The sequence below is a fragment of the Eurosta solidaginis genome, chromosome 1 (assembly GCF_040869045.1).
Source record: "Eurosta solidaginis isolate ZX-2024a chromosome 1, ASM4086904v1, whole genome shotgun sequence".
Taxonomy (NCBI): domain Eukaryota; kingdom Metazoa; phylum Arthropoda; class Insecta; order Diptera; family Tephritidae; genus Eurosta; species Eurosta solidaginis.
This window is the reverse complement of record NC_090319.1, coordinates 5157566-5272583: the sequence shown is the minus strand read 5'-3', so window position 1 is coordinate 5272583 and position 115018 is coordinate 5157566. Positions and strand designations below refer to the sequence as shown.

At 37.2% G+C, this 115018-nt stretch overlaps 3 protein-coding genes and 1 long non-coding RNA gene across 5 annotated transcripts; 1 reads left to right on the top strand and 3 right to left on the bottom strand.

Moving 5' to 3' along the window:
- The first annotated feature begins 703 nt into the window (after positions 1-703).
- Positions 704-98351, top strand: LOC137246986 (uncharacterized). The gene is made up of 4 exons (XR_010951753.1): positions 704-736; positions 54942-55018; positions 97614-97721; positions 97952-98351. It is a non-coding gene; the product is annotated as an uncharacterized lncRNA (long non-coding RNA).
- Tango9 (transport and golgi organization 9) lies at positions 3543-33710 on the bottom strand. Its single transcript, XM_067777821.1, has 4 exons — positions 33491-33710; positions 33237-33384; positions 32946-33099; positions 3543-7624 (listed from the first exon to the last, which is right to left on the bottom strand). Exons 1-4 carry the CDS (start codon positions 33544-33546, stop codon positions 6831-6833), a joined length of 1152 nt encoding a protein of 383 aa, XP_067633922.1. The 5' UTR covers positions 33547-33710; the 3' UTR covers positions 3543-6830.
- LOC137246849 (uncharacterized) lies at positions 51110-64386 on the bottom strand. Its single transcript, XM_067777866.1, has 4 exons — positions 64047-64386; positions 58982-59375; positions 54689-55048; positions 51110-51319 (listed from the first exon to the last, which is right to left on the bottom strand). The coding sequence occupies exons 1-3, from the start codon at positions 64141-64143 to the stop codon at positions 54820-54822; spliced, it is 720 nt and encodes a 239-aa protein (XP_067633967.1). The 5' UTR covers positions 64144-64386; the 3' UTR covers positions 51110-51319; positions 54689-54819.
- On the bottom strand, positions 92854-111957 carry LOC137246819 (uncharacterized). Of its 2 annotated transcripts, XM_067777830.1 has the most exons (6): positions 104072-104245; positions 103207-103232; positions 102820-103099; positions 102593-102757; positions 98887-99260; positions 92854-93293 (listed from the first exon to the last, which is right to left on the bottom strand). In XM_067777830.1, exons 1-6 carry the CDS (start codon positions 104198-104200, stop codon positions 93218-93220), a joined length of 1050 nt encoding a protein of 349 aa, XP_067633931.1. In that variant the 5' UTR covers positions 104201-104245; the 3' UTR covers positions 92854-93217. The 2 variants fall into 2 exon arrangements, with proteins under 2 accessions (XP_067633931.1, XP_067633937.1); XM_067777836.1 differs by lacking the exons at positions 103207-103232; positions 104072-104245 and adding an exon at positions 111642-111957.
- Positions 111958-115018: the final 3061 nt, after the last annotated feature.

Sequence of the window (115018 nt, the reverse complement as noted above, 5' to 3'; positions counted from 1 at the left end):
GTTCTTCGAAAGATTTATGGACCTCTACGCGTTGGCGATGGCGAGTACCGAAGAAGATTTAATGATGAGCTGTACGAGCTATACGCAGACATCAACATAGTGCAGCGAATTAAAACGCAGCGGCTGCGCCGGCTAGGCCCTGTTATGCGACTGAAAGATGATGATCCGGCCAAGAAAGTGCTTCTATCGGAACCCGCCTATTTAAGCAGAAGTAGAGGGCGGCCCCCACCACCAGGTGGAAAACGATTTAAACTACCTTGGTGTGACCAATTGGTGCCGGTTGGCGGAGAGAAGGAGCGACTGGCGCGCCTGGTTGGACGGCCATAACCGTTTAGACGGTTAAGCGCCAATTAAGTAAGTAAGTAAGTGATTCTGGACAGTAAACACATACTTGTCTTTTACCACCATATGCAGAAATCGTCTCGCACTCCACCATTATCAAAAAGCCGGGTTAAGTTAAATGCGGAGCTTTTACCGCATCGTCGACGATCTCAATTTATGCTCAAGTTATGGTGTAAATGGACTAAACTTTGTTGATCTTAAACATGTAGACCATCGGCACTTGGTAAAGTATCGGGGAAAAGTATCGATACTTTACTCAGTACATGGAAAAAAGCATCGAGTACGAGCACTCGAGTATTTTTTGGAAAAGTATCGATACTACTCACTAAATACTCGTATTGTTCTATCACTAATCATGGGGGAGGGTGATTTACTCTGTTCATTGATCGAACAGGTAAGTAAAATAAAACAATAGGAATGTATCTATCTATCTATCTTTTATATTTTATTTCAATAGTTTCATTCTTACATATAAATACAGTGGCTCATGTGGTATCATGTGTGCACAAATTTCGAATATCTTACAAGCTAGGTAGGCATATGTATTTCATTTTTCAGATGCGTATTGTTATCACTTTACATATACCAAGCAGCTCGTCTAAACAGAAAATGGCATTTTTGTTCCGTTACGATACTACAACAAAAAACAGCTAGGCAACAAGATCCTTGTCCGAAACTACGATTTTATTGTTTTTGTATGTTTTGTTATATTAGTGGCTGCAAATGCCTATCTTTATCAGTATTTTTATTATTATTTAAAAAATAGATGCATTTAATTTTGTAGTTCTCTACTGAGAACATCAAAAGTTCCAAAGGGTAAAGGCTTGGTTTCCTCGAAAGCGGTGCCGCTATATAGCGGTAGAGTACGTTGTCAAAAACATTGCAATGTAAAGGGTCAGTTATACTTACATAGCATAGCAGGGCGCAGCAACGTTACTCTCACAAACAATATCTGTTCAATGAGATTTGCGTGTACTTGATTAGACTATGCAGTGCATTGCATTGCATTGCATGGAATTCTATTGAATTTTGATTTTCATGTATGTGCTATGCGCCCGACTCTCACTCCCCGTGCTGTTAACATTGTTATTGCAAAGAGTGGAAAAATGAGCATCACTCTCAGAGCAGCACATATTGCTTGCTTGTGGTTGTGTATATTTTACATACCAACTTTATTTGTGTGTGTGCTTGCCCTTGTCAGCGATAGTCTATGTACGCTACGTAAAGTATAATCACGTTTATGTTTCACATGCTATGTACTGTTTTGTCATGCAATGCACTGTAAGAATAACTGACCCTTAAAAGTGTGTGGAAACTAAGAAGACGGTGAAGTTCACCGCAACGTAATATAGCGGCAGTGCAGTAAATATTACGGCCGTCATGACGGTAGAAACTCGTTCATCAACGTATTTTCTCACCGCTATACTGAAAGCGGTGAACATTTTGTCAAATATCTGAAAAGTAAACAAAAGTTCAGACTTGAAATTTATTTTTGAAAATCTATTAAAAAATAAAAACATAAACACAAGGAAAAAGAAGGAAAAAAGTATCATCAATGAAGTCGGCTATCAGCTTTACAAAAAAGTGGTGCCGCTAATGACGGTGAGTATAGCCACCGTTCCTTAGCGGTCGTAATAAAGCGGCACGGGTTTTCGAGGAAACAAAGCCTTAAGGAACTAACTGCGGATGAAAATAAAAAATAAATTTATATCAGCATAATGACGGAAAACGTTGAGTATATCAGTGAAGTAATGAGTCGGTGTCTCCAAACGATTGAAAGATTAATAAAGCGGAGTAAAGAGCGGTGTAATTTAGAAAATATGACAAGGAGCAGTTGGCCAAAATCGTTGATGGGGAGAGAAGAACGCCAAATTTTAAGGGAAAACCGCGAAAACCCGCATCCATCGGTCCCGAAACTCAGCGCTAAACTTCAAACTACAAACCTAAGAATGGGACGAAACAATGATATTCGAGCGTTTAATTTAAAAGTTAGTAAAGAACAAGTATAAAAGTAATGGTTTTTACTCCTGGAAAACGGTAAATGTGATGGCAGCAAATATAACTTATTTGGATCAGATGGTCGCCGCATGATATGGCGGAAGGGAAATGAAAAGCTGCAACTCAAAAATATTAAGGCAACTGTGAAGCATGGTGGAGGTTATGTCATGCGGTGGGGCTCATTTCCGAAAATTTACACTCAAGTCCCGAAAAAATCGATATGTCAAATATTTCAACAACATAACGACCACAAGCACATAACCCATGATGTAAAAATGTGGATGCTTTTCGACTTCTCGCGAGATTCTCGTGTCTCGAAGTACTCGTAAATGTCGCGAGCTTCTCGATATTCTTACTTAATCGCTGTCCGGACAGTATTTATACACTTGGTTTTTTTTACTTGTGACTTTTTTGTTGATTATATTGCTTCCTATGACATTTAACTCAAAACATTTATTATACATATAATGTTCTCAATATTTTATTTTTCAACGAGACATTAAGAACACGGCTTCTCGCGAGATTCTCGAATCTCGAATTACTCGTAATGCTAGCGATCTTCTGGACTTTCAATTCAGTCGCTGCATTGGCAATATTCTATATATTTCGGGGTTTTTTAATTGTGGTTTTGCGGACATTTTGGCTTGTGCTGCAGAAGAAATCGTAAGCTCTATATGAAACAGCCAATGAATCGATTAATTTGAATGTCGAGAAGCTCGCGAGCCTACGAGTAATTCGCGATTCGAGAATCTCGTGAGCCTTACGAGTAATTCGAGATTCGAGCATCTCGCGAGCCTTACGAGTACTTCGAGATTCCAGAATCTTGCGAGCTTTACGAGTAATTCGAGATTCGAGAATCTCGCGAGAAGGCGAGACTCGCGAGAAATCTCTTCTCGAAAATGTTCGAGAAATCGTAGGCTCTAGTTCTAACTGGAAGATCAATTGTGCAAACCCAAAATTTTGTCGAAAAGTTACCTGAAAGTCGTTTTTCTCGAAGAGTGAAAAAAAAATCCGACATAATTTTTAAGAAAGCTGGTGGTATATATAATGAAGTATTTGGATCCTGTTTCCAAAAATCTTGGCTATTAAGCAGCACTTAGATTTTTTTTACGAGTACTAGTGAAAAGCAAAATGCTTTTGTTACCGAAGAAATGTGGATTTTTTTATGTTTTGTTCAGTTTACGGAAAATAGAAAGAATATATTGAAATTGTATCATTACTTTTATTTAGTAGCTTTAATACCACTGAAACTTTTTTACTTAATAATAAAATATAAAAAATAATCAAAGGTTTCTATAATCAGCTTCGAGTGCAAAACACTTGTGAGCCACTGTTCATGTATTTAGTAAATTACTAATAAGTCTTAAGTAAAATATCGTTAACTTTATCCAATATAAATCACCTGCGATATCAGTTCCTTCTTCATTCATAATATTGTATATAACAGAGAGCCCAAAAAATTGTGGAAAAAGCAAAAATTCTTAGTATTTCTCGGACCTACATACATCATTAGAAGACCTATTTATCTAGGTAGTTGTATTTAAACAAACAGTAGACCTTTCTTTCTATCGCTTCTAAATTTTTTTCTGCTAGCTTAGAAAAAATGTCAATTGAAAAGCAGCAATATATTAAGCAACAAGGCTCTGCGCGCTTACTATGTTTTTGTTTTCCAATTGAAATATGTTCCCAAGCAAGCAGTAAAATTTTAGAAGCCAAATATTTAAGGCAAATCATAATATCAACTCAACTTAATCAAGTTAACTTGGAATCGTATTTAGACAATCCTTTTGTCAAATAACAGTTGGGAGGAGTAATGTTTCACAATAACTTCTTCATCTCTTTTGCCAATTAAAATTCGACGAAACGATTGTTTATAGCCAACTTAACAATTTGACCGACTCTCGAAAATTTTTATAGATCTGATTATAACTTTTTCTTATACATATATAGTTAACATACCATACTTTTAAATTTGAAATAAAGCGCGATATTAATTTGAAAAATATACATTATTAAATGGACCCAGTGAATAAAAAAATAAACATTTGCTTTTTATAGCTTTGAGTTAATTTTTGAAGACTTTTGCATACAAATTTATGTCAAATTACTGAAATCTTGAAGAAAAAGCTTTTACTTATTTCTTATTCACTCGACTCAATATGTTAGTTAGTAATACCAATTCCACACAAAGGTTATTGAAATAATTAGTTAACTTTTCTTCTTCCGTAGTGAACAGTTTTTCAGTCTACTTTAACTGAAGTTTAAGCTGAGGTTAACCGGGAAATCTGCCAGGGTAAAACTAGTTACAGATATTTAGGTTCTTTTGCAATGACGTCGAATATACCCAACAAGTATTTGGGCTTAAGTTCCCTTAGAGTCATGTTGATACCTAACAATCTTCTAAAATATGAACAGTTGTTTCGAAACAATGACTCAAACTGAGAATCATAGCGTTCTCACCAAAAAAGAGGATTTTTTATACAGCAAAAAATATTTTTGCTTAAGTTAAAAAAAGATAGTTTCCAACTTGTACTCAAGTTCTCCAATACTACATTATTTTCACGAAAAAAAAAAATAATAAAAAATGTATAGTTTATTTTTAATTTATAACACTTCATTTCTGTTACCAATCAGGTGTTTATTTCTCACAATAAACAGCTATTGGCTTTGATGGTACCACCTTGGAGAAGATTTTATTTTCACTCCACCTCAACTCGATATATAATGTAGAATATCGACTGAAGATATTTATTGGATATTCATTTGAGAACTGTACATTTTTCAAAATCTCTCAAAGGGTGAAGAATGACCTTGGAGATCAACTCGAGAACTATAAATTTACGGTCCCCCCATAAATTTACACAAACACATTTTTATTTAGAAAACATTAGTCAGAACACTTTTTTCAGAAAGCCAAAAAAAGTTAAAACTCAGAAACAAAAATTCAGAAGTCAAAATGCAGACAGCAAAAAAACATTAAATTTTGCGCAAAAACAGGCAGTAACAGACACAAAACTGCAGCAATTTTCAGCTGGAGGCTAGCCATATTGAAAACGCAAGAAAATTTCGTTTAAGTTAGGTTTTGAATTATTATAAGAAGCCTTTGAATTACGTTCATATTAAGTGTAAAAGCTTATAACCCATTAAAAATATTTGAAATACTAAAACAATGAAAATTGAATTGTCACGAGGGGTACAAAACTATGTTACAATGAAGTGTCAAAGCACAATTTTTGCTCTCGTAAAAATTGCATTGAAATATGCTTTATAGTAGTTTTAGTTATTAGAAATTGATCTGGTCTCTTTATTTTAAAATTGCAAAGCATCAAAAAATGCAAAATTTTATTTTTGCAGCAAAAGAAAATATCGCACACCTAGTTGAACAGCGATCAACTCAAAAAATCGCAAGGTTCAGAAAACGCGAAAAACTGACTGCCTCTCTCATATGCGCCAATGCATTATTTGTTTTTTACAAAGCCTTTTCTCGCTGATTAGTGCAGGCATTAGCACATTGCGTAGGTATTAAATTCTAAAGCCCGGAGGTACTCATAACTTCGAAATTTCATATTTTTGGGTAAGCTCATTATTGATCTGTATTAACAACAACAACTCACTATTGATCTAGGTGTCCGATATGGCTTTTTTAAAAATCGGTACATTTGGTTAGGTATAACATCTATGTATGAGTAATTGCGCATGCATTATATGTATTTGCTCTGCAAAAAATCGTGCGATTAATCCCTAAAGAGATTGGTCTCTGATTGATCTCTTTTGTCTACATTTGGGCATAATTGATCCTCTATCGTCCCTTTCGGGTACAGTCAGTTTGATATCTATATAGAAATATTAGAAAAAACAGCAACAAAGTAAAATGAAAAAGATTACAGGTGATTGAATCGAATTATTTAAGAAAAATGCGAAGCTCTATACCGAACCTAAATTACTAGGACTTAACGACTACGCCGGAGTTAGGGTTTACATTTTCGGAGAATATTTCTTATTCCATTTCGAAAAGCTGTTCCACCCGCTCAAAGAGATTTTGTGGCTTGGCAAACCCTTCGATTGTGTTTCTGTCAAGAAAAATACCCTTTCGGGTATAAATGGGTACAATTAGTCTCTTCATAGGACATGCTCAAACAAAAGGGAACAGTTCAACTCATACAAAACGATCAAAACTGGCATTGGTCGCATACTCCTTTGCGACTCAACCCGGATTCATCCTAGACTAATCGCATTTTTTGCAGGGTGCATTGTCTTTAAGTTAAGGAGGAAACGACTGCCATATTTTGTAAAAAACGTAATATTTATTTCGGGTCTTCTGACGGATGTTCGTTAATGAAGCAAGTGGCCCTGGGTCAAATAGAAAAAATGTGATTCCATTAAGTTTCTGTGTGAAATTGGTATAACGCCTTTCATTCAAGAAATTATTTCTAAACTCCAACGTATCACAAAATACGTAAATTGTTTTGGGTTTTTATCGTTGCACCAACTTAAATAGCGTCTGCTGGACGATTTGTAGATATGCCAGGCTCACTACTCTCATTGCCGGTTTCGACGTTTAAATCGGCATAACGTCGCCGCATCCAACTTGCAATTACAGAACGATACCATTCGAGAAAGATTGCATTGCGATAAGCAATTGTGCCCATTTGTAATATTATAAAACCAATGACAGTTATAAGATTAAATGTTTCCCATTCCAATAAGAATGCCATCCACCAAATGAGCAAAATACGTAAACCATCGGCAAGCACTCGATTAGCGGATGATGAATATTTCACGATTGTTAGCGAGGCAAAATTATAAAATGCGCTCGAAATGATGAATAAAATTAAAGGTGCCCATAATGTTGGATTACTCCGCATTTGTGGCATAATATCGCCAAGATCGTCAAAAACACCGCGTGAATTGTTATTAAATGGCACCGGTGTAGGTAAAAAGTGTAGGCATACACCCAACAAAGCGGTTACTAATAGGCCAAAAATACCCTGCCAGCCGGTAGCTAGCATCGTTGATATATCAGTACCCTTAAGGTATTTTTCTTCATAAATAAATTTGGCGGCATGAAAAATTTGTGCAAAAACTATGAGCAAGTTACCAGTTAGCACTGCATTACTCTCCCCATTGGGGAGCAAAAACCAATCATAACTTGCTCGTTGTATATCAATGGACATGATAACCGTGATTCCGCACGTAATAGTGAACATAGCCATCCAATGACGCATGGTGAGAGCTTGGTTCAGATGAATTGCACCAAAAATGCCAACGAATATTAGAGCTGAAACTGAAATAAATCAAAATAAACACAATCAATAAAGTATATATACAAATTATTCAAATAATAGTGGATGAAAGGAAAATGCATATTTGAAAGCCTATCCTTGGCAAAACGTAGAAACCACAGCAAGAGAATAAGGGCCCGGGCAAAATTAGATCCTTGCAGAGTTGACATAGTCATAATGCCCTAGTTATAACCATATCTATTGACACCAGTTATAAAATTTTATAATGATTTCATAAAAAAAGGAAAGAATCCGAAAAGTTAATAAATTAAATTTAAAGTTAAATTAAAAATTAAATTAAAAATAAAATATAAAAAAAGTTAATAAATCCACCAATTTCCTTAAGGGCCAATTAAACTTCCTTATCCCAAACGCCATAGTCGTAACCATACCCATATCCATAACCATCTCCAATGTGATCGATTAATGGTGCCTTAACCTAAAAATCGTAAAAATGAAGAAAACGCAGAAAATTACAAACATATTCCACAAAAAATATGTCTCTTAGTCATAACGTATCCAAAACAATGAATAAAGTCTAAAAAAGTTATTAAATTCACCAACTCAAATATTTTTATGTTATGGATATGGCGAGAAACCAAAAACCAATTAGTTGGGTATGGTATGGTTATGGCTTTAGCGTTATGGTATGGCACCATTAATCGATTACATTGATTTCCAGGTAGGTTCGATCAGCTGTTTTATCTGGTTATGGTTTTATGGTTATAAGTCATCATTAATTGACCCTTTATTCCCATGTCTGCCATAACCATATCCATATAAAACAGCTGATCGAACCAACCTTATGGATATCAAGGTTTTGACTAAGTGACTTATTTATTGTGCAATATGAATCTTTGTATTTGCCTCTTTTTTATGAAATTATGAAATTTTATAATCGTAGCTATTAGATACGATTAAGTAAAAATATGGCTATGACTGTGGCAACTTTCATAGGGACTTTTAAACTGCAGCTCCTGCACACCGGTAACGATGTTTGATGATGGAATGAGCCGTCTATAAAAAATATATCCACAAAATTAGTTATACCAATTTCATACAGAAACTTTATCGCAAGTTCGTTAATGAAATAACTATTTTTTCATTTTCACACAGATCCACTTGCTTCATTAGCGAACATCTGTTAGCAGCCCCAATAAAATATTATGCTTTTTACAAAAAATAGTAGGGGGACTCATATAACCTTATAAATGCCTTATAAAGTGTGTAAACGTATAAATTTATCTAGTGCGTAAACGAGCTGTCAAATTTTGTATGAAAAATCATTTACACAATTTGTATAAATTTACGCGCACATTTCATTGTGTAAACGCGGTAAACTCAAGGAATGCAACCTTGCAGACATTACAGCAGGCATTTTCATCAGAAATCTCCAACATCACCAAGTCATTTACAAGAATATCTTAGTAAAGACGTTTTAGATTTGATTTTTCACTTAATCTTGGAATTTTTTAATTTGTATAACATTCAAAAAAAATTTTTTTTGGCAATAATACAGATGATAAACAATTAAGTTTATCAAGAATATTACCAGGTGCGTTCATATAATAGCGTGTGTAAATGGATATAATTTTACACCTTATAAGTTTATATGCTTTCATGAGTCCCCCTAGTTAAAATGGATAGAAGCCGTTTCCTCTTTAGATTCAAAGGTATCAAAGTAAAATGTATGGGCAACTATTCATGGAGTTGACATAGAGTTGACCAAACATGCGCCAATTTTTTCAAAAGCCATATTTTCTTTTGCAGCAAAATGGAAAATATGGATTTTTTGGTATTTTTCGTAAATAATTGAAAATAGTTAATTTTTTATTCTTTTTTTTATTTTATTTGTCGGTCGCCCTTATTGTGAATTCATACAAGTGAAAAATCCTGAAAAACCTGTAAAAAATAATACACCTCCGCGCTGGTAGCATTTGGTAAGAATAAAGAGACGACTCAAGCAACTTTTAAGGCGATCAGCTGGCAAGCTTCGTGTGTGTTAACACTGACTCCTGCAACATAGTCATTGAGACTTATACGGGTGCTTTTACGTATGTCCTCGAAATTTAGTATTAGGACTTCGTAAAACGGGTGTCTCACTGAAAGAAATCTGGGTAAATATTCTGAACAGCGATGTGATATGAAATATGATTCCAAAGCTATCAAATTATGTACTTTTTTTTCAAATGCCAAAGGACTTCAAGGAACTGTACTCATAAATATCAACATTGCATAAAGTTTCTTCTAACGACTTCTGAAAATTTTATAAATATATTTCTCCTTAACGTCTTCATTTTAAAATCCGATCTATGCAACAAAAAACTAATGGTACTAAATACTTCTAGTTAAACCATTTTGTACGAAACCCCCAATATATATACCCTAAAATGACCCCCACCTACATATAATCGGTTGGGCAATTCCATGCTAAGTTTTGACATACAGAGAACCTTCAATAATCTATTTTTTAATCAAAAAATAACAAAGGAATTACCATCACCATTACTATTATATTGTCAATGAAATCCGAAACACCAAGCAAAACCGACTAGATTTTTCACTCCATTGGACATTCAAGAAAGCAATAATGAGATAATTAAATACATATTTGTATTTGGTATCGAAGATTTCTATAAGAGCTTTAATGTAGAAAACTTGACTAATTATTTCATTAAGCCTCTGTGTGAAATTGGCATTAGACCTAGTTTACATATAACGAGATTATCTGAATATATGAATTTTTTCCCTTTCATAATCGGTAATTATGAAAAAATCTTAAGAGGCGCCAATTTATTTTTCTAGATTTAGAATCATCTCTAGGGTGCCCTCTCTATGGAAGCACGAAATAAACGAGAAAGGTGAGAATTTGACAACTATTAATTTAGTTCGTAGGGATAAAACCAGGGATGCACGCCGGTTCGAACCGAACCACCCTCTCTTTTGGGGTCTTGAACCGACCGTTTTTTTTTCTTAACTCCAAAAACCGAACCGAAATCCACCCAAAAAAATGGTTCGGTTCGGTTCAAAATAAAGTTTCAACAAAAATCACTTAACTTATTTAATTCACCACTTTGCTTGAAAATACAGCTCTACAGCTAAATTGCATACATTTTTTCTCGATGACAACGCCGTGAGTTCTCACTTTTGATAGTAATAGCGTCTACTGTTTGCGCCTGTGGTCAAAAGCTTGTGAAAAAATAAACAAATTTACATAATGAGTTCAAACCCCGTGCATAACAACTTTGTATATGAAAGTGCTTTTTCATTTTTCATTTATTACATTTTTTCATGTATAACATCATGGCGGAACGATACAAGGTGGCAGCATGGTGACATACCTACATACATAAATAAAAATTCCATGTACTTTGTTTTTGTAAATTCGATGGCCAAATGTCAAAATCGTACTACGCCGGAAGTTGATGTATCAAATCAAATAAAAAAAGTTTATAATCAGCTGTCCCATGCTGCCATCTTGTATCGTTCCGCCATGGTATAACATAGTCTGACCTATAACACAAACCAAATACATATGTATAATTATAAAAATTTTAAAGTTAAGTTAATAAAATTTTTATCAATTTTCGAAACTTTTTATTAACAGTTTTTAGAAAATTTCTGAATGTGCAGTCTTGAAGCTCATTCAATTGTAGTGTAATTGTGTGCAAGTTTCAAGTAGATGAGAATTACCGTTAATTTTTTTAAAAAAATTTCCCCGAGGGTGTTGCCCATATCTTCATATAAAAACAAATTTTGTTCATGCGGTGTATGGAAAAAAATGCGAACTTGCATATTATTACACTACAGTTAGATGAGCTACAAAACTGCACACTCAGAAATTTTTGAAAGTTTTTAATAAGTCTGGAAAACTGATGAAAATTTGATTAATTGTTGGGAGCTGTGTGTAAGCTTTGAAATGTATATACATATATATTTTGTGTTATAGTTAGAACGATATTTTAAATTGGAATTATTAAAAACTAATAAATAAACATAATTTCGGAACAATACCGTTTTAAAGGGAGACCATATTATTTTTCACATAACCGTATATCAACATTTATAAGCTTAATGCCTAAGAAAAGCAAAGAAGACATTTACATTTTCATCAATATCTTTTAGTTTGTGTAGTAATCTCGCATTTAAAATTTAGTAGTTATGTTTTATATGGCGGCCACCGTGGTGTGACGGTAGCGTGCTCCGCCTACCACACCGTATGCCCTGGGTTCGCACCCCGGGCAAAGCAACATTAAAATTTTAGAAATAAGGTTTCTCAATTAGAAGAAAATTTTTCTAAGCGGGGTCGCCCCTCGGCAGTGTTTCGCAAGCGCTCCTAGTGTATTTCTGTCATGAAAAGCTCTAAGTGAAAACTCATATGCCTTGCAAATGCCGTTCGGAGTCGGCATACAACATGTAGCATCCGTCCGGCCAATTTGTAGGGAAAACCAAGAGGAGTAAGACGCAAATTGGAAGAGAAGCTCGACCTTAGATCTCTTCGGAGGTTATCGCGCCTTACATTTATTTATTTATTTTATGTTTTATATGTATATTGAAAGCAGCTAATTGACTAGTTTTTCTTCTCTTAAAAATACGACCAGTTTCTTATGTGCAGAGTATATGCGTTGTTAATACTCCCTATAGGCTATAGGTATAGTCATGCATTCAACCATTTTCATTCCTTACATTTGGTAATAATCAACAAACCGTTTTATAAGTTTTATAAATAAATACATACATGGATTTGATCTCAATAACTGTATTTTATTTGTATGGTTAGTAGGTACATATCGATGGTTGGTTGCACACAGATTCCAAGTGACGAATTTCAAATTTTGTATACTACTATCGAAACTTAGTATTAAACGTTTGAACCACTTGAACCAAACCGGTTCGGCGGTTCAGAGGTAGCCGCGAACAGGTTCAAACTTTGCCTGAGTGGTTTGAACCACTGAACCGAACCGATTTTCGAAGCGGTTTGCAGCCCTGGATAAAACATAAGTGAACGCGTAGGTTAACCATTGTGGATTTCTTGTAGATTGGTGCATTTGTAAGTTTTGATAAACATGTGGAATTTTTGAATATAAGGCATCATGATTCGATTATTATAACTATTTTTGATTTTTTTCATTAACAGTAAAAATCATGGTATACAAGTAAAGTTCTGTGACTCCCGGCATAACCGAAAAAGCCATTCACAGTTGTTTTCGAGAAAGCCAGCCTTAAAGTTTTTGAAAAGCGAGTACTATTCTTAGTCGATTACCTCGTACAAGGACCTATTAGTTATCGAGTGCGTGAGCACTGTATCAAAAAACGCCTCCTGTATTTTTATAAATTTTGCTCGTCAATTCTCTCCAAATCGTATCTTGAGATTCTTCAAAATTTGGCGCATCGTAAAGATCTGGTCGATTTAGTCGAGTAGATTAACCTGTTTCATAGAATGGGCAGGGACAAATTTGTCACGAAAGAATTTTGCCGCTTTGTTTTAAACATGATACAAATATTATAAGGTAAAACCGATGAGAGCCGAAATTACGTTTAAAAAAATTTTAAAATTCTCACTGCTCTCACATTTTTATTTTTTTTATTCTGGTGTTGTTTTCATAACAAAAATATAACAAACTGTAATATATTTGGTAATACTATACGACAGCATGACACTTAATACACGTCCAAAAATATCAAGAGGGGTATCAAAAGACGTGTTTTGGATCCAGGATCGCGAATCCGAAAGCGGAGGTAAAAAATGTTGGGTCTGTCAAGAGATATTTGCAAAAGAACTTTTGAAAATTTTCATGTGGTTGTTTTCCGCGGATATAGTTTTGGTCTCCAAACCAAAGGTAATTTTTTATAATCGCGGCCAAAGGATACTATGGATCCAACTCTTGGTCTCGGAGCACTCCGGCGTCAGTTTTCGGTTTTCCGTTAATATCGTTTGAACCATCTAAGATTTTTATTTTCCGCCTTCAGATTATTGTTGTAGAGGTCAATACGAGTGTTTTGACACCTCTCTCGGTATGCTGTCGTATAAAATATATATTTTTGCGTTCTAACATTAATATTATGATATTTTATCCAAAACCGAATTTTTTATTGGTGGAAATAACCAGAAAATAAGAAATCTCAACGGTCAACCGCATTCTAGAATTTTCAATTCAAGAATTGTATTGTGGTTTCCCGCAAAAGGAAGCATCAGGCCACTATCCTCTTCGAAGCAATTTTCTTCAACAAATTGTTTAGAAATGTATTACCGTCTGCGCGACGAGAAGAAAAACCCGACTTACCGCCAAGGTGTACGGAAGAGATACATATCTACTAATAATGACAATTTGGTGTGATATATATCTGAGGAGATTAAGGTCTAGGTTGCCATCCAATTCGAAGGCTACTTTAAATACATGTTTTGTGCCGACCCAAAAATTTATCTGCTAATTCGGACGAACTTTTGGTGCCAAGGTAATGCCGAGGGACAATCAATACCAGGGGGAAGACTCTGATCTCTCTTGGTGCCCCCTGTTGGCGTCAGTTATCAAGAAACAGGGTTAGCTGGTGTGACTTGTTACGCAACGACCAGCATCTCCTAAACGGTTAAGCGCCAATTAAAAAATGTATCTTCCAACCGCGAGGAAAAGGACCAAAATAAACGAAAGAATATCTCCAAGATCTTTTTTTCCGCAGTAGCGAGGACACTTGAGACTGGTGATCTCTTATAAAGTGAAGTTTCAGCATATTTAAGGGTTAAAGACGTATCAACCAAGTGAAGAAGGATGAATGAAAAATTAATAGGGGTGGTCCCCAACATTCGCTCCTTAATTAGAAGAGGTTAAGAAGTAAGGCCTTTTCTTTTGTCTCTATTCAAAAATAGCACGTGTTGAGGCATCCATTATATTGGTATCTCATTTTTTTGCCATATACATAAAAACCGATTTCAAAACTTCGAAATATTTTTTCACTTATTTCATAAGCATTTTATTTTTTTGGCATTAAAAAATGATAATGTCAAACAAACATTTTTTTTGTTTACTTTGGTTTGGCATTTCCACAAAGTTTAAGAGAGTGATTTTAAAATTTTTTTAAAAGCAAAAAACCATTATGGCCGCCAAGAAGAGTAAATGGTTTTACCTGGTAATATTTATACCATGGTTTAAAAGATTTTTGATGTTGAATGTTACATGATCAGGCAATGCTGTCGATACTGGATCGTGATCCGTTTACGGTGGGCACTAGAGATATACCCCGCCGATAAACGCCGGTGGGCAGTAGAGATATACGCGGCGCCAATTTTCGTCGTTTTTCGCACGCATCCGGCGAATGTCAAAAATATCAGCGCGGCGGCGGCGGCGTACGGCGCGTTACTATATTTTCTACTCTTTTAAGACTGTCTAGTTAATTTCGAAAATTGGTCCGATATGGTCGAAAGGGGTATCAACGGATGAGCATCACTTCCAGTTAAATTTAAATGTTCACTTTGCATAATTTTTTCAAAAAATTAATAAAGGACAACGAATTTAAATAAAATGACCCAAGTCAAACATGTTTTCAAATTCAATTGTCCTAAAATTGTTAAAAAAAAAAACAAGTTGCCCGAAAAAGGTGCCGATTTTTTCAAAATTTCTATATTTCGATTGGCTGAAATAGCGAAATAGCGAAATCATTGATGCAAAATCCTTTAGTAGGCTCCAGAGGCCTAAATACTATTCGGTAGACAAAAATGATTCTGAGCTCATACTTAAGTTGAAGATATATGCACGTATAAGAAGGATTTGAAGAATCACTTTATTTGATTAATTATAAAATAGCTAAACTGTTAATTTTGATTTTCACACTACATCATTCAACACAAAAGTTTACCGGTTTGACATTTCCTAAAGTTGGCGGCGCTATCACCAACTAGTCCATTGGAGTGAGTCACATCGGATATATCCTATCAACAGTGTGTAAATATCAACTACACGTTACGGCTCCGGTTACAAATGTGAATACGTAGGCACCTATTGTAACCAGGTTAGGCTTTGTCCTTCGCAAGAACATTCGAAGTGGTGAAACAAAAGCTTTCTCAAGTCAGTCGAACAAATGGCGGTGTTCTACCCTAACGTAGGGGATAGTCGAACTCGTCTGGAAACTGAAGGCGGTCATCCATAATGAACTCTTTTATCATAAGGCCAGAAACGAAGATTATTGAAGTGAATGTTTCGACCATAAACGTCTGCAAATTTTGGTCTACATTTTAAAAATTTTATCCACTGTCCTTGTAAAGTTTAAATTATGTAGATGTCCAAGCATTATACGATTTTCACCCGTGAGTAACGCAATGATATCCATCACTTAGACTGCTTATGATTTCTTGGCCGAATAGTTACTTCCTAACGTTTCAAGGTGTTTCTTTGGTGTAGCTCGGCAGCATAGCGCGAAAAGTCTTCGGAGCTACGCCTAGAGCTTCTAGGAAAATGACGTCGACGAAAAATTAGTTCGAATACGCGCAGTCCTATAGCTTCTGTGCTGTCATATGGTATGAGGGCCGGGAGGCGTGGTAGCTCTTAGAAAAACTGAATGCGCCCTTAGGGGCGATCAACAATAAGCAAGCATTAATCCTAATCGTTTAAACTGTGCCACAAGAGTCCTGACTAATAGTAGATAATTGATAGCAACCGTAAGACGCCTTTGGCGTCGTGCCAGGGTATTCGAGTTAGCACAAAACATCTCCTTCGGTGAAACTACAGTACAAAAGTGTGACCATTTTGAGTATTTCTCCCTCCCTCCGCAAGGAGCTTCTCCTGAAAACCCCGAATCTTTCCAAAATAGCCGAAACGTCGATTTCCTTAAAAAACCAAAACCTTTCTAAATATTTTTTTTTTTAATTTTCGTATTACAAGCCTCCCAGATAATCATCCGCTACTTTATGATATTGTTGTTTATGATATGGTCAAACATACCATTGACGTCAGCAGTATGTTTCCATATTCATTAGTTGTGGACAATGTGATACTCTGAAGTCCAGCCATTCAGTTTAGAGGTTTACGCCGATTACTTTATCGGCCGATGAAGTGATCGGCGCAAACCTCTAGTGGGTAGGAAGCAACGCAAGTTTGCATTAAAATGTCCACGAAAACAGCAAGCTGAAATGTATTTGGTGATGATTATATATGAAAATCTCGTTAGATTTCAAATCCCAGCTGCTCCTATTTCAAAGATTTTCATGTTTTACATATTTCTGATAGCATAGGCTTTTGCTATACAGAAAAGGTGTGACTTTTTAATATTTGTAACATATATACAAGGCGAATCCATACCAGGTGGTGGCAAAGCGAATTCAACCGATTCGCCGTGTAGAAGAATGTCAAGCCAAAAGAAAATGTCCATTGATTTCGATTAACTGACAAGTTGTAGTACAAGGCCTTGTATGGAAAATAATCAAGAAGAAGAAATCAGCTGTTGGGATAACAACATCCGGTACTGAATTCGCCTTGACTTTTTTATAAATTTTTTCGGTTTTTTATGATTAAAAAAAATTTTTTTGTTATACACCTTTTACCGCCATAATTAACATTTACGCCCCGATTCTGAGCGTTACCGGTAAAGTAGTACCCAGAACATTATGTAACCGAATATCGTTACCAGTTCTTTTATCTGCTATTCTGGCCCAAGTGGTAACGCTGTCATCACCGAAAAACTCACCAGTGTCTGTGGAGAAATTTGAAAGGTAGTTTTCTTCGCTTTCACGGTTGGCCATTTGGTTCCTTCCAACCCCATTTGATCCGCTGGTCCCTTTTCTTCAATTTTGGCCCTTTGTAAAATATATGAAAATAAAAATTGCTTCTCGCCTAGCACAGCTTATAGCGAGCACTCTGCCGTGAGCCTAACACTTCCAAAACTTATACAAAGAAATTCTATGCATTACTTCACGTTCTTTCTCACCCAGCTCAATGAGTTCAAGGAATTCCAGGACTATTGTGGTGTTAAGCCACGCAAGGTAATTGAAAACTAAGTATCTTGGCACAAGAAATATTTTAACTCGAAGACAGAAGGAAGCAAATTCAAAAGAGATGTGATTTCGGAAGAAATGTTTTGTATAAAATTATTCCCGTATGTGCTAGCAGAACCCCTGAGGCCTGGGATCAAAACTCACACTTACTGAATCTAGGCTCTGATATGAAGTTAAGGGAAAAAGTAAGCATCTATAAAATAGCACTAACAAAATTGCCTAGTTTCATTTATGATTTACTGAGTTTTCCACATACATAGTTCGGCAACACCAGAATGCAAATTTTGAACCGTTTCTTACTAAAACTTCAGAGATGTCGGCTTGGATGAGGTGTTGTGAAGCAGATGAGGGCACAATAGACCAATGGTCGCAGTGCGATCCTCAATTAATTATCTATCTATCTATCTACTAAAACTTAACTGCACTATTCATTTTATTTCATTGCAATCAACAATATAATGCTCGAACCAAGAGCTTTGTGACCAAAACTAGGTTCACAACGGTTGGTTGGTGAAAGACACAGACTTTCCTATGTCAAAATATAGTACCATTTTTGGTTGCATGCACATATATTTGTTTGTTAAGCTTGAATTAAAGGAAAGTCTTCACTATGTTTAGTAAAATTTTACATGGAAACATCCTAAAATTTTGTATTTTATACTAATAAAATAAAACAAAAATTTGGTTATTTTTTTCGATGAATTTTGGTCCCAAATGAAAACATGGTGTGGCAACCGTGTTCGCTTTACCGAAAATGTCTCACTAGTAGATACGAGGTTAACGAATAAACGGGACGATGTGTATATGCATATTATGCATGATAAGTTTCTACCTAGGTATATTGTAATTTATTCTGTGAAAGTAGTACATAATGTTAACAAATATGTATAGCAAGAGGCAACACTTTTTTACTATTATCTTTACTTATTTGCGCTTACAATTCTTTATTTTTCAGTTTTGCATTTTTCTACACAACAGCTGTTGTGTGGTTATTTCGATGTAACCACCTACTTTTGTGCGTAGAAAATTATCCGGTTACTTTCGCGGGTAGAATACCAAAAGGGTGTAAAAGTTCCCACATGATTTCGTTGCCGTGGTGAAGATTGTTGTTACCACACTTGAATCGGGGCGTTAATGTGAACATGATATTAGTAGAATTCATTTGTAATATTAAACCTTGTACTTATTTAATGCAGGCTTGTAAACCCTAAAAACCTATCTTCTCTCAGGGAACTCTGAACGAATGTCATATTCGGGAAAGAGTTGGTAATTGTCATCGTCACTTGATAAAAGGAGAGAACAGAGGGAAGATAGATTAAAATTTTTGAAGCCTGTCGCGCTATTAATTATATTGTAAATTAATAAATAATAACGTGAAATTTAGCTTGCTTGAAAACAATATTCTTTCTCTTACTCCGTAAACAATTCTTTAAAAAATTTTGTTGCGTACAACAAGCAAAATAAATGTTTGTTGGGTTATTAAATAATGATGTATATGACCTTAGATGCAGGAACTTCTTATTGTACGCAACTTTATGCATTTGTAACGATAGCGGTTTTATGAAGTAAAACACACTAGTTTTGTATAAACTTTTATCTTTTTAATTACTTCAGCGGGTTGCACTATGTAAAATTACATTCAAAAAAAAGCAAAAGCAAGAAGAAGATCTAAACAATGACATTTCATATTCTTTCATTACATTCCTTCGCATTGGAATAACAGGGTTGCCAGATGGGCACGAACATGCCGGCCACCTTGAACGACCGATAAGAGTTCGAAATTAAATTCACGTTTACAAATTGAATTCACATTTCAATTACTAAAAATATCTTAGATAGTTAAATATTTACATTTCAAATACGTATGTATTAAGAGATCAACATTACAGTACAGACTCATCTTGTGTTGGCAGCAACGTTAGTTTCGCTATAGGCCGAACCAATTCACCATCGGCAGTCTTCAGTCTTACTATACGTACTAATCCGTCTGTGCCAGGATGACACTGAATGACACGCCCAAGTCGCCATTTAGTAGGTGGGCTAATTGGATAGTGAATGATAACGACGTCATCTTCCTTTAGATTTGCGGAGGAACGAAACCATTTAGCCCTTTGTTGTAGGTTGACGAGATATTCGTTTCGCCAACGGGACCAAAAATGTTGTCGCATTGCGCTAATAGCTTGCCATCTTTGACGCAACCTTCCTGAGAAATTTTCGGTATCAGGTTCGGGCAGCGCCTTGATTGGCTCACCAATCAGGAAATGACCAGGGGTGAGAACTTCCAGGTCATCAGCATTAGCAGAGTGCCAATAGAGCGGTCGAGAGTTGACGCAAGCTTCAATTTCCGTCAACAGCGTAGAAAATTCTTCGTATGTTAATAATGAATTACCCAGAGCTCGTTTCAGGTGATATTTAACTCGCCTCACCCCTGTCTCCCAATAGCCATCCATATGTGGCGCGCTCGGCGGGTTAAAGTGCCATGTCAATTGCATATTTGCCAGATACAAGGTAACTTTTTCATCTCTCAAGCAGCGGTGGTAGGCGGCGTATAACTCTTTCTCAGCACCTACCAAATTGGTGCCGTTGTCCGAATAGACATGCTGGCAATAACCCCTTCTATTTATAAATCTCGAAAGAGCGGCAATAAACGCTGGTGAGGAGAGATCTCCGACGAGATGCATTGCCCCAGTACTCATGCATATGAAACTGCATATATATGCCTTGCATGGTTTAGCTCCTCTGCCTTGAGAGAACTTGATAAAATAGGGTCCTGCAAAGTCGACAGAGCTGTGCAAAAAACATCGATAACTTGTTAGGCGGCTGCTTGGCAGATCCGACATCGCTTGACCTAGCGGTTGACGGTTTATACGTTTACATTTTACGCAGTTGTGGTAGACTGCGCGAACGAGATTCCGAGAACTCATAACCCAAAAACGACGTTGAAGAACGGTTTGCATAATTTGCGGACCGGCGTGAAGCGTGCTGCGATGAATGTCGAGAACTATTAGCTTAGCAAGGACTGAGTTTTTCGGTAGGATTATAGGGTGTTTGACGTCTGCAGAGACCGAAGCACGTTTTATCCTCCCGCCAACACGGAGAATGCCCTCAGGATCCAAAAACGGTTGAAGCCGGATTAGAGTACTTCGCAATGGTATAGGTTTGTTTGACCTGCAAGAAACAATCTCATTCGGAAAAGCGTTAGTTTGGATATACTGTACCAGAGTATTTTTAGCGTGACGAATTTCACCGCAGGTGAGAGTGCCAGTTGTGCGTTGACTGCTGATTGTTTGTAGATTTTTGACGAAGCGTATAGCGTAGGCCATAACCCTCTTTAGTTTAGTGTGCGAATTATATCTTGCTAATAGGTCCCACTCTTCCGTTGCTTGAGTGAGATGCGATGCGGACTTGGTATTTCGCAATTCGGAACTAGCAGTTGGATCGAGTTTCAACATTTGTTCCAAATCTCCGTTCGTCTGATGTTGCCACTGATTTTCACCTTCGGATAACCAACTTGGGCCTTGCCACCAAAGACAATGCGAGAGTAGATACGAAGGAGTTAATCCTCTAGATGCGCAGTCCGCTGGATTATCCTCTGAACGGACGTGTCGCCAACATTGAGGAGCCAAAACTTCCTGCACAGCGGCTACGCGGTTCGCTACGAAGACTGACCATCGACTTGGATGACTTTTTAACCAAGCTAGCGTTATAGTCGAGTCAGTCCACGCATATAACTTTTTCATATTACCACCGAAGCTTAGCTGGATCTGCTTGACAAGTTTAGCTCCTAGATGCGCTGCGCACAATTCTAAGCGTGGAAGGGTCGTACTTTTTAAAGGCGCGACTTTTGCGCGTGCAGCGACTAAAACTACTTTAAATTTTCCATCGAGTATTTGCGTGCGACAGTAAATTGCGGCAGCGTAGGCGCGTTGCGATGCGTCCGTGAAGACATGGTACTCAGCGTGATCGTAAATTTCGCCGGTGCCAATCCAACGATTTAATTTGAGTGCAGTGAGTTCAGGCAACTGCTGACGATAAGCCAGCCATTCCTTCGCGACATCGACAGGCACTGGTTCGTCCCAATCATCATCCGCTTGCCAAATTCGCTGCAGCCAAATTTTCGATAAAATTGTACAAGGTGCGATTAATCCGAGTGGATCGAAGATTTTACTTGAATCCGAAAAAAAAGCTCTTTTCGTAAGAACTGCAGGCAGTGGTGTTAAGTTCACTGCTATCGATAAGTAATCGTCGCTCGTGTTCCAAACAGTACCCAATGTACGTACTTCATCGCCGTCAGCCAACAAGTGCGAAATTTGCTTCGATGCGTGCGGTATATTTTTCTTAAGCTCATTGCAAATTGTAGCCCATTTACGTAACTCGAACCCAGCGTTAGATAGAACTACGGTTATATTACTTTGCAGCTTCATAAGTTCGTCGATAGAAAACGATCCCGTGAGGAGATCGTCCATATAAAAATCGCGCATGATGACTCTAGCGGCTTCTTTGTGCTCTTCATCGGCATCTAAAGCTGCTTGGTGCAGAGAACGTACGGCCAAGTGTGAAGCCGAAGCGACGCCGTAAGTTACACGGAGCATTCGATAGTCTCGAATAGGTTCGGTTGATGCATCACGCCAAACTATGCGTTGGTAGTCAGCATCTTCTTCATATACATGAACTTGCCGATACATTTTTTCAACGTCGGCCATCATATACCGATGAGTCCGAAAACGTACCATTATAAAGAACAGATCCTCCTGTAGCTGTGGGCCTATCATCAAAGCGTCGTTTAACGAGAAACCGGTCGATGTTTTCATCGAAGCGTTAAAAACAACTCTAAGTTTAGTGGTGGAACTAGTGTCTTTCACCACAGCATGGAGTGGCATGTAGTAGCTTTTATGCGGTGGCGCGTCACCCACGAGCTCCATGTGACCCATACATAAGAGCTCCCGCATAAACTCGGAGTATTGTCGACGTAGCTCGTCATCCATAGCGAAACGTTTTTCCATTCGTAGCAAACTTCGTATAGATATGTTTCTCGACTCACCTAAAGGTACAGACTCCTTAAAAGGCAGGCGAACTATATAGCGCCCGTCTTTGGCGCGGCGGCAATGCTGGCCAAAGTGCTTTTCGCAAGCCTCTTCTTCAACAGTTAAAAATTGCTTAGGCGGAAACTCCTCGAGTTCCCAGAACTTACTCACCATTCTAATGAGTGGCACATCACAATGAAGTGAGAGAAGACCAGTATTGGGACTGAATGAACGCATGGCTTTTCCGAAAAGTACCCAACCGAAAACTCTGTTTTGTGCCATAGGTGTATTAGGCGGCCCCTTACAGAGCCCAGATAGCAAAAATTTATCCATTTCGTCCATCCCTATTAAAACATCGACAGGGCCAGGTTTGGCGTAGTGCCGATCAGCGAGATCCAGATTTTGTATGTGCGGCCAAGATGGCATCTGTACACAAACGCTAGGTAGATCGTTTGTGATCTTCGATAATATAAGCGAATTGATTGTAAAATTCGTAGCAAGAGATCGAGGTGAGAGTGAGAGCACGGTCTCTCCTTTAACTTGACCACCATCTGACGAACCAATCCCAGTGACATGAGCTGCCGAAAGTTTTCTAGGTAAACGAAGGCGTTGGATGCAGGCCTCTGTCACGAAGGATGCATGTGAGCCGTTGTCAAACAATACTCGTGCGGGTTGCCATCGACCTGCATGGTCTTGCAGATAGACTTCCGCAGTTGCCAACAAGATGGCCTTGTCAGCTTCAGCGTGGTGAGATGCTACACAACCAAGATGCGGTGCCTCAGGGTTGGCATTTATAGACAACGTTGCGGTTGAATCATTCATTGTTGAAGACGTAGAATTTTGTATAAAAAGATTGCGTTGCGGCTTTACGAACGGAGAAGCATGCACATTTAGATCAGCACCGGAGGTGTTACTTTCATTGCCACCATGAAGTAGGGTGTGATGTCGACGTCGGCAGATGTTGCATACTGATGAACTACGACACTTTGCTATAAAATGACCTTTGCTCAAACAATTGAGGCAAGCACTGTGTTTCTTAATAACTGCAAACCTAGAAGCGACATCTAATTTGAGAAAACTTGGGCAAGCGTAGATGTTGTGTTTGGCATTGCAATGCATACAGGGTGCTACGTTCGCTACGGCACTAGAGTTGGAAGACGGTGTGTGCTGCTCACCAACCGCATGCAGGACGTTTGTTGTAGTCTTCGCTGCTGCGTTGAGCTGACGCGCTCCTTGGGATGTCGTCGACAGTGTAGTAGTCGTCGGCAACATTTCGAGCAAGCGAGCGCGTATTTCTAAAAATTCGACCAACTCTTCGAAGGTAGGCAAAGCATCCTTGACTAACGAAAGCTCCCATTGTTTTCTGGTCTCGTAAGCCAGTTTTGAAACCGTAATGTGAATGAGCCAGTCGTCCCAAAATTCGACAGGCCTACCTAACGCACGAAGTGAACCAACGTGCTGCATAGTGACGTTTAGAATTTGCTTAATAGCCTTACCAGTATCTCGCGGTGCTTTTTCGATCGCGAAAATAGCTTTAAAATGAGCGTCGACCATGACACGCAAAACTTTGTACCGTGCGGTGAGTAACTCCCACGCCGCACTGTAGTTGGAATCGCATATTTGTAGACTAATTACAAGTTGAAGTGCCTCACCTTGAAGACAGTTACGCAGATAATGCAATTTCTGACTATCAGACAAGCTCGCATTTTTATGTACGAGTGACTGAAAGGCGTCGTGAAAAGCCAGCCAATTTGTAGGATCACCGCTAAAAGTGGGTAACTGTAATTTGGGTAGTTGAACTGGAGACGATGAAAAACTTGTTGCCGTAGGTAGACGCGGGGTTTCAGGGGTTCCCATGAGACGTTTGAAATTCGCCTTTGCTGTAATGTACCATTCATCTGCCTGTGCACGCGATTGCTCTTCAACCGCTGCTTTTTCTTCAACGCACAACTCTACTTCTTGTTGAGCGTCAGCGAATCGGTGCCACTGCTCCTCGAGAAGTTGTAAATATGTTTCTACCGATTCCTTATCTAAGGCTAAATGTGTATTTAAACCCGCACTTGTACCAGCAAAAACCTTTGATTAGCTTTAGAAAAGTTTTACGTAGGTTTATAACCTTTTTTCAGCATAAAAGATTCAATTCCGATGAAATTTAGTTGCAGATTGTGACTCGCAACTATGTATGTATGTACGTGTGCCGGCACTATCCGGCTCGAAGGACCAGCTTGTTGCGTACAACAAGCTGAAATAAATGTCTGTTGGGTTATTAAATTATGATGTATACGACCTTAGATGCAGGAACTTCTTATTGTACGCAACTTTATGCATTTGTAACGATAGCGGTTGAATGAAGTAAAACACACTAGTTTTGTATAAACTTTTAACTTTTTAATTACTTCAGCGGGTTGCACTATGTAAAATTAAATTAAAAAAAAAAAGCAAAAGCAAGAAGATCCAAACAATGACATTTCATATTCTTTCATTACATTCCTTCGCATTGGAATAACAGGGTTGCCAGATGGGCACGAACAATTTTAATCTATCTTCCCTCTCTTCTCTCTTTTTATCAAGTGACGATGACAATTACGAACTCTTGCCCGAATATGACATTCGTTCAGAGTTGCCTGGGAGAAGATATATTTTTACGGTTTACAAGCCTGCATTAAATAAGTACAAGGTTTAATATTACAAATGAATTCAACTAAAATCATGGTCACATTAACTGTTAATTATGGCGGTAACACACCTTTACCAGTTTATGTTCAGAAATTTACAATTCAAGTTCAGAAAATTGCAATTCAGTTCAGAAAATTACAATTTAAGTTCAGAATTTCCAATTCAAGTTCAGAAAATTACAATTTAAGTTCAGAAAATTACAATTCATGATCAGAATTTCCAATGCAATTTCAGAAAATTCCAATTTAAATTCAGAAAAATATAATTCAAGTTCAGAAAATTACAATTCAAGTTCAGAAAATGAGAGATGTTATACACTTTTTCCAGTTTATGTTCAGAAATTTACAATTCAAGTTCAGAACATATATACAAGGCGAATCCATACCAGATGGTGGCAAAGCGAATTCAACCGATTCGCCGTGTAGAAGAATGTCAAGCCAAAAGAAAATGTCCATTGATTTCGATTAACTGACAAGTTGTAGTACAAGCCCTTGTATGGAAAATAATCAAGACGAAGCAATCAGCTGTTGTGATAACAACACCCGGTACTGAATTCGCCTTGAGTTTTTTATACATTTTTTCGGTTTTTTATGATTAAAAAAAAATTTTTGTTATACACCTTGTTACCGCCATAATTAACATTTACGCCCCGATTCCTTTTCCAGTTTATGTTCAGAAATTTACAATTCAAGTTCAGAAAATTGCAATTCAAGTTTAGAAAATTACAATTTAAGTTCAGAAAATTGCAATTAATGATCAGAATTTCCAATGCAAAATCAGAAAATTCCAATTTAAATTCAGAAAAGTACAATTGAAGTTCAAAAAATTACAATTCAAGTTCAGAATTTTCATTTCAAGTTCAGAAAATTATAATTCAAGTTCAGAAAATTGTATTTCAAGTTCAGAAAATTATAATTCAAGTTCAGAAAATTGTATTTCAAGTTCAGAAAATTACAATTCAAATTCAGAAAATTATAAGTATGGGGTATTTGTCAAAAGTTATTCCAATTCATTTTTTTTTGTTTGTGTTTCGTGGAAGGAGGAGATGCTTTATGCACTGACCGGGATATTTAAGCCTCAGTGCGAGACTCTTCAAGTGTAGGACTCCCTTCTTCCATGAAGGCCTACCCACTAAAACCTAATCTCCCACGGCCCGCGCAAATCCCCGTACCTGTGACCGCGTTTAGCATTACTTCTGGTACGGGTGCGCGCTACGTGAGCTCTATGGCTACTCTCACGCTAATGGGCTAGGCATCCGTCTTCTCGTTTACGATAAGTATATGCCTCACATATGTGCTGACCGTATCCCATCTGTCTCTTCGGCAGGTCATGTTATTTATGACACTGCCTGGGGATAGGTCGCCAAGTACCTCTTCTACCCTCCTTCGCTGATCGGAGAAGTGCCTGCATTCGAAGAAGGTGTGGCGTACACCTTTTTTTTCCCACAGTACAGGCAGCTCGGGTTATCAACCTTACCCATTCTGTGTAGGTATTTGCGGAAGTAACCGTGTCCCGTTAGTAACTGGGTAAGGTAAAAGTCTACCTCTCCGTGTGGTCGCTTTAACCATGGATTCAGTTCAGGGATTAGTTCCCTAGTCCACTTTCCTACGATGCTGTTGCTCCACTGATCTTGCCAGCGTCGGATCGATTCTTCTCGCACTTGCATGGCAACAGCAGCTCTACTTGCTTGCGATCCGTTGTCGTATATTGCTTTTCTTTCCTCAGCGAGAAGATATATCGGTATGGTTCCCGCAACGACCAGGACAGCTTCAGCTGATACCGTGCGATAGGCCGAATATATTCGCAGCGTCCCTCTGCGTTGGACCGAGGTGAGGGTGACTCGGTTCTTCCGGTATTTCATTGCGTTAGCTCAGATTTCTGAACCATATAAGAGTATAGAATCCGAGGCTGATGCAAGAAACTTCCTTGTGCATGGCTTTTGGCCACCTGTGTTTGCCATTAATCTACTCAACTACTTGCTGTCTAACCCCACTCCCAGATATTTCGTTGAAGCGAGTGTTTCCATTGGCTGGTCCCCAACCGTCATGTCCCTGGTAGTGGGAATACGTCTCTTTGTGAGGATGACGATCTCCGTTTTTGCTGTTGCTAACTGGAAACCGTGCTCAGTCATCCACCTATTTACATTACGCATGACCTGGTTTAATTTTAGCTGTGCCAGCTCGCAGCTTGGTGCTGTTATCACAGCTGCTATGTCGTCTGCAAAGGCAACGAGGAAGGTGCTTTCTGGCATGTCTAATCGAAGAAGGCTGTCGTAAGTTATATTCCAGACATCGGGACCTAGTACCGAATCCTGGGCTGCCCCACCTGTTATTTTTACCTTTTTTTGACCGTGAGTGGTTTCATATATTAAATAGCCCTCTCTTAAGTAGTCCCTTAAAATTTCTAACAAATATTGCGGTACTTTGAAAGTGTTTTCTAGTGCCTCAAGCATATCCTCCCACCTAGCTGAGTTAAAAGCGTTTTTGACGTCCAGCGTGACCAGCAACAATATAGGTCTTGCTCTGTGGCACGCTGTCTTGGCTTTCTTGACTGCGTCTATAACTTCTGCTATGGCATCGATTGTGGAGTGCCCCCTCCGAAAATCATGCTGTCTGGGAGACAGTCCTCCGCCGTCCTGTAACGCTCTGGTGACGCGTTGCTTCAGGAGACTCTCCATAAATTTCCCTGCTGTGTCCAACATACATAGGGGACGGTGGGATGATGGAGAGTTGGGATCTCCTTTCCCTTTTGGAATGAGAACCAGTCGTGCTGTCTTCCATATGGTGGGGAAAGTTCTTTCTTCGAGACATTTGTTGTACATGTGCAACATAAGTTCTGCAGCTAAGTTTGCAGCTAGCCTAATTGCCTCCGCGGGTATTCCGTCGGGCCCAGGTGCTTTCCTAGGTTTCATAGTTTGCACGGCAGTAATATGTACTTGCATGTTATTTGCGTAAGTGTTGATGCTTCGTTGACAATGGTGGCTTGGATGTACTGTACCCCAAGTTTTCTCCAAGACGTGTACATCCCGAGGTAAGAAATTAAACGAAGGATAACTTTTGCACCAAGTGCATGAGCACGCTCCGGCCATGAAACAACTTGGAAAGTAAGTGGAAGGCGGAGATCTCCACAGAGTTGCGAGAGGCAGGTGGAGGAAGACTTGATCTGTGCACGCAGTACTTATACGTTACTTGCGGGATTGTGGACGCTCCGTTGATTTCGTCATGACTACTGTCATACTTAATGCAGATAAATGCTTGTGACCTTTAGAATATAGATGGATGTCCTTGTAACTGACCTCTTATGAGAGAGAGAAGAGAGGAAAGGGGTTTTCTTAGCTATCTCCTTCATGTGAGCAATATTGATTTAAGTAAGTTAAGAAGCCCAATGCTTCCTTAGCAGATAGTAGGCCTTGTATCAAATTATTAGCGCTAACATTTACCATCTCACATACTTCAATTTCCATTGCATGAAAGAAAAAATTCCTGACAAACTTTCTGAACTTGAATTGTAATTTACTAAACTTGAATCGTAATTTTCTGAACTTGAATTGTAATTTTCTGAACTTGAAATGTGGTTTTCTGAACTTAAATTGTAATTTTCTGAACTTAAATTGGAATTTCTTAACTTGAGTTGTAACTTTCTGAATTTGAATTGTAAATTTCTGAATTTAAATTGGAAATTCTGAACTTCAATTGTAATTTTCTGAACTTGCATTGGAAACTCTGAAGTTGAATTGTAAATTTCTGAATTTAAATTGGAAATTCTGAACTTGAATTGTAATTTTCTGAACTTAAACTGGAAAAGGTGTATGTAGTTTTTAAAAAATGTTAAGATTAAATTGAATAATTTTAAAATTTATAAATGGAATACGGGATGTTGAAACGAAACGAGCTACATACGCGAACCCAAAGCCAAAATTTGCCGAAACGGTATCCCATGCACTGACTCAGGAAACTGCCTCACTTTTAAGTAAGCCAGCGTACAAAGCCCATCGTGTGGAAGTAGAAAGGCCAGATTGGGTGGACACAATTTTGGAAGCACTGAAGGGATCACAACAGAAAAACTCTGGAGTTATGAAATGTTTCAAGTGCGACAACCCAGGCCACATTGCACGTCATTGCAGCACCAGTCCTAATAGTTCCAACAATGTGGGTGGCCGTAAACGCAGAGCTGATGGAGATGAGCAAATCTCCAAGCCCACTCAATCTTTAAACTAAAGAGAGTCAGCCGCGAGGGGCGACAGCTGGCTCCCTCAATTGAATGCCCCATAATCTCTATCTCGCAAATTGGAAGAAGCTCAAACAATCTTACTATCGGAGGACATGTGGATGGAAAGGAACGTTTACTGACTGTAGATACGGGTGCATCTCATTCCATCACTCGAGCGGATTTAGTCAACAAGAAGATAAGACCATTGCATGGAGCAAGATTGCGTACAGACAGCACTTGACAGCAGTGCTGTTATACAACCCACAATGAAAAAAAGGTTTGTCCCCGAAATTGCAGTGTAATTGGGAAGGCCCATACAAAGTTGTAAAACGGATCAACGATGTAGTGTACCGCATACAAACCATTGGCAAACCACGAACCAAAATGAAAGTGGTTCATTTGGAAAGGCTGGCAGCGTTTAGATCGAGACGATCAGACTTAGGTGGAGGGCAGTGTGACGACTATTAGTGATACTAAGTGATATTCACATCACTAGTATGATGCTAAGTAAATGAAGCCACAACAACAATAAAGCAGACAGTCATTATGTCTACACATATGTACGTACACGCAGCGGAGAAGCAACGCACAACCAAATGCAAATATCTGAGATACTCCCGAAACTATGCAAGTATCACTCACATATACACGCGTATGGGCTATGAGAGAAGCTATGAAATCATCTGCCTCTGTAGTTATATCTGATAAATAAGTAATAGATTCTAGAAATAGAAACGCCTAGAAGTATGCGAGCGACACAGCACAGACTATAAAAGCAGCAAAAGTAGAGACACGAAAATCAGTTTTGATTAAGCACGCTATCTGTCGAGCAGTAGAAGTGTTATTTTGAAAGTACTTGAATAAAGACCATTTTGCATAATCGAATATGTATTGGAGTTATTTATTCAACAGTTTAGTGGTTCGAACGTTAGCAGAAGGTTGCAAATAAGCGGAATTGCAGTAAACTCGTTACAATATGTATACTTTTCGGGAATTTTCTATAAGATACATCAAACTGATAATGTGCTCTTTTTTCAATTATTAATAAACAATTTGGGAAGGTTTATTTTTAAAAACTATTTTTGTCCCGCATTGAGCGCATACTTTTGTCCGATTTTCTTCATGATCGCATTTATTTTTGGGATGAATCATTGACATTGTTTATAAGTACAAAAATTCTTTCAATTTAATTTTTCACAATGCAACAAAAGAAAGTCAGCTTGTCACTTCGCTCAGTGTCAAACGACAGTGTGTTAGAAAGAGAAGGACTTGCTTTTTTCTCACACGTTTTGAATTGTAATTTTCTGCATCTGAAATGTAACTTTCTTAACTTGAATTGTAATTGTCTGAACTTGAAATGAAAATTCTGAACTTGAATTGTAATTTTCTGAACTTGAATTGTATTTTTCTGAATTTAAATTGGAATTTTCTGAACTTAAATTTTAATTTTCTGAACTTAAACTGGAAAAGGTGTATAAAAAAATTTGTTTAAAATCATAAAAAAATGAAAATATTTATAAAAAAGTCAAGGCGAATTCAGTACCACGTGTTGTTATCCCAACAGCTGATTGCTTTTTCTTGATTATTTTCCATACAACGCCTTGTACTACAACATGTCAGTTAATCGGAATCAATGAAAATTTTATTTTGACTTTGCCACCACCTGGTATGGATTCGCCTTGAAAAAAGTTAAAAAAAAAAAAAAAAATTTTAAAAAAAAACCAAGTGCAAAGTCAGTTGTTCACGAGGGCTGCAACCAGCCCCTTGTACATATATATTTATTTATTTATGTATGAATACCGTGGTGTGATGGTAGCGTGCTCCGCCTATCACACCGTATGCCCTGGGTTCGCACCCCGGGCAAAGCAAAATCAAAATTTTAGAAATAAGGTTTTTCAATTAGAAGAAAATTTTTCTAAGCGGGGTCGCCCCTCGGCAGTGTTTGGCAAGCGCTCCGGGTGTATTTCTGCCATGAAAAGGTCTCAGTGAAAACTCATCTGCCTTGCAGATGCCGTTCGGAGTCGGCATAAAACATGTAGGTCCCGTCCGGCCAATTTGTAGGGAAAATCAAGAGGAGCACGACGCAAATTGGAAGAGAAGCTCGGCCTTAGATCTCTTCGGAGGTTATCGCGCCTTACATTTATTTTTTTTTTATGAAGAATAAAATTAAAGCACATATACATATGTACAAGGCGAATTCAGTACCAAGTGCTGTTATCCCAACAGCTGGGGATTCAAGGGGTTGTGTAGCGCAATATATAGCTTCTCCAACCCAATTGTCAACCTCACCTTCGAGCGGCGAATCCCGTTTCACTAACAGACGAGGCTCTGGCGACCCCAAGCTCCTCATGGAACTTGGGGGTGGGGAGGGAGGGATGGCCTGAAGGTTTAATGTGGCCATATAAATCGTTCCCGAGATGGTCGGGCCAGCACCTTAATGGTGCTGTGTTACCGGAGCGTATCGGATCTGTATCCGACAAAGGACCATCACATCGATAACACTCCCCAAAGCCTTCGGGGAGTAACCTAATCGCTACAACAACAACAACAACATCGCAACAGCTGATTGCTTCTTCTAGATTATTTTCCATACAACGCCTTATACTAAAATATGTCAGCTACTCGAAATCAATGAAAATTTTCTTATGAATTGACATTCTTGAGAATTCGCCTTGCCAGTACCCGGATGGATTCGTCTTAATATCCTACTTGTAAACCTTTACAATGATATGTTTCCTTTTATTTTTTGCAAAATATACGAACTTATAGCCCCGTCACATTAGCAGTTTTTTATATAGATGCGTTTAACGCAATCTTATCATGGAGAGACACATTTTTATAGCGAACGGCAGATCGTGCGACGCTGGCGCCATCTGACATGAAAAAGTGGCTAACTTTCAACTTTTGTTGAAAGCAAAGCATAACAAGAAGAGTTCGACATTTGCTTTGGCTAAGGGTGCTTCACACTTTGGAAGTGAAATTATTTTTCCCACTCGTTGGTACATTTCTACCATTTTTCACAAATGATTTAAATAATCTAACAGCGATTTGACAGATGATCCAGGCTGTTTACTATTGAGAAAATTTTTTTCAAACATTCGCCACTTGTATGAATTTACAATGGTCGTATCCATGATGAAATGATGATCATGGGTCGTATCTATGAAACGAAATATAATAATAATAATAATTTTCTTTCATATATTTTTTTTGGAAAAACAATTGGCACTTTTGTGCAACTCGTTGATTTAGGCTGCAGTCTTTCTCGTAAAGAAACCCTACTACTTTTTAAAGACGGGTGTTCAGGATCAATAATCCGGAGGCTAGCATTATTTGACCGTTCCAAAGATATGAGTAAATTAACCAAAAATTGTGCTTAGACTTAAGTAAAAATTTATTTTACGTTCAGCATAAACCACTAGCATTTCTCACCTCTTAACATTTGAAAGCTGGACACATATGTCAAATATAACCCAGTAAGTAGCATTACAGAAGCAATCAAATCTAATGTTGCCGGTAGTAACAGATTTATCGGAGAAAACTCGCGTTCACCTCTAGTTATTATATGTTCGCCTTCTGCACCCGTCTGGAATATGTACATATTCATTACAGTTCTTACATTATTGCAATGCACAAATGCATTAGTTGCGAAGCGGCAGCTTATCAGCACCGTGTACACAATCTCATTTTTGTATATATACTTTCTTTTATTAGTCTACTCACCCCTCGCCGTTGAAGAAAGAAATATGCAATTTTATAAATGACGAAGCAAAGGAATTCTCCTGTGAACATAAAAGCAGTTTGTACCAGCGGATGCTGGAATCGACGGATTTTCCCGTCACTGCATTCGCCTTCCAAAGTATCACTCCATCTGAATAAATGTAAAACGATATTTGTAAATATTAAGATAAGAAAAATATTGCTTGTTTACTGATAATTGCGCAGTTGAAAGTTGCATGAACATTTTAGGTACTTACTTTAGTAGCAACACATTCAGTGCACCTGTGCAAACATAGATTAGAGGTATATACATAATCGCTACGTCCCAAAAACAAAACACACAACAGCTGGTTGCGATTTCTTGATTAGCGTTTGGAAATATTTCACACTAATTTAATTATAATTAATAGTCTTAGTAAATTTGCTTGACTTAAAAAATCGAAAAGGCAAAATAATAGAAATTGGATATGACAAATTCCTATTATCGATCAAAAAATATCGATAGATCGGTTATCCTTTAAAGCGGCAATTACCCACCGACGTGTGCCGTACGTACGGACGTTTGCCGTACGAAACACGTTTGACCGAACCCTCAAGCCCGTAGGAATCAATGTGTGCGTCTGTGTACATGTTCATAATATATTTGTGTGTGTATTGTTTACAGATAAGCACTGTTGCCATTGGCCATTTTGCATGCATGCTTATAGAAACATCAACTTTTTCCAATTTAATTTTTGATGTTGTAAAAGGCTGGAATTAATATTAAATAAATATAAATAGATTACATATTTATAATCCGCACTTTTAAATAATTATTTCGAATTATTTTCACAATTAATCAAACTTTAATTACGTGTTTTTGCATAAAATTGCAAACGGTCAAAAATTAGCTCACAAAAGTTTACTAAGCAACTCTGTCTAGTGAGAGAGCGATCAGCTGTCACGTTCTTACGGAAAAAATCAAAATTGTTTTGATTTCTGCGTTCCGGGCTACGTACGTACGGGCGTTGCACGTCGGTGAGTTTTCGTTTACATTGCACACTCATAAGATAGGTCGTGTCAGCTGACACGTTTTTGCTACGTACGTTCGTGAGTAACTGCCGCATAAGCGGGAGTCATTGGTGCCGTATGTCGTATCGCTGTAGTCGTATCCCTAACGTAATCAGCTGTTGCTCGTTATGACGTTAAAGCGGGAGTCATTGGTGCCGTATGTCGTATCGCTGTAGTCGTATCCCTAACGTAATCAGCTGTTTATCGTTACGACGGTAAACCAAAAACCAATTGGTTGGCTACAATACGGTTACGACCTTAGCGGCACCAATAATCGATTGCATTGATTCCCATAAGGTTGGTCGAATCAGCTGTTATAAGGTTAACGATAAAGCACCAATGTCTACAGCTTAAAGCTGGAGTCATTGGTGCCGTTTGTCGTATCGCTGTAGTCGTATCCCTAACGTAATCAGCTGTTTATCGTTACGACGGTAAACCAAAACCCAATTGGTTGGCTACGATACGGTTACGACCTTAGCGGCACCAATAATCGATTGCATTGATTCCCATAAGTTTGGTCGAATCAGCTGTTATAAGGTTACCGATTTGTTGCGTTGCTTTTCCTTACAGTTGAATTCAATGTATTATCAAAGAGGATAAATATAATAAAAGATGTGTTGTTGTTGTTGTAGCGATAAGGTTGCTCCCCGAAGGTTTTGGGGAGTGTCATCGATGTGATGGTCCTTTGCCGGATACAAATCCGGTACGCCCGGTACCATAGCACCATTAAGGTGCTAGCCCGACCATCTCGGGAACGAAGAGACGTCACTCGTTACTTTGCGAAATGTTATTCGTTAGGGTACTCGAAGGATATTTTTTGGGCGAGATGTGCATAAATGTCTTTATACCTTTTCGTGGGGTATATGTGTTTATTTTTCCGACTGTATTTATTTAATTAATTAATTCTTTTTCCAAAAATCATATTTGCATAAGGTGCCTACACGGTATGGATAAATGCCAGACGATTGAAAATGTCCCTTATGAAAAACATTAGGCATCAATTTTTTTAATTTCCAGCGAGTTACTGGCCACTCGTAGCAGCTGGTAGCTCTTATTATATTTATCCTCTTTGCTCTTTGTTACTGCACCTATATAGGGGAATACTTTGAATAGTGGAACACGATTTTCAGATAGGACACTCATAGTTTATGAAAAATCAGCCTTAAAGACCACGTTTACACCTGTCTTAATCTATAATAAATCGTCGTAGATAATATACTCGTTTACATATGTTTCATCCCTAGTAACTAGATTATTTTCTGTAATTTTTCACGTTTCTCTTTTGTTTTGTGCTTCCAATTAGAGACAACACTCCAGAGGTGGAACTTTTTTTATTAAAAAAAACCCGCATCTCGAAAATTTATTCATAATTACCGATTATCAAGTGAAAATTTATATGTATTGAAAAATTCAGTTATATAATTAACGATTACGAGTTAAGTACGAAAATGAAGATAATCTCGTTACATGTAAACTAGGGCTCGAATCGTAACATACGATCACGGATCGGCAGCCATCCGAAAGAAAACTACGTGATTCGTCAAACTTGTAAACAGAATGGGATTGTAACATACGATAGCAAACGGAACGTAATTTATTTTCAATTCACAATAAATTTTACGATCCAAATTGGGTTGGATTGTATTTTTAGCTAACAATAGATTTTGAACTGGCAAATTGGTTGCCAAAAACATAAAAAATTAAGTAAATAACTGCGGTGGATCCAATTTTATTGTTTTGTTTGAGCTCCAGTAATAGCGGAGGCGATGAAAAGATAGTCCAAAGGCGGCTAAAAGATTGCAGTAACCCTTTGGACTTATGGAATAAAGCGGAAGCGTATCATTTACGTATTATTTCTTTGTAACAATAAATTATTGCAGCTTTTTGAAGAAATTTCGCTTAACTTGTTATGGAAACGCATTTTTTATGGGAGCAGCAAGGAAGGCAGTCGGCATGATCTAGGGGTGCACTGTGGCTAGTCATGTCGGCTGGGCGAGGTTCATGCCAACCCTGCTGTCCTGCGCCATAAACAGAAAAAAGGTTATATCATGCCTTTAAAAAAACTGACAAAAAGCGCAGAACTCATTCAAAACGCTTAAATTTAAAAGAAAACGACATCCGGTCGAACCGGATGCCACGGACAGACCGTTAAATTCAATTCAAATTGAAAATTCTAAAATGCAAAAAAAAAAAAATTTATAAATAAATCTAAACGCCAAAAAATTAACCGAAAAATAAGACTCAAATTTAAATTTGATTATAGCTGGAAACTAGTAGTATAACCAAAAAAAAATTTAGAACCGGATACGACCGGTTATAACGCTGAAAACCAAATAAAAAAAAGCTGAAAGTTAAAGGAAAAGATGAAAAGGGCCGTATATATATAGGGGCGCCGCGGGTGTTGTTGCGACGCCCGGCGCTTTATCCCACCCTCAAAACCATGGCCATCGACGCACCTATATTTCGGTGGCCCCTTACCTGAATGCCCTATGTGCCTTCTAAATGAGAAGAACCATCAGCATTCCCATTTTACAAAGAATTATTGACAATTCATTTAAAAAAAAGGATTCGTAAATTACAAAATACCTTGTACACTACATGTATCTCTATATAAACTACAAACGTATATGAAACAAATTTTACTCTTTTTTTTACCTTTGTTTGATATTAATTTTTGATATATAAAAAAATTATTAAATCCCCGATAAAAGGAGCCCATTATTACGACTGCGCGATGGAAAGTCGCCGTTATATCGCATGATTTAACTGTGACTGCCGGCTTGATGTTATGGTTGGCTCATCTCTACCGCACTGTATATACCTTGCTCAGATTGTCAAAGTCTTCGTGCTGGAGATAAGCGTAAAACTTTGCAACTCTTGTGTGTTGTGGAAAAATTATGGCCTAAATTAGATAAAGTTTACTACCACGGCAGTAAATAATTGCCAATGTGTTGGTTATATTCGCGTTTGCCATCTCCTTTCGACAATCTCTATCCCAGTACAATGAAGAGAACAAAATCAGCTGATGAGATGAGCCACCTATACAATTGAGCCAGGTGTTATTGAAAAATTGTCAATGTTATTGGAATTTTTGGCTATTCCACCCGCGCGAATTTAAAGAAAAATTGTTTTAACACCCCAGGCAGACGTGAGTGAGGTGAATGTTGACATTTTCACCTATCACTAGCCAACTAGTACGTTGAAAGGGTGAATCTCCCAAGTGAACCATAACAAACCTGCTTCGCTTTGAGAACCTGGCGATTAAGCGAACAGGAAACCGGTTCACCCGTAGAGCGCCACTTCCAGGAACCTCCGATGTCAGTTAACGTGGGGCACGACTCACCCCTAAGATAAGAGTCTCAAAGTTCTACCGCAAGCTAGCCGGGCAACAGAAGGTCCATCATAAAAAAAGTAAATCAAGTCAATTGGTAAATTAATTTTGTTTCCTAGTTGAAAGGCTTTGCGGCAGCTAGACATTTGTTATGGAGAACTCGTCAAAACTCCGTATGGTTCTAGTGGTTATCGCCCCCAAAGAAAGGCTAAAAAAAAATCATGTATGTAGACATTTTGATAAAGGAGAACTCGTCCAAACTCCGTAAGGCTAGTCCAACCCAAGTTTGGACTGCCAGGTTGTTCACGGTTCCCGGTGAGAACGCGTGTGAGCATCCTATGAAATCGTTGATCGGGGAGAATACTGGGCGAGATGTCCCCGACCGACAAAACGCCCAGACAGGTTAAAAAAAATTAAATTTTTAGCAATTTTTGTTGTTATATCGGCCTACTGATTTTAAGATCGCGTGTTCGAATCGAGCACAATGATTTTTATTGTTAGGCCTTGAGCTCGATTCGAACCCGCGATTAACGTCGCACTACGCCGATGCTGAACGCGTAGTATTACTAGCTACTGCTGACATTTTATTGCAAGATAACTCCGGCCGCTGGCAGCCAGCCAGGGCACTGTTCGACAACGGCTCACATTCTTCGTTCATTACGGAGCCCTGCGTTCAACGACTTCGTTTACCACGAAATACGTCATCAGCTTGCGTCACGGGTATTGGATCCGTACAAGGAGGTCACACAAAGGGTGAGGTCAAGTTATCCATAGCGCCAAAGTCACTAAACTCAAAATTTCACGTGAGTACGCTTATTTTATCTAAAATTACTAACGACCTACCAACAAACGCCTTGTCCGAATCACGGTGGCCGCATATCAGTGGCCGCATATCAGTGGCTTACCGCTTGCTGACCCTAACTATTTCAAACCTGGTCCGATATATGTCTTCATTGGCATGGACGAAATGGACAAGTTTTTACTCGACGGCCTAAAAAAGGGCGAAAATGGCACACCGATGGCACAGAACACCGTGTTTGGGTGGGTGCTGTTTGGGAACGTGACTCCCTCACAAATAAAACCCCGGGTAATCTCAACGCATTATTGTACGCAACTAACTGACCTCATCGCTAAGTTTTGGAAGCTGGAAGAGCTACCACCTAGAAAGTTTTACACGCCCGAAGAGTTATATTGTGAGAAGTTATTCGACGATACAACACAGCGCGCAACTGACGGCCGATTTATTGTACGTTTACCGCTGAAATCCGAGGTGTTGATTGGTGAGTCGCGTAATGCAGCCGTTCGGGCATTGTTGTGAATGGAAAGCAGGTTAGCCACCAACAAAGACCTTCACGAAGAGTACTGCAAATTTATGAAGGAGCTTCTTGACTTGGGTCATATGGAGCTAGCTACTCCAACAACGCAAACCGCATACTATATGCCACATCACGTCGTGGTAAAAGAAACAAGTTCCACTACTAATCTTAGGGTCGTATTCAACGCGTCAATGAAGACGTCGTCAGGGCACTCGTTAAACGACGCGCTAATGGTTGGTCCTCAGCTCCAACAAGATCTCTTCCCGATTTTAGCCCGCTTCCGCACCCATCGCTATGGTATAATTGCGGACATCGAGAAAATGTATCGACAGGTCTACGTCGATAAACAGGACGTCGACTATCAACGCATTGTATGGCGTGAGCATTCATCGCAGCCAATACGCGACTATCGTCTATTAAGGGTTACCTATGGGGTAGCATCCGCTTCTCATCTCGCTGTCAAATTGTTGCATCGCGCGGCAAAACAAGCTGGCGCGTTATATCAAAATATCGCAAATATCGTTACGTCAGATTTTTATATGGATGACTTGCTCTCCGGCTCCGACTCTTTCCAAGAACTGACAGCGCTTCAACGTAACATCTCACACGTCTTATCTCAGTGTGGATTCGAGCTCCGGAAGGGGGCAACAAATTGCAAGCCATTGAGACAACAGATGCCGCATGCGTCTACACAGGTGTCCCTAGGAAGTATTTGGCACACGGATACCGACTCTCTTGCGATAGCCTTCAACATAGAGCCACTCCAGTGCGAATTAACAAAACGCATTTTTCTCTCCGATACCAGCAAGATTTTCGACCCTCTCGGCCTCATATCTCCATTCACCATTCGCTCAAAAATTTGGTTGCAAAGAATTTGGCGTTGAAATGTCGATTGGGATGAGTTAGTTCCGCCTGAGGTAGCTACAGATTGGTTAACGCATAGAAAAGAGCTGGCCATGCTTTCATCGCTGAAGCTAAATCGCTGGCTTGGTACTAGTCCAAACGCCGACACAGAGTTCCATGTTTTAACTGATGCATCAGAGGCTGCCTATGCAGCCGCTTTTTACTGCCGCACTCAGGCATCAGACGACGAGATAAACGTCGTGCTCATTGCTGCAAAAACTAAAGTAGCTCCGCTAAAAACTACTTCGTTACCTCGTCTGGAACTCTGCGCAGCTCATCTAGGCGCTAAACTCGTCCGCCTAATTCAACAAAGTTTTGGTCACAAACTTGAAAAGCTGTACGCGTGGTCAGACCAAACGATAACGTTGGCATGGCTGCAATCAAATCCAAATCGTTGGGCAACGTTCATTGCAAATCGTGTAGCCGCCGTCATCGCATCGGAGACACGTCATCTCAGACCATAACTCTGCAGATTGCGCTTCTCGGGGTCTCACACCTACACAGCTTCTCGGTCACCGCTTATGGTGGCAGGGGCCACACTGGTTATCCGAAACCGATCGTTTTTGGACGCAGCACATAACGAAACATACTACGAATTTGGAACTGAAATCAATCAAAGATAGTTCTCATGTAACGCAAACGCACGAAGATTGGGATTTACTAACGAAATTTCACTCTTACAACAAACTCAAACGAGTTACCGCACATATACTTCGCTTCATAAACAACGCTCGCATATCTGCTCAGAAGCCGAGTGCACACGAACGGCTGTCCGGACCGTTAACATGCTCTGAAATCCGCAAAGCCGACTTATCTTTGGTAAGGTATGCCCAAGCTAACGTTTTCCAACAAGAAATTTCTAATTGCAGATCAGGGTAGCCAATACCGATACGTAGTAGCCTCGTTCGTCATCAGCCGATTTTAGACGACGCAGGCATTTTACGAGTAGGAGGTCGAATTAAGAACGCATCGTGCACGAACGATATAAAACATCCGATTATTTTGCCTAAAAATTCACCACTCGCTAAAGCAATAGCCGCTGAAACTCACATCGGTATGTTGCACGCTGGCCCGCAAATGATGCAAGCTGCTATACAACGTAAATTTTGGATCCCTGGCATTCGCAATTTAGTTCGGGGTACATACCGCCATTGCGTACGATGCAAACGCTTGAACCGCAAACCGCTACAGCAGCAGATGTCCGATGTACCACCTAGTCGCGTTACGAGTACGCGATGCTTCCTTCAAAGTGCGGTCGATTTTGCCGGTCCATATAACGTAAAATTTACTCATGGTAGAGGCGCGAAATCAACAAAGGCGTACATTTGCTCATTTATATGTATGAGCACAGGCGCCATGCACCTAGAATTGGCCGGAGACCTTACGTCTGCAAGCTTTATCGCCGCATTCAAACGTTTCACCAACCGAAGAGGACATTGTCAGCATATGTTCTCCGACAATGGCACGAACTTTGTCGGTGCCGAAAGGAAGCTACGTGCCGCGTTTGAAAGGTGCGTTAACGACGACAAGTTGGCATCTTACTTCGCCAACACCCAAGTCACCCTCCAAGCGCTCCACACATGGGCGGCTATTAGGAGGCTGGAATTAAGCGCATAAAGCATCATTTAAAACGCGTACTAGACTCCGCGTTACTATCTTACGAAGAGTTTTCAACAGTCCTAACCGAGGTGAAAGCATGCGTCAATTCTCGACCACTCTGCTGGATACCTTCTGACATACAAGACTTCGAAGTGCTAACACCTGGGCACTTTAAGATCGGCGAACCAATAAAGGGGTTACCGGAGATTGACACAGAACCTTTCAAGGGCAACCTTCATCAGCGGTGGCAAGCAATCACAGCAATAAGACAGCACTTCTGGAAGCGATGGCGAGACGAATATCTCGCGAATCTTCAGCTACGATCAAAATGGGTTCGTCCAACGCAAAACCTACAACGAGATGGTGTCGTGGTTATACACGACAACAACGCTCCGCCCACTAAATGGAAACTTGGTCGAGTTCTCGACAGCTATCCCGGCTCAGATGATCGCGTACGAATTGTCAACCTACGAACATCCGAAGGAGAGCTGCTAGGACCTATTGCGAAGCTATCATTATTACCAACAAAAACAGACATTTTTTCACTTTGAATTTTATTGATGTAAACTTTAAATACTTTGTACCTTTTTCTAATTTTGAACGGTCGTTCAAGGTGGCCGGCATGTTTGCGCCTAATTGGCATCTCTATATGTAATCATATCAAACGTCAATTAGTGGCATTGGCAGCACTGACTGTCAGCTGTCAATGGCTACTTCCGATTAGTCTTATAGTAATTAAACAAAGAAAAACAAGTGCAAGTGTTTTTTATAATCGGCTATAATCCTCGCGTAAGTAAACCTTACAACCCGCAACCCGCATTTTAACGCTAACAACTACTTTGTATTTAGGTGTTGATGGGAATGGTGACATCCCATCATTAGAAGGCACTGGCATATAGGCAAACAAATATTTTTTTGATACAAAAGAAAATTTAACACAAATCCACTCATACCTGTCTCTAGTGCTCCCAACCGCATTGCGGAGGGAGTCTTAGGGACCCACCTCTGAGACTGGTTGGGGCCACTAGGGTCAGTTCCAGACACACACAGTTTGGTCCCCGCACACCCAGCCGCAAGGCAGGGGCGGTCTCCAGGGGCTCACCCCTGGGACTTGCTGGGGGTGTTGGGCCTTCCGTCCACTCAAACTGGACACCCCTCCTGCCTCCGCCGCAATGGACACGGAGCGGTTTCCAATTCCGCTCTCCAGACTGGTGGGACAGGAAAAGATGCCGCTTCGAATCCCAGCTCGATCCGTCGCAATCCAGGTGGTATTCTGGGGTACCACCTGAGACGTGGGATGAGCTCGGGACCTTGTAACACACACACTCATATCAGACAATGCAAATTCGGCAAATAAAAGAGGAAAAAAATTACGAAATTTTAACATTAAAAAAAATAAAACCCCAATTAGCGGACACCTATTTTAAACCAGAGCCGACTAACGGACAACATACGGGAAAACTAAACCTCAATCTACAAAAAGAAACTTGACGTGCAGTCTCGTGGAACCCTCCGCTACTGCCCCCGATGACCACTACGGACAACCTGATCCGTCCAACCATCCCACCGCAACGCAGGTGGCTGCTCCTGCGGCTGCACACCTCGGACTGATGGGATGGTCAACTTCACAAATTGACCCGACCTGACCACCGAGACCAGTGCCTCAGGTGCCTCGTTGGGCGCCATCTGTTATGGAAACGCATTTTTTATGGGAGCAGCACGGAAGGCAGTCGGCATGATCTAGGGGTGCACTGTGGCTAGTCATGTGGCTGTGCGGAGTTCTTGCCAACCCTGCTGTCCTGCGCCATAAACAGAAAAAAAGATTATATCATGCCTTTAAAAAAAACTGACAAAAAGCGCAGAACTCATCCAAAACGCTTAAATTTGAAAGAAGACGACATCCGGTCGATCCGGATGCCACGGACAAATTTGAAAAAAAAAAAATAAATCTAAACGCAAAAAAATTAACCGAAAAATAAGACTCGAATTTAAATTTGATTATAACTGGAAACTACTAGTATAACGGAAACCACAAAAAAAATTTAGAACCGGTTATAACGCTGAAAACCAAATAAAAATAAGCTGAAAGCTAAAGAAAAAGAAGAAAAGGGCCAAATATACATAGGGGCGCCGCGGGTGTTGTTGCGACGCCCGGTGCATTATCCCACCCTCAAAACCATGGCCACCGACGCACCTATATTTCAGTGGGCCCTCACCTGAATACCCTATGTGCCTTCTAAATGAGAAAAACCATCAGCATTCCCATTTTACAAAAATGTATTGACAATTCATTTAAAAAAAAAAGGAATAGTAAATTACAAAATACCTTGTACACTACTACCTCTATATAAACTACAAATGTATATGAAACAAATTTTACTCTTTTTTTCTTTACCCTTGTTTAATATTCATTTAGGATATATAAAAGAAATTATTAAATTCCCGATAAAAGCTTTAAATAATTAAAAAAATTCAAATTTAAGCAAAAGCTTTGGAGGTAAGTCTGTTTATAAATCTTAGATATATGTAATTAAGTGGTATGTTAGCTAAATTTTTATCACATTTTATTTTACTTTATTCTATTTTATTTTATTTTGGTATATTTAGTTTAATTTTTATCGTATTTAATTGCATCTTATTTTATTTTTATTATTATTGCATATTTATAATATTTCTTATTTCATCAAATTTTATTTCATTATAGTTTATTTTATTTTTGTTTTATTTTATTTTATTCCTTCCTTTTTCCTTTGTTGGATTTATTTATTTTAATGTAATTTTATTTTATTTCAATTTATCCCATTTTAGGTAATTTTATTTTATAAAAATTTTTTTTCTATATTTAATTTTAATGTTACTTAGTTTAATATTACTTTCATACACATTTTTCCCCTTTTATTTCCCTATTTATAAACTTTCCTTTTCTATTTTTTTTAATTGAGTCCGTACTTAAAATTTACATTTTACTTATGTATACTATGTAAATTTGGTTTTCATTTGAGAATAAAAAAAAAAAAATTATATATAAGGATACAGACCGAGCTTGTCTAAATTAGTTATCTCAAATATAAAGTATGTTTACTTGCGCAGTCGAAAATTAAAAAAAACTCTAGTATACTTATATATGTATGAATGTACTAATTCCCAGTAAGGCAAACGAAAAAGCTGGACGCTCTTGAAACAATATATTTAGCTTTACATTTCAATCCAATGTATACCACGTACAAAATTGCATGTCTAGTATTTTGGAGCTAAGTATACATATATAGTCAATGTATTTATCATGCTTATACATTTGATATCAAATCTTTGCTTGTATTCATTTTGGATTTTTAAATTTAATAATCCGAAATTTTAAAATTGGATTCACCGTAGATGTTAACGCTCCGATAATCATGAACAGATAGTGCAAAAATTCAATACCTATTGGTCGTGGAGTTCACACCTTGCAAAATTACGTTCCTTACCATCTAAACAAATTTAAAACGCATACGCCCTTACATAGATGTACATATGTGGCATGTAAAGAATAAATTTTATGCAAAAAAAGATTTAAATGAAGTTCATATAATTTAATGTAATTCTTTCTACGATTCGTGCGTATATCTATAGCTGTATTTCGTTGCTAACTAGTACAATTAAAACACTAGCTAGCTTACCGAATTGCATGGAAAGCAACAATAAAAAGTAATCGAGTTGAGCCGGCTAAGCGCTTTCAGTTGAAACCGCTTAGGTAATTGTCGACCTGATTGATAGTGTTGTATAGTGTTGCATATTCAAAAATAGGGCACTATTGTGAACGAGCGAATGAAATGAACAATGTGCAGATAAACAAAAATAACAAAATAACAGCGTGGCGGCAGGGTGACATACATACAAACAAACACACGCATTTCATGTATTTAGTTTTTGTAATTCTCTGATTGAGTGTCAAAAACATACTGCGCTAGAAGTAGAAATGTCATAGCAGCGAAAAAAGTAACAATTAGCTGATTAACCTGCACCATCTTATGGTTTTGGCATAATGAAACTGTTTAGCTAGTTGAAGCGTATACACCTTATGTATACTTTAAATATGTATTATTATTTCAAAGCCAAACAGTGGTTTATTAAATTAAATGTAAATAAAAAAAAAATTTAGTTTCCGCATTACGGAACGAACTCACCGCTTGTTGTTGTTAAATTTGGTGTTTGTTGTTGTTGGTAGTATGTTGTTGTTGCCGGTAAGTTGTTATAGCTGGGTGATTGTTATAGCCGGTAGGTTGTTATAGTTGGGTAGTTGTTCGGCTAGCCTATGTATGGCCTGCCGTTTTTTGTGCCGGCAAATGTTGGCGTTGGCCGGCGTCGTAGCAGATGTTGTAGGCGGGCCTATGTATGCGGCCTGCCGTTGTTGTGCCGGAAATTGTTGGCGTTGGCCGGCTGTCGTATCAGATATGTTCGGCGGGCCTATGTATGGCGACCTGCCGTTGTTGTGCCGGCAATTGTTTTGGCGTTGGCCGGCTGTCGTAGCAGGTGTTGTTGGCGTGTGCGCTCGTTTTGTGGCCTGAAATCGATTTTTTTATGGAGCGCAATGTTTCGGGTCTACTAATGTCGCTGTTGGGTTGGGTTTTTTTTGTGATGAAATGAGATTTATTCGAATTTTGTTTGCGGAGCGTACACAATTTTAACTTTGATTAATTTCCTTTAATTTTTTGGCATCTCAATCGTATTAGAAAATATCTCAAGTTACTTTGATGCGTTAGGCGTTCGATTTGTGGTCGACTAGCACAATTTGCTGTATTTATATCAATGTAACTTTCACTCGTTTGATATTGCGACCATTCTCTTTCGCTTTTGAAACAAGATTCCACGCTGTCATGGCGTTCAAAAAAAAAAAAATGGCCACCCTCCAACATATCATAAAAAAAACGTCCCCCATTATTACGACTGCGCGATGGAAAGTCACCGTTATATCGCATGATTTGACTGTGACTGCCGGCTTGACGTTATGGTTGGCTCATCTCACCTATCACTAGCCAACTAGTACGCTCAAAGGTTGAATCTCCCAAGTGAACCATAACAAACTAAATAAGCCTTTATTTACCTTCTAAAATGTTAAATTCTCGTTTTTATGATTTGCTTGCAAAAAAAGTTGAAGGTTGGCTACTTTTGCAGGTCTGAAGGCCCTAGAAAGGAAACTAAGACAATTGCCAAAGCTCGTTGTATAGATCCAATCCGTGAATTGCTAAATTCCTTCATCGCCAACGCTTAAAGCCCCGGCACATAAGCAGATTTTCATATAGCTGCGTTTAACTCAATCTTATGCATTATGAGTAGATTGCTCGTATTTTTATGAAGAACGGTATATTTAGCGACACTGGCGCCATCTTACATGGAAAAGCAATCTTATGCATTCCAGTAACATCGCCACAATCAACCAAGATGTTGCGTTTATAAATATGAATGAACTTAAAGCTGGATACACTGGTGCTTTATCGGTAACCGTATCGGTAACCTTTTAACAGCTGATTCGCCCAACCTTATGAGAATCAATGCAATCGATTATTGGTGCCGCTAATGTCGTAACCGTATCGTAGCCAACCAATTGGGTTTTGGTTTACCGTCGTAACGATAAACAGCTGATTACGTTAGGGATACGGATACAGCGATACGACATACGGCACCAATGACTCCAGCTTAAGACTTGGCAGTTGAAGTTTATTTCTCCTTGCCCATTCACATACAAAATTTCGCGAATCACTGTTATAAACATTCCTCCTATACAACAAAAATACTTTCTAACATATTTTGTGTCGTATTCATTCGTTATATTGCAGTTTTTAATTGTGAAAAGTGTTAGAAAAGTTACCAACCGTTGAGAAAAATAATTTCACTTGCAAAGTGTTAAAGCACCCTTAGCCAAAGCAAACGTCCAATTCTTCTTATGTTTTGATTCCAACAAAAGTTGGCAGTTACCTTTTCCTGTCAGATGGCACCAGTGTCGCTCAATCTACCGTTCTCCATAAAAACACGTGCAATCTACTGATAATGCATAGGATTGGGTGAAACGCTTCTATATGAAAAACTGCTTATGTGACGAGGCTTATAGTTACATTTATGATTTAAGATTTGATCCTTTTTTTCGATGAATTTTGGTCCTAGGTGAAAAGATGGTATGGCAACCGTGTCTACTTCTATTCTGTTTCTTGCGCCATCTGTCGAAGAAACGATGTGAAAATTGGAATTGTTTTATGGCAATAATGCCATAGTGTCATGTTTATCAAAACAAACAAACAAAAAATTTTAAACAGATTTCCTATTTAACTTTTTTGCCTCGGTAAACGGTAGTTAGATCGATCTCTAGGGTGTTATAAAAATCTAGAACAGGGGTCGACTGTAGAAGATGTCAAACGACGCTTATTGAAATCAGTATTATTAATTCCAAGCTGGTTCAAAAGATATTAACGAAAAACCGAGAAATGATTCCGGACCCCTTCTAAACTGGGAGTGGGATCAATAGAATTTTTGCGCAGATCACCTTTCTGCGTTAAAGGCCTTCGGCCACGCTTATAAAAATTACCCTGTCCGGTCCACCAATAGGGTGGGATCAAGATCAAATCTGTGCAAAATTCCTTTGTACAACAACATTAAAATTGCCTTGCCACATGAAAATTGCCTTAGGCAAGAGAAATAATGAGGTTACGCGGAGAAGATATTTCATGTAGCTGAAATTCTTCTACGCTTCAAGGGCTGCAAACGTAGCTACTTCCAAGCGTCGCTACAAAAAGAAAAATAAAAAAAAAGATGATAAAAAAATTTTAGGATTAGACCAAAAAATAGAAGGCAATTTTTCCTTTAATACAGACATAGTCTTGTTGAATTTTGACTAAAAACCTTTAATAATAGATCTTGTAAAAGAATTTTGGGATTTAAAACTACAAAGGTGGAGCGCAATCTTTCAATTTAAGGCAAACCATGTACTTGGGATTAACTAATTGATTATTTAAAATTTAAACACCCGCTCTACTTTTATAATTTTAAATCCCAAAATTCTTTTACAAGAGCTATTATTAAAGTTTTTTAGTCAAAATTCAACAAGACTATGTCTGTATTAAAGGAAAAATTGCCTTATATTTTTTGGTGCATTTTTATAAAGGTAGTCCTTAAAATTTTTTTATCATCTTTTTTTTACTACTGCCTACAAAAAGGCAATTCCAACTTTAATTAGTAATTTAAGTAATTCCTAAGTGAAAATTCTTATCTTTATTTATTTGTTCAAAATAGCAAGATTTAAGAGAATTAGTGGAATGTTCGCTGACAACACTGGCGAAAACAACAGAATTCCACCTCGCATTATAACAACCTCGTTTGCCAGCTACTTAATTTGCACAGCTGAAGATCGTGGTGAAATTCGCATACGCCTGAAAGTCTAAAAGAGTCGTGATGAAAGTCGCGTACGCCTAAAAATATGCAAGGATGTGCATTGAGTTGGGCCTTCAACGAGGTGGAATTCTACAACGCCTGCAACACTCAGGAGGCTAGCCATGAAGGTATGGCCTAATCTTCTAAATAGTTCGACTTGTGCGTTACGTAGCTCAAATTTTTTGATCAAACATTCACCGAGTCACCGAGTTTTAAACTATATTTCAGGTTTAAAGTCTCTAGATATCCAGGAAGTTAGTTAAAATCGGCACCATCGGCATTTTTTGATAAAATATTGCATTGTCACCGGGTTCTGACTTACGGCCCAAGTTTCATGTCTCTAGCTCATCGGGAAATGTCTCGAAAATCGATGGCAAGATTCCCCCGCTTTTAAAGGATTTGCAGTTATCTTGACTAGCGCGCCACCTAGCGGAACTTTTTTTCTATAAGTGGCATTGTCACCAGGTCTCTAACTAAGTGCCAAGTTTCAAGTCTCTAGGTAACCCGGAAGTTAGTTAAAAATGGATTGAAAGATTCCCAAATTAAAATTTGTTTTCTTACTATCTCGATCCGCGTGTCACCTAGAGAATTTTCCTTGATCAACTGTTGCATTGTCACCAGGTTCTGACTCACGGCCCAAGTTTCAAGTCTCTAGCTCACAGGCAAGCTACTCAAAAATCGATCGCAAGATTCCCTTCGTATTTCAGGGATTGGTAGTTATCTCAATTAGCACGACACCTAGCGGAACTTTGTTTTCTATAAAATGTATTGTCACCGAGTCTCGAACTATGTGCTAAGTTACAAGTCTCTAGGTAACCGGGAAGTTAGTTAAAAATGGATTGAAAGATTCCCAAATTAAAATAAATTTTCCTAATATCTCGATCCACGCGCCGCCTAGCGGAATTTTTTAAAAAAATATTGCATTGTCACCGGGTTCTGACTTACGGCTCAAGTTTAATATTTCCAGCTCACCGGGAAGTTACTCAAAAATCGATTGCAAGATTCCCCTCGTTTTTCAAGGATTTGTATTTATCTTACTTAGCGCGCCACCTAGCGGAATTTTGTTTTCTGTAAATTGTATTGTCAATGGGTCTCGAACTATGTGCTAAGTTACATGTCTCTAGGTAACCGGGAAGTTAGTTAAAAATGGATTGAAAGATTCCCAAATTCAGATTAATTTTCCTAATATCTCGATCCACGTGCCACCTAGCGGAATTTTTTTGATCAAATGTTGCATTGTCACCGGGTTCTGACCCACGGCTCAAGTTTCAAGTCTCTAGCTCACCGGCAAGTTACTCAAAAATCGATCGCAAGATTCCCCTCGTTTTTCAGGGATTTGTAGTTATCTCAATTAGCACGCCACCTACCGGAACTTTGTTTTCTATAAATTGTATTTTCACCGGGTCTCGAACTATGTGCTAAGTTGCAAGTATCTAGGTAACCGGGAAGTTAGTTAAAAATGGATTGAAAGATTCCCAAATTAAAATAAATTTTCCTAATATCTCGATCCATGCGCCACATATCTGAATTTTTTTGATAAAATATTGCATTGTCACCGGGTTCTGACCTACGGCTCAAGTTTCAAGTCTCTAGCTCAACGGGAAGTTACGGAAAAACACTTTTCCGTGGGTCAAAAATTCGTATGGAAATGAGGGGACAAACATGAAAGGGACTTAATATAAAGGTAGAAAAAAAAATTTTAAAAATTTATTTATGCTGTATAATTGCCATTATATAAAAGTTGATTGTGTATAAATTAAAAATAAAAGTTTGCACCACCGCCCATAAATGAAAAAGAGTGAAGAAAAGTTTGCAAGCGAAAAATTGTAAACAAACATCTTCTCTTTTCTAGGGGTATTTACGCCTAGCGACCAACATTGCTGTACGCAGCTACTCATGCTTTGTCGCTTTAATCCAGCTGACGCCTCGTGCGCAGCTCTCCATTCAAGTACATGTGTTCGACATCAATGCGTACAGACTTCGCCTGCAGTGTCTAAAACGCGCCTGTGACGCATAGCTTCGTGTGCACCTTGCCTTACTATTGTAAATTTATTGTAGATTGATTGACAAAGCTCCGATCTGAATTTGGCAGTAGAGGAAGGGAGAATCCTGCACTCTGTAGGGAAAAATAAGTAAATGAAGTAATAATTTCCATTGGTATTTCCAACCAGAGACAGTTTTCGCAAAGCGGGAGACCGACTAATGGTGAGGACATACTTACATATTACCCGACGCAATTCTGCGGAATTGAAACTAAATAAAATAAAATAAAATAATAACTCTCTCAACAAATTGTATAATATTTTATTAGTTTCTGTCCAATCGTCTTCAACCATATCACAGGAATTTTCTAAACGAATTAACAATTTTTTGCATTGAACACGTTTTTAAAAATTAACTTTAAATAAAATAATAATTAAGCGAATTATGAGTAAATCAGGATGCAATTTTACGATTTTTTCTCAGTTGCATTACGCCCATTTTGACTGCAAAGAGAATTCAATATTTGTAACAATTGATGTAAATAAATATAATGCATGCTTAATTAATAATATAACATAATTCGAAAAGGTCCTACACCATAAAGTTCCCAAATGTACATTTATTTGTATAGTGCGATTAGTCCGAGATGACCCTGGGATACATATAACTTACATAGCGTTCTCAACAAATTTGAAACGAAAAGATATATTTATTATAATATAATTATGCAATTTTTCTCTAATATCAATAACAAAAACAATTGTATAAAGTAATATGAGCATGTCTCGCTAATTAAATACAGATGATAATACTGTGACGAATATTAACATCACTAATTGATCTCACATCCCTAAGGTTATTAAATAAAGGCACAGCAACATTAAAGCAAGCTACATAAACACATTAATCATCATTTACGCACATATATACAAGGCAATAGAGAGATACTCATCATCAGCTGAAGTAGTACTCACATATACACACGCACATGGCTATGCGAGAGACTATAAACTACAAATATACATGTACATATATGGCTGGCAACCAAGCATGAATTTCGTGAAGTTACTAGGCCTAAGGGGAAATGGGTGGACGAGACAACAGAGAGTATAAAAACAGCGAAAGATGAGTAGTCAGTAATCAGTTTGATTTAAGCTCGCTATTGGTTGCGAAGTATAAGTGTTATTGTGAAGTACTTTCAAAGTAGTCTAATAAAGACCATTTTGCATTACTGAATATTGGAGTTATTTATTAAACAATTTAGCGATACGAACGTTAGTAGAATGTGGAAAATAAGCGGAGTTTCACTAAATTCGTTACAATACAATATTCGGACAATTAGATAGGGGTGGGGTGGGGGGCGAAACTCCATTTGACGTTTCCGGAATGCTAAAAAACTACTAATTTTTTTCAAAAGTATCAACAGTAGAGCTCGACCGAATATTCGGTCCTGTTTGAGTTATCGAACAGTTCGGCCATATATGTATGTAGTTTGGATTCGCGTGCTACTAAATTCTATTAAAAAATTTGCGGAACATCCGTACTATTGTAAAAATAACTATTCACAGCTTTTAACTTTTTTATTGTTAAATGGATTCAGGGGCAAATACTTTTGACTTTTGAAACTGACATTATAAACTTTTTACTAGTGTACATGAGCCACACTGCCTATGGGCGCGACAACGCGTGGGATATTAGAGCGTTATCGTGAGGCGAAAAAGTAAGGCAGATGCCTATTTAGAAAGAAAAACGTGAGGCAGAACGGCGTGCGTGCTAGGAGCTTCAGATGCTGGCTGATAGGAATAATGCCTGAAGTTCTTACTAAAAAAAATCCGGCGGGTGACGGAAGCTTTTAAGACCAGGGCAGATTACTGCAGAAACGATAATGGCGACCTGGTAACTGACGTACAGAGTGTGCTTAAGTGTTAGAGGGAATACTGCTTATTAATGATAGCTAGCGAGGGACAAGACGAACCCGATACCCCAGTCGCCGATGATGGTAAATACGTTCCGACACCCGACTATGGCGAAGTGAGAGTGGCAATATGCCGGCTAAAAAATCATAATGACAGAGCGAAAAGAAGCTGCCTGTATGCTGCTATGTCTGAATTTAAGTTCCCTGCAAACTTAATAAGGCTGCCAAATGGCGTTGAGCAACACCCGCTCCGCACGGATTAGGAAACACATCTCCGAGGCATTCGAAACTAATCGAGGCTTTAGGCCTTTTGTGCGATTTTTTTTAACATAATGCTGGAGAAGACAATTATAGCAGCAGAACTAAACCGTGATGGTACAATCTATTAAAAGAGCGTACAATTACTGGCGTATGCTGATGATATTGATTAAAATGGCCCGAACAAACGCGCTTTGAGTTCCGCCTTCTCGGGACAAGATAAAGAAGAAAAAAAGTGGGTTTTGCAGTAAATGGGGACAAGACGCAGTACTTCATCCAAGAAAGAATCTGCGCATTCCCGCCTTGGCACCCACGTCACTTTTGGCGGCTTTAAACTTTCATTTGGTTTTGGTTCGGATTCGGCCAAAAAATTTGGGATCAGTTGGACACTTAATTAACATCCTTAAAGAGAAAGACATCCATTTTCGGAAAGGTTTTCCCTGACGTAGCGGCCAAACTGTAACGTCAGTGATAGTTGGATTTATTCAAGGAAACCTAAAGCTTATCGGGCTTGCTGACCACCTACAGCATTTAGGTTCTTCCCTATCGAGCCAACTGCAGCAACCGAACCTTTTAGACCATGCCAACAGTACTGGCACTGTCGCTAGGTGGATCGCGGTTGCTAATGCCAATGTTGTGAACTCGTTTCGGTGTAGACTACGTCTATGTTACTGTGGTTAATACCGCAATATCATCTTCTACTTGTTCCCGTATTATCCCATTCAAGCAAAAACTTATTATAATGATCTGAAAGACCTAAAGTTATTTGATCTGAAGTCCCTGAGATGACAGCCAGGCTCGATTTGATCGTAACATTGAAACTACCCCAACATATTGACGGCCGGGATTTGGAACCCCCGACTGCGGATATAACCTTAGCTTCAGAAAGCTTGCTGAAAAAAGCCGCTGAACGGAGGGTCATGGAGGACCTTACCATTGCGATCACAATAATACTTCTCTCACTTTAACGATTCCAACCAGAGGCTGAGAGGAGCGTGGGGGATATAACTACTTATAAAACAGCAAAATCGCGAGAAATGCTCTAAGCGTTCTGTTCCTCATCCAATAACCCAGCGGGAAGGCAACTAGCCTGGGTACTAGCGCATGTTTGGTGTTGTTGAGACCATGACTAGGTCGGTGCCAATTCAATGAATTAGAGCAATGGCACCAAGCGAACTTTTGACGATGCTCAGTAGGAAGCTGACGGTGTTGCTTGTGCTACTGATTCGAATGATAATTGTGTGTCAGATTCGAGAGTGGCGTTATTGGCGCTTATGATGCTGAGTAGATTATTAGAAAACTTTACAGAAAAAATGTACAAGGAAGCTACTCGCAGCAGCCTTCGATTCTATACTCTTAAAAGGTGCTGAAAACTGCACTGCAAATTGCTTTAAATTACCGCGCGGCTTCCGCAGAAGCTGCCCGCCCTAGCCGTTGCAGGAACTACCACCTGACCAAATTTTTAACCGACTATGATTACTGCCGTAAATTTCTTCTCAGAATGAGAGAGATTTAAAGCCGAACTACTTATACTGCTAAAGTATAGACGACGTACCTTGAAGTATATGCTTCTCACGGAACGAAAATGTGGTTGCCGAACTCATACGTATCCGGTTTTGGTTTCTATACAGACTAGTCGCACAACTTTTAGCTATTACGTATGTAAATAAATACATATTAATGTACTATCTGCTCTCACCTGTTGCCCGTCTCATTCATGTAATGTGTGTTCTTTTGTTCTTTTATTTTCTTTATGTGTTCTGGTGTTATATAGTTTTTATAAATTTTGAATGAGAAAATATTGTTGTGTGTAATCAAGCCTTTTGCATTTCAAAGTTCATCCTTTTCAATAGTATATATAATCTCCTCCACTGTACCTAAACGTATCGTTTCAGATCCATTTTCATTGTGAACTGTATCCGTATTGATTTTATTTGCGGTTTGTCTTTTAGGCATATATTCAACGGTGCCTGTGTCACTTTGGACCGAGCTGTCAAAATCGTTTGCCGTTGTTGAGGGATCGGGACTGGTAAGTGTGATTTTGGAACTACGTACAATTCTGTATAAGCAAATTGACGTGTTTTGGTTATAAAGTTAATATACGTACGTGCTTTCGACAGGGTAGAAGTTTGAACTTTTTTTGAGCATGGGTCGAACGAAAATTGTTCCGTTATAATTCAAATCGTTTTCCTTGTATAAACCAAATCTTATTCATATTATAAACGCGAATGTTTGGTTGTCCAAGTGTGTTTCTTTCTGAAATAATGACGATAGAAGGGCTGACTGGGTGTCAAACCGAACCGGGGTGGAGGTCACACTTCCGCTGGGAACAGTTACTTTTAAGTTATCTTGGCTTGAATTATTTGGATGAAATTTTACAATAGTCTGGAACGATATACTGACTATTTTTTTTTAAACTGTGAACCGGGCTGCAGGTGCCACACCACCTAAAGTTTTTTCTATGGGTCTTACAAAGCGAGGAGCAAGCATTTTTTTTAAAGTTGCCAGTGAAAATGTGAGCTCCTCCTCTCCCAGAAAGCTTTTTATAAATCACATAACCCTGATTCTATTAGAAGTAGGTTGTTATTGGAAACGTGGGAAATATAGATCGATTTCTTAACAATTTTGCAAATGTCAGCACAGTCTGCCGCTCCCACTGAAAAGAATGTTTTGGGATAGTTTCAAGATAATTTGGGGATTATTTGGAAATTTTTTTCGGAATTGCGGTGAGACCATTTCAGGAGAGTTTTGGGATAATTTCCGGAATCAATTCGAGGTATTTCAAAATAATTTTGGGAAAAATTGGGAATGTTTTCGGGATTACTTTGAGGCTATTAGGTGACCATTTTATACTATTTCGTAGTTAGCCTATCAAAATAACTTTGGAAGAATTCCGAGAAACTGTCGTTGCATTTTCGGGAATATTTCTAAGTCGTTTCCAGATAGTGAACAAAAAATAAATACAAGGCGCTATATACCTCCGAGAAGATTAAGAACTTCTCTTCCAATTTGGGTCGTGCTACTTTTTAAATTTTTCTACAAATTGGCAAAATTGCAATTTCGCTCGGAAGCTTTTCATGGCAGAAATTCACTCGAAGTGTTTGCCAAACCACTGTCCTTGGGGCGACCCTATTCTAACCATTTTAAGAGTCTTTCTCGGGCCTTTAACCCAGGACCTTCAAAGTGATAGACTAACTACCCGCTGGCCGCCGTTTCGAAATTGTATTTGGTATAATTTTGAGACTGCTTTGGAGCAGTTTTGAAATTGCTTTCGGGACCAATTCGCGACTATTTGGGGACTGCCTTCAGTAAAATTTTTTGGTACAACTTTGGTTTAACTTCGCTATTGTATGAGGGATTCTTTCGGAATTGTATTCAAGATGATTTCGGGGTTTTTTTGGGCATATTTCCGGAAATATTTTTGGGACAATGGATGTTTCATAGGATCGCTGGGGAGCATTCTCAGGTTGCTTTAAAGATCATATTGATATTTTTTTAAGGATCATTTCAAGCCTATTGATTGCATCGTTTCGAGGCTATTTCAATGTCATTTAAGATCATCCTCGGGATAATTTCTGCGCAACTTGCAGAATATTTTGGTATTATGATTTCGGCATTATTCAGGGAATTGTTTTGAGATTATTCCGAGTTTGTTTTAATCATCATTCTTGGAATGTTTTCGGTATCATTTTAGGATTATTTCAGAATTCAGGATCATTTTGGGAATAGTACAGGATTATTCGAGAATGTTTCCAAAATAGTTTAGTACTGTTTTCCGATTATTTAAGATTTTTCCAGGGAGCATTCCAGGACGACTTTGTTTTAAAGCTAATATCAGAGCTACTTCGGTATCTTTTTCGAGGATGTTTTCAGTTCATCTCAGGATTTAACGATTGTTTCAAAACTCTTTTAACGTTTTGAGCGGGCCTATTTTGTGATTATTTCTGAATTGTTGACTCGTTTGGGAACATTTGGTTTTGAATCATTATAATTTTGAGTTTAATCCAATTGTTCGGGTGTATGAAGTCGCGTATAATTGTAATCTAATGTGTAGGATTGTTTTTAGTCATTTTAGAGTTTTATACAAATGATATTGGAAACGTTGTAATAGAAATATAAGTTACAGATCGTGAACATTTTAAATGTTTTCTTTGCACATTTTATTGTTGCTGATTTGCTATTTTATGTTGAAAAAATATACTACAGTTTTTTATATTGCGTATTCGCAATTACGAAGTAAATTCAAAGCCGTATAGTTAGTGTAATGTGTAAATAATATTTACTAAATATACTACACCAGTTGACAAATGTAAAAATGCTACGCCATTTGTACAAAATTCCGAACTCCCCATATGCACTGTAATTTTAGCAAGTAATGTATATATTATTGTGTACAAAACAAGTGTGATATCTTATCCAAAGAGGATAAATATAATAAGAGCCGTCATTTGTTATTTTGTGGCGAGTAGCTCGCTGGAAATTAAAAAAATTGATATCGAATGTTTTCTGAGTTTCCGTGTGCAACTGTGTTTTTGGAAAGAGAATAAACACAAATACCCCACGAAAATGTATAGAAGACATTTATAAACATCTCGCCCAAAAACAAAGTAGCGACTACCTCTTAGTTAATATCGAGCAAATGCCTAAAAAATAATTAAAAAAAATTGTTTAAGTTAAACGGTTTTATTGAAAACAATACTTACATTAATTAGTAATAATACTAAAAGATAAAAATAATTAAGTCAGTCGTTGTGCGCGCGAAATTTCTAAAAGTGTGAGGCGTAGCATAACCTTATTAAGTTTCAGTTGGTGTTATATATGAATATCAATAGAAATTTGACGCGTCCAAATCTTTTATTTAATTGTCTGATCAACGCCCTATATTGATGAGGAGTGTGATGACTAGTACCTAGGAACTACCTAGTACCTAGGACCTACCCACCTAATTATTTTCCAGCTTTTAGTATTATTATTACTTCATGTAAATATTGTTTTCAATAAAACCATTTAACTTAAAAAAATTTTTTAAATTATTTTATTTTCAAGTTTTTAGTCTTTATTTAATTGCCTATTATTTCTCATTCTATATAGTACATCTAGTTACTCATTATTACAAGGACACTTTCCTACATACAATACATAATCCTTCCAAAGACTTTACTCGACTCTGCGCCACGTATGCTTGTCCCCCCTCCAACTCCAAAATATTTTGTTGTCACTTCTACCATGTCACTTGTTCCAAATATGAGCCAAATCGGACCACAAATACGACTTTTGTGAATATCTCGATCCTTGCGCCACATAGCGGCAATTTTTTTCTTATTGTTGCATTGTCATCGGGTTCCGAACTATACTCCAAGTTTGAAGCCTGTAGCTTATCGGGAAGTTACTTAAATTTCAATTACAAAATTCGTGCCAGTCAACTCAACCTAAATAAAACCGTTTAAAAAATAACGAGTGACGGCTCTTATCATATTTATCCTCTTTGTCTTATCCGTCAACTGCCTGAAAAGATGGTAAAGCGTTTGGTAGAATATTCAATATGGGGCGCATACGGCTGGTTATCTTCAGCGGGGTGATAGAAAGAGACTCAGGGTGTGACCAAGTCAGTTAAATCAGGTGATCGTTTCTATTTGTTATTTGTGTGTTATAATGGTATGTGTAGTAATTAGCATGTCATAAATATGTACCATGTACGTGTTCAATTATATAAGTGTTTACGGTGCATTATTACATACGTACATACGGTCATATTTTAGATATACCTTATATACATTCATTTGCTTGCTTGACATTTATGCTTTTTATGATATGTCTATTGTCGTTGATGCATGTTGGATCCTCGCAATTTTTGCGGATGTCTACATAATTGTTTGATGTTGGTTTTTTTTATTAATTGAGTTTTTGTTAAGAATATGAGTATGATTTTAAGCAAAGCGATTAAGCATTTTTGAAGAAAACAATTATAAGTTTTACTTTTTATAAGATTTACCTGTCGCGTGTTTGCATATTCGCTTCAACATCCAAACTGCGTGGTTGGCGGAAATCACATTCAAGTGAAAAAGCCGCATCGCCAGGCGTAATCAATTCCGGATCATTTTGTATTACCACAATATTGGAGTACAGTTCGCCATCTTTTGAAGTTTGACATTGGTCTAATTGGAAATTCATTTCCAGTGAACGGGCGTTTTGTGTTGCGGGTTTAACGAAACATGGCGCAGTTTGTTTATAAAAACTACCTCGCGTATACATTACACCCGTGAAGGGTTTCTCAGTCTCCAGCATGACATTCATTGAATTTGAGCCGCATTTCAAATTTACCCTTTGTATGCCCTGATCCGAACCTTCTATTTTGAATGTGTCGGTTAGGTCCTGATGCCAAGTTTCTGCAAATAAAAGAAAAAATTATAAAATATATAATGTACACGATGAATTAATTCGTCAGTTAATTTTTCACATACTAGAAATATTTATGAGCATATATATATATTTAGATATTGCCGGAAAGGCGGCCACGGCAAGGTCGTTGGTCAGGCTTCGTGATATGGGCTATGGGCTTTCTGACATCGGACACGCCGCGTGAAACTTTTCCTCCTAATACTAGTTTGCTGTGCCGAAGGTTTCCCGCGGCAGAACCCTTGAACTGCGTTCGGTCTACTCTTAGCGTCTCTCGGACCCATGCCAAGCGCTCATTCTCCAAGCTTGTTGCGGCGACCACTGCTCCTAAGCGGCTGACATATTTTAATGCTGCACGGTACTGTGGAAGGACACTCTCAATTCCACTCCTTTTCCACTCTTCTTTTCCGATAGGATTCACCTGCAGTTCCATGACGGACATCATTAATTTTCTGCTAATTTTGCTCCTAGAGTCCAACCAATCGCTTGTAGCGGCTTTTGTCCGCTCTCGATTATCACTACATTCTTCCTCTCTCCTCCTTGTTATCAACACAAGGTATCGATTAAAAGAGCCACAGTTCTTTGTGGCCGACATCCCGACGTTCTCCATACAACCGGAACGGCGTAGATGGGATACACGTAAGCTCTCTCGCTAATGATTTCATCTAAGCCATCACACCCTAGACAAGGTGCAAGACTAGGGAGTGAACGCCTTGAGTAAGCTAGTAGTAACAACAAATGAAAAAATAATGTTTCGACAAATTAAAGTCATAATTATGATGAAATTTTCCATACATTTTATGACATTTTGCAAATTTAGACAAACCGCTGAGAAATGATGTTTTTTTTTAAGTACGTCCTGTAGGAGTCAAGAAAATAACAGTTCGAATAATTTTATTCACTTAATCGACCTTAAAAAATAATAATGCTTTTTTTATCCAAATTTGTTACAAATCTAGACTACCGGGGTCATTAAGGTTTTAAAACTATTGAATTATCACAGAATTATATTTTATTTTGAAAAAATATTTAATGTGTAAAAAGTGGAAGTGATTGCATACCTAAAAGAAGTAGTAGATTGAGTTTCATCACAATATATTTCTCTGAATGAAAAGCTAAAAACATATAGATTGACTCCTCGGACGGATAGGCTGGCGGATGGACCGATGAATGGATAAGCAGTGACAATTTTTTTTCTGTTGACTTTAATCAGCTTTAGAAAAAAATCGCTAGACGCAACCACTGGTCAAGTTGAAAAAGGCTACCGAAAAAATCGGACACCCCAAACTGTCTCTCTGGATCCGCCCCTGTCACGCTAAATGGTTAATTTTTCATAACATTGATCATTGTTGCCATCATCAGAAAAATAAGTTTTGAACATTTTAAAACAGTTTTGGGGTGTTTCGCTCCGTTACCGTTTAGGCTATGATTCCCACCGAAAGTGAACAAATGGGGTATCTAATAAAGCGTATTTTTATAAGGATTAAGAGTCGAAGCGGTAAATCAAATATTTTTTCTCGCCCATTAGTTATGGGCGCTAATCTGTTTCATTGGGAGGCCGCTTAGGCATTAAAATGTTCTGGACAGAAATTGCTTGCCTAAAATAACCCTTATTTTTCAAAATCAATATATCCAACATTTTCATCAAAATAAAAAATGCAAAAATTGGTATGGGCGTTATGGTATGGAACCATTGACCAAACAAATTGATTTCCGATATGGCAAGTCTGCCACGAGCTTTACTAGGAGGTAAAACTTTACATTACAGTTCTTGATAATGAACTATTCGAATAATCGATTAGTCGATTTGCAAAAGTTGTTTAGTAAAACATTCGATTATGAATAATCGACTAGTAGTTTGTTTTCGATTAGGGAAAGAACTATTCGAATCGTTTTTTTTTTTTGTTTTTGTTTTGTAATTTTGAATGAGTTCTGCTGTAAAGACGTTGTGACGTTGCTTCTTTGGCTACAATGGAACTAGAAAAGAAGTTTCCAGAAATCATCTTGCAGACATTTTTTTTCACTTTTATAAAAAAATGTTATTTCTGAAACTTTTTCTTTTTTTTCTTTAATGACATAACAATTAATTTATGAAACCGTCGGTATTCGAATAATGACAGCTAGATGATTATGATGAAATCGAATACCAGCTAGTCGATTTTCAATCATTGCAAAAATTTCTACTTTACATGAAGTGCTCACTAAGTCCAAAAATGTCGCCAGAGGTATAGAAGACGCATTTGACCTCTGTATCAATAAACATAAAGAGGAAACTAAAAGTTTTGCTTCTGTTAAAAGTTGTTTACAAAAAAAACGAAAAAAATCCGACCGATTTAAAATTGGTAGCGGGAGCCAAAATATTTATGTGCAGAACACTCTGGATGGGTCCAACACCGAGTATGTGATATTTTTACTCTCCGCACAGGTGTGAATGACAACAAAATTATGAAAAATATAGCGACCGAATGAATTTTGAAACTGTTTTCTGCAATATCTTTGGCCAGAAGGAAAATTTTTTATTTCCGCTTTCGGAAAATTGATACCGTGTTCAAAGCTTCTTTCGATACCTCTCCTGGTATTTTAGAATGTGTTTTAACATGTTAGGTGCTCCCATAAATTTTTATCCACGCAAATTCCCACGTAAGAAAGGAGTATCGATTTCTTACAGCATTATTTGCGAATTTTATGTGTCTTAGCGGCAATAACAAACAGCAGATGCAGTTTAGGGAAGTTTCCTGGAAATTAATGAACAGACAGAACAGGGGGAGTGAACAATCAGCAGTAGTTGGGAGCCATTTCTTGGAAGCAAATTGAGAGAGAATTAATATTCCATATCCATTCATCTGTTCTGTACACTCAATTTACTAATTATTGCACTAATCTAGCGAGGAAGACTTTGTAACAAATAAAAATTGCATTGGCGCGTATTGGGTAGGCAGTTTTTTGCATTTTCTAGATTGCAATTTTTTAAGTTGATCGCTGTTTTGATCTAGATATTATCTGTTACTGCAAGCGCTGCAGGAACAAGATTTATCATTCTTCGGTGTTATTCATAAAATATTGAAAATAAGTCATTAATGAATGACCTTTCTTCTAAATAAAACCCGAAGCACCAAGCAAAGTTGACTAGATTTTTGACTCGATTAGGAATTCAGTATTGTACTAATTAAATAATTTGTTTTGCATGAGGAATTTAGCTCAATAAGGTCTTTAACCCTTTCGCACCTGCTAGGACAGTATGTTCCACCTTCAATTAAAATATCTTATTATAAAAAAAATAGTTTTTATTGTTAAATATGTATTTGGGAAAATATGTCCTAGTATAATGAAAGGACTTCCTTATTATTAAAGTATCTAACATATTTTTTCCAGTACTACTCCCAAATTTTAGATACATGTTGATATACTTCAAATGTTTCATTTTTATTAAGTTTAATATTTAATTATTATAAAAAAGTGAAAAGAATTAATGAAAGTACTGGCTGATGTGACATCTACATTTTTCGACCCTGCCCTGCTCTCTTCGGACATATTTGTATTTTTGGCAGCTAGAAACTTATCCTCCCCGAGCTGATATAATAATAAAATATCTAATTAATCGGGAATGATTTTTTTCTGGAACCGGCGCTCGATCGGCCAATTCTGAAAGCGGATTCGGATTCAGAGCATCAAAGTGCATGGATATACACGTGTCGGCACGATCAGATCCATCGATTTTTTTTTTGTGTAGCTTTGTAATTTCTTGCTCTTGATTTTTTGGAATATCTGTATTTAGTTTTTAGTTTACCAAGGGCACTCATTGGTAGTCGCTGTTGAGTTGAGAATCAAACCGAGTTTCTAATATTAAATTAATTAATACTTAAAATACAAAGATTTCTGACAAGACATTTGTCAGTGCCGAAATATGTAGTTTTCAAATTAGCCAGTATGTTCTATATGCTTTTCACTTTTTCTGTAATAATAAAAATTAACATAACAATAAAAATTATAGTTGAATAAAACTTATTAAGAACCGCCTAAAATCCCAACAACATTTTTTCGATAAGATACAATTTTTCTGCTCATCTCAGCATAAGCGGTCAAAGTGGCAGAGTTTAAATTCTAATCAACTTAACTGGAGCTTAAACCCGCACTGAAAACCGGGCCTTATTTAGTGATCTACAATAGATAAATAGTTTTTGTTTTCTTGAATCGCAGGAGGTAATTCATTGTAGAGTTTGTACCCTATATATTCTAGAGTCTCCTTTGCAAACTCAGCCCTTACTCTAGGCATTCTATATTCTTATCTTCTTATTTATAAAAAATACAAATACATTTCCATACACATTTCCAAATATAAGATCTTTATAAACCTATTTGATTTTTTATTAATAAGGGGGTTACTGTTTCTAGTTTCATAACTATGGATCTCATTATTATTTTGTATTTAATTACTTAGGCAACTCAGTACAAATCGTAGTCTTACTTGATGTATAAGTTTTAATCAATTGAAATAGAGTGGAATGCCTCAGGTCCACAAGTAGGTATTTTATTATTTTCTAAGTCATTGCCTTCAATCCGGTTTTGCCCACTCTGCTTCAGCAGTAAGGAATTTGGTTGACTTACGCAGTTCTTACACATATTTAAGTCAGAAGTAATAACTCAAAATTTTCTGTAGTTACCTTTATTACTTTGTTCTTTGTTCATATCATCACCACCATAAACAACCGAAACTAAAAGGCAGATGACGCTGATCATAAAGAATATACCACGTTGCATTTTAAAGAAATTTTCTTATTGTTTTAATTTTTTATTGGAATCAAAGTCAATTTTAAATATAGGATTTCACTGCACTTAAACACAAAATAAGGACGTAAAAATGTTTTACGGTTCAACTAAGTAATAAAACGCCGCCAGATAATAATAAATATAAATTTTGAAAATTTGGTTACACCGTGACTGCGAACTCTGCGCTTAAATGGAAACGTAACAACTGATGACAAACGCGCCGGCTCAAGAGAATATAAAAGCACAAGCGGTTACTGGCAAAGGCACTAACCCCATTGCATGCGCCGATGACTTAACCATAAACACTACGTAAACGGTGTGCAGGTGGACAGCAGAGGTAACAACAAACAAATCTTGTCTAATTAAAACCGAGACGATAGAGAGAGAAAGAAACAAAAAAATAAAGAAAACAAGTAAAGGTGTCTAAGTTCGGGTGTAACCGAACATTATATACTCAGCGAGAGCTTCAGTTGCACATTTAATTTCAGATAAATTACTTTTCTACATAATACATGGCGCCGCCCGTTTAAAAAAAATGTCTCCCCATTTCCTCTTACAATAAAACTTGATAAGTGAAATATCGTTTATTCAAAACTATTTTTTGCTAAGCTATAGCTTATTATTCTAGTATACGACCCTTTTAAACTTGTTTTATATCTAAGTTTCCGTGGTCTTTAAACGATCCCGTCCATTTTTACTAAAAATATTTCCTGCTGTAAGGAAAATATGTGTACCAAATTACTTACTTACTTAATTGGCGCTTAACCGTCTAAACGGTTATGGCCGTCCAACAAGGCGCGCCAGTCGCTCCTTCGCTCCGCCAACCGGCGCCAATTGGTCACACCAAGGGAGTTTAAATCGTTTTCCACCTGGTCCTTCCAACGGAGTGGGGGCCGCCCTCTACCTCTGCTTCCATAGGCGGGTTCCGATAGAAACACTTTCTTGGCCGGAGCATCATCTTTCATTCGCATAACATGGCCTAGCCAGCGCAGCCGCTGCGTTTTAATTCGCTGGACTATGTTGATGTCTGCGTATAGCTCGTACAGCTCATCATTAAATCTTCTTCGGTACTCGCCATCGCCAACGCGTAGAGGTCCATAAATCTTTCGAAGAACTTTTCTCTCGAACACTCCCAAAGCCGCTTCATCTGCTGTTGTCATGGTCCATGCTTCTGCCCCATATAGCAGGACGGGTACGATAAGTGACTTGTAGAGTATGATTTTCGTTCGCCGAGAGAGGACTTTACTTTTCAATTGCCTACCTAGTCCAAAGTAGCATTTATTGGCAAGATTGATTCTTCGCTGTGCTGATGTTGTTGCTAATGTTGATGCTGGTTCCCAAATAAACGAAGTCTTTTACTATTTCGAAATTATGGCTGCCAACAGTAGCGTGGTTGCCGCGGCGCATATGCGCTGACTCTTTGCTCGATAACAGCAGGTACTTCGTTTTGTCCTCATTCACCATCAAACCCATCTTTACCGCTTCTTTTTCCAGCTTGGAGTAAGCAGAACTAACAGCGCGTGTGTTTAGGCCGATGATATCAATGTCATCAACATATGCCAGTAATTGCACGCTTTTATAGTATATTGTTCCAGTGCGGTTAAGTTCTGCAGCTAGTATAATTTTCTCCAGCATCAAATTAAAGAAATCGCACGATAGGGGGTCACCCTGTCTGAAACCTCGTTTAGTTTCGAACGGCTCGGAGAGGTCCTTCCCAATTCTGACTGAGCTGATGGTGTTGCCCAACGTCATTTTGCACAGCCGTATAAGTTTTGCGGGGAAACCAAATTCAGACATAGCGGCATATAGGCAGCTCCTTTTCGTGCTATCGAAGGCGGCTTTAAAGTCGACGAAGAGGTGATGTGTGTCGATTCTCTTTTCACGGGTTTTTTCCAAGATTTGGCGCATTGTGAAAATCTGGTCGATGGTAGATTTACCAGGTCTGAATCTGCACTGATAAGGTCCAATCAGCCGGTTCACGGTGGGCTTCAATCTTTCGCACAATACACTTGAAAGGACCTTATATGCGATATTAAGAAGGCTGATTCCACGATAGTTGGTGCATTTTGCAGTATCCCCCTTCTTGTGGACTGGGCAAAGAACACTTAGATTCCAACCGTCGGGCATGCTTTCGTCCGCCCATATTTTGCTAAGAAGCTGCTGCATGCGCCTTACCAACTCCTCGCCGCCGAACTTGAATAGCTCCGCAGGCAATCCATCAGCGCCCACGGCCTTGTAGTTTTTCAATCTGGTTATTGCTATTCTAACTTCGTCATAATCGGGCGGGGGGACATATATTCCATCATCATCGATTGCGGGATCGGGTTCTTCATCTCTGCGCGGTGAACTGCTGCCTCCATTTAGGAGAGCAGAGAAGTGTTCCCTCCATAATCTAAGCACTCTCTGGACATCAGTTACAAGGTCGCCGTTTTCATTCCTACAGGAGTTTGCCCCGGTCTTAAAACCTTCCGTCTGTCGCCGTATTTTTTGGTAGAATTTTCGGGCGTTATTCCTGGTGGCTAGCAGCTCAAGCTCCTCGCACTCACGCCTTTCTGCTTCTGCTTTTTTCTTCCTGAAAAGGCGTCTCGCTTCCCTTTTCAACTCACGATAGCGTTCACACACTCCTCTTGTCGCGCTCGCTTTTAACGTAGCCCTGTAGGCAGCGTCTTTTCTTTCGGTTGCAACGCGGCATTCTTCATCATACCAGTTGTTTTTTCGTGGCCGCCGGAACCAATTTTTTCCTCGGCGGCAGTATGAAGTGCTTTGGAGATATGCTCCCACTGCTCCTGTATTCCTTCAGGATGAGTTGTGCCCTCAGAGAGCAGGTGTGAGAGTCGAGTTGCGAAATCATTGGCAGTCTGTTGTGATTGAAGCTTTTCGACGTCTAGCTTTCCTTGTGTTTTTTGTTCCTTGTTTTTAGCCGCGTTGAGGCGGGTGCGTATTTTGGCTGCAACGAGATAATGGTCCGAATCGATGTTAGGTCCTCGGATCGTTCGCACATCTAAAACACTGGAGGCATGCCGTCCGTCTATCACAACGTGATCGATCTGATTGCGAGTATTTCGATCAGGAGACAGCCATGTAGCTTGATGTATCTTTTTATGCATGAACCTCGTGCTTGATATGACCATGTTTCGAGCACCGGCAAAGTCAATCAGCCTCAGTCCGTTAGGAGAAGTTTCATTGTGTAGGCTGAACTTTCCGACTGTAGGGCCAAAAACACCTTCTTTGCCCACCCTGGCGTTAAAGTCGCCAAGCACGACTTTTATATCATGACGGGGGCAGCGCTCGTATGTGCGTTCTAATTGTTCATAAAAAGTGTCTTTCACCTCATCGTCTTTCTCCTCTGTCGGCGCATGGGCGCAGATGAATGATATATTAAAAAATTTTGCTTTTATTCGAATAGCGGCGAGACGCTCGTCCACAGGCGTGAACGCCAGCACTTGGCGACAAAGTCTCTCTCCCACCACGAATCCGACGCCGAAACTGCGCTTATTCGCATGGCCACTCCAATATATGTCACAATTTTTGATCTTCTTTCTTCCTTGCTTCGTCCAACGCATTTCTTGGATGGCGGTGATGTCAGATTTTGCTTTGACGAGGACATCAACCAGCCGGGCATCTGCACCAATCCCATTCAGGGAGCGGACGTTCCAGGTGCATGCCCTCAATTCATTGTCCTTCAAACGTTTGCCATGGTCGTCATCAATAGAGAGTGTATTTATCCGAGGCTTGTTGTTATATTTCATTGGAGTATGGTTTTACGTGGCGGGTCCCAAGCCCAGCGCACAACCCGCTCAGCGGGGGTGAAAATATTACTTGGCACGTTTATATAGCGAGCCGCTTGCTCCAAGACAGACGCCCGCTTGCAGCCGCACCTAGAGGTGTACAGACGCTGCCGATGATGTGTACCAAATACGATATGTAAATTTTTCTTCGAGTTATGGCTCCCGAAACATAGAAAATTGCTTAGTCATAAAAAAATTGCTTAGTAAAAAATTTTAGTGTTTTCCAATTTAATGCTATAATTCAATTTAAAAAGTAAAATTCTATCGATACAAAACTCTTTTTCGCTAAGATATAGCTTATTATTTTTGTCTACGACCCCTTTAAAAATCTTTTATATAAAAGTGGGCGTTGTCTTCAACCGATCTCGTCCATTTCTAGAAATATTTCCTGCTATAGGGAAAATCTGTGTACCCAATTTTATTACGATCTGTAAATTTTTCTTCGAGTTATGACTCCAGAAACATAGAAATTGCTTATTCATAAAAGGGGCGGTACCACGCCCATTTTTTTAAATTTGAAGTTCTTCCTATTTATTGTTATAAATCCACTTGGGAAATGAAATACCATTGATATAAAGCTCTTTTTTGCAAAGATATAGCTTATTTTATTCGTCCACGACCCTTTTAAAAATCTTTTATATAAAAGTGGGTGTGGCCCTTAACCGATTTCGTTAATTTTTGTTCAAAGCATTCCGAATTTTGTTACGATAGGTTTAACGATTTCTGTATGATTGAGTTGGGCCAAATATTTGCTTAGCTATTTAATATGAATTTGGAGCTTTTAGGCCGATTTAATTAAATAAAACAAGTTTATTTTTTTATTTCCGACGCGTTTCGACACATTTTCGTGTCTTCCTCAGGGAATCTATTTATTAAATACGAAAAACATATATGTTACATATACAATAATTGGTATTAATGTTCAATATTAAATCACTTACATTGTTTAAACCAGTGATTTTTGTCACATTTCTTTAAAAATATAAGTACACATATTAATAACAAACAAATAAGAACAATAATTAAAAATCACACCGACATTTGCTACATTAAAATACCGTTTATGATTAATAATAATATTTGTAAAATTGATTTTATCACAAGTGTGGAGTGCCACGCACATTTTAAAAAAATTTTTCAAATTTTTATCAAGAGTCTCAATATCAGTTATTTACTAAATAATCAGGGTTTTTGTGTTTTCCAAAATGTTATATATGTATATAAAAAGTGGGCGTGGTTATCATTCGATTTCGCTCAATACCAATCTATTCTAGGCCAGATAAGCTCGTGTACGAAATTCGGTGAAGATATCTCAATATTTACTCAAGTTATCGTGTTAACGGACAGACGGACGGACGGACATGGATCAATCACATTTTTTTTTCGACACTGATGATTTTGATATATGGAAATCTATATCTATCTCGATTCCTTTATACCTGTACAACCAACAAAGTTAATATACTCTGTGTGCAAAGCACGCTGAGTATAAAAAGAGAAGAGCGAGCTAAAAAGTTACTATGCTGTAGTAGGAAAATATTGGAGTTACTTGAGTTAGGTATGTGTGTTGGGCAGTGTTAAGCTGAGTAGTAAACTCAGAGTGGCAAATAAAGAAGAAAGAGCCAGAGTGGACCTGTTTTTAACTAACTGCTGACTTAAATATGTATAAGACTAGAGGCTCTCAAACTTTTCCCATCGCGGCACCTAATAATAAATAAACACTCAAATATACATATGTATATGAATGTATGTTTTACCAAATCCATTACAAAATATTTCCCTTTGCCCATTTCCTTCATCTGAGTGCTCCTTTTCTCTGAAGCTCTGCTCTTGCTCTTTCACTATTCCAATTTTGTTTCTTCATTTTCGAAACTCCGGTATCTCCAGATCTCTTTCGGCTTCACAAAATTGATATAGGAGGGAGCTCAAACATTTTCGTGTTTTGCCAACTTACTTTCGCTTACCGTCTCTAAAACGTGCACAGAGTGCCAATCAGTGTTACCAGAAAAAAAATTTCTTTGGGGCTAGAATCTAGAAAAAAAGGGCTAGAAACAGCTAAATTTCTTCAAGAAAATCCAAAATCCGTTGCGAAAAAAGCTAAAAGTATATGTATATTTTCCAATGTAAGTTTTCACATTTATTTCAAATCAAACTTAAACAAAGTTGTAAAAAAGGTACAGTAAACTAACAAAAAAAAAAAACTAAAATAAGGTACAAGAGAGGTACATAAATAGTACTGTTTTTGTAGTTCATTTTATATTTTTTAATAACAAGAATACCTTTCTTTAAACTTTTGTTTTGCCATTTGGCGGTAAGGTATCGTTAAAAAGTAAGACGTATTTTTCACACTACCACAATGACGGCAGGGTATAGGTTCGCCAAAAATACGACTAGCCAAAATGTTGGCCGTTGAAAATTAATTAAATTTTTTCCAATTTTTTTATTCAATTTTTTACGTCCTACGGGTGTACGAATCACCATTAAAATACACGTGTGCGATATTCAAGTTTATGTTGGGACGAGATATGTTTGAAGGGCCTTAGACTTCAAAATCTATGATTTCGTCCTCAGAAGATGAATTATTATTTTTGCTACACTCATAAATATTTTTTGTGTTCATAAATTTTAAGAGATCGCTGTTTATTTCAAAGTCATGACAGCATTTATTCAGCCGTTTAAGACCACTTCTTATTGTCAGAAGCGAATTCAACATAACTGAACTCATTTTATTTCTGTGTTTGCTTTTAATCAAACTCATGTTTGAAAACGTTCTTGCAACTTCAGCATTACTTAGTAGTAGCACAAAATCGACAAGCCTTTGGAATTATACTGTTTAACATCAAACCAAAAACTTAAAGTTGAAGTCACATTTTTCCAATTTTGGAGATAGATATTTTTCCACTGCATTTGTAATCTCGTTATTTCATCTGTGCTATACTTGTTTTTCTCATTTGTGAAATATGAAAACCCTTGAAGTTTTAAAATTCTCAATGTGTTTTCAACAGAAATGAAATCTACTTCGCTAAGCGTTTCTACATTGTCCGGCAAGCGTTGCCTTAATTGCTCTATTAATGTAATTATGAAGTCGCGACATATATTACATATATTTCTTAGAATGAATTCGTCTATACATTTATCTTATTTTTTAATTCGTATATATTCTTCAAAGGTATAATGAAAATAAGGTACGAGAGACAAAAATTTATTATAATCTAAAGTTAAAGGGTCGAAACTCTTAGAAGGTGACACTATGCTGTTGCACTAGCTGGAAAGTAAATACCCTACAAAAGTCGTTGGATCATGTGGTCCACTTTTGTCATACTGGAGTACTCCATGGATTAATCTGACGTAATGCTGTGCTGGAGTATATGGTCCAGTCCTAGGACATCGCAATGTTAATTGTACCATATTATTTTATACAATTCATACAAAAACACATACATGCATGCATCTAGTACTCGCGATTTTCGCAGGGTATACAACCTCGTGACACAGTTTTTAAAGAGGGCCAAAAAAAGAGCTAGGGGCTAAACCGGAATTTTTGGAGCTAACGCAAAAAAAGGGCTAGATCTGGCTCCAAAAGCACAAAAATGGCAACACTGGTGGCAATATTCATGTTTTTCCTATCCTCCATTGCTCAATGGCGCTATAACATAAATTTTAGTCACAGTATCTGTAAAGAAGAATGTACTTCATATATTCCATTCGTTAAGAAATGGGGAACACATCTCAATTCAGAAAACAAAAATTAGTTAAAATCTGCATTACAAATTCGAAATTTTTCGAGTTTCTGGGGCTAATATTCTACTTTTAAGTTTATCTTTTTGTTTAAGTATTGTAGAAGTTTATGTCTTTCCAAACATACATAGGTACACGCTTCAAGACTAAAAAAATTCAACTCAGTACCGAAATCCAAAAATCGCGAAATTTATACAAAATTCATGTTTTTTGATGATCGCGTCGAATTGTAGTGCAACGGTTCGAGAACTGTGGTTTGGTAACTGAGTACATGATAAAATAAAATAGGACGGACTGTCTTCGGCTGTGCCGAAGACTTCATACCTTTCATTAATGGGGCTGAACAATAACCTTATCCCGTTCGTAATCTCCAAATAATCGAACGTATAAGATAAGAAATATATAGTGAACAGATGTACATACCTAAACGATTTTTAAGATAAATATAAAATAAAAAATGGCAAAAAACCCCCTTATCTGAACGATCGGTTGTATGGGATATACATTAGGCCGGGTCGATTTGTGGGGAGGCAAAAAAATCGCCCATTGCTCTGTGAAAATCATATTCTAGGGATCAAGATAAGAAACTTTGTCCAAGGAACCATACCCCTAAAACGAATTCTGTAGGGGCAAATTTTGAAAAATCCCACTTTGACCCATTTAGAGTGCTCCTATGTTGTTGTTGTTGTAGTGATTAGGTTACTCCCCGAAGGCCCCGGGGAGTGTTATCGATGTGATGGTCCTTTGTCGGACACAGATCCGATACGCTCCGGTAACACAGCACCATTAAGGTGCTGGCCCGACCATCTCGGGAACGATTTATATGGCCACATTAAACCTTCAGGCCATCCTTCCCTCCCCACCCCAAGTTCCAGACTCCAAATGTATGACCGACCCCTACTAACTTTGGAGGCCCGACCCACCGATGCCAGTGGCACACCCCCTGGAACTCCCCTGGGGGTTCACCATACAAACATTTAAAAAATCGCCGGTTTTGCACTTTACATGAAAAAATCAGCGAAATGCGTATGTTTTTTCTTTTTGGAGTTTATTTTTCTCTTTAGAAATTTATTTAGTCAGAACATATGTAAATGAAAAAATGAATTTAACTTAGTAATAGAAAAGAAATTAAAAAAAATTATTAGAAATTAGCGTTTTTACAACCATTTTAAAACCAAGGCATCACTGTGATGCATTTGCATGTCGTAAACATAGTTGTGTGGGTTTTTTATTCAACCGTTTTAAAAAATGAAGGTATCACTGTGACACAATTGCAGATCGTAAAATTGCTTGTGTTGTTTTTTTAAGCCACCACAAGACACAGCAGGTAGAATTGAAATTACCATTTCATTCTTATTACCTCGTCTCGTAGACCATATATAACGCAACAGTTTTTGTGAATGCATTAAGTCGTTGTGAAGAACTCAAAGTGTGAAGTGCTAATTTCAGATAAAAAAATATTTCAAAAAAAATAATAAGTGAAGTGACCATTCCAAATCCAAAAGTTTACAATGAATCCACCATTCTATACACCGCAAGATGAAGCAACTACATCAACAACTATCGAAAACCCAATGAGTTATATACCTAAGCATGATGTTACTGTTTTTGGTGTGTCTACTGATTTAACTGATCTTAATTTACCAACCCATCTGGATATCTTGAGATATTATTTTTACTTAAGGGAACATTCTAAAACAGAACAAAAAAAGTTTTCCCATAAATCATTCACTATTCAAGTACAAGATAAGTTGATTGGAATTTGGGAAAAACTTGGCATAGAAATAATTCTGAAAAAAAGTGTATTTAATAAATTGAATAAATTGCTTGACAAGTATCAAGAGCAAATCGAGAGAAGAAACAACACCCAACAATTTACAGAGTATGTAAAATCTATGGAAAAAATTTTTTACATTGGAACATGTAAATGCGATTTGAAGCCAGCTCCATGTGCATGTGGCTGGGTTCCCGAGCACCTCAAAGAGTTCATGCACGATCAACATAATCAGAGAAGACTAACAATGGAAGCATTTATGATGGAAACTGAAGAGCAAGGAGCAACGTCTATGTCATCAATGCCAACATACCAAGATCCCGATGATTCAACATACGCACCGCTACCAGTTCAAGAAGATATGGATAGAAGCACAAGTTCACAATACACAGAGAGATACGATTGTTTTAAATTTGCCTTGGTATGTGACAGATTTGGTGTGCCTGACAGAGTAGCATCAGCATTGGGAACCGCTCTTTTGCAAGATTTTAAAATTAAAGATAAGCATGGGAAACCTCTCATCATGGATAAATCGAAAGTTCGCAGAGAAAAAGAGAAATACAGACAAGAAGTGCTTCGCAAACGGTTAGATAATACCAATTTGTTAGCGTTTTCATTCGATGGCAGAAAAGATGATACTTTAACGATAGATAAAATTGATGAGAAGTATCACACTAGGATGGTAAAAGAACCTCATCTTGTTATCTTGAGAGAACCCAATTCTTAACTGATTGGTTACGTAAGACTAGAACATGAAACCGCTGAATACAAAACAACCAAATTAAATGGTTTTTTCAACGATAAAAATATATCACTGGATGCATTAATTGGAATATGCACTGACGGTGAGCCAACAAACACTGGTCCACACGGTGGAATTATACGACGATTCGAATTGCTGTTAAAAAGATCATTGCATTGGTTCGTTTGCCTTCTACACTTCAACGAACTTCCGTTTCGGCATTTGCTTGATGCTTTGGATAAATCAACCAGCACTGGACCAAGATCGGCAACCGGAAAACTGAGCCGTCAAATCGAAACTTGTGAAACTCTTCCGGTAACTTATTGTTATCACTCATTTATTATAATTGTCAACCATTTTTAATTATTTTATTATTATATATTTTCAGGTGGTGGACGGCTTCCAGAAAATTGAGTTGCAAAATATGCCCCCTGCTCCAGAAAAAATTGAATTTTCCACCGATTCGAAGTACTTATACGACATGGCCCATGCAATTTCTAGCGGCGTGGTTCCGGTGGATCTGGCTAACATCAAACCAGGGAAAATTGTACACTCTCGGTGGCTCACCAAGGCCGCTAGATTATTGCGATTATATGTGACAACGGAAAATCCAGATGCAAATTTAAGAATTCAGGCTGAATTTGTAATTAAATGTTATGTGCCAATGTACTTCAATATCAAGTATTACAGCTCTGTCGTGTACGGCAGTGCATTATTTTTCAAGTTCATTGGTTGGTCACGATTTCTAGAACCTCGTTTACGCAAAATTGTCAATCAAGTAATTAAAGATAATTCATATTATGCGCATTCGGAAAATATCTTGTTATCAATGTTGTTTGATGATAGCAAAGAAAAGCGCGACTGTGCCTTCAACAAAATTCTACGCTATCGAACCGATGATGACGAGCCAATGGAACTTAGAGTTTATAAAAAACCAGATATAAACTTTAATTGCACAAGTTATACGGAAATGATCAATTTGAATGATATAAATATCGTATTTGAACTACCATTCACGCGAAGCATTCCGTACAATACATTGAAAGAATATTTAAATCAAGATGATCCACCGTTTAATGATCCAAAAATTCCATTACACATACAAGGAACGGAACGACATGTTCAATTGCTAGCTAGCATTTCCAAACGGGTTATACCGGAAAATGTAGAGGCTGTTATGGCGACGACATTAGAGAGCCGCGCGAAATTGCCCAGACTTGAATGTAAAAAAACTTCAAACAATAATTTTTTTTAGTTTCTTTTCTATAACTCACTTAAATTAATTTTTTCATTTACATATGTTCTGACTAAATAAAAAGAGAAAAAATAGATATTATTATAAATAAATAATAAATATTATTATAAATAAATAAACCCCCAGGGGGTTCCAGGGGGTGTGCCACTGGCATCGGTGGGTCGGGCCTCTAAAGTTAGTGGGGGTCGGTCATACATTTGGACTCGATTGGAGCACTCTAAATGGGTCAAAGTGGGATTTTTCAAGATTTACCCCTACCCAAAAGTTCGACCCAAATTGGGGAACACCAGAATTCGTTTTAGAGGTATGGTTCCTTCGGCAAAGTTTCTTATTTTGATCCCTAGAATACGATTTTCACAGAGTAATGAGCGATTTTTAAATCGCCCGCCCAAATATACATATATTATATATAGCTCCGATCGAAATGATTTTTACAGGAAATCTTCTATAATATATTAGAATAAATATCACCAAGTTTAACGTTTTTATATTGGAAATTAAGGGAGAAATTGCCAAAAATCTTTCTATCTGAACGATCGGTTGTATGGGATATATACTATATATAGCTTGGCGGCCACCGTGGTGTGATGGTAGCGTGCTCCGCCTAGCACACCGTATGCCCTGGGTTCCCACCCCGGGCAAAGCAACATCACAATTTTAGAAATAAGGTTTTTCAATTAGAAGAAAATTTTTCTAAGCGGGTTCGCCCCTCGGCAGTGTTTGGCAAAGCGCTCCGGGTGTATTTCTGCCATGAAAAGCTCTCAGTGAAAACTCATCTGCCTTGCAGATGCCGTTCGGAGTCGGCATAAAACATGTAGGTCCCGTCCGGCCAATTTGTAGGGAAAATCAAGAGGAGCACGACGCAAATTGGAAGAGAAGCTCGGCCTTAGATCTCTTCGAAGGTTATCGTGCCTTAAATTTTTTTTTTTTAGCTCCGATCAAAGTGATTTTTTAAGGATATCTTCTATTATATATTAGAATATATATCACCGAGTTTCACGTTTATACTTTCTAAATTGCGGCAGTAATGACCAAGATCGTCTTATCTGAACGATCGGTTGTATGGGAGATATATGTTATAGTGGTTCGATCCTACCGGATCCGACAAATGTCTAATATAATACAAAAATACATCCTTGTGCCAAATTTCATTGAGATATCTCAAAATTTAAGGGACTAGTTTGCGTTCAAACAGACAGGCGGACGGACAGACGGACATGGCTATATCAACTCAGTTCGTTGCCCTGATCGGTATACTTAATGATGAGTCTATCTTCTATATTTCTCAACGTTACAAACATCGGACCAAAGTTAATATACCATTTCATGTTCATGAAAGGTATAAAAAAAATTATCCTTGACCACTTAAAATTTTTGAAATTTCAGTTAAGAAATATTTATAATTTCTAGAGAACTAACTGCCCACATACCAAATTTGGGAACCCCAGTGTTTATAATTATACGAGCAAAACGCAATGCGGATGGATAGGTGGTTGCAAACATATATTGCCGGCTAAAATAGTAGTTGTAGGTATAAACATACATATTTATGCTCGAACTTATCAACATATTTATCTACACATAGCCATACATACATACGTACATATAAGTATAATGTACATATATACGTGTAGTTATTTATTATGTTTTCTTTTATGATAACTAGGATTAAAGCTCGCCAAATATTGAGAAATATCTTCATAGTCGATCGATACATCACATATGTAAGCATGTAAGTCTTGCATTTACAATATTTTTGCACATTTATTTAGTTTATTCCAAGTTTTTGATTATCTTCGGACTACTGGCATATGCGCATGCGCTTACTTAGACAACTTGCTGATCGCAGTACGAAATACATTTTTTCGAAATGTTTCTAGAGCTAAGTTGAAAAGCGTAATGCAACAATGACACCACCAACATAAAAGTGCATTAAAAATGTATTCCATTCCAACAAAATTTGGTATGAATGCATAGTTAATGAATTTAATGTCAGATTAGCAGCTAGCAATGAAGTATTTTTCCTCATATTAATGATTTTTGTCGTGAAGAAATGGAAAAAAAAATTTACGTAACTAAAGCATGGGCGGCCATCGTGGTGTGATGGTAGCGTGCTCCGCCTACCACACCGTACACCCTGGGTTCACACCCCGGCCAAAGCAACATCAAAATTTTAGAAATAAAGTTTTTCAATTAGAAGAAAATTTTTCTAAGCGGGGCAGCCCCTCGGCAGTGTTTGGCAAGCGCTCCGGGTGTATTTCTGCCATGTAAAGCTCTCAGTGAAAACTCATCTGCCTTGCAGATGCCGTTCGGAGTCGGCATAAAACATGTAGGTCCCGTACGGCCAATTTGTAGTGAAAATCAAGAGGAGCACGACGCAAATTGGAAGAGAAGCTCGTCCTTAGATCTCTTCGGAGGTTATCGCGCCTTACATTTATTTTTTATAACTAAAGCATGTAGGCGACAGCTCTTTCTATTTTTTGGCTGAGCCGTTCAGAAACGAAGTTAGACTGCCAGCCAAAAGGGAAATACATAAAAATATTACTCATACGACATGATGCACAAATACAAAGTACATACATGCATACATAGTATGAGCTAAAGAACTAAAGATCTGGCAATTAAGCATTCATTATCCGCGGACGACTGACGTAAGAAGGAAAGCAGCCATGTTGAAATGTAAACAAAAAATGTTGCAACTTTAAGCCGTTCGTTGTATATACTTTTTTTGCAAATATCTAGTTCGCCGGGCAGTATTTTATAAACTATGATCAAAGAGTCTATGATGTAAAAATAAGCCGTTCTAAATTTCACTCGATTGGATAACTCTTAGAGCTGGCACGTTGCATTTGAAAATTTTCAAAACCATATGCATTCACGGTGCCACAGTCAAAAAAAAATGATTGATAAACGTTAATTTGTTGAATGTGAAGTCAGATTTCTGAAATTGATTCTGGAGTCCACGATATTGCTGTCGTACGGTACGAAAATCTCGTTTATCTAGTTTCATTTCTACTTTCATTAAAAGCCTACATATTCCATTTTGATAATGAATCTCATTGAAGACGTTGTCTCATTTTTCCAAGTATATTCTCTGCACCATAATATAGCTTGATTGACATAGCTAATTTTTTAATCGGACTTTCATTTGCAGGTTTCGATCTTAATTTTCATTTCATGTCCGATTGTGTCATCCGTTTCGATTTACACTTTGAACTTGTGTAATCCGTAGTGGGCTTGCTATGATTTTTGCACAGTTTGCAGCATCAATTTCGGTATGAATTTCACTGCAAACAATTTGGGCATAAATTTGAAACTTTCGTATGAGCAACCCAAATTTAGATTAAAATTTGAACTGTACTGGTTTTTTGTGAAAATGGGTTTAATTCAACTCTATTTTTATACTCAGTTGAACAGAGCTCACAGAGTATATTAACTTTGAGTGGATAACGGTTGGTTGTACAGGTATAAAGGAATCGAGATAGATATAAACTTCCATATATCAAAATCATCAGGATCGAATAAAAATTTGATTGAGCCATGTCCGTCCGTCCGCCTGCCCGTTAACACGATAACTTGAGTGAATTTTGAGGTATCTTGATGAAATTTGGTATGTAGGTTCTTGAGCGCTCATCTCAGATCGCTATTTAAAATGAACAATATCGGACTATAACCACGCCCACTTTTTCGATACCGAAAATTTCGAAAAACCGAAAAAGTGCTATAATTCATTACCAAAGATGAATAAAGCGATGAAACTTGGTAGGTTGAGGTAGGAGTTGAACTTATGACGCAGAATAGAAAATTAGTAAAATTTGGGCGTGGCACCGCCCACTTTTAAAAGAAGGTAATTTAAAAGTTTTACAAGCTGTAATTTGGCAGTCGTTGGAGATATCATGATGAAATTTGGCAGGAACGTTACTCATATTACTATATGTATGCTTAATAAAAATTAGTAAAATCGGAGAACGACCACGCCCACTTTTGAAAAAAAAATTTTTTTAAGTCAAATTTTAACAAAAAATTTAATATCTTTACAGTATATAAGTAAATTATGTCAACATTCAACTCCAGTAATGATATGGTGAAACAAAATGCAAAAATAAAAGAAAATTTCAAAATGGGCGTGGCTCCGCCTTTTTTCATTTAATTTTCTAGGAAACTTTTAATGCCATAAGTCGAAGACAAATTTACCAATCCTTGTGAAATTTGATAGGGGCTTAGATTCTGGGACGATAACTTATTTCTGTGAAAAAGGGCGAAATCGGTTGAAGCCACGCCCAGTTTTTATACACAGTCGACCGTCTGTCCGAAATCGGACTATGACCACGCCCACTTTTTCGATATCGAAAATTACGAAAAACGAAAAAGTGCCATAACTCTATACCAAATACGAAAAAAAAGATGAAACATGGTATTTGGATTAGTTTATTGACGCAAAATATAACTTTAGAAAAAAACTTTATAAAATGGGTGTGACACCTACCATATTAAGTAGAAGAAAATGAAAAAGTTTTGCAGGGCGAAATCAAAAGCCCTTGGAATCATGGCAGGAATACTGTTCGTGGTATTACATATATAAATAAATTAGCGGTATCCAACAGATGATGTTCTGGGTCACCCTGGTCCACATTTTGGTCGACATCTGGAAAACGCCTTCACATATACAACTACCATCACTCCCTTTTAAAAGCCTCATTAATACCTTTAATTTGATACCCATATCGTACAAACACATTCTAGAGTGACCCCTGGTCCACCTTTAGGGCGATATCTCGAAAAGGCGTCCACCTATAGAACTAAGCCCCACGCCCTTTCAAAATACTCATTAACACCTTTCATTTGATACCCATATCGTACAAACATATTCTAGAGTCACCCCTGGTCCACCTTTATGGCGATATTTCGAAAAGGCGACCACCTATAGAACTAAGGGCCACTCCCTTTTAAAATACTCATTAATACCTTTCGTTTGATACCCATATTGTACAAACGCATTCTAGAGTCACCCCTGGTCCACCTTTAGACCGATATCTCGAAAAGGCGTCCACCTATAGAACTAAGCCCCACGCCCTTTCAAAATACTCATTAACACCTTTCATTTGATACCCATATCGTACAAACATATTCTAGAGTCATCCCTGGTCCACCTTTATGGCGATATTTCGAAAAGGCGACCACATATAGGACTAAGGTCCACTCCCTTTTAAAATACTCATTAATACCTTTAATTTGATACCCATATCGTACAAACACATTCTAGAGTCACCCCTGGTCCACTTTTATGGCGATATCTCGAAAAGGCGTCCACCAATAGAACTAAGCCCCACGCCCTTTTAAAATACTCATTAACACCTTTCGTTTGATACCCATATTGTACAAACGCATTCTAGAGTCACCCCTGGTCCACCTTTATGGCGATATCTCGAAAAGGCGACCACATATACAACTACCACCACTCCCTTTTAAAAACTTAATTAATACCTTTAATTTTATACCCATATCGTACAAACACATTCTGAGTCACCCCTGGTCCACCTTTATGGCGCTATCTCGAAAAGGCGTCCACCTGTAGCACTAAACCCCACGCCCTTGTGAAATAATCATTAACACCTTTCGTTTGATACCCATATTGTACAAACGCATTCTAGAGTCACCCCTGGTCCACCTTTATGGCGATATCTCGAAAAGGCGACCACCTATACAAGTACCACCACTCCCTTTTAAAATATTCATTACCCCTTTCATTTGATACCCATATCGTACAAACAAATTCTAGAGTTAACCCTGATTCACCTTTATGGCGATATCCGTAAATGGCGGCCACCTATAGAACTATGGCCCTTTGGTCTTAAAATACTCTTTAATACCTTTCATTTGATACACATGTCATACAAACACATTCCAGGGTTACCCTCGGTTCATTTTCCTACATAGTTATTTTCCCTTATGTTGCCACCATAGCTCTCAACTGCGTATGTAATGTTCGGTTACACCCGAACTTAACCTTCCTTACTTGTTAAATATAACATATCAATTTAAAACAGCTGAGAGAACCAACTTTATGGAAATCTATAATCAATTATTGGTGGCATACCATAATGCCTTAATTATAACCATACCATGGCCGACAAAATGGTTTTGGAGTTAGTGAATTTCTTAACTTGTTGGAGATCGAAGTTTTCGTTTTAGATATGTTTTGACTAGTTGAGTTATCAATTTTGATCCTTTAACTCTTATTTATGAAATTATCAAATTTTTAAAGACCCAATAAAAGATGCCAAGTATGTAGCTTAAGATACGGTTTGGCAATGATTAAGGCTTTGTGGCTAAGTCAAGTTTGCCTCCGGCTTTTAGCTCACAAATCAAAATTTTAATCATGTTTCGTTTCAGGTTCGACTTCTCGACGCTTTCAGACTAGGCTTTGGTATTGTTTCCAGTTGCTCTTTTAGTTCGATTTGCTTGGTTTCAATTCAGTTCCGGATTTCCGGTTTATGATTTATATTTGGATAAGGTTTTGATTTGGGTTCCGGTTGCGATGCTATTTTGAGTTTGAATTTCCACATCAGCTCCGACTCAAGTTTCCGTCCTGTAAGAATTCCAGTTCGGGTGTCTGCAGTTTCGGTTTCAGTTCTAATTTCCTTTCCTTTTTTTATTCGATTTCAGTTCCGTTTTAGGTTAGTGCTCCGTATTCGGTTACTGTTGGCATTTCGATTAGTTGGGCTCCTGTTACCGTTAGTATTGCAGTTTCCGGTTAGTTTCGTTTCCGGGTCCGATTTTCGCTTCCGTTTCGTTTATATACTTGGCTCCGGCTCGGAATTCGTTTCCGGTTTCGATTTAAGTTCCGTTTTCCTTTTGAGTGCGGTTTCGGTTAAGATTTCGGTTCTGTAGTGGAATTCACTAACTTATAACGATGCGATTTGTCGAGATTTTAATTAACGATTTTGTCGCTTGCCTTATCGATTGTACTATTCACTAACATAGCTTTAACGACTCAAAATAAATGACATTTAAATTTCGTTTTAATAGTAGAAAGGTGGCAGTACAGCTTAACGAAACCTAAAAAATGCGAAAAGCTCAAAAGGAATGCTAAAAATAAATAAATTGCGTATATTAACTGCTTTTAAAAGTCATTATTGTGCAAGTTTTTACATATTTTAATAAAAGGTAAGTAAATGCGGTATTAATTTCTTTTTTTCTCTGTTGATAGCGCAGTTATTCTTGTACCCCTTAATTGACCAATTGAGTTGTGAAATAATATCATGAGCCAAGTCTGAGGTTAGTCGGTACAGCTTTCGTACTCCGTTGCATTCAAGTGGAATGGGTTATCTACTTCTCTAAGAAGGTGTCTGTCCACTGGCGATGGACTTAGTAATTATTCATCTTGTGATAAAACGTACGCCAAGTACTCAAATGCCATTTGATTTTTAAAGCAGCTTTTCGTGTTTGAAAGTATTTAATTAAAGTTCCGATTTTCTTTTTTAACTAAAATTGCCAGAAATATTGATATCATGATTTTTAACGGCGTTTATTTAACAACAGAACTGATCGTCGATAAACGAATATCGATACAAAATAGTTACTGAATAACGAAATCGTTATAGTTATCGATTCGCAAATAAAGCGATAGCAAATGTCGTTAAAAAATTAGTGAATTCCACTACTGGTTTCTGTTAATGTTATGATTTTTTACTTTTCCTTACCATTCTTTCCTTCGCCTCGCTCTTAATTTTCTCGAAATTCGAGTTTCACTTACTTTCTTTTAGTTTAATTTCTTTTCTTTTATTTACTCTCCCTTCCTTTCCTTTGTACATATTACACTGGGCCGATTTATTAACCGATATCGAGCCATCGATTTTTCGATAGGATTTGGGCTCAGGAAAAAAAGTTCCACTACGCATACCCAAAAAAATAATTTTCGAGTCTGCGGAAAAAAAATGGCTAAATGGTAAATTTTTCGACCAATTATTTACTTACTTAATTGTCGCTTTACCGTTTAAAAGATCGCTCTGCCAACTGACGCCAATTGGTCACACCAAGGGAGTTTAAATCGTTTTCCACCTGGTCCTTCCAGCGGAGTGGAGGCCGTCCTCTTTCTCTGCTACCACAGGCGTGTTCCGATAGAAACACTTTCTTAGCCGGAGCTTCATCTTTCATTCGCATAACATGGCCTAGCCAGCGTAGCCGGTGCGTTTTAATTCGCTGGACTATGTTGATGTCTGCGTAAAGCTCGTACAGCTCATCATTAAATCTTCTTCGGTACTCGCCATCGCCAACGCGTAGAGGTCCACTCCCAGAGCCGCTTCATCTGATTGTCATGGTCCATGCTTCTGCACCATATATTATGACGGGTATGATAAGTGACTTGTACAGCATGATTTTCGTTTGTCGAGAGAGGACTTTACTTATCAATTGCCTAAGAGCATTTATGGGCAAGTGTGATTCTTCGCTGGATTTCAGAGCTGATGTTGTTGTTAGTGTTAATGCTGGGTCCCAAATAACCGAAGTCTTTTACTATTTCGAAATTACTTCGTTTCGTCCTCATTCACCATCAAACCCATCTTTACCACTTCTTTTTCCATTTTGGAGTAAGCAGAACTAACGGCGCGGCAGCATATACCAGCAATTGCCATAGCGGCATATAGGCAACTCCTTTTCGTGCTGTCGAAGGCGGATTTAAAATCGACGAAGAGGTGATGTGTGTCGATTATTTTTTCGGGTTTTTTTTAAGATTTGGCTCATTTTGAAAATCTGGTCGATAGTAGATTTAGCAGATCTGAAGCCGCACTGATAAGGTCCAGTAAGCCGATTGACTGTGGGCTTCAATCTTTCGCACAATACACTTGACAGGACCTATAAGCTATATTAAGAAGGCTGATTCCTCTATAGTTGGCGCAGTTTGCAGTATCCCTTTTCTTGTGGACTGGGCGAAGAATTAATATTGCAACTGCCAAATGAAATTTTATCCCAAAATTGTAAGGAAAAGGATTTCTTAAATTATTTTTCACACTTCTCTTTGATATTAGAATAGTCAACACTTTAAAATGCCAAAGGACTTTCCGATAGCAGAATAAACACGTTGAGCGAATGTGTTCAATACAAAAAAGTTTGGATCTCTTTCATGATAACCGATTTTTGTTTGCTCTGCTAAGAGATTATGATTGGCGGTTACGACGTTACTCGCGTAAAGTGTTCAATTAAGCATCGTAATGCTTGCCAATAAAGCCCTATCGGGCTATCTATATACTGTCATAATAAGCATACCAACAACCCCATATACTTTGGCTTTTCTTACCTGCAATTTAAACTCTCTGATTGCGTTGTACCAATTTTCTTGCAAAAACGTGTTGGCTGAGTAAGGGTCATGGAAGTCAAAGCGTCGATCCACTTTTTGTTTACATTTTGCATTATATTCCGATGTTTTCCAATTTTGTATTCATAGGCCCAACACATACGAATTTTGAAGCAGAACCGTACGCGGACAGATGAGAAGATTGTATGGATTTGCATGAGGGAGCGACATGCTGCATCGAAAATCCTATGTATCGGGCCTACCACTTGTTTTTTATCATATCACAAATGATCGTTAATAATTGCAAGTATTTAAATAACAAAAAAAAATGTTATGAAATAACAAAAAAGTTAATGAAATAACAAAAATGAAAAGCATAAAAATCTCTTTCCGCATTTTACGTTTTAATGAATGCATGCCCACTAACGGACGCTCGTTGGCTGATACAATAAGTTGAGTTAATTTGTAAAATTTTCCATCCGTTTCGATTCATGTCGAATCGTTTCATTTCGCTTGATTCCATAACAATCATACCTCATCCTACTGCTTCAATGTTTTTTTTGCGATCATTTTAATAAACTTCTCAACTTCAAATGTACAATGTTGTGTGATATTATAGCAACGTAAATATTCATACATATATTTGCAATAATAATAACAGGAGCTTAAAATAGAATCAGTTTTAAATTGTTTAGAACTGAGGAAAGATGGCAGATGGGGATTCCGAATATTGGAGGGAATTTCATGGTCTACTTATTTGTTAAAGCTTACATTTGTATATAGTGATGGTTGCATATTGCGAAGTTACAAAAATAACCGCCAGACTCCTTTATTTAGAACTGTCCACTAAAGCGGGGTATCAACATCGCAAACAAAGAAAAACTCCGTACGCAAAACGCTCAAGATGTGCTCAAAAAATATTTCGTTTGTCAAGTAGTATCCACCTCCCAAGAAAACGTATACGTTCCTGCTACCTTTTATAGCAAGCGTGCACAGAGGAGATCCCTACCCCAAATTCCAGCTTTTGCTAACGCGAAGTATTTTATAGTTATAAGTCTAGTTTTATTGTATAATACATTGTAATATCTGTAATACCATAGACTAACTAAATATAAATATAAAATATAACAACATTTAAAACCATATGATCAAAAGGAATAAAAGACTACTCCGAAAAATTCACATATGACTTAGGCGGCCATTCCTTATGACCATTTTGGCACTAAATGTTGCATACTTTTCTGTGCACTTGGTATTGCTTTAGAGATTTTAGACGATGGAGTTTTAGAGTGACGCGAAAGCTGGAATTTGAGGGCTGGTTTCGCTAAAAAAAATATAACTGTGATTGTATTTATCAGTTTTTTGAAAGAATTCGCATTTCTATTTGAGCACAAGGGTTATTTTTCTTTTGTTTAGTGTATTCTCTTTCACTAAAGTGCATTTTCAATTCGAATATGGTAATTTTAACCAATTTTTTCTAATGCATTGCTGAATGTTATCTTTGTGTCTTTTAGGGAAGTAATGCTGCTTCAAAGAGAACAGTGATACCCTCTTTATACCAACAGAATAATCATGTTGCGTTAAACCTTTCGTTCATCACATATACATGGGCAGTGCTACATCGGTATCAAAGCAACCGCCTTGAAATGACTGATGAAGTATTTTCGAATTAAACAGATTAAATTACAAAATATATGCAAACAGTTTTACTCCGTCTTTTATTTTCCAAAACAAAATTGAATTGTAAAGCTATTCAAGTGAAGAAATTGTGGCGATCAACTACATTGACTCTGTTTATACTGTGGGGACATAAATTCGACACACATATATGTAGTTTTGTTTAATATATATATTTTGTCAATAAATCTTAAAACTAAATTGAGTAAATTAAATTTGTATCGCCTTCACGCTTGTGCGTGTTATTAGTATGAAAGCTCAGAAAGTTCTAGTAACAAAAAGGGCTATGAGGTGCGTTCCCACAAAACCATCGCTCTAACCGTCTAGGGAATGAACTACCGCTTCGTATCTTCAAACGCACCGTTTCGTATCTTCAAAGCAATTTGAAAAACTGTTTACATATATACGAAATTTTTCTTGAGTTGCTATATCAATAATTTACTTATGCCCGGTTTTTCAGTGCGAGTTCAAACTTCATTTAAAGTTGACTACAATTTTTAACCTTGCCTCTTTGTTCGATAACATATAATTTTTCTGCTAATCTCAGCTTAAGCAGCCGAAGTGGCAGTGGTTAAACTAAACCCTAGTTAACTTTAACTGGAGGTAAAACTGGCACTGAAAAACCGAGCATTAGACGAATAGTATCGCACATCACTGTTCACATGGATATGTAATTTCGTTGCAACTACTCTTACTTACTTTTGGCATTTTTTTTATACCCGCTGTAGTTGTACACAGGGTGTTATAAATTTGATTGTATAACTGTTGGTTGCACATGTATAAAGGAATCGAGATAGATATAGACTTCCATATATCAAAATCATCAGTATTGAAAAAAAAATTTGATAGAGCCATGTCCGTCCGTCCGTTTGTCTGTTAACACGATAACTTGAGTAAATATTGAGATATCTTCACCAAATTTGGTACACGAGCTTATCTCGACCCATAATTGATTGGTGTTGAAAATGAGCAAAATCGGATGATAACCACGCCCACTTTTTATATATACAACATTTTGGAAAACACAAAAAACCTGATTATTTAGTAAATAATACATAAACATAATATTATAAATAATACATAATATTGAGACTCTTGATAAAAATTTTAAAAAATGTTTTAAAATGGGCGTGGCACCGCCCACTTGTGATAAAATCAATTTTACAAATATTATTAATAATAAATCAAAAATCGTTAAACATATCGTAACAAAATTCGGCAGAGACGTTGCCTTTACTATAAGGAATGCTTTGAAGAAAAATTAACGAAATCATTTAAGGACCACGCCCACTTTTATATAAAAGATTTTTAAAAGGGTCGTGGACGAATAAAATAAGCTATATCTTTGCAAAAAAGAGCTTTATATCAATGTGATTTCATTTCCCAAGTGGATTTATAGCAAAAAATGGGAAAAACTACAAAAATTTAAAAAAATGGGCGTGGCACCGCCCCTTTTATGATTAAGCGATTTTCTATGTTTCGGGAGCCATAACTCGAAGAAAAATTAACGGATCGTAATAAAATTGGGTACACAAATTTTCCCTATAGCAGGAAATATTTCTAGAAAAAATGGACGAGATCGGTTAAAGACCACGCCCACTTTTATAAAAAAGATTTTTAAAAGGGTCGTAGACAAAAATAATAAGCTATATCTTAGCGAAAAAGACCTTTGTATCAATAGAATTTTACGTTGTAAATTGAATTATAACATTAAATTGGCAAACACTAAAATTTTTGAAAATGGGTGTGGCACCGCCCCTTTTTGTCTAAGCAATTTTCAATGTTTCGGGAGCAATTACTCGAAGAAAAATTTACATATGATGAATTTCATATCAAAGGCTGAAAAAAACGTACATTTTGAACCCGACCCCCTCAGAATTTAATGAAATTATGCATGGGGTTACATCTTACCCACCCAAACATAACCTCATTTTTGGAAATTGCATTTTCGAAAAATTGTGGGCGTGGCAAGGTATCGAAATATCCGAAAATATTAGAAAAATGACGATAATAGGTACTTTTAAAGTGTGATTACTACGGAATGGCTTTACCGATTTCAAAGATCTTCATACCATTTGAAAGGTATTGAAATAAGCTTTCAAAAAAGTATACTGTAAAAATTTTTAAACACTGAAAAAAAAAATTTTTTTTTTTAATAAAATTTAAAATTGAAAAAACACTTCAAAGATCAAGCGATTTTGAAAAATAAAATTTTATTTTAGAAAGGTCTATTTAATATATATAACATATCTGAAAACTAAAATGGGGTTTTATTTTTTTTTATTTTTTTAAGTAAATGCATCTCTTGGTTACTTTCTGATATTTTAATATCACGCGTAAACTAATCAACCGATTTCAAAAATTTTTATACCGTTAGAAAGGTATTAAAATCACTTTTGAAAACATATACTGTAAAGATTCTATATTACACTGAAAAAAATTGTTTTTTTAATTTTTTTCTACATTTTTTTTCAAACTGGGAAAACACTTCAAAGACCAAGCGATTTAAAAGAAAATTTTTTTAGAAAAGTCGATTTAATATAAAAACTAGAATGGTGTTTTTTTTTCTTTTAAAAAAATTTATGAGTAAAACCATCTCTTGTTAACTTTTTTTTTATTTTGCTATTATTGTGTGACAAAAATGGTACCTAGCTATACTTTGGAAATTATACAGATACAGATACTATGACTTAGTATTCTAATAGATTCGAACAAGAATCGTATTATCAAATTTTTCAGACACGCACAATAAATAGACATACACTTGATAAAGTTAATTTTTTATTTTTATTTATTTAGATTTAATATACAACTTTGCGCAGCTCATACTTCTGACTTTCGGAATATTTGCTTACTTACTAGTTTGTTCAGGTAAACTACGCCTGTCCATGCTAGAGCGTTTGACGTCCGAAAACTTTGTTTTATTTTTTTGTATATCTTTGCTAATTTTTATCAATTCGGAAGATAAATCATGCCCAAAAATGTCTTTAATTTCCTTAGATGTCATGGTGTTTGGTAATAGAGATAATATTTTTTGCTTATCCAAATTATTTGAGCAGTTTGCGATTTGATATTTCATGTTCTCCAAAATTTGTTCGTAGTAAGCTTTGATCTTCTTTAGGACTTCTGATAAAGTTGACAGTGAACCACCTCCAAGTGAATCCGAAATACTTTGCGCAATTTGCTGTGTTTTTTTTTGCAGTATGAATCTCTTTCTAAATATTTTCGCTTCATTGGCGATGGATGGCTTCCAAGATGAGGAATAACATGCTTATTTATATTGTCGACGAGTTCGTTGCGTTCGAGTGATTTAGTATAGCTGCTGCATGTTGGAACTTCCTTATATTCTTGATACAATTCACCGCTAGTCAAAGATTTCTTGTGCCTCTTCACTTTCCGTTTCAGTAGAACGCTGATTATCAGCAATCTTGATAGCATCCTTAAGTTTAAAGCGACAACTTTCGCAAATACGGCAACGATGAATGTCGGAGACTGCTGGAAAATGCTCAGATATCAGCGCTGCTTCTTTAAGCTAATGTTTCGAAGTTGAGAGGAACATTTTCTTGATAGCTGCACACATTTGTATTTATTAGTTGATTCCATATCAATGCCTAGTTTGGTTCTGGTCTGTGTCTATCCCCATTTTAGTTTTCAGATATGTTATATATATTAAATAGACCTTTCTAAAATAAAATTTTATTTTTCAAAATCGCTTGATCTTTGAAGTGTTTTTTCAGTTTTAAATTTTATTTAAAAAAAAAATTTTTTTTTCAGTGTACTAAAAATTGTTACAGTATATTTTTTGGAAAGCTTATTTCAATACCTTTCTAATGGTATGAAGATCTTTGAAATCGGTAAAGCCATTCCGTAGTAATCACACTTTAAAAGTACCTATTATCGTCATTTCTCTAATATTTTCGGATATTTCGCTACCTTTCCACGCCCACAATTTTTCGAAAATGCAATTTCTAAAAATGAGGTTTTGTTTGGGTGGGTAGGATGTAACCCCATGCAAAATTTCATCAAATTCTGAGGGGGTCGGGTTCAACGCATATTGGATTTGATATGAAATTCATCATATCATAATAAAATTGGGTACACATGTTTTCCTTATAGCTGGAAATATTTCTAGTAAAAATGGATAGGATTGGTTAAGGACCACGCCCATTTTTATATAAATGACTTTAAAAAGGATTGTAGGCAAAATCATAGCGAAAAATAGTTTTGTACCAATCGTATTTTATTGTTCTGTTATATCTTTATTTTAAAATAAACAGTAGGGAAATCCCCATATCTAAAGGAAAACTGCATTATTACCCGCTCAAGGTCATTGGTGTTAGCCTCTGTATCCTTTTTGCTTCTTTTCAACGAAAATTAGTTCAGAATAGAACCATATGTATATGTATTAAGCACACAAAACAAACAACAACAGCATTTAAGGTGTACAGCTGGGTATATCATGTTCGGTTTCACCCGAACTTAGACTTCCTTACTTGTTTATATTAGCAACAATTCGTGCAAATTATATTTGAAATCGCATCGCGAACTCGCGTTGGTACAATGCGGTACAAAACTGTTCCATGTGCACTCATCTTTGAACATATCTATCCATACAAGCATATACATAAATATGCATTAGAGTGTTCTTTAGCAGTATAAAGAAGAGGAAAACGTATTCTTCATTTTAATCTTAGTAAAGGTGGTGGTAGAGGTACAGTTAGAGATGCGCAGATCTGCATTATGTTTTAAACCCGAGGTTTTGTCGGAATTATAAATGTTCGTAAGTCGGTTGTCACGGTTTGGAATTGGCCAGGATATTTTCGTGTGTGAATTGTGTACTTCGGCATTCTGTATTTCAGTTCGCATAAGTCGAGATTACGTTATACACCCAATACCTTTCGCCTCCATATTAATCTGTGCGATAACATTTACTTAACCGAGGTGCCAAACACTAGGAAAAATGAAGGCCACCTTAATGTATATGTGCATGCCTTTCCTGAAAATGTAATTGACTTGTTGTAATACTCACATTTACCACCTATCGTGTCGGTATTAGATGCCTATTAAGTAATTAAAAGTTATTTCCGATTTATTTGTATGTATGTACATAAATACATACATTCATATGTACCTATGTGTTAAAGTAAGTTTATTGACTATATGTTTTTTAATTGAGTGTAGTGTAAACAAGTTTAAAATTTAATAGAAATGCAAGCGAATCTGAAATTTAAGTTCAAGTAAATCAACCAATTTCTTCTAGTTACTTACTTATATAGTTAGTAGGAAGTTCGCACCAACAAAATTTATCGAATTTTCTTGCTCTTTTTTCGACACTTTAGGAACTTACAGTTTCAAAAACAGCCGAAGTAATTAGTATTGAAACATGCACGTTTCTGAGAGCTTTTTCGTAGCTATGTGGGTATTTGTTACTGAACTTTACATGAGCACATCTATTCATTTACAGCTTCTTTTAAAAATTAAAACTATTTTTTCACTTTCAAGATTTTGGAGCGCCGAGCACATGGTTGCCAAATTTTTTTTAATTTGAAATAGGAATTCAATGCTCGCAAACATGTCATTTAACTTGTGATTTTCTATTGTAATATTGGGTGGCAATCTCAATAGGGGACTCGCTTTGTATTGCAAGGTTCACTGATTGCACGGCTTGTTTATATCCTATGCAATGCTACGAGAGCAGCTTACTGCGGAGTAATAGCATGTATCATCAGATACCAAATACCACGAACAATTACGAAAAGCAATCGCTTAATTTTTTTGTGAGCGAAATGAGAGCACTAAAGGAATGCCTTTGCAACTGGGTTACATTTTCATTTCCACACAGTTCTTTACACGAAAATTTATTTAAGTTTGATCATAACATAAATTGCATGGATTGCATAAAATTGTTGCGTGTTGTGGTGCAATCCTTGAAATCTATGCATTCCGTGCAATCCGTGCATTGTTTGCAAGGCAAAGCGAATCCACCACGAATCAAATACATATGTGACCTGGAATCATGAAATGACCCCATTGTGCGAACGACCCTATTTGCCAGTTTTCTATCTTTCTTAAATCCAAAGGAACACAAATACGATTTTTTGAAATATTTCGATCCATGCGCCACCTATCGGAGTTTTTTTCTTATTATTGCATTGCCATAGGGTTCTGAACTATATTGCAAGTTTCAAGCTTGTAACTTATCGAGAAGTTACTTAAATTTTAATTACAAAATTCGTTCACAACGGCCAGCCGCTACACAGAGTCAAGCTAAACAAAAACTTTAAACCCGTTTTTCTCGAAAACTTGTTTTCGCACAATAGGGTCGTTTCATGATTCCAGGTCACATATAGTGTATGCAGAATGATATTCCAGAGAGAACTAAAAAACCAACTAAAATTTCTTTTTGGTACACCCTTAAAAATTAAATGCATAACATTAAGAAATTGAATATTTATTTAGATATAAGTTTATTATAAATATTCCCCACATAAAAATGTTAGTTTTTTTTTTCCGAAGTACGACAAAATTATTGATTCCATTTTAAAACAAATTCAGGGGCCGTATCGTGTCATACGATCCGCGATTGATTGTCATTTTTCTAATCACAATTGCACCGAAATGGTGAATCGGATCAATGAAATATGTGAACTAGGGACAACTCGTACTCACTAGATCCATAGTACATATATTATTACTTTTCTTAAATAGTTTGATAGCTTAATTTTTATCGTTTGAGTGAAAATAGTTTTCGATCCTGATCGTAAGTGACGATACGGGTGAAATCTAGGCATATAAAAATTTACTTTTTCTTTTTCATAGCTGCCCAATAAATTTCCAACTCGTTGCCTTCCCAGTTCAGTGACTTTGTAAAAATTCTGTAAAACAATAAAAGTAAAATTTACTAGAAATAATTATATACATAAAATTATCGAATAATAGAGCGTATAATAAAGATAAGGTGGTAATTTTTCCCCGGACTAGACAACCTATAATACCTGGTTTCTGCAAAAACATACATTTAAATAAAAATATATAAATGGGCGCAATCGGTATAAAATCAGGCCCATTTTGTATGTATCGAATATTTGCCATAAATAAAATTATTCTATATTTTAATAACAAATTGAGCTATTATTAGAATAATCGATTAGTCGATTAGCAAATGTTGTTAAGTAAAATAATTGATTTCCTTTTTTAAAATAGAATTGCCTTAGACAGGAATCACAAAATTGGTTGATTAACACGACCACTTTCTATATAAAAATGAAAAATACACATATAGTAAACGGATACAAATTCGAAATCTGTAGCCTGTACCGCTTCTTTCCTTGTACATATTCGGCGATGAAAAAATGTAAATTGTTTATAACAATACATTTACACAGCAATTTCTGATATTTATTCATGGAGTGAGGACGATCGAGTTCGCTGTTTCCCGAAATGTCATATCGAGTTCAAAGTCATAAAGGTACATGGTTGTAACCCAATCGAAAAATGCGACACAGAATACAGGAAAATTTAAAATGTTACCAAAAATTCGTCGAAACACAGAAGGCTTCACACCCGGGTCAAATTTCCGTCAGAACGAAAAGGGTAACCTGATAACCAATGTTCAGAGAGATTCTAGAGGGAAGTCTTTCATATATATTTCTGTATACAAATTTCACTCGAAATACTCCACTTTTTCTTCTAAAAAGAGCAAAAGGAAAAATTATTTTACAAAAAAATTTTTGAATGTACTAGCAGATCCGACAGATGTTGTTCTGCCCTAAATTTGGTCTATCTGCATACATTTTAATAAGCTTTTTTTCGTCTAACTCTGCCCTCGCCCCTCTATCTTTGCATTCACTCCTCCCTCCGTATTTTTCGGTTCATCTATCTCCATCTTCATCTCATTCTATCTCTTTCTCAGTCTCCTTCTCTCTTTTATCTTCTCTCAAGTTTTTCTCATTCTTCTTCATATCATATTGCCAGTCCCGGAGGGTGGTATGTATTTTGTTCCAGTCCCATTCCGAGTCTCAGTCCCAGTCCCACTCCGAGTCTCAGTCCTAGTCCTAATACCAGTCCCAGTCCCAGTCCTTCTCTGGTCAACTTCCCGGAAAAAAGCATCGTAAGTACTAACATAGACAAATTTATATACCAAATTTCAGGCAAATCGAATAGGACATATGTAAATAGGTATGTGGGTATTATTAATTCATGTCTTTATTTTGGCTTTGCATGCATATTTATCAGTTTTGCCAGGTTGATGCGATTAAATCGAATATCACAATGAAAATTACTTTAAAGCTCTCAGCAACAGCTTTCATTTGATATCCATAATACACACACATTCTAGGGGTATCCGGGTCCATGTTTTGGTCTATATCTCGAGACCCTAGTCACCAATAGGTATGAAAACTACCCTGTACTAAAGCACTCATCAACAGTTTCAATTTGATACCCATAATGTAAAAACACTATCTAGGCGTTCACGGGCCCACGTTTTGGCCTATATCTCGAGACCCTAGTCACCCAGGGGTATGAAAATTACTCTCTACTAAAGCACTCATCAACAGCTTTCATTTGAAATCCATATTGTATAAACACATTCTAGGGGTACCCGGGTCCACGTTTTGGGCTATATCTCGAGGCCCTAGCCTCCCAGTTGTATGAAAATTATCCTGTACTATAGCACTCATCATCAGCTTTCATTTGATATCCATATTGTATAAACACATTCTAGGGGTGGCCGGGTCCACGTTTTGGGCTATATCTCGAGACCCTAGCCTCCCAGTTGTATAAAAATTTTCCTGTACTATAGCACTCATCAACAGCTTTCATTTCATATCCATATTGTATAAACACATTCTAGGGGTACCCGGGTCCACCTTTTGGGCTATATCTCGAGACCCTAGTCTCCCAGCGGTATGAAAAATAGATGTTGGCCGATTCTCAGACCTACTCAATAAGTTCATAAAATTTCATGAGAATCGGTCAAGCCGTTTCGGAGGAGTACGGAAGCGAACATTGTGACACGAGAATTTTATATATTAAGATTTTATTTCGATTGCACAAGAGGTTAGGAATTTTTCGTTGCTGAAATCGATGGGGGAAGATTTTTTAAAAAAATTAGCAATGTTAAATTTTTGGAAAAGGTTGAGGCAATGAATATGTGCTCGGAAATTTGCAGAAAAAATTTCTAAGAACCAGAAATGGTGGCTCTACCAAAAATCTAAAAGTCTGTGCTTAAGGTTCAGAGCTCTTCGATTTGTTCAAAGCAAAAATGTATAAAATATTTTTATCCGTTCAGAAGTTATGACTGATAAAAGATATTTAGTTAAACTTTAAACTCGCAATTTTTTGCAAAGTGGTGACTTTTTTAAGGATAAAGTATAGGGAAGTTATCCAAGTAAAAATTGTTTTAAGTGGCCTCCTTTAAAAATTTTTTCCCGGGTTTCAATGCTCAAGTATGAAATAAACACTCCACAAAAACTTCCTCAGACATTGGACGGATTTTTTGCAACAGGGAAAGAAATATTTTCTTCAATTTAATGTATAAATTTTTACAATATGCATATATAAGATTTTATTAATATTAGTTTGGCGACCTTTCTATTCCATAAGGTTTGATGTTTTGGAAAATAAAACCCGGATGTTTTAAATTTTTACCAATATATTTCGGTTATGCACGATAACCGTCCTCAGGGTGAACTATAAACAAACAGAACACAAAATAACATATAATTTACATCAAACAGCAATTAACAATTATTAACAAAACTTCTTAAACATTGAAAACATAAATTTTTGACACGTCATTCCCTTTGTACGTGGAGTTGTTAACTATTTTTGTTTGTTATTAGATGCCTATAGGAGAGCGCGGTGTTTGCTACATCTGTTTTGTAGTTAATTCTTGTGTTAGTTGGTCTGTTTAGTATATGTAGCATTTCCAGTGTGAATCTCTTTCCATATTGTTATTCTTGTTGAAGTACTATTGTTTTTTCGAAATTCGGGCAGAGCTTTCTCGTTCCACAATGGGTCATAAGTGCGGTTTTTTGGTTATTTATATTTAAATCATTACAATATTTAAAATGTGATTTATGTTGTGCTAATCGAGTCTTTAATTTAGATTTAGTTGTTCCAACATATACTTTGTTGCATAATTCTTTGTCGTTTCCGTTACACGGGATTTGATAAATAATGTCGCTTTTTTCCATTTGCGGTATTTTCGATTTAGTTTGGTTAAACATACTTTTTAAAGTGCTCATAGGTTTGTGTGCTATTTTAATATCTTCTTTATTATAGATGTCAGATGTTGATCGGCGCTCAGATAATTTAGGTAGTACATAAGTTAACGACTTGAATATTTCGGGGTTTCCTCTCTACGTTGACTATTTGGTGATTTATATCTTTTTAAAAGAGTTTTTATAATTTTATCAGGAAAATCATTGGCTTTTAACAATATCTTTATTTCATTTTCTATGTCATTATGGTAAGTGTCATCTGTAATATTCATCATTCGTCTTATACAGCCCATTGCCGTATTTATGAAAATGTTTTTGGGATGATTAGAATAATAATTTATAATTCTACCCAATGCTATAGACTTCTTATACCACATTAACTTCAGTTGATTTCCTCGTCGTATTACTATTGAATCTAGATAGGGTAATTTTCCGTCGTCCTCGAGTTCCGTAGTGAATTTAATATTTTTGTCAAAAGAATTTTGTGCGTCAAGTATGTTTTGTACCTCGTTTTCATTGATTATTGCAAAAAGATCGTCCACGTATTTAGTTAATAATCTTGGTTTTCGTGCTAATTTGTTCATCACATTGTCCAACAGTTCTTCCATTACAATATCTGCAATTATTGGGGGGGTTGGTGATCCCATCGGTAATCCTTTTATTTGTGTATATATAGTTTCATTATATTTAAAATACTGATTATCTTTAATGCAGAACTTTAATATTTCTATGAACATTTTCTTAGGTATTTTCGTATATTTTTCTATTGTTCTCCACTTATTTCTTATTATGTCAAGTGCTACATGTTTCGGTATACTAGGGAACAATGAAACTGCGTCAAAGGATATCATCTTTTCATCGTCATAAATATAAGAGTTATTGATCTTTTCTTTAAAGTCTTGTGTGTTCTTTATATTATATAATGAACTGGTGGTGACGTTTTTTAAAATATCTGCAACATATTTTCAGAGTGCGTGTGCTGGTGATCCCGTGGCCGAGCATATCGGTCTGAATGGTGTTCCTTCCTTGTGGATTTTCGGCAATCCATATATCCGTGGTGGTAGTGCCGTTGTAGTCGTAAGTATATTTTTATCTGCCTTCGAAATTAATTCCATTTTAAAAAGTTTATCCACAAGACTATTATTTTTATGTTGTAATTTTAAAGTGGGATCTTGTCTCTGAATTCTATACATCGTCAGGTCATTTAATATTTCATCCATTTTATTGTTATAGTCATTGAGCTCCATTACTACTGTTTTATTTCCCTTGTCAGAAGTTAAAATACGAATCGTGTCATTTTTATTTAGAAATTTACGTGTCCGTCCTACTGTATCTGCAGTGTTGCTGTTGTATGATCTTTTATCAATATAATATATAAAAACCAAAAATAAATATAAATAACCAAAAAACCGCACTTATGACCCATTGTGGAACGAGAAAGCACTGCCCGAATTTCGAAAAAACAATAGTACTTCAACAAGAACAACAATATGGAAAGAGATTCACACTGGAAATGCTACATATACTAAACAGACCAACTAACACAAGAATTAACTACAAAACAGATGTAGCAAAAACCGCGCTCTCCTATAGGCATCTAATAACAAAAAAAAATAGTTAACAACTCCACGTACAAAGGGAAAAACGTTATATGTTATTTTGTGTTCTGTTTGTTTATAGTTCACCCTGAGGACGGTTATCGTGCATAACCGAAATATATTGGTAAAAATTTAAAACATCTGTGTTTTATTTTGCAAAACATCAGACCTCAAGCCGGCAAATAAAAACTTATAAGTTTTTATTGTTTTGTGGAAGAAACACCTATGGCGAAAATCATTCCTATTTTGGAAAACAAATTTATTTTGGGGGGAAGGAACACCCTCCCGCCCGCTTCCCACGTGGATACGCCACTGGTCTTACAATGCAAAAACAAAGACCCACAAATTGTCTAAGTGTTTGTTATCAATTTGCCATTACCTCGCGCCATTATTTATGGTGTTTATTTCATATCCGAATTGCACAATCTTACATCCGACTATTAAATTACATCAAAAAATAAGCTGAAATAAATCCTAACCTAACAGCGGGCCACCAGATCAACCGGCCACTTAGCCAGCAGTGTAACAGCAACCAACAACAATGATATTTGTCCATACCAGTTACCTGATTCGGTTGATTGTCACAATTATTAAAAAATATGTACATCTATACTCACATACATATGTGTGAACTAGTTACTTACGTTTTGCGTAATAGTTGTAACGTTTCCTGCTCCTTCTTGTTTAGCCCATTATAGTATGCAGCCAAATTGATATCCAAAAGCTTACGTGTTTGCATTCCGGTTAGAAATGTGGATACACCATCCAATTGCATAAAGTAGTGCATGGCCAACTTTCCTAGTTCGATATTAGCCTCTTTGCAAATATCTGCAGCCTTCCGGCATAAATTTTTTATTTCCTCGCTAGCTGGATGCCATGGTTGTGGTCCCGCATTTGTAAGAAGGCCAAGTGCATGACCGGAAGCACAAACAATGGCTAAATCTTGTTTTTGAAAAAACTCCAAATATGATTTGAGAGAGTCATCCAGTAGAGTAAAGCGCGAATATGTCAACACCGACTGTGGGCGAGAAAAAAAGTAAAGAACACAAAAAATGTTTAATGTTAGAACGTTTATGTATTTAGATGGGAATAGGTAATTATAATATATATATATACATATATATATGTACATATGTACGCAAGTACCATCTAGGAAAGGAAAATCACTGTAAAGAAACATGGATATACTTTAATCTGTTTCTGAATAACATTAAAATTTAACTTCAAACTGGTACACAGAACTCCGAAACAATAACGGAAGTATGAAAAAATATATTGAATTAAAATGTTTTTAGGGGGCATGTCAGTGAATTTAGAACCCGAAAAAGCTAAGTCGCTTTGAATTTCGTACATACCGAATAAAACTTTTAGATCAATATCAACTTGAGATGCGTTTAAGAGTCAAGCTTGAAAATTTTCTCAAACATAACTGAAACGAAATGGAATCAAAATCAATAATGTAAAGGACTCAATATGAGAACATCTTCCCAAAAAAAATTTTTTTTAATAAAATAAGAAAAAAAAAATTTCAAGTTTGTCTACAAACGTAAAATTAAAAAATTTCTTACGCGTTTTCTGTGATCTGGATACTGCAAAAATGAAAACAACTCCAACATTATTTCTAAAATCAAAGAGGGCAAGCCATTGCATATTTTCCATGAGGGTACTTTTCCTTATATTTATATGTATTTACATTAGACTGTCTCATTCACTCTTTATCACTTTTTGGAAAGCAGCCGCATATGTTCCATGAAGTACTCGTAGGAACAATTCCAGGCTGGAGAAGGTGCTCTGCTCTAGGACATAGCAGTGGAGTGTGTATACGAAATATTCCTTAAGTAGTACTCCTTAAAAACTGCTGACGTAATCCTTAAATACTCCTTTCAAATTAATTCGTTTTTTATGAAACGTATTTTTTAGAATGACCCCGATTGGCTAAATCCCCCAATTTTAGTGCACGGCTGCCGCCGCACAGTGTACATTTTTTCACTTTTAGGATGCCAAAAATCAATATTCTCCAATCTCAAAAATGTTTCGACATGCAACATATTAACAACCAACTGTTAAGAAAATGTATATACAGCAAAGTAAAAAGCCAACGATCACCATGATAAGCATTATGAAACTTGGGTAATTGAAACAAGTGTAAAAATCATTTCACAGTCCAAAATTTTTGACCAACTTTGTGGCCACGTGGTGGATTTTTCGATAACTGTTTTGACTTCAAACTATTTTATTTAACATACTTGGGTAGTCCATAACAGCATTGGTAAGTTTCAGCCACGTAGGCATTTTTTTAAATAAAATTTTTTTTTTGTTTTAGACAGCCACTAAAAGTTTGGTAAGCTTAGAAAATTTTTCGTTTTCAATGGAATAAAACTTGCCTGATTCCGCCCAATTCCATTGAATGAATACATACACATTAAAGGGAATTTCATATACTTTCAGATAAAAAAAACAATCCATTGCGAAATTTTGCGTTTTTCTTTGTAATCGCCACTAAGAAGCGCAGTGACCTAACAATGGAATGTCCCCAATTCAAGTCTACAATACTAGATCCCAAAAAAGACAGTTATACCTGAAATGGTAAAAACCCAGAAAAAGGAAACTTGTGCACTGAATAGCCTTCATTGTTTGTCATATGAGTTTTTCCATAATTAGCGAGTTGTGCACTTATCCTATCAACTTATGTGAGGATCGTCTATTATGGCTGATACTTCTAAGGAATTGAGTGCTTCGGGAATATACATATGTATGTATACAAATGTTGAAAAAAGCATGCTGGCTTTCGGAATTTCCCCTTTACATTCTTGAATACGATGCATGGAATGTATGCTACACATCGCTTATCGAATGGAAATGAAGACCTGGTGAGTGCGGGGCGAAGAAAATAAGGAAAAGATGAAAAAGAAGAAAGAACATATCAAAAGTAGATTCAGGAAAGAAGTTGGTCTTTTGATTGATATGCCAAAGCAAAGAACCGGCAACACAAATGATGACAACACTGCGAGAAGATTCTTCTGAGATCCTGAAATAACATCAGACATAACCGGCATAAACATCAATCTTTTGAAAAGGTTTCATACGATACTTTCATGCATAGGATGTGTGTTTCAAATAAATTCTGAAGCTTTTGACCACTATGTGACAGATACAAGGGTACTATATTTATCGGAATATGCTTGGTACAATATGCCAGTTAGCGTACATAAAATTCTGATTTATGGAAAGAGTATAATCGTGTTTGCTATTCTTCCTATTGGTTAACTTTCGGAAGAAGCTCAAGAGTTCAGAAACAAAGATGCACGAAACTGTCGTGAACTTTTCACCACAAAAAAGTCCAGAATTTGCAGTAACTTGGATTTGCTGCGCAGATTGCTGATATCGTCAGACCCGTTCATAAACAGTTTGCGGAAAATCCCTAGGCCAAAGCGGCGAGCATTAACGAGTGAAGTTATTGGCTTATTATCTGAACCAGAGCATGTCGACGATATTGACTCCGACTAACTTTATGCCAGTTAAAATACCACTTTTTATTTATAAGTATGTATTTCGATTCAGTTTTTACAAATATATGTACCTATGTTGTGTTTGACTTCGAAAATAAAATTTTTAAATATTAATCAAAAGCCTCTAAGCTAAAGTTAAGAAATATAAACAATTTTTATTTATATTGGCACTGGAAATGCTTTTAAAGTAGAAAATATGATTATGTGAAATATCACCTTAAATGGGGGCAAGGAGAAAAAGTTGGCGGATCACGCCCATTTTTATTCTCAAATCAGATTTAGGCACCTGCAACCACACTGCAAAATTTCAAATGAATTGCTCTATTGGTTTGGCTGTTATTAATTTTGGCATCCTAAATGTGAAAAAAGTTACACTGTGCGCCGTGGTGTGATGATAGCGTGTTCCACACCGAAGATCCTGGGTTCACGCCCCCTGACAAAGCAACATCTACAATTTTAGAAACAACAAGTTTTTTCAATTAGAAAAAAATTTTTTTAGCGGGGTCGCCCCTCGGCAGTGTTTGGCAAGCACTCCGAGTGTATTTCTGCCATGAAAAGCTTTCAGTGAAAACTGATCTGCCTTGCAGATGCCGTTCGGAGTCGGCATACAACAAGTAAGTGCCATCCCGTCAATTTGTAGCAAAAAATAAGAGGAGCAGGAGGCAAATTGGGAGAGAAACTCGGCCATAAATCTCTTCGGAGGTTATCGCGCCTTATATTTATTTATTTTTTTTAATATTATAAGAACGATTTTAGAAAGTCAACTCAAATCGCCGGAGCAGATATTTTTCGAAGCAGCCTAATGTACGTACATATAAAGATTGATCTTAGGTTGAATTACAGAAAAGCGGCCGGGAACTCGTTCAATGCATTCCTTTAGGCGCGCTAATGGGTATCCGGTTACACCAATATATTTCGCCTTTCCTTCTTTGACGATTTCCTCCAATTCAGGTAGACATTCGTTCACGACAATGTCAAGATCTTCAGAAAATTCGATGTCATGAATCTGAAATGGGGTTTTAAAATTGTGTGAACATAATATATTTTTTTCATTTGTATTTCATATACTTGGATAACATCCACATAATTAATTCCAAGTAACTTTAAACTCTTCTCAATACTAGCTCTCGTCTTTTTAGCTGAAAAATCAATCATTTTATCAAAGTCCTTTTCATAACGTCCAACTTTTGTTGCTATATAATAGGCACTCCTAGGTACGTGTTTCAATGCCATTCCCAAGACCTCCTCCGAGCGCCCTTGTCCATAAAATGGTGCCGTATCAATGTAATTAATGCCTGACTTAAGTGCTTTGTGAATGGTTTTTATGGCCTCATCCACATCAAGATCACTGCAAACAAATGCAGAATCAAACATAAGTATGTATATTAAGGTACTTTTTGATGCCTATATGGATACATTTACTTTTTTATTACATATCTACATGCATATACGTACCCTTCAAAAATTGTTGGATTACGTCCCTTCAAAAAACGCGAGTACTCTATAAATAATGTAAGGAATACTCCTTTGGGAGTATAGGACTGCTCCAAATCTAATCTGTATTCATACAAAAAATGTGCTCCAATTAACTTTGCGATGTCCTAGGAGAGGAGTAGTTGATCCCACTCTCGCTTTGTTTGTGAGTATTCCATAGAGTACATACGTGAGAGTACTTTCCAAAGTACTTTCACTGTAGTACTCCATGGAGCACCCATTGAGGACCACCATCAGCCGATCATTGCTCCTTTTTTAACGACAGTGATCACGACACGATGACGATCGAACAGAGTTGCCAAAAGTAAAATATTGCATGCAAATAGCTAATAATAAAATTTTACTTTGGCAACTCTGATAAAATGTAACAGCGGACTGGTTTTATGTATACATACTAAAGTATGTATAGAGAAATGTTAGTTTCTTTATTCACGCAAATGCTAAATAACATAAGAATATTCGTAGTATAAAATATAAAAGTTGTATTGCCCCTCCTCATTTACTTTCATTTTAAATTAAATTCACTTCGATAATTCTTTCCGACACAATTCCTCTTTAGTACTTTGGTATATGATCCTCTGTGGGTGCTCCATGGAGTACTACAGTGAAAGTACTTTGGAAAGTACTCTCACGTATGTACTCTATGGAATACTCACAAACAAAGCGAGAGTGGGATCACCTACTCCTCTCCTAGGACATCGCAATGTTAATTGGAGCACATTTTTTGTATGCATACAGATTAGATTTGCAGCAGTCCTATACTCCCAAAGGAGTATTCCTTACATTATTTATAGAGTACTCGCGTTTTTTGAAGGGTATATAATACCTTTTCACTGGAAAAATAAAAAAAATAATGAACATAAAGGCTTTCATTTTCACTATAGCGCCAAATACACGACACGAACATTTCAGCGAACATTCCGCAATCTTGTTCGCAGCTTTGGCCATACACCATACGAACTTTTGGCCGAACATTAGAAATTATTTATTGTCCATTTTACTTTTCCGCGCACGTCTGTTCCGTTCAAAAATTACTACGATTATGAGCTATTTCGCCATACACGCACGAACAGTTCGCGCAAATGTTCGCCAAAAATTATAATATTTTGATTTTTGGCGAACATTTGCGCGAACTGGCAAACACCACCATACACGACAGAAAAGGTCGTAGAAACTGGACATAACGGGAATGTTCGCGGAAATGTTCGTGTCGTGTATTTGGCGCTTATGTTAAACCATGGCAGAACGATACAAGGTGGCTGCATGGTGACATAACGACAAACAAATAAAAATTTCATGTACTTTGTTTTTGTAATTTCGATGGACCAATGCCAAAATCGTACTGCGCCGGAAGTTGATGTATCAAATCAAATAAAAAATAATAATAATCAGCTGTCCCATGTTGCCACCTTGTATCGTTGCGCCATGTGTTAAACCAAAGAGGAAAAATATAATAAGAGCCGTCACTCGTTATTTTTTAGGCATTTACTCGCTGTAAACTGTGAGGTAGTCGCTACTTTTTTTTATGAGGGACATTTTTGAATTTCCTCCTATTTATCCACGCGGTGTTGTCACTTTATGCAAACGCGATTTTTGGAAAGAGAATTAAATAATTAATTAAATACAGTCGGAAAAATAAACACAAATACCCCATGAAAATGTATAGTACACATTTATATACATCTCGCCCAAAAAAAAGTAGCGACTACCCATAGATCGAAGAGTAAAGATGTTGCAGGCGCAAACTTCGGTGGAAAGCAGCGGAGCGTAACAAAATTCTAGTAGGTCGCTTCCACCACACCAAAAACATAGTTTAAGCACAGAAATACACTGATTTGAGTTTTCGAGAGTAAAGGTTAAAATTCTGAACACATTAGCTGAATAAACAATTAATTATTAAATAACAAATACAGACAGTGGTAGTTAACAAATTCTGCTGTGGTAATTGGTGAATGTGACCTACTAGAGGTTTTGTGAAGCTTGATTCACACTATTTTTCGTCCCTGCAACATCTTTACTCTTCAATCAATCTTTGGACTACCTCACAGTTTACATCGAGTAAATGCCTAAAAAATAACGAGTGACGGCTCTTATTATTAGTTACGTTCCATTGAGACTTGAGCGAGATATGGATAGAAATTTAACATGCAAATGCAACAACAACGTTGTGATCCTGATATTTATCTGGTTCAATTTCTGATCCGTATAGCAGTTCTGTTCGTTTCGTTTTCTGTAGTAGATTTTTTGACAGCTAACCACTTTTGAGTTGGTAGCACTCATGGCTCAACTATATGGTTGGCTCATCTCTACAGCAATAACATACCCTTGTTCACATTGCCAAAATTAGCGTGATGGTGTTAGACGAATGGAATGGAATGAAAACATAAAACTTAGCAGCATTTGTAAGTAGTAAGAAAATGTTGTAAATTCGTTGGTTTCTTTTTAAGTTTGCCATCTCCTTCTGACAATCCCTACTCCAGTGAAATGAAAAAAATAAAATCAGCTGGTGAGATGAGCCAACCATATAGTTGAGCCATTGTAGCACTGAACTAAATACGTGTACATTTGTGTATTCATAAAAGATCTCGCCATATTTAAAAGCAAGAACACTGAAAGAGTAAACAACTTGACGATGATGTAAGGAAAATAAACAGTTTGCTTACGTGCGAAACTATTTAAATGGTAATAATTCTATCAGTATCTTAAAATTTTGTGTACGTTTCATCTTATTTTCTACAAAACAGATGTTTTATAATAGTGCTGCCAGCTCTCATAAAGTTGATCTAGATCGTTCCAATGAGATTTGAGCCAGAGCCAGAGCTCGATAAACCAATGGAACGGCCCTATTATATTTATCCTCTTTGGTTAAACGATGACGACATGTCATTTGACACTTGCTTTCGCCTTCCTGTTTGCCATAAAATAAGAAACATAAAAGCCGAACGAGAACAAGTAAGTTCGGATGTGACCGAACATTACATACTCAGTTGAGAGCTTTGGAGACAAAATAAGGGAAAATGAACCTAGGGTAACCCTGGAATGTGTTTGTATGACATGGGTATCAAATGGAAGGTATTAAAGAGTATTTTAAAGGTGCACCAGGGGTAACTCTAGAATGTGTTTGTACGATATGGGTATCAAATGAAAGGTGGTAATGAGTATTTTAAAAGGGAGTGGGCCTTAGTTCTATAGATGGACGCCTTTTCGAGATATCGCCATAAAGGTGGACCAGGGGTGACTCTATAATGTGTTTGACCGATATGGGAAATTAAAGGTATTAATGAGGGTTTTAAAAGGTAGTGGCCCTTAGTAGTATATGTGAAGGCGTTTTAGAGATATCGACCAAAATGAGGACCAGGGTGACCCAGAACATCATCTGTCGGGTACCGTTAATTTATTTATATATGTAATACCACGAACAGTATTCCTGCCATGATACCAAGGGCTTTTGATTTCGCCTTGCAGAATTCTTCATTTTCTTCTACTTAATATGGTAGTGTCACACCCATTTTACAAAGTTTTTTCTAGAGTTATACTTTGCGTCAAAAAACCAATCCAATCACCATGTTTCATCCCTTTTTTCGTCTTTGGTATAGAATTATGATATTTTTTTCATTTTTCGAAATTTTCGATGTCCAAAAAGTGGGCGTGATCATAGTCGGACAGTTATAGAAGCTATGTCCTTACCAAATTTCACAAGGATTGGTAAATTTTTGTTCGACTTATGGCATTAAAAGTATTCTAGAGAAATTAAATGAAAAAGGGTGGAGCCACGCCCATTTTGAAATTTTCTTTTAGTTTCGAATTTTGTTGCACCATATTATTACTGGAGTTGAATGTCGACGTAATTTACTTTTATACTGTAAAGATATTCAAATTTTTGTTGAAATTTTACTTAAAATTTTTTTTTTTAAGTGGGCGTGCTCGTCATCCGATTTGGCTAATTTTTATTTAGCACACATATAGTAATAGGAGTAACGTTCCTGCCAAATTTCATCATATCTTCAACGAATGCCAAATTACAGTTTGCAAAACTTTTAAATTACCTGCTTTTAAAAGTGGGTGGTACCACGCCCATTGTCCAAAATTTTACTAATTTTCTATTCTGCGTCATAAGGTTAACCCACCTACCAAGTTTCATCGCTTTATCCGTCTTTGGTAATTAATTATCGCACTTTTTCGGTTTTTCGAAATCGAGAAAGTGGGCGTGGTTATAGTTCGATTTCGTTCATTTTAAATAGCGGTCTGAGATGAGTGCCCAGGAACTTACATACCAAGTTTCGGACATGGCTAAATGAATTTCTTTTTTCGCCCAGATCATTTTAATATATAGAAGTCTATATCTATCTCGATTAGTGTATGCCGTTACGGGGTACCGTTATGCGAACAAAATTAATATACTCTGTGAGCTCTGCTCAGCTGTGTATAATGATAGGGAATACCATTGCTAGACGAAATCGTTTGGAGGCGATTCGTGCGTCTGAGCTATCATTCGCAATACAGAATGAATCCCTAAACACAAACATATTTAATTAGCCTAATACTTAGGGCTTCATTCTGTATTGCGAACGATAGCTCAGACGAATGATTCACCTCCAAACGATTTCGTCTAGCAATGGTATTCCCTATTATTTTCGTTCGGATTTTACGTTTCTTATTTTATGGCAAAAAGGAAGACGAAGGCAAGTGTCAAATGACATGTTGTCATCGTTTAACACAGTGCAAATACACTAGCAATTTGTGTCTGAGGCGAAACGAACGTTCGTTTTGTAATAGAAAATGAGGCCGTTAATAATTTTTATACAAAGCGGTACTAGTACACAAAATATTATTCCTTTAATCGAATAATCGTGTGTTGTCATCAAATAAAGGAATTGATATATACATACATATTAAGTTTTTTTTTTTTTTTCATTGAACCATGTCCATCCATCTGTCCGTCAGTTTGTTAAGATGGTATTTGCGCAAAAACGGAGATAGCTTTAACAAAAATTTGGTACACGTTGTTATCTAGGCGCAGAATAGATTCGTATTAAAACGGGTGAAATTGGACGATATCCAAGATTTCGAAAAATAAATAAGGGGGATAATTCATTACCAAATACTTATAACGTGATAAAGCTTGGTGGATGAATGTATTGTAACGAATTTACTGCAATTCGCTAAACTGTTGAATAAATAACTCCAATATTTAATAATGCAAAATGGCCTTTATTAAAGTATTTCACAATAACACTGATACTTCACAGCCAATAGCTTGTTTAACTGAAACTGATTGTCGGGCCTCTACAGTTGCTGCCTTTTATACTCTGTGATTTCCTCGTTGCATCTTCTAGGCGCTTCCAGAATTTACTTAGTTACTGCTATAAAATTATAACTGCAGATGCACGTGTATAGCTTCTCATATGCGCGTGTATTTGTGAGCGAAACTTCCACAATTATAATTGCATACTTTTGGGAGCATCTCAGATAAGATATCTGCATGTGTTTGTGCGTCTCTTCTCCGGTGCGTGTACGTACATATGTGGAGACATAATGATTGATCTATTGATGTGCATACAAGTCACTGCTTAGCATCGCCTTAGAGATGATAGTATCCCTTAGTGTTGCTAATATTCGTCACAATATTCTATGCGTGAGATATAAAGTTTGGCAACGAGACGTGGCATTACCCCATTAAAGCGGAGAAAACTTTAAACTGTTGAACACCGTTCAAGGTATCATGTTAAAACTCAGCAGAGTATTTTTATTGGTATTATATAAAACAGGGTAAAAAAAGCAAAAGCGGATAACGACCACTTCTTTAACATTATTTTCAAAGTCTAACTTTAATAAATTTTGCTAGATCTTCACTAATTGTAATACGTAGGTAATAGAGCTGGATTTCGATTCGATTCTTAATCGATTTAATCGATCTTTTTTTTAGAAATGTAGAATCGATTTTTTTTTTAAATCGTTCGATTCTTTAGGCATCGAAGTTTTCAGCACTATCTACTTTACGGATGCTTGAGGAAATACATATTCTGTAATTGTTGTTTTTATAAATTTAGCTTTGTTGTGTTGGTGTCTTCGAGAGAAAGGAGAAAGATGAAGAAATTTCTTCGCACTTCTGGTAAGCAATATATTCAACATGTGTTTATCTATTTTGTGGTATGATATTGTGTTCAGTACGAAATTAATACCACAGTTTTAGATTCAATAAGCCAATTGAAAGTGACTGAAGGGGAATCCAATCTTATAAGTAATCCAAAGATTCGCAGATCTGTTTTCTGGAAGTATTTTAGTCAAGTGCAGGGCCATTCTGTGAAATGCAAATCGTACCAAAACAAATGCAAAACAGGTGGAAATACAAACAATTTGTTAAATCACTTGAAGCGGTCACATCCAACGTTGATGGAAATGTCTTCATCAACAGCTCTTATAGAATCCTTTTTTGAACCTAATAACAACAACATAAGTAAGTCTCGATCTGTAGATGAGCGAAAAAAAACAACTGGATTGTGCTTTCATTAGAATGATTGCCACATATATGCAACCCTTTAGGATTGTCGAAGATAACGGATTCAGATCTTTTACACAATGCTTGGATCCTCGGTGCGTTTTGCCTTAACGAGTAACATTAAGAAACACACTTTTAACAAATAAATAAAATCAATACTTTTTATGACACAGACAGCAGCAAACACGAAAACAGAAGTGGCAATTTTTATTAAATTTCGTCAATTAAATTCCTTATTCCTTTTTATTTTCAATAAGCTAAGAAAATACTTCGATAAAATTTTTAACTGAAACTACGCAAACCATGACACAAATTGCCGTATGTTGTCAATTGGAAGTTCCGCATACCTCATTGGTTAAAAAGCTGCAAACGTATACTGAGAACATGTTATAAATACTTCCTTTTTATATGCCGCTGAACAAAGATCGATTCTAATGCCGTAAACGAAGCGAGAATATTGTAACGAATGTTAGCAGCACTGAGCGATGCTATCGTCTCTAAGCCGATGCTAAGCAGTGACGTGAATGCACATCAATAATTCAATCATTATGTATCTACATAAACGAAACAATAACTGCGTCTACATATATGTACCATGTAGGTATACGAGCAGCGGAGAGTCAATGCACAAACACATGCATATATGTTATCTGAGTTGTCACAAGAGAGAGCAATAATTTGTGCACATAGTTGTGGCTGGCGATTTTGTAGCCGAAATTTACTAGTAAGTTCTGGAAATCGAAGAGCCTAGATGTATGCAGCGTAAACTATAAAAGCGGCACAAGCGAGTAAAAAGTAATTCAGTTTGAGTTGAGCTATCAATCAGTTTGATTAAGCACGCGATCTGGCGGCCAATAGTAGAGTTTCATTTGATTTATCAATCAGTTTGGTTATTAAGCCAGCGAGTAGCAAAGTATAAGTGTTATTGTGAAGTACTTTAATAAAGGCCATTTTTCCATTGTTCAATATTGGAATTATTTATTCAACAGTTTAGTGATTCGAACTTAGCAGCGGATTGCAAATAAGAGGATTTGCAAGTAAATTCGTTACAATATTATACATTTTGTAATAATAAGTATTAAAGAAGAAAGTGTATTGATTAATGTTCCCAAGGTTGGTTTGCCTATATTTTGAAATAAAAGATTAAAAAAAGCGCAAAAAGTATGACATTTCGGTAAAGACTATACTAATTATCTCACTCCGATGAAAAGATCAAGTGAAGACCCATGTGGTATTCCTTGATGCTTTCAATTTTGTCGGCAGGCAACGAAACGAGAGAGAAACTGCCCAGCTTTATTTGTCGGTAAAAATCGTGTAAAATGGTTAAGCAAGTATATTGTTACAAAGAATAATCAAAATTTAAATAAAGTTTGTTTGGTTCGATTTAATCGATTAAATCGATTTTTTTCTAGGTTCAAATCGAAAAAATCGATTCTTAAAAAAATCGAATCGAATCCAACTCTAGTAGGTAAGCTCGGAATCTTTTGGAAAATAGGCGTGGTCACGACTCTTTTTCAGTTAAGCTCTCCACAATACTTTCACGGCCGTAATCCAACAAAAATTTACCAATCCTAGCGAAATTTTTAATTTTAAAATTCATCTGCCATGCAGTTGCCGTTCGGAGTCGACCCGTTGTCCCATCCCGCCAATGTGTAGGAAAAACTAAAAAGAAGCACGATGCAAATTGGAAGAGAAGCTCGGAGGTAAATTGCGCTACGTATTTTTTTTAAATCCATCACAAGACAGAAATTAGGCATTAATCGAACACCCTAATACTTTTGTACAAGCACAAAGAGGCCGGCAAACATTTACATTTCAATCAGTTACAGTTATCAGCTATTAATGCCAATTGATGGAAATTGTACTACGTTCAGATTTGCGTGTAATTGCTACTAACCCATAGAAATCACTTAGCGTGCCGGTTCCCAATGACACTTTCGACACCTGCATTCGTGTGACGCCGAATTTACGATATTCCATGCGCTTGCAGAGTTCTTCATCGTGAAAGCCTTTGACAAAAGTTGACGGAAGTGAGAGCATTGCACTTTTATGTTTTTCTTTTTTTTTCTTAATTAACCTCAATGATACAAATTTATTTGAAACTTAAAAAGAATCGTAGTACGTTTCAATGTTTCTGTTTTATGTTCAATGAGTAAAATTTAGAAAAGCACTTCGTTTTGCAGCTACAGTCATTTATATACTGAGAATTTTACATCGGTATTACTTTTTCTTATGTACAGTTTCCATACAGAACACATGTACATATATATGTGCATTAGATGGTTTCAAAAAAAATTATTTTTCTGGGAACCTTACTCAAAAGTTTTGTTTAGATGCCAAAATAGGCCTATGATAATATGAGCCCTGTTAATAATCTTAACCCTTTCGTCACGAAGTGTTGTTTTCACTCTTCATATAGTTTAAAAAAATACATGTTCTAATTGAGAAAACTTGTTTCTAAACTTTTGATGTTGCTTTGTACGCGGCTTGAACCCGCGTTTTTCGGTGTGGTAGGCGGTATCATCACACCACGGCGACCGCCCTAATGTATATACATATTGTAACGAATTTACTTGCAAATCCTCTTATTTTCAATCCTCTGCTAAGTTCGAATCACTAAATTGTTGAATAAATAACTCCAATATTGAATAACGGAAAAATGGCCTTTATTAAAATACTTCACAATAACACTCAAACTGTGCAACGAATAGCTTAATAACCAAACTCATATCTTAAAGGAAACTGACTTTCAAAATAATAGTGCTATTGCTCGCTAGATATCGTCTTACTCGTAACTGCTTGACAATTCAAATCAAACTGAATTACTTCTTACTCGCTGGCGCCGCTTTTATAGTTTACGCTGCATACTTCTAGGCTCTTCGATTTCCAGAACTTACTAGTTGTTTCGGCTACAAAATCGCCAGCCACAACTACGTGCACAAATTATTGCTCACTCTTGTGACAACTCAGATAAGGTATATGCATGTGTTTGTAGTTTACAGTCTCCCGCACACACATAAGCGTATAAGTAAATTCATCGGTGTGTGACATCTCATCTCTTGCTGCCTTGTATGTAAATGTTGCTCGTCGGAATGTGTACATATGTGTAGACGCAATTATTTATTCGTTTAAGTAGATACATAAAGATTGAATTATTGATGTGAATGTTTGTAGTTTGCGCACATAGGCATATAAGTAAATGCATCTGTGTGTGACATCTCTCTGGGCTGCCTTATATATGTGTATACTTGATGTAATTATTAACGTAAATACTGCTTGGCATGGCCTTAGCATCGCCTTAGTGATGGGATAATTTAGTGATGCTAATATCCGTGACACTGCCCTCCACCTAAGTCTGATCGTCCCGATCAGACAAATCTCTCGATCTAAACGTTGCTAGCCTTTCCAAATGGACCACCTTCATTTTGGTTCGTGGTTTACCGATGGTTTGTATGCGGTACACTACATCGTTGATCCGTTTTACAACTTTGTATGGGCCTTCCCAATTACACTGCAATTTCGGGGACAAACCTTTTTTACGTTGTGGGTTGTATAACAGCACCAAATCTCCTTCCTGAAAACCTTCTGAATTAATTGCTTTATCATATCTGGCTTTCATCTTGTCACTCATAATCTTTGTTCGTTGCCTTATCAGATCATGTATTTCTCTTAGCTCTTCTTCCAAATCACTAGTGGATTTCCTGACATTTCTCTCCGCATTGGCATCTATCCCAAACTTCAAATCAGCTGGCAGTCTAAGGTCATTGCCAAAAATTACTTTTGCAGGGGTTTGGCCCGTTGTCTCATGCACTGCTGATCGGTAAGCCATCAAGAATAATGGTATGCGGGTATCCCATTCTTTATGGTACTTGTCCACTACTTTCCTTAAGTGCTCCTCCAATGTTCTATTGAATCGTTCTACCATACCATCGGATTGAGGATGCAATGCAGTTGTCCGTGTTTTTCGAATGCCCAATGACTTACACATTTCCTGGAACACAGCTGATTCGAAATTCCTGCCTTGGTCAGAATGTAACTCCATTGGTACACCATACCTTGCAACCCAATTGTTTATAAAAACTTCTGCTACCGTTTCCGCTTCTTGATTTGGGATTGGGTATACCTCTGGCCATTTGCTGAAATAATCCATAACTACCAGTACATATTTGTTTCCGCCGTTGCTAGTAGGAAATGGACCGGCGACATCCATAGCGATCCTTTCAAATGGCGCACCTGAGTTATATTGCTTCATCTGGCCATGACTTCGTGTTCTGGGCCCTTTCGCTCTGCTGCAAACCTCGCAGTTCGCAATCCAATCAGTGACCGACTGACGGCAACCAACCCAATAGAATCTCTGTTTAATCTTCTCGAGCGTCTTCGTGATTCCAAGATGACCTCCGCTTGGACCATTATGCAGCTCGCTGAGCACATCAGGAATCCTCTTTCTGGGAACAACTATCAGTTTATTCTTGTATTTACCATCCTCACTCTCCCATACTCGATGAAGGCAACCGGATATCAATTCCAAACTGTTCCACTGTGCCCAATATGACTTCGCAATGGGACTCTCTGCTGACATCTCTTCTCTGTTTGGTCTTTCATTTCGTTCGAGCCCTTGCATAACACGTGACAGATCTGCATCTTCTAGCTGGCACTTTCTTAGCTGTTCCTTGTCCCATTCATCTGTACATGTTATAGTCATTAGCCGGACATCTATAATGTCTTCTTTAGCCTCGGCTTTTGAACAGTGCTTGCATTCCAAACTACATGGTCTTCGTGACATTGCATCGGCATTTCCATGGGTACTACCTTTTCGATGCTCAATGGAAAAGTCATAGCTTTGTAGTCGCTCGATCCACCGTGCCAATTGTCCTTCTGGATTACGGAACTGCAGTAGCCATTTTAAAGCTGCGTGATCTGTCCTGACACGGAATCGCTGGCCGTAGAGGTATTTGTGAAAATGTTTAACGCACTCTACCAATGCCAACAGCTCTCTCCGCGTAACGCAGTAGTTCCTCTCTGGTTTTCCAATCGAACGGCTGTAATATGCAACTACCTTCTCCTGTCCATCGACCAGTTGTGATAAAACGCCTCCTATAGCATATCCACTCGCATCTGTATCTAGAATAAATGTTGCTCCTGGAATCGGATATGCTAACATTGGGGCAGTGCACAAACGCTCCTTCAATGTTTGGAAAGCCACTTCTTGCTCCTTCTTCCATTCAAAAGCTTTATTTTTTCTTGTAAGCTCATGGAGGCTATGGGCTACGCTGG

What these genes read in the sequence shown, in the direction of transcription:
- Tango9 (XM_067777821.1), bottom strand. Translation starts at nt 33,546, where the DNA reads ATGTATATACCTCTAATCTATGTTTGCACAGGTGCACTGAATGTGTTG. An exon ending in CTGAATGTGTTGCTACTAAA is followed by an intron (nt 33,385 to 33,490) that starts GTAAGTACCTAA and finishes ACATTTATTCAG; the next exon opens with ATGGAGTGATACTTTGGAAG. An exon ending in TCTTTCTTCAACGGCGAGGG is followed by an intron (nt 33,100 to 33,236) that starts GTGAGTAGACTA and finishes TACATATTCCAG; the next exon opens with ACGGGTGCAGAAGGCGAACA.
- LOC137246849 (XM_067777866.1), bottom strand. Translation starts at nt 64,143, where the DNA reads ATGCAACGTGGTATATTCTTTATGATCAGCGTCATCTGCCTTTTAGTT. An exon ending in CAAAGAACAAAGTAATAAAG is followed by an intron (nt 59,376 to 64,046) that starts GTAACTACAGAA and finishes TTTTATTTGCAG; the next exon opens with AAACTTGGCATCAGGACCTA. An exon ending in AATATGCAAACACGCGACAG is followed by an intron (nt 55,049 to 58,981) that starts GTAAATCTTATA and finishes TTGCTTATACAG; the next exon opens with AATTGTACGTAGTTCCAAAA.
- LOC137246819 (XM_067777830.1), bottom strand. Translation starts at nt 104,200, where the DNA reads ATGGTGTATGGCCAAAGCTGCGAACAAGATTGCGGAATGTTCGCTGAA. An exon ending in AATCCAACAATTTTTGAAGG is followed by an intron (nt 103,100 to 103,206) that starts GTACGTATATGC and finishes ATTTGTTTGCAG; the next exon opens with TGATCTTGATGTGGATGAGG. An exon ending in GAGTTCCCGGCCGCTTTTCT is followed by an intron (nt 99,261 to 102,592) that starts GTAATTCAACCT and finishes TCTCGCCCACAG; the next exon opens with TCGGTGTTGACATATTCGCG.